We start from the raw sequence: 144,179 nt of genomic DNA on the forward strand, positions 1-144,179 counted from the left end.
AAACATGGTTCCAGTATGGCCAATTACAGGCCAGGTGGAAAATAGATCAAAAAACTGGTTTTATCCAAGGTGAGGATAATTTGTTTAAACAAATAAGAGATCAAAGCTTAATGCATATAAAGAGGATATATAATGTACTAATACAGATGGATTCGGAAACGGAATTGGTTAAAGATTGTATGATAAAGTGGGCTCAGAATATTGAAGAACCAATAACGCTGGACATGTGGGAAAGAATATGGGTAAGAAATGTGAAATTTACACAAGCACAAAACCTGAGAGAAATTTTTTATAAGATGTTTTATAGATGGCATTTAGATCCTAAAAAACTGGCTTCTATGTATCCAAATGTACAGCCTAAATGTTGGAGATGTGGTTCTCTCGATGCTACATATTTTCATATATGGTGGACTTGTCAAAAGGTTAAGGCATTTTGGATAAAAATGTGGTGGATCATGCAAAATATCTTTAAAAGAAGGATAAAATTCACTCTTCAGTTATTTTTCCTCCTCTCCTTGGTGTATTTCCGCTATATGTCAATATACATGTGGTGTCAAATTACATTGAAATCTAACACATCTCATCTAACCTGATATATTTTTATCCAAAATGCCATAACCTTTTGGCAAGTCCACCATATATGGAAATATGTAGCATCGAGAGAACCACATCGCCATACATTTGGGTTGTAAATTCGAATACATAGAAGCCAACTTTTTAGGATCTAAATGCCATCTATAGAACATCTTGTAAAAATTTTCTCTCAGGTTTTGGGCTTGTGTAAATTTCACATTTCTTACCCAGATTCTTTCCCATGTATCCAACATTATTGGTTCTTCAATATTTTGAGCCCACTTTATCATACAATCTTTAACTAATTCTGTTTCGGAATCCATCTGTACTAATACATTGTATATCCTCTTTATATGCATTAAACTTTGATCTCTTATTTGTTTAAATAGATTATGCTCAACTTGCATGAAACCAATTTTTTAATCTGTTTTCCACCTGGCCTGTAACTGCCCATACTGGAACCATGTTTGTATTACCTTTTCCTCTTTTAATACATCTAAGGGTTTTAGTTGTAATACACCACTTTCTAGGATAAGAAGCTGTCTGTAAGTAATTCTATCCTGTTTTTGTGCTATGTTCATATTTTCTATTGCGTGTCTAGGAATTGCCCACATGGGTATCTTGTCATTTAATTTGTATTGATATTTTTTCCAAACCCGCAATAAAGCATTCCTTAAAATATGACTTTTAAAATTTTTGTCCACTTTTTTGTTGTATAACAGGTAAGCATGCCAGCCATATACCAAATCATGTCCCTCGATATTAAGTATTTTATCATTAGTTAAATCAATCCAATCACTGATTACGGATAATACTACTGCATCATAATATAATTTTAGGTTGAGTAATTTCAAACCTCCCCTCTCACTCACATCTTGCATTATTTTTAACTTTACTCTCGGCTTCTTTCCTGCCCATACAAATTTATTAATACCCTTCTGCCATTATAGCAGATTTACATCTTTTTTAAGTATAGGTAACATTTGGAAAAGAATTAAAATTTGGGTAAGATATTCATTTTCACTGCTGCTATTCTTCCCAACAAAGATAACTGCAACTTGTCCCATTTTTTCATCTCTGTCTGTATACTATGCCAAATTGGTTCATAATTATACTTATATAATTTCCCATTTGAGGTTGAAATATTAACTCCCAGATATTTGACCTTTTTAACTGTTTCACATCCTATCATTCCTCCTAGTTCTTCCTTTTGTTTAGTATTCATATTTATAGCTAGTATTTTTGTTTTCCCTAAATTTATTTTAAAGCCAGACACTTTTTTTTGCACATATTTTTGCACTGTTACAGCCATAGAGTTGGACGTATATTTTCAGGATTTTATAACTCACCTATCGAACAACTGGAGTAAAATTTGATTTTAGGCATACTAATTCGGAAGAGGGTTGGGCAAGGCCCAATCTTTAAGCAAAGGGGAAGGACTGTTAGGCTTCTCACCAAGGAAACTTGGAAGTTTTTCAGATAGAGATTTAAGGACACAACTTTGTAACAAACATGTTTATTGCAAGTACTTAGGAAGCCATTAAAAAGAAATCTAGCCAGGATCATATAAAATACAAGGGCACAGTTATAATAGTAGGGTAATTTTATTTATGTGTAACATTTATATAGCTGCCCATCTTGTACTGAACTCTGAGAGGATTTGCAATCAAAAATTTCATGTGCCTTTTATTCCTGCCCATGAGGCACAAAAGGTGGCCTTATTGTCTTAACTGGAAGAAACCTTACATAAGAGGCGTCCTTATATTAACAAGTCTCCCAGGCATGCTATAATGAAAGCAACTGCCTACAAAGGAAAAAAAATAACCTACTTAAAAACTTTCCCAATTGCATCATCCTTCAAACCCAAGAGATTCTTAGTTAGCTACTTCTGCCAATTATATAAAAGGTGGTTCAAATTATCATCAGAGATATTATTTGGAAAGCTTGGACATAAAAATACGTATTGCCAGATTTGGAACTAATTTCAAGGTTATATTTAATCTTTAAATGCAACATTAGGTAAAGCAACATTCATTACATTAATTCCAGTTGGAATTAGAATTTGCAAGAACTTATTGTTTTGTTGTTATTTAGAATAAAGAGGGGTAAGGTAATCCGTTTGAAATGTTTTGACTGAAAACTTTCCATATAATAAGATTCTCCATACAATATTTTGTGTCGATGTCTAAACCAGTACAGCTCTGGCTGACCAGAAATTGAATTTAAAAAGTTACACACACATGGTTTATAACTTGTGAAAAAGACTAAAAATGAGAATTTCCTTGCTGAGAAACTATATAGAACTAATTAATATCCATACTCCCCTGTCATTCATAAATGAAACCCAACCTATTTGCATTGTCATACTTTTATATGTTTTGTCTTGTTACAACATTATTAGTGTGGGATTGCCTGAACTCAACCACAAAATTTAGTAGATGGCAACTTGTTTTTTTGATTAGTGCTTTGAGCGTTTGGAGGTATAGCTCATGAAAACATTTTGGAAAATCAATAAACACATGCTGCATTATTGCAAATGATTGTTATGAATGCTGAAATGGACTAAAGATCCATTTGGAAGTTCTTTAATAGGCAACATATTATACAAAGAGCACTGTCTTATAAGAGATATATTATATTTAATCCAACATGGCCAATATATAATGTATGACATTGAAAAATCTTGACATAAAGTGTGATAAACTATTTTCATTCTGAGATCAGTAGTAATCAGATAATATCATATGCAAGTTGCTGATGATAACTTTAAGGGGAAAATCCCTCAATAGTAAAAAGACACCCTCCCAGGACTATTTAAGAAGACTTCAGAACCAGAATCTGCAAAGAAAAGACAGCAGAAGTTGTCTTTTCTAAAAATACAGGTAAGAAATGAAAATGTCTCCTATTCAGTAACCCAAACTTCATTACACAAGACTATATATGATAAAGTAGTTGTATATGCTTTGGTTGTTCCTAAAGCAAATGTTTTATGAATGAAATAACCAGCCAGCCAGCCTAATGCTATGAATCTTCTCTTCTCTTCTCTTCTCTTCTCTTCTCTTCTCTTCTCTTCTCTTCTCTTCTCTTCTCTTCTCTTCTCTTCTCTTCTCTTCTCCTCTCCTCTCCTCTCCTCTCCCCTTCCATTCCATTCTATTCCATTCCATTCTTTATCTATGTATGTTATAGTTTCTATGTATATAAAGGCTGTATGTATGTATGTATGTATGTATGCTGCATGTATGTATGTATGTATGTATGTATGTATGTATGTATGTATGTATGTATGTAAGTATGTTCCAGCATAACTCTGGAATTCCTTGAGCAATTTCAACCAAACCTGGTACACAAATGACTTACCCTGTGGAAACAAATACTGTGGGGGCAAGAAATCCTGGGGTGTGTGTGGGTGTCTTACCCCCACAGTATTTGTGTTCCAACATAACTGTGGAACTTTGTGTCAAGGAAAATGAGTGTGGCGTCCTAGAGCGACCATTGTTTGTGATATCGTGGGAGGGAGATCCTGGGTTGTTAAGGAGAGTGAGTGTGGTGTCCTAGAGTGGCAATTGTTTGTGATGTCAGTTCCTTCGCAGCTTCTTCTGGAAAGCCAGCTGTGATATTCGCTCTTCAGTGGACCAATGGGGAAGCGCCTGATGGATTTGGGACATAGTGCCAGGATCGTAGATAGGGCGGGAAAGAGGAGCGCATGGAAGAGGCAAGGGAGAATGTAGGGATGTTAGACATGGTAGCAGGCGGAAGAAAGGCTCCTCTCAATGGCTCCCTGTCAGACAAACACTTTGATGTCTATAAATACCTGGGCAACGCCAGGTTATCAGCTAGTTTAGTAATAAAAATAAGTATTCTTGGCCTCTTAATGCCCGATCAAATGTTCTGCTTACCTAATAAAAGAAGAGATATGTACAATACATACCTGGGAAACCAAATTTACCTTTAAAATATTTGCCATGTTATCTTGACTCAGAAAGAGTAGTTGGTGAATTATTTAATAAAGAATGACTACCTCTCAGCCAACATTAAGTACAGCACAATAGTCTAATATACAGATCTTGGTTTAATTATCTCTTTTTTTAAAATAGAATTTATATTTATTTTCAAAACAAACACAACACATAAAATCTTCCTTCTTTACATGCTATAGAAAGTGTATCAGTTGGTTACATAAGGTTTTCATGCATCTCTTCCACAGTCATCAACCATAATTCATATTAACTCAAGTATTTTAACTCAAATATCTATACATGTTACCCTTATACCTCCATTTTTATTTGACTATAATTATTTAAACGTCCTTCATCATAAAATATACCAAGATTTAATACATAACCACATACTGGCATTTCATTTAATATTTCTAAAATCTTCCAATAATACTGAATCCTTATGTCCTATTCTAGCTAAACATCCATAATATTTAATAACAAACTTTTCTAATCCTCCTTTCCAAATCGCTGTTGGCAATTTTCATCTAGTTTCCTTATATTATACTCATACATATATATAGGTTGTCATCATTATCTCTCCTTTATTTGACTATAACCTGTATCATAACATTTTCCTCCTCATAATCAAAACTTAGCTGTATCTAACTTAATTCTTTTTTATTAACTTTTGAATATAATCCAAAAGGATTTCTAATATTCCTTTCAGGGTTACCATTCAATATTCATATTCAATTATTACTTATCATAACGTTACACATTGTATACATTATTATCATTGTCAATTATTTATTTAATTATAACTATTATCACTAAATTTCACTAAATTTCACTAGTTTTAAGTCATATTCTTCCATCTATCAACCTGTATCTTTCTAATAACAAAACAATCTTATATCTTGTGCCACAGTACTTTAACTCAGATATTTATACATGTTACCATTATACCTCCATTTTTATTTGACTCTAATTGTTTAAATGTCCTTCATCATAAAATATACCAAGATTTAATACATAACCACATACTGGCATTTCATTTAATATTTCTAAAATCCTCCAATAACACTGAATCCTTATGTCCTATTCTAGCCAAACATCCATAATATTTAGTAACATACTTTTCTAATCCTCCTTTCCAGATCATTGTTTGCAATTTTCATCCAGTTTCCTTATATTGTACCCGTACATATATATATATATATAGGTTGTCATCATTATCCCTCCTTTATTTGACTATATCCTGTATCATAAGATTTTTCCCCTAATAATCAAAACTTAACTGTATCTAACTTAGTTCTTTGTATATAATCCAAAAGGATTTCTAATCTTCCTTTCATGGTTACCATTCAATATTCATACCCAATTATTACTTATCATAACACTACACATTGTATACATTATGATCATTATCAATTATTTCTTTAACTATATCTATTATCACTAAATTTTATTAAGTTTAAATAGTTTTAAGTTATATTCTTCGATCTATCAACCTGTATCTTTCCATTAACAAAACAATCTCATATCTTCTGCCATTTGTGGTACCAATCCTCCAATCATCTTCTTGATCAGCTTTGTATGGACTTCTCTTAGCAACTCTTTACTTATAAGATCTCTCATATGATCTTGACGCCCTCTTTCTGTTTCCTTATTCAGTTTGTCTTTGATTGTCAGCAGTGTTATCAAAACTTTTGCTACTGGAATTTCTTTTTTTAAGTCCATAGGTTCTTTAATTTTATCTTCTTCTCTATCTTGATCTTTGAAATAGATTTCCTCTCCATTTAATTTCTCTTTCTGTATTCCATTCTTTCCATTTTCAGGTTTTGCATTTGATGAACATTTTCAAGTTTTTCATCATATTTTCTTGTTATGGGCTCAAGGTATTCCAGTTTTTTCTCTACTATATTTGATAATTTCTGTAGTTCTGAAAATACATTTTGCAAAGTCAAGACCTCTATTTTTCCTTGGGATTGTGTCATTCTGACAAACACAGCTACTCTAGCTTGAAAGATCAACAAAATTAAAGCATAGATTGACAAAGAACGCTGCTCTCACTTCTCTCTAGTCGAAAACATTCTTCAAAGGGACATCTGTGTGATCTTATCAGTCTGTAGCCAAACATTAAAGCTTTGTGGTGCCAAGTCAAAGCAATCCGTGAAAGAAAAAAACGTTCCATTTTGAATACAAAAAACTCCAATCAACAATACCTCCCAGCCTCAGGAGTGGAGACACTATTAAAGAGTTTCTTTTTGTATCTTTTTTGTATATCAAATTAGAAAAAGAGGTCTAATCTTTAAATGAATTAGAAAAATACCCACAGCAATAAAAGCAGAAAACTTTAATCTGTAAATTACAGACAATCACAAAGAGAAGGTAGAAAAAGAAAACTTAATCCATCTGTTTCAAAAGGTTTGCATAGATTCGATCCATGTAAATAACATTTAAAAAGTAAGATAATCACTGTCCAAAACAATTCCAAATTCAATTCCACTGCTTGATTCTTCTATTCTTTAATTTAAATTGGTTTTTGAGTTTTTATAGGCAGTCTCTTTTTTAAAACAATAAAAATTCCTCAACAGCTGAAAACACTTTCTCTTTCCGTATCCTTTCGTTTTGGAGCTGTCCTGACTTTGTCAGCCTTGGCTGGATTTTTTTGTCACCGGCTTGAAGAACTTCTCTTGCTTCTTTCAAGGATTTTGCAATATCCCTGAGATCAGCAAGACATATTCTTCCTGTTCACCATCTCTTCGGGACGGTTTAGGTCCATTTGGACCACCCAGTGGCAAAAGTGTTGGCTGTGGTCTCAGAGCATTGAGACCACACAAGCATCTCGTCGCGACATTGGCTCCTCCCTCCAGTTTAATTATCTATTGATAAATTTCTTAAGTTCAACTTTAATTTCCAAAGTTTTCATTTTCATATATTTTTGTTCTTTCTCCTTTTAAGAGACTACAGGACTTAAATGAAGATTGAAAATCAAACTTTGAATCCAGAATTTCATTTCCAACCATTCACAACCATCCCAGAGATGAAATGGCTGCTCTTCTGGGCTTTTCTTATTCTCTACTTGCTCAGCCTACTTGGGAATGGGTCCGTTGCTTTCATCATTTACACTGTAAGCTCTCTCCATAAACCAATGTATTTTTTCTTGGCTAACCTGGCATTTCTGGAGGTTGGCTACTCTTGTACCATTGCCCCCTTAACTTTGGCTAATCTTGCTTCAGTGAAAAAGCTCCCCATTTCTTTGAGTGGGTGTGGCACCCAGTTTTTTTTTTTTACTGTACTGGGGGGCTCAGATTGCATCCTGCTGACTATCATGGCTTATGATCGATGCATGGCAATTTGTCGCCCACTAAGCTACCCTCTCATTATGACCTGGAGAATTTGTGTGAGTCTTGTAGTTGGGGTAGTGGCTATGTGTGGGCTCTTTGCTTTACTATGGAGTTTCCTCATAATGACCCTCACTTTCTGTGGCAATGATATGCCAATCAGAATTTTTTATTGTGATTATCTTGCTCTAATGAAAGTGGCATGTAGAGACACCCATCGCCAACAACTTGGCCTTTATATTACAACTACTGTTCTCGTGACTGTCCCTGTCACACTAATCTTCCTGTCCTGTGTCTTCATCACAGTCACCATCCTATGCATCCCTTCTGCCTTGGGGCGTCAACGAGCTTTCTCTACTTGCTCCTCCCATGTAATGGTTGTCGTTATGCAGTATAGCTGTAGCAGTTTAATATTCCTATTCCCTGTTTCCTGGTTCTCAGCGGAACAAGTTCGGGTGATGTCTGTCGTCTACACTTTCGTCACACCTGTATTAAACCCCTTGATTTACAGCATTAGGAGCAAAGAGTTAAAAGAGGCAATGAATAGGTCCTTCAGAAAAATAATGCTGCCTCAGAAGAAATGAGACATCGGCCAGAAAACACCGATTGCCCAGAGAAGTACACATCAGATTCGCGAGGAAAAAAGTTAGAGATATAATTTATAAAATAACAAGAGATGAACCAATGATGTACAAAGGGAAAGAGATACAAACCCTGAAACAAATCCCACAAAGAGTGAGGGAGCAAAGGAGAGAATATTGATTCCAGGCGACACAACTGATTAAACGAGATATACTATTTAGGTGGTTGGTACTTGAAGGGATGCTGGTAACCTGGCAGGAGAAAAGAATTAAAGTTGACAATCTGGAGAAGGCACAGGATTTATATGAGCAACTAGTAGGCCTGGAAGAGGAACAGAGCAGTAAAGAGGAGATGGAATATAGAAGCCAGGAAGAACGACAACAGAGAATAACGGAAGAACAGGGAGAAAGTAGTAGGGAGGAGGAAGAACAACAGAGAGAGGAGGAAGTGAGACAAAAACAAGGAGCCAAAAAAGAAACTAGAGTTAATAAAAAAAACAAAGACAGGTAGAGAGTTAGGAGGATGGAAGAAGAAATTCAATCATTGTCAGTAAATATTAACGGTTTAAATTCGCCAACAAAAAGAAAGCGTATCTGGGCAAAATTAACAAAACAAAAGGCAGATATAATATGCTTACAGGAAACACACATTAAAAAAACAAGATATAAAATATCTGGAATGTCCTAAATTAGGAAAATTATATGCAGCATCAGCAGAAGAAAAGAGAAAAGAGATAGCGATATATGTTAAAGATGGGATAAAGACAAATTTAATTTATGCAGACCCAAAGGGAAGAATATGTATAAATCAAAAATTAATACTACTGGTAGCAATATACACCCCAAACAAAAATCAGAAGGACTTTTATAAAAAATTACATGAAAAAATTAGAGAAATTGGAGTGAGGAATATCTGCATAATAGGAGATTAAAATGCTATAGTGGACAGTAAAAAAGATTGTGTAAGTGACAAAAAAACTAAAAATAAAAAAAGTATTACCAACAACCTGTTTTGAGATGATGGAGAAACGAAACTTGATATATATTTGGAGAAAAATGGAACCAGAAAAAAATAATTTACTTTTTATTCCAACCCACACCAATCTTGGTCATGGATTGATATGACATGGATGAATGGGGAAATTGGGGCAGAAATACATATAATTAAAATATTACCAAATACTTGGGCAGATCACAACCCCATTAAAATAATCTGGAAAGGGGGGGGGGAAAACTAGGCGAAGGTGGATGTTAAATCTGCAAATATTAAAAGAAAAAGAATTTATTCAAAAATGTAGAAATGAATTGGAGTTATTCCTTAAGGAAAACACAAAAGAACAGACATCTATACAAAATTTATGGGACACCATGAAAGCTTATTCCCGTGGAATTATTATAGCGTATTCAGCAAAAAGAAACAAAGAAAAATGGGCACAACAGAAGATATTAGAGGAGGAAATTAAAAATTTAGAAATAGAATTACAAAATAAGCCACAAAGTGACAAAATTAGAAAGGATTGGATGTTAGCAAAACATAAATTAAATATATTAGACCAGGAAGAAATGGCAAAGGGCCTAAAACTAACAAAACAAAATTTCTTTGAGCAAGCAAATAAACTGGGGAGGTGGCAGTCATATAGATTGAGAAAAGAAAGAGAAAAAAGATTAATATATCAACTCCAAGAGGAAACTGGTGAACTACAACATACAATAGAAGGGAAGAAAAAGATTGCATACAAGTACTTTGAGAATCTGTAAAAAGTGGAACAAGTAGATGGAAAACAAATAAAAAAATATCTAAATGGAGAAGAAACCCCAACAATAACAGAAGATATGAAAGAAATGTTGTTAAAAAAAATAACAAAACTAGAATTGAAATAGGTGATTCAGAAACAGAAAAATAATAAAACGCCAGGCCCAGATGGATTCCCAGGAGAATGGTACAAAATAATAGATGAATTGAACGAATTGATAGAACCCTTGATGTTGGAGATATATAATGAGGAACTGATGAAAGCAAAAATACCGGACTCATGGAGGGAAGCACATATTACATTAATATTTAAAGAAGGTGCAGATAAAAAACAGATTCAAACTATAGGCCAATCTCGTTGTTAAATGCTGACTATAAAATATCCACAACAATAATAGCGGAGAGATTGAAAAAACTACTAAATGGCTATACACATCCAGACCAAAATGGATTTCTCCCAACAAGACAAATCAGGAATAACACTAGAATAATAGCAAATATTTTAGAGTACTATGAGGTGCATCCAGAAAAACAAGTGGCACTTGTCTTTCTGGATGCACAGAAGGCATTTGACAATTTAAATTGGGAATTCATGATACAACAAATTAAGGATATGAAATTAGGGGACCAATTTGAAAGATTAATAGAAGCAATATACTCCACCCAAAGGGCAAATATATTATTAAATGGGGAAAGTACAGAGACCTTTAAAATAATGAAAGGAATAAGGCAGGGTTGCCCACTATCACCTCTGTTCTTTATCCTGACGCTTGAAAGTCTTTTAATAATTAGACAAAATTTGGAGATAAGAGGAACTAAAATTAAAAAAGAGGAGTATAAAATTCAGACCTTTGCAGATGATTTGGTATTCATTATAGAAGACCCACCAGAAACAGGAAATAGCTTAATGCGAGAACTGGGAAAATATGAAGATGTAGCAGGGTTAAAGATTAATAGAGAAAAGACTAAAATGATAACTAAAAATTTGAAGGAAGAACAAAATAAAGAATTAGAAAGAATAATAGGGCTGCAAGTGACAAAGAAAGTTAAATATCTTGGAATATAACTAACTGCTGTGGGAAGTTATCATCCAGCCATCTCCCAGAAAAATGAAATATCCTAGGAAATATTGAAAAGGCAGAATATTTTTCTGGATGTGAAAAGAAAGAAACATGTTTTAAAAGACAGAATAGTTGCCTGTAGCTTCCTGCCCATCCCCACTGTTAATGGGCCATTGAGAAGGCCAGGCTAGTCCCTTTTATATAATAAAGACTTCTCCACTGCAGCCCCAGGGGGGATGGGAGTAAAGGCATGATAATATTGGCCCTTTACTCAACTGACCACATGGCATCTGAGAACTCATCCATACCTGGATTCAAAACACAGGCTAGAGAGTAGCCCCTGCATGACCCCATGGGAGTCTGACAACCAATCAGAATACATTTCTTACACAGGAACAGGAAACAGAGAGGTGGGACTGAACAGGTTATATATAGCCTAGCCTATATATAGAACTGTGTAGCCTATATGTAGAACTGTGTATAAAGGTGAGTAAATTTCATAAATAAAGGTGAGTAAATTTCATTTATAATTTATGTGTATAAAGGTGAGTAAATTTCATAAATAAATAAAAGGAATAGAATGAAAGTAGATTGAGTGCAGGAAGAGAAACAGTGGCTCCTGTATGAAATATTATTAGAATACAAATTATTTCCCCCAAAGAATCAATAGAAAACAAAAGAAAAAAGCTGCCTTTATCTTACGCCCTTAATTTCTATTGCTTATTATTTTTTACTGTTGTGCTTTACATCATATAGCTATGTATGTATGTATGTATGTATGTATGTATGTATGTATGTATGTATGTATGTATGTATGTGTGTGTGTATATTTAGATTTTACAATGGAAGTAGTGATCTTCCTCCCATATTTGGGCATACCGGGGGTTGTAAAATCTATATATATACACGGTGTGTATATATACACACATATACATACACTCACACATATATGCACATAATGTCTTACAGAGTTAGATTCTGAATATTGTGTATAGTTTTGGTTTTGTTAACTTAATGTCACTATTATTTATTCCTTGTAATTTACTGAAAATCTGACCTGCTGAATTTTCTATTTTATTTTATGCAGATTTTAAAAAGCAAGTGATGGAGTAAAATAAAAGTAACTCTATCTTACATCATTAGACAAATTTTCAACCCTCAGTTCAAATAACAACATTGACAGCGGCAATAAGCTACAATCTAACATGGTATTATTTAGTACTGTATGTGCAAAATGCATTACAGAAGAGAACAGCAGCTTCTTCCAGACATTATTTATACAGTAAAGGTTCCACCGATTTCAAAGTAACATACACTTCTAAGGGAGTCTGCATTTGAATTAAAGTGAGAAGAGAAAGGTACAGAAATAGAACAGATTTGGGAAAGGAGCAGCCTGATTACATTTAAAACACAAAACATTTCCACAAACAGAAAAAGAAAAACAAGGCAAGACAGTCAAATTAATAATGTTCAATTCTTAAATTTACAGTAGTTTGCCAAAGCTACTACCACTTTGGCTATGCCATGTAATTCATATACACATGATATTGACTTCATTTGCAAAAAAAAAGAAGTTGTGGAGGCGGGGGGATTCTGCCTTCCATTGTCAGCTAGGAGTTGATTTACCATGTTGAAAAATACAAAGAACTGCATCTTTGTGATTTATTTTCTTCATTTTTATCTTGCACCAAATCATGCTGCGCAGTGTACATGGGAAGGGAAAACGACACCAGACTGTTCTATTTCTACTTTCATCCCTTTTCAACCTTCCCCGAGGTGCATTTGTTGATTTTTGTTTTTTTCCCTAGCTTTGTTCCTGCTCAGTCTTTTGGTAAATTCTGCTGCTTTACTCAGTGTGCACAGTGTACACTCCCTCCACACTCATGTATTTTTTTTCTTGTCAAGCTTGGCCATGCTGGAAATGGTCTGTTCTTTTGCCCTTGCTCCCCTTACCCTGGCCAACCTCCTCTCTGCAAAGAAACCCTCCATCTCCTTGCCTGGGTGTGGCACCCAGATGTTTTTCTTTATCTTCTTGGGAAGCAGTGACTGTGTCTTGCCATCCATCATGGCTTATGACCGCTATGTGGCCATCTGCCACCCTCTGTGTTATTATGAGCTGGAAGGTGTGCACTGCCCTTGTAGCTGAGACCTTCACCATGTGCTGCTTGTTTGGCATGCAGATCACTATCTTGATATTACACCTCCCATTCTGTGGCAACCATGAGATCAATCACTTTTCTGTGACTTCCTGGCTGTCTTAAAACTAGCCTGTGGGGAAACTCATGCTCACCAAGCCACATTCTTCATCATCTGCACCATTGTCCTGACTATTCCATTTCTCCTAGTCTTGATCTCTTACACCTTCATTGTGATGGCCATCTTGTGAATTAGCCCACTTGCAGGTCGGCAGCAGGCTTTCTCAACTTGTTCCTCTCACTTGATGGTTGTCATTATGCAGTACAGCTGTGGTGGCTTAGTATACCTGCGGCCTGGCTCCAGTTACTCAGCAGAGGAAGGTGAGGTAGTGTCTATATTCTATACCTTTGGCACACCTGTATTAAACCCCCTGATCTATACCATGCGGAACAGGGAATTAAAAGATGCACTAACCAAAATCCTTAGAAAGAATCTTTCGTTCAAATGAAGGGTGTAGCAATCCCAACTAGCACCACCATGTGGTAGAAGCAAGATGTCGCAGAAAATAAAAATAAAACAATGTATGGGACTGAAAGATTTATTCAAGGTTTATACAGATAATATTTCCACTGATTTCTCACAAGCATTCGGACTTATTGACCAAAATGGAATTTTAGTTTCTTCAAGGAATAGCAAGAAATGTTGCATAGTGAGGCTAATGGGTCTTCTGTGGAGGTTGTTTTATATGTAGAAGTCAACATTTTATTTACAGGTGGCATTTAAGAAGCATCCCAAAATGCTATTGCTTGCAGTAGATATTAACTGTCTTTTCTCTTCTTGTTATTAAATTCTGAAGAAAATACTAAAAAGGGTAGGAGACCAAAAATATATGCTTGAAAAGCAGCTGTCTAAAAACTGAACAAATAATAGGGCCTACTGAGATTCAGTATGTAGATTTGTTAACTGTAAAAAATAAAATAAAAAGTTAAATCACTGCTAAAATTAATGTTTTTAACTGTATATATTGTTAAGTTGTTTTATATGAGGTATAGTACCAGTGTATAACTTTAAGCGCTAGATGCTTGTATTTTGGCCTTTTCCTAAAGTTAAACACTGTTTGAAAACTTTATGGGGAAAACATATTATGGGGAGATTCAGTGCTGCCAGTTGTGTGCTGGACCCATGTCCCTCTTGGTTAGTCTCGGCTTCCCGGGAGGTGACACAATGCTGGCTCCAGGCGATTACCAATGCTTCATTGAGAGAGGGGTTCTTTCCCACCAGAAAGGAGGCGGTGGTGAGGCCCCTCCTTAAGAAGCCTTCCCTGGACCCAGCTTCTTTAGCCAACTATTGTCCGGTCTCCAACCTTCGCTTTGTAGTGAAGGTTGTTGAGAATGCGGTAGCACGTCAGCTTCCCCAGTGCCTGGATGAAGCTGTCTACTTGGATCCATTTTAGTCAGGTTTCAGGCCCGGATACAGCATTGGTCGTGTTGGCCGATGATCTCTGGTGGGCCCGGGACAGGGGCTGTTCCTCTGTTCTGGTCCTATTAGACCTCTCAGTGGCTTTTGATCATGGTATCCTACTGCGACGACTCGAGGGGTTGGGAATAGGGGGCACGTTTTACGGTGGTTCTCCTCCTACCTGTCAGATCGGTCACAGTTTGTGTTGACTGGAGGGCAGGGATCGACCCCGAGGCGCATCACTTGTGGGGTGCCCCAGGGGTCGGTTCTCTCACCCCTCCTGTTCAACATATATATGAAACCACTGGGTGAGATCATCTGTGGTTTTGGGGTACGGTATCATCAATATACTGATGATACCCAACTTTTCATCTCTACCCCAAACCACCCAAACGATTCCCTCGATGTGATGTTTCAATGCCTGGAGGCTGTGCGGATCTGGATGGGGAGGAACAGGCTCAAGCTCAATCCCTCCAAGACGGAGTGGCTGTGGTTTCCGTCATCCCGATTTGTGCATCTTGTTCCATCTTTGATGATAGGGGGAGAAATTTTAGCCCCCTGAGAGAGGGCCTGCAATCTGGGCGTCCTCCTGGATACATGACTTAGTTTAGAAGAACACCTGACGGCCGTGACCAGGGGGGCCTTTTACCAAGTTCGCCTGGTATGTCAATTGCACCCTTCCTGGATCGGGATGCTCTGTGCACAGTCACTCATGCCCTCGTCCTTTCTCGCCTGGACTACTGTAATGCTCTCTACATGGGGCTGCCCTTGAAGAGCACCTGGAAGCTTCAACTGGTCCAGAATGCAGCTGCGCAGGTTGTCATGGGGGCACCCAGGTACTCCCATGTTACACCCCTTTTAAGCAGCCTGCACTGGTTGCTGGTTGTCTTTCGGGTGCAATTCAAGGTACTAATTATGACCTTTAAAGCGCTCCATGGCTTAGGCCCAGGGTACCTGTGAGACCACCTACTGCCACTGGTAGCCTCCCATCGTCCAGTACGATCCCACAGAGTTGGCCTCCTCCTGCCGTTGGCCAGACAGTGTCGGCTAGTGACCCCCAGGGGGAGAGGCTTCTCTGTGGGAGCGCCTTCCCTCTGGAATGAGCTGCCCCCAGAGCTTCGTATAATCCCCGACCTCCGGTCCTTCCAACACGCCCTAAAAAGTTGGCTTTTCCAGCAAGCCAGCCTGGCCTGAACAAAACAAAACAAATTATTGATTACTGTTAATTTTAATTTGAATTCTTTTAAAAAAAATGTCATTGTCAATTTTAATTGGGTTTGGGATATTCTTTTTTTTTTTACTTTTGTGTTATGTGTTTCTTTTAATGTTGTACACCGCCCTGAGTCCTTGCGAGAAGGGCGGCATATAAATCGAATAAACCTAAACCTATTCACCTCTGCTTTTTGCAGAATCATAAACCTTCCTGAATGGAGCTGGAGAAAATTTAAACCAGGCAGCTTTGAAAACAATCTATCAGTTGATTCACTTCAAAAATCAGTATTAAAGTTAGTGATAGTAGTTTGCCTTTTATTAGTACATTTGAAACTCAGCTTTTAATGCTTTCTCAGTTGTTTGCACTAAGTAAGCACTGTCCTTTCCCCCCCTGTTCCTAAGCAAAAATAGCATCCCTTAATCATAGCTGCTTCTAGGTCTATCAGAGACTGCTTGCTGAAGAAGCTGAACCTGACTATCAAGGTCAACAAGCTAGTTACTACCTATCCAGTGTGTCTCAATCTTGGCTACTTTAAGAGGTGGAGGCATCAACTCCCAGAATTCCCCAGCCAGCATGGGGAATCTGGGGGTTGAAATCGCCACTTTTTAGAACATAGAATCATAAAGATGGAAGGGACCTCAAGAGGTCTTCTACTCCAGGAGATCTTACACCAGCAATCTCCAGGTTTTCCAGCTTTGCGGAAAATTGAGGGGGGGTGGGAGAGGTAATGGTTACTGTGAGCAACAGGCAGATGCACACGAAGCTTCATTTGCATGAGGAGCAAGCACATGAGCAAGGCGCTCACACAAATGGAGCTTCACATGTACCCTCACTACTTGTGTAAGTGGAGCTGTGTATTGGAGACCCCTGCCTTATATCATCCCAGTCCAATGGCTGTTCAGTCTGTTTTTGAAAATGTCCAGTGATGGAGCACCAGGAGGCAGGAGACAAGCTGTTCCAATGATTGCGCTCAGTATCAAAAAAATTATCCTTAGTTCTAGGTTTAATTTAATAAGCTTCTGCCATTATTTTTTGCCCTGCCTTCTTGTGCTTTGCAGAAAAAGTCAATCCCCTCTTCTCTCTGCTAGCCCATCTAATATTGGAAGTCAGATCACGTCATTCCCCCCAATCCTTCTCTTCAATAGGCTAAATATACCTTGCTTCCTCAACCATTCATCATACAATTTAGACCTCCAGACCTTTTTATCATCTTTGTTGCTCTTCTCTGTACACATAGGTCCCAGCACCCTTTTTGTATGATAGTGATCAGAAGTGTGTGAGGTATTCCAAGTGTGGCCTCACTTATGCTGTATAAAGTGGCATTATCACTTCTCGTGATCTTGATGTTATTCCTCTGTTCATGAAGCCTGAGACTGCACTGGCCTTTTTAGCAGTGGCAACACATTGCTGGCTCAAACTTAAGTGATCATCTTAAAGTCATCTCAAAAGTCACCAAGGTTGAGAAACACTGATTTAATCTGCTGAATAATTTACACTGTTACAGCCATGCAGTTGGATGTGTATTTTCAGCATTTTCTAGCCAAGCTATCAAATAACTAGAGTACTGTTTGGGTTTAGGCATACTAATTCGGAAGAGGGTCAGGCAAGCCCAATCTTTAAGCAAAGCAGAAGGACTGGTAGGCTTCTTATCAAGGAAACTTGAAGTCTTGCAGGTAGAGATTTAAGGACATAGCTTTCTAACAAACATGTTTATTGCAAGTACTAAGGAAGCCATTAAAAAGAAATGGATCATATAATATACAAGACATAGTTATAATAGTAATTTTATTTATGTGTAACATTTATATAGCTGCCCATCTTGTATTGAACTCTCGGCATACTGCAATCAATAGATTTCATGTGACGGGAAGGTGGGACTGACGTCGCTACGACACGACATGCAATCTTGGAGCTCCAGGATTGCTGTCAATATCTCTGCTGCTGGAGAGTCCTTTTGGATCTAACCCATCCTGTAGAGACGGTGATAGAGAAGGGCATGTCCTGCTGATCTCAGGGACATTGAAAAGTCCCTGATTGATCCAGGAGAAGCTCTTTTTTCTGGCAACAATGAGAAGCAGCCATTGAAGCTGCAGAAGGTTGGGATAGCCCCTGAATGGAAGAAGAGCAGGAAAGAGTGTCGAAATGGTGAGATAAATTTTACTATTAGAGAAGAAAACACCCAAAAAGACTTAGAGTAAAATTAAAATTAAAGACAGAAGAGAGTACGCAAGCCTGTATTAAACTTAGTGTGTTATCTTTTTTTAATTTTGCTTATTTTTAATGGATGGAACTCTTACTTTTTAAATTGGACTTGTTTCTTTTTCCCCTCTTCTTCTATTTTTCCTCTTTTTCATATTTGTGGATTGATTTTCTTTCTTCTCTTTTTACAATGCTTGGCTGGATTGTTAGTTTTTAAGCACTTTTTTTCTTAAGCCCAGAATTTAAAGAGAGGGGTAGAGGCAGAGGAAAAAGAAGCAACACTGCCATCTAGAGGCTGGAGGCTTGGAAACATTTTTTTATTTCTTTTGAACATTCGACTCACATTTAATACTTCAAGGCTCCTGATAATAGGAAGAGTACGAATTGTTCATACAGGTGCTCTTCTGGAGTACTATCAATAGCTGGACTGGAGTGAAGAGAAAACCTTGACTTGAAAGATTATAGTGAACTTGTTTGAAACTTAACAAGAAAGCTTTGGATGTTTTAGTGGCAGTGTTTATAAGCTGGAAGAATGACGCAACATGAAGAAGAAAAAGAATTAACATTGCAAATGATTATGTTTGAAATTCAAAAAGTACAAATAAGAACAAAAAACATTGAAAAAAGGATGGAGAACATAGAACTAAAAACAGAAAAAATAGAGGGAAGAGTTGGGAATATTTATGAAACGATGATGAAAAAAAGAAAGAAAAATATTGACAGTAAATTGAGCGTGGTTGGAAATGACAGGAGTGGAATGTTGAAAGGAGAGATTAATGAACTGGAACCCTATCTCAAACCTCAAAACATGGAAGAAGAGAAGGGAAAAAAATTGGCATAAACAATGAGAGAAATTTTGGCAGAAGCACCGGTGGTAACTAATGGCAAGCTGATGGAAGGAATAGATGGAGGGTTTCGAGTCTTTACAAGATATGCAATGAACAACAAGATGCCAAGAAAAGTCCATACAAGACTTATTATACAAATACCACAAATGGCAGGAGATATAAGATTGCACTATTAATGGAAGGATACAGGATGAAGAAATGAAATGTTAGAATAAAAATTAAGTTAAACTTAGTTAAAATTAGAGTAGTATGTATGTATGTATGTATGTATGTATGTATATACATATATACATATACATACACACACACACACACACACACACACACACACATATATATATATGTGTGTGTGTGTGTGTGTGTGACTATATATATAGTCACAACCCCTGGTATGCCCAAATATGGGAGGAAGTTCACTGCTTCCATTCTCTGTCCATCGGCTCGTCACAAGAGACCATCCAGACAGAAACCCAATATTTTTACTGTTGCCTTTGTTACATTTGTGTTGTATTTGTGCTGATAAATAAAGGGAGACTAGTATAGATCTATTTCAAGCTATTTAGCTCTCATCAGCTAGCCATACCCTTACTGGGATTCGAACCTGGGCTGTATTACATATTAGGCAGATGTGTTAACCACTAAGCCACAGGCTCTCCTCCGTTATCAGCTGAGCCAGGGAGAAAGGTATATATTTAAAGTCACAACCCCTGGTATGCCCAAATATGGGAGGAAGTTCACTGCTTCCATTCTCTGTCCATCGGCTCGTCATAAGAGACCATCCAGACAGAAACCCAATATTTTTACTGTTGCCTTTGTTACATTTGTGTTGTACACAAAATGTATATATTTAGTGTCACAACCCCTGTATATATATACACACACAAACATACATATACACACACTAGATTGATATGAAATTTTATATAAATTCTAAGTGAGGACTATGGAGAGGATGTTTAAAAGTTCTGTTATAAAAGATAAATAATTCTATATAGAATAGAATACAAAGATTAATACTATTGGATGATTTCAGGATGATGTAAATGCCATAATATAAATTTATCTTAAATTTAGAATACTTTACATAAAATGGATGTAATAATAGCTACAGTCAAATGAATGTTTAATAACCATAACTATTGTATACATACATATTAGAATTATATAAGTTTTCATGTAAATTGCAAGTGAAGACTATTGTGAGAAAGCACAAAAGTTTTGGAATCAATCGACACACTGTAAGTAATTGGAGAGGGATTTATATTTTGTGTTTATGTTTGTATGTTTTATGTTTGTTTAAAAATAAAAAACTTTTATAAAAAAAACAAATTTCATGTGCCTTTTACTCCTGCCCATGAGGCACTACAGGTGGCCTTATCGTCTTGAATGAGAGGAACCTTATTTTTGTAATGGTCCCAGGCTGTTTGCTTTTTGCTAGAGCTGGCCCTCCCTTTGTGTGCTGAAGGACTCTTTTGAGTTCTCCTTCAGGCACTCAATGATTACCACCTCCGTGGTACCTCCCCGTGGAGATTCGCACCCTCACCACCGTCCAGACCTTCCGTACAGCCCTCAAGACCTGGCTATCCCGTCAGGCCTGGGGATAAAGATTCTAATCCGTCCCCACCCGAATGATGAATGAATGTTGTGTTCTATTTTTTACTTATGTATTGTCTCATGTCTTGTCTTGTATTCCCCTCCCCACAAATTGTAAGCCGCCCTGAGTCCCCTCAGGGAAAAGGGCAGCCTATAAATAATAAACAAACTCAAACAAACTCACCTGCCTTGAGGATAGATAGAATTTACTGCTCTGCCTTGAATCACAAAAAGTCACAACTACCCACTTAGATAGTTGCCTTAATCCTGCCTGATCTGTGAGAAGAGGAACCCAAGAAGACCTGGGCCCCAAATCCCTATACTTTCTCTATTGTTTCCATCCTTCCATCTTTCCTCTCAGGTTCTGCTTGCTAATGCAGTCAGGAAGGACACCATCTTAAAGTTTCTATCCTAGACTAAAACATTCCATTTTTGTTCCTGATTATATTTGATCATGTTAAACTTTTCTTTCTTGCTTGCTGGGGTCAGATTTTCTATTTTTTGACATTTCAATAGACAGATTTTTAAACTACTGTTGTAGCCCTGTCTTAGATCCCAAACTGAGTGTGCTTTAGATCTGGGCAGTTGCCGAGGAATGGCCTAACAGATGGAAAGTGGTACAAAACAACTGGTAGGATAAGAATACACACTTTTAGAGTTCAGGACATTTGGGGTAAGATCAGGGAGGCCCAAAGTGAAGCCCCACTTGACATAGAATTCAGTGGGTGACTTTGGCCCATTTTACCTCTGTCCAATGAGGAGAAAATAAATTATGGAGAGATTCTGCTGTATACTCTCAAGTTTCCTCAAAAAAGATAGGGCAAGATAGGTCTAGAATTACATTTTTTCTTAGCATGTTTCCTTAAAAAATCTGAGAAGCTGTGTGTCATGCAGGCATTTGGAAGGCTGAATTGCTCTTGAAAGAGTCTGTATGGTACATAAGCGGGAAGGAATATTTAACCACAAATGTACTAGACAATCATGAATAAGCCACTGTTGCTCATCTCCCAGCCCGAGGGAGACAATATGAGCCTGTCTTGTGAGGCTACTGTATGATGTACTGGAATGTTAAATCTGATCCCGCCCAAATGCTAAAAACATGTTTATGCTTAATAATCCTAAAAAAGTTAAAAGGGAAAAGCACAGCTGTACCATTTCAGAGGGCTATCGGTGTTGATTGGCAGGGAAATGGATAGGATGGCAGGCAGCTAAAATGGCTTTTCTACACCCCCCCGCCCAACTGTACAAAGTCTATTTGTCAGCTAGCAATGGAATGCTGATCTTCAGGATTCCCAGGATCACTCTTGGTAGTGCTCTCTAATACAATGGATTTTTTTCTCTATGTAGTGTTTGTGCTGGCGGGGGGGGGGGGGGCAGGAGTGAAGATTTTAAATATCCTCTAAGGCAGGGGTATTAACTCGATTTCATTGAGGGCCGCTTAGTATACTATAGCATGTCATCAAGAATTTTGTTGAATACTGTTTGATACCATGAACACTGAAGTCTGGCTTATGGGTCTCCCATAACTTTTCCACAGGTGGGAATGGATGTTGGGATCCTTGCTGCAGCTGCTAACAAAAAAAAAGAAGAAGAAAGTCATGAAGTTGGAAGCAACTTTATTTGATTGTCATTACTAAAAATTGAATAGTAAAAATGGCTTGGATCTTATTACTTTCAAATTTATTTATTTCTCAAATTTAAATGGCTACACTCACCTCATAGAATGTGACTTTGGGCAGCATACACCAATCCAATAAAAACAGTAAATAAATATGACAACCATTATTTAAAACCATTATATAATAATTATTACAAAGAATTAGAAAGTTTAAAAGCAGAGCTAAAGCAAGAGAAGAAAATAATGGAAGGATGTTAATAATAAGGGAGCCATCATATGAGTTCACCTGTCCCCTCAGATGTTGGGAGGCCAACCTTATTTTTGGGGATGGAAAATTGCATAATATGGGCACCACAGCAGAAAAGGCCCACTGCTTAGACTAAATCTCTTATAAATTATAAATAACATTGGGTTTCTTTTCATGAGGGAAAGTTATAAACCCACAGTGCTTTAAGTGGGACACAATATGCTTATGTGTTATAAATGAGACAATATCTTATGATGAAATAACTAAACAGTCAAGGGGATAAATATCACATGTATAATGCTGAAAAAGGAAGCAAAAACTATCAAGAAGCTTTATGTAATTCAAACAGTTTAACATTACTCAACTGTCACAGAGAAGAGGGGAATCGACTTATTCTCCAAAACATCAGAGGCAGAACAAGAAGTAATGGGTGAAAGTTTGTCAAGGAGAGATCCTATCTAGAAGTAAGGAAAAATTTCCTGACAGTGAGAACAATTAATCAGTGGAATAGCTTGCTTCCTGGAGTTCTGGGTGCTCCATCACTGGAGGTTTTCAGTTAAAGTGCTGGCTGTGGGTCCGTTGTTGTTTTATGTTGTAACGGCCTGGGTGGTGGGTGGGGCTCATTTGTTTACCAGGGCTGGTTTCCAGATGTCTGGTAGGTGGGAAGTTTATTCATGTTGTGGGGGTGTTTCTCTATTATGGAAGCTACTGAAATAGAGAAACACCCCCACAACATGAATAAATGTGACAAATGAGCACCACCCACCACCCAGGCTGTTACAACACAAAACAACAATGGACCCACAGCCAGCACCAATCAGCACCAATCTAATAATCATGATACAGCCACACATCCAATCAATCCACTTACTGAAACAAAGCCAGCACTCCACACACACACACACCAAGATTTATAGAAAGACGGCAGCTCCGGCCACGCTTTAAGCCAAAAATGACTCCTCTCTATTTAGCTGCAGGGTCCCCACTTCTTTAAGCAATGAGAAATTCCAGGACAGGATTCAGTTTTAGAGACCTGGAGAGGGGGGGGGAGTTAATGGGCTGGTGTCCCTTACTCCCTCTTTTTAAAAACATTTTTCATACACAATTACCCACAGTCCAATTTGATATGATGTATCTATGTATAGTTTTGGTATACAGTTCATCATACAGTTTCCCCCCCCCCCGCCTTTCTTTCCTCTCCTCTTTCCCCTCCTTTAAAAGCCAATCATACAGTTTTGCTACTCAACAGTATTTTCATGGAAAGTTTGCAAGCCGAATGATGTCAGTATGTACTTATATATAGCATTATTCACTCTTCCCTTTCTAGATGGCTGCTTCTTTGCTCTCCCATGACATTTTTCAACTGCAGAGCAGATGCACTACAGGTAGTCCTCGACTTACAACCACAACTGAGCCCCAAATTTCTGCTGCTAAGTGAGACATTTGCTAAGCGAATTTTGCCCCATTTTGACCACCTTTCTTGCCACACGTTAAGTGAATCGCTGCAGTAAAGTTAGTAACACGGTTGTTAAATGAATCTGGCTTCCCCCTCAACTTTGCTTGTCATAAGATCACAGAAGGGGATCACATGACCCAGGGACACTGCAGCCCTCATAAATATCAATCCGTGGTCCAGCATCTGAATTTTGATCATGTAACCATGGGGATGCTGCAAGAGTTGCAACTGTGAAAAAACCATCAGAAGTCACTTTTTTTTCAGTGCTGTTGTAACTTTTGAACAGTCACTAAACAAACAGTTGTAAGTCGAGGACTATCTGTATCTCCAATTCTGGCAAATTTCTTAAGAAGTTCTGCTGTTTCCTCTATTACAGAGAGGAAACATTGGCCTGGGCCAACCTCAGCGTGAAAGGCAGTTGGTGCCATGCTTCTTTCCTTGGGCTCCAGGAATTACTACATAGGTCAGGGGTGCCCAGACTTGGCAACTTTAAGACTTGGGGACTTCAACTCCCAGAATTCTCAAGCCAGCAAAGCTTGAAGTCCCCAAGTCTTAAAGTTGCCAAGTTTGGGCACCCCTGACATAGCTGGTAGTTCAAAAGCCCATGGGGAAATACTAACCCTTCCCTCTTCTCTTGACCCATTTCTGCCTTGCACCTTAAGACCTGTCCTACGACCTTTCCCATTCTCTCTTTTTTTTAAAAAGAAACTTCACAGACACTCACTTTTTTGGCTTGTTCCTGCAAGTCCCCCCCCCTTTCTTTCTTTCCTCTCCTCTTTCCCCTCCTTTAAAAGCTAACCAAGCCAAACCGTACCTGGCAGATAATCAGCCTTGTCCTCACCCGGTCACGGTGTGAGTTCAGGGACTTGCCGGTCGGCTTGTTAACTGCTACAAAACAACCCAGCCTAGAACAAGAGGAAGTCGCGGGAGTCATACAAGCGCGTCGTCAATGCCCTCCCGGGCGAAGCCACGACTCCTGGCCGACAGAGCCGCTAGGCGCGGCCGCTGTCTCTTTAAGAGAGCTTTTGCCCAGGTAAAAGGGGCGGGGCCTCCGCTCTTCCCCGCTTTCTCCCCTCCCCCTTTTCCTTCCCTCCGCGTCTGTCACCGGGGATTAGCAGCTGCAGCCAGCTCAGCGCCGGAGGATCAGGCTCGCCGGGGGAGCGAGAGCCAGATTGAGATTGCGCGGGGTGGGCTGGAGATGCCGGCATGTACGTTCGCCCTCCCGCCCTGGTGCGACTCGGACGCTCCTCCTAGAGAGTGAGCAAAGGAGGCGAAAGAGGAGGACGCTCGGCTTTTCGGACTTCGCGCTGGGATTCCACTTCCTGGAGGGGCCCTCCCCGTGCACAGGTCTCCTGGGTTCCCTGCTTGGCCGAGGGACAGGAGCCGCACCCGACCACAATGAAGGACCGGCTGGAGCAGCTGAAAGCGGTGAGTACCGACCACCCCAGTCATTAGATCTCTCACACGGAGGAGCTTCAGGGAGATCCGAGAGAAGGAAAAACCTGGCCGCTTTCAATGGAAACTCCCTCTAACTCCTTGGGCTTTTTACTTCGCAAACATACACCAGATCCGGCAGCGGGAATTCATTGACACGGGAGAGGGAGGGGGGCCCTGGGGAAAGGCGTTCGGTCCCCTCCAAATCCAGCTGGATGCGCCTATAGAGTCATTTTTGGAAGGGGGAGGGGGAGTATATAATTTAGGGACGGCACAGGTAGTCCTCGACTTACGACCCTAATAGAGCCCAACCTTTCTGTTGAGACATTTGTGAAGTGATTTTTGAGCCGTTTTACGACCTTTCTTGCCTCAGTTGTTAAGTGAATCCCTGCAGTTGATAATCAGTCAGTAACCCCGGTTATTAAGCCAGTCTGGCTTCCCCATTGACTTTGCTCATCAGAAAGCCCCAAAAGGGCCTTGGGATATAGCAAGGGTCATAAATACGAACCAGTTGCCAAGCATCTGAATTTCGATCACATGATTGTGGGGATGCTGGAAAGGTCATAACTGTGAAAAACGATCTTTTTTTCAGTGAATGGTCACTAAACAAACTTTTGTAAGTCAAGGACTATCTGTTTTGCACCATTTCTGAGGTAAAAGCAAGCTGAGAGTATATCTGTCACTTTGTTGATGTCTCCATTAAAAAATAGCAGAGGGAATGTAAGCCTGGTAAGCTTTAGACCTGCTGCAAAAGTGAAGGTAGAAGGTGTGGGAAGAGGAAACACAGTGGGGCTGAAGCTAGGCATTCTGGCCAATCCTGAACCAATGCCAACACTCCTTAGCACCCAGGGTGTGCGGCACAACCTGCAGGGCAAATCCTAGGGGGCCACTACTGTTACCAACGGCCTGCTGTGTTTCTGAGTTGATGAGAAGAGGCATCTGGTTGTAGCAGTGTAGTCCCATTAGTAACAAACTTAATTCAAGTAGTTGGAGAAGGAGTGGCAAAGTAATGCCTTGGTAGCCTTCAGAAGCTTGAGGAGAATTAATAGAGGAGCACCACCCATTTCTTTCCATGCCTGAAGAACATAAATAGAACCCGCAGCTTCCTCCTATTTGATTTCCCTCCTTGTGACACTCAGGTTTTATTCAGTAAATGTAGCCTTGTTGCTCAACTATGAGCCTGGAAACAAAGCTGTACTGAGATGCCATGATAGGGTTAGGCATATCATGAGCTTAGGTTCCTACTTTATTTTATCTCTTACAACTGACTTATTGAAGGACTGGCAGTTGCCGAAGGTCACACAATTTAGAACATCTTTTCTTTTAAAGTTCCTTTGGAGCATAAGGAACGTGGTGCAACTAACCATGTTATAGTTTCCATTCTTAAACTGTTTGAGCCATTTGTGGAAAAACAAAACGGATCTGGCTTGTAAGACAAGTTTGCTTGTGATTCTCATCCAGTGCACCCTTCTTGTGTAAGCTACCTGTTCTTAGCATGGGGTGATATTATAAGGCTGGTCGTTCAGCTCAGGTCATTGGCACAAGGACAGCTTCTCATTGGCTGCATTGCCAAAATATATTGTTAGTTCAGTATGTGTGCCAGGCTTTGCAGAGGCCCAGATGTTTTAACCTTCTGGGAAGGCCTTTTGTATTGTCCCTAGGTTGGCTGGTTGTTTTCTAAGAATAAAGTTACTGTATGGGATCTTTATACTTGCTGGGATACAGAATTAGCCATTTTTCTGGCACACCGAGTACTGCTTGTCTCATGGAATGAACCAGTTGCTTAATGCTGCAAACAGACATTGTGGCTAAGTCAGTGGAAGTAGGAAGTAAGTTAGGATAATTACAAGCATAGCTTAATTTATAGAAGAAGGGATGTCCAGGTCATTTTGTGAATTTGCAGGTTTTTTAAACACATGCAAAGCGGCAGTTTGCATAATCATGACATTAAAGAAACTACAGTTTGTTGAATTCACCCTGTATATTTAACCAGAAAGGATTGTTTACATGCCACCGTAGTTGAATTCACATGTGTTATAAAACCCAAGGAAACAAACCACATTTCAGTTTGGTATGATGTACACATTCCAATCATGCAAGAAAGAAAAGGCTGCGTCATAAGAAGGAGGGTACTGGGAAGGTTACTTGGTAGGTGTTACCAACATGCATTTCTTTTACATTTCACATGATCTGAGATTAAGTTCTGACTATGGGACTGCAGATAATCTGCAGGAGATGAAAATAGGAAGGCAAAAAAAAAAAAAAAAAAAAACCACAGTAGAAATAATGCTGTCTAACAGAAAAAGTCCCTGTGGGTTTTCTTACATTGCTGGACTGCAACTGTCATGCGGCCTGGCCAGTTATGAAGAATGCTGAAAATTTTGAAAATATCTAGAGGCCAAAGGCTTCCAAATTTAGACTTCGTATGGAGTCAACTTAGTCTTTGAGTTGAGTTGGATTGATAGCTTTCTTTGGGTGGGCTTAATGTACTACGGTAAATTAAATTTACCATAGACTTTTTCATCAGGCTTGTTTTCCAGTTCAGCTGATTAAATAAAACTGTCAAACAGCTGATGTTAGAATTCAGACTTTAGAGGAAGACATATAAAACAAGACCAGTAATAGTTACCCATCATAGAAATTAGCAATAATAAGATTTCTCCTGCTTTGATAATGCAACAACTAACACTGACAGAAGCATATAATGTGTTGTCCCAAAATAACGTTTGCATCTTTAAAATTATGGGCTCATTTTTTCAAAGCTCCTCCAAAAATTGTAACCACCTGTAATTCTTCCTGTGATAAAAGAGGAGATTATTAATTATGTTGGGAATAATCCTATTCCCATCTAAAGACTTGATTTGGTCTACTTTTGATAGTATGATCCCTAGCACAGCATTAAACAGCCCATAATAGTGCTTCTTAAAAGACTAATTACCCTTGCTATAATGAATGAGAAACCCTGGTTTAAGATTTATGAAATCAAGTTGTTAATTATTTTTAATTGGACTGTTTCAATTTGTCTTTGCCTTGAGGTTTTGTTATTCTTGCTGAATTATATTGATTTGGGGGTCAGTAATATAATAATATATAATTTAATTTCTTGGGTGAGTGATATTTGCTTGCTAGACATTAGATCTGTGCCTACTTATTGTTTAGTTTGTAATCTTGTTTCTCCTCAGAGCAACCAAAGTATTGTAAGCATTTATTCAGCTTTCAATATAGTATGCTACAAAGAATCTTCTGCTTTTACTGAAAATGTGTGAAACAAAAGTATCTGTTAGTTAAGGTCAAACAAAGTTCCTCTTCTCAAAACAAATTGTGTTTTTTTCTTATAAGATAAAGATGATTTTTATAATAAAGTGGAATAATTAGATTAATTTCTTTTACAAATTTTAAATTAAGCAACTTCAATTCTGCAGAAATTCTGCAGATTTCATTTTCAATGTGTGTAATTCATTTTTCTTGCTCAAGTCATTGAGCAATATAACGGACTGTGCTGCATATTAAAACCCTGACTATAGGAAAAGCAACTGCATTTCCTTCTGGTAAAACCTTCCATGCATTTCAATAATTTTTTTAAAGTGCAGATTTTAAAAAGTAAAATGATGAATCGTCAGCTATTTGGCCCTTGAACATAATTTTGGAACAAATACGGTTTAATCTTTTGACTTGGAGCAAGTAAATTGTCTTTCTCATTACCTTTAATCTGAAATGTTTGTGCATGAGCTGGAATACCTGGAATTTTGATTCCTTACACTTTCCATAAATTCTTCTTTCTGGATAGCTCTGAGGAGAAGCCTGGGTCTTATTAATCTTTTATTTCAGGAGTCTCCAACCCCTGGTCCGCAGATCACTACGGGCCCATGGCTGTTCCCTACACATCTGTCTTGCTTTGCCTGGCACAAAAGTTAACCCAGTGAGAGAAATCACCTGCTGAACTTCAAGGGGTGAATTCTACGGTTTCCTGTATTTGGAGGGTCCAAAGTCCATGAAACATTTTGAGGGAATGGACCATGGTTATGATGACCTTGCACAAATGAACTACTTGTTTCTCTGCCCAGCTTCAGAAAGAGCCTGGTGAAGGGAGGAAAGGAGTGACAGATTTAGTCAGGATTATAAAACCATCAATCAGGAGAAGAGAAGATAAAATGCTCGGGAGAGAGAAGGGGATTAATTTTATTTTTATTCCTCTGTGAACTTAAGTTCCAAACAGGCAGTGATTTTATGGAGGACTACAATTAGGGAGGGAGTTTCTGGGCAATAGTGTATGATATTTCCTCCCCTTCTTGATGGAAAAGGCTCCAGGTGGAAGGGGAACATTCAGGAAGACAAAGATTTCAGCATGGAGTTGTTTTTCCCCTGCTTCCTTGGCACAACTGTATATAACGTTTCTTGAGGGTTATATTCATGACAGAAGTAGAAGCCTATGTCCTGCGGTACTTTTTATTGTAGTGTCATCTGAGTGAGAACATTGACTCTAGAGAATATTCCTTCAGGTATGAGAGGAAAAAACACATTGGTGGATGCTGTTTCTGTGTTTGGGGACCTGGGTGGTTTGGATAAACATTTAGTCTCACTATATGGGCCACATAATTTTCTCTTTGTATAATTATTTGTGCACTGCCTCCACAAGCATGTAAATATTTCACTATGTCATCTGACATGTGAAATGATGTGTCCATAAACATGCTTTTACTTTTCTTGAAAGGGAAAGGGAAATTGTTTTGGAGCACATATTACCCTTCTGAATATATTACTGTACCCCCTTTCCTTCGTATTTAGTTCCTGAAGAGGCTGTATACAGCTTGAACTCTACAATTGGATGTCCGTTATAAGAGGAAAACTTAAATTTCCCAATTCCTTTACAATTTAGTAATACAACAAGGTGAGGTGTGAAAAGTCCAGTTCTTTCTTACACAAGAGTTGTAGACTTAATTGGAGGTTAATTAATTAATCTGACCCAATACCCAATTCAGAATATACAACTGAGAACTAACCTGCTAGCTTTGTTTTAATTATTTCAAGGTACTTGCTATTCTCTAAGACTGCCCTCACCCACACAGACAAGCAAGTCACCAGAATATAAACTGACAGCACTGATGATTTTACCTAGTTTGGGGTAATAAAACATCTGCAAGAAAACAAGCAAACTCAGAGAGCACCAAGGATCCCTCATGTCAACCCTGAGCTACAAATATTCTCCTTTATTTTTACCTGATATTTATCATTATCCTTTTTATTGAAGAAGTTCTAGATAGATCACAGCCCAAGGTTCATTAATCTAATAAATCACCATCAACAATAACATCTTAATATATTTACAGTATTATGGGCATTGAAGAGACACTGTTACTATGTTTTAGGTATTTTTCTCAACGTGTAGTCAGAAGCGCTATACTTCTGCTACAATTCAAAACTTCTATTTTAAGACTGAAATACTGTGCAACTATAATAATTATATTTACCACATAAAGAATGGTATGCTCCTGATATGGCTCTTAATATCAGATCTGAAACTTATGTGAATTCCTCTTTCCCTTCAGCCCCCCTCTCCCATGACCCCTCTCATCACTTAAATAGCAAATATGTAAATCCTAAAATCATGAGAATGTATGATTTTCTGTGTAAAAAAGCAAAACCCCTAAAGCTTAAAACTCAATTCCTGGGAAAAGATCATCAGACAGAATGTAATAGTTTCTTACGGGTTTTTTTTAAGAGTAATTTTTATTTTTAAAAAATGCTTTCCAACTAATAGAAGTTTGTTCTGTCAAGTGGAATTTGGTTTTACTGCTTTGGTTTGTCTGTGATACCACGTGGATTCAAAAAATTTCTATGAATCAAGCAAAAATTACAAAACTTGTTTAAAACTCTGGGCAGAGTTTTGAATAATTTGGTTGGTTACCCAAAGAAAACCCTTTGGAATAAGATTTAGAAATAAAGAGAGAAGGCATTTCTTCTGACTTCCATTCTACACCCTATGATAAATTCCACCTCGGAATCTAAATGGCAGGACCTTTATCCTTTCTGCTTCATTGGAATGTGTGTGTCTTGCAAGATTCCTACAAAATGAGCAAGTTACGTTTTTATTAGACTAAACTACAATTACTTAAAAATGGAGCTGAAGCTACAAAGGAAAGAATGAGTCAGATGGACAGGAGTGTCACTGCTCAAGACAGATTTATTTTTCAACATATTTAAAAATCTTTTGCTCCTTTCTTTAAAAAACCCCTAATTATTAAAAGCAAAATAAACAAAGCTTCTTGCTGGATCTACCTATAATTAAAAGGCAAATGTTTCAAACCTGCAATAGGAGGAAAATAATATCAGACTCATAATGTTTTAAAGAGGTCTAGATAATAAAAAAAAGATCATTAATTGTCACTGCTGGACATTTCATTTCCAAGGTCACCTTTTATTTGGCTAAAAATTAAAATGAAACAAAATCAACCGATAAGTTTTACTGTAATTGTATTGTCCTTTTCTAAACAGTTTATGCATCATTTGTGGTTATTGTCCTATTAATTTAAACCATGGGTTTAGAACAATATAGCATCTGTACTATTCACAATAGATGGAAGGGCTTAATTGACTCTAACTGACCTCAACTGGAGTTGAACCAAGTTAATATTATATTTGGATGGGAGGGTATCAGGAAATCCCAAGACTAGATTGGGAAATTAAAAAGAAACCCCAAAAGTAGCAATGGCAAGTGGCTTCCATCAACTACCAGGAAAACTGCATGAAACTCCTGGAAATGAGCTTCATTTGAGGGCATCTGTTTTTATTTTTTTCTCACCAGCTGTCAACAGCTTCTCTTCAGAGACACAGGCCACTCCAGCCAGCTGAGCTTCCAGCATATAAAGAAGCTTTCATTTTGGAAAGCAAGCCTCCTACTCATCTGTAGGGAAGAATGCTCCATACATACCAAGAAGTACTTATATTTATTTATTTATAGCCTGCCTTTATTATTCTTGTAAATAACTCAAGGCACTGAGGCGGTGAACACACCTACTACCTTCTCCTCCTATTTCCCTCACAACATCAGCCCTGTGAAGTGAGTTGGACTGACTGCCCAAAGTCACACAGCTGGCTTTCATGCTTAAGACAGAACTAGAACTCACATTGTCCTGGTTTCTACCTCTTTTCTGCCTTTACCACTACTAGACCATATTTTAAATTATTTTTGAAGGGGTAATGACAGCAAATGGTTAAAGCAGGTTTTGCAAGAGTTAGTCTTTTTATTTACTGATACCACTGCAGTTCAGTACATGTAAAGGTTCCTACATGACAAATCTAATTACAGGTTGTTGCTGGAACAGTTCTGTAGCATACAGAATCTTTGTGCTAAACTGTAGAAGTCAGCTTGCAAATAGACTAAAAGAACAGTTTGAGTATATGGTGTGGAAGCAAGGGAAACAGAGTTATAGACTTTTTTATTTGCTTGCATAGCATCCCTGTGAGATAGTGAGTTGCTTTAAAACACATGGTTTGTTCATTCAGCTAAGCAGGAACTTGATAGTTCAGCTAAGCAGGAACTATTATGAAAATTTGTCAGAATTGGTACTCCCAGTAACAGAACCAACTATTCTGGGTATGATAGACAGACAGATACAGATAAACCCCTTAGCCTTTCAGCATATTCATTTATGGAGAAAACACATGCACAATTAAATAGCACATATCTCCCTGTCAGATAACAGAATGCAGGCTGTTCATTGTGGTTTCCTGAATTAAAAACTGTAGATGTACTTCCTTAAAAAGATTTTTTTTTAAAAAAGCTGGGTTGTATGTTAGAGGGTGTATGGACAGTGATTGCTGTGTGATCTGAAAAATGTGGAAGCGGAACAGGGATAATCATCATGGTCTGGTAACGGAGGGTGCTGCTGCTTCCCATCTCCCTCTGAATGGGGAACTGGCTAGATAGCTGCTTCAGTAGGTAATGTTGTGCAGAGTGTAGTAAGAGCAAAGGACTTCTGCATGCATGTCACAGTTGAAGGTTGCAGGGAACATATGCCTAAAGTCTTTGGACCACGACTGTACGGTATACTGTTTGAAGGGTACAGGAGGTTCTATAGGATTGTAAGATTTATGATCTTACAAGAACATACGACAAATTATTTTACTTATTTAAAAATCTTAATCACTTATTAGACAAAGGTCCTTGGGCACTTTGCCATAAAAGAACACTGAACAGTACAGTTTGAATTAAAACATCTACAAAAATATCAAATAAAACAGAAAATGAAATATCATATAGATCAGACAGAAGCAAGACAGTATCATCTAAAACCAAGGGAATTAAAAACAATTAAACTACAGTTAAAGGGCAATTTAAAAGCTTGGGGAAATACCATAGGTCTTCAACTGGTACTTGTCAGCCCCATTAAATAGACCAGACAATGAAACCAATTCAACTCCCTAGGATCGTGGTGGCGAACCTATGGCATGCGTGCCACAGGTGGCATGCAGAGCCATTTCTTAGGGCACGCAAGGTATTGCCCTGTCAGCTCCAATGTGCATGCGTGCGCTGTCCAGTTGATTTCAGCCTTCATTTTCGACCATTTTTGGCCATCCTGAGGCTTCCAGAGGGTAAAAAACGACCCAGCATGTAAACCGGAAGTCAGAAAACAGGCCATTTCTGGCCTCCGGATAGTCCTGCAGTGGGGTAGGGGAGGCCATTTTCGCCCTCCCCAGGCTCCTAGAAGGCCTCTGGAGCCTGGGGAGGTGAAAAACAGGTGCACCATACCACTGCACAGCAAAAGTGCATGACCCCCCCCACTTTCCCCCCACTTTTGGCACGTGGTGGCAAAAAGGTTAGTCTTCACTGCCCTAGGATGTCTACAACTATTTTTAGAGACTGGTTAGAATAACAAATGACATACAACTCTGATTTTCCATACCTCCTCCTAGTTTAGTGAATTAGGGAGGTGTCCATCTCAGTTGTTTCTGAATGTTACGTGGATGTTCTAGATTTTAAAAATACCCTTAGCCCCTCTTAGCTTGGTCTGCTGATCTCCCAAAGATCATATTCTTTATTCTCTAGCGCAGTGTTTTTCAACCACTGTGCCGCGGCACACTAGTGTGCCGTGACATAGTGTAAGGTGTGCCGTGGGAAAAACACCCGCCTATAGTCAATATAGGCACAGTTAAATTTTTTAAACATTTTCTAATGGTGGTGTGCCTCGTGATTTTTTTCATGAAAAAAGTGTGCCTTTGCACAAAAAAGGTTGAAAAACACTGCTCTAGCGCACCAGAATGAGACCAATGTGGGCATTAGACAAAAATACTCCTGCTGTCTTATTATTGTCATGTCAGTTCAATCTTTGCTTCGTTTTGGAGCAATTTTCTTTCCTATTGATATTTTCTTTACTGAAAGTAAGTTTTCTTTGCACAGTGTAAATTTAAATGTTGCTAAAGAAAATGCTTTATGATGATTGGCATCAAATAATTATCTTACAAGTCTTTCTTTCCAGAATCGTATGGATGCTTTGTACAACTTGATACACAATAGCTAGGCTGACATATTCTGTAAGGCATGGTAAGGAATCATGATTTATTACAGTGGTGGGCAACCTGTTGCCTGCCTGGCATTGCCAGAATTTAGTGGTAAACTGATCCAATATCGCCATTGCAATATTTTATTCCTTTGTTTTAAAATTAAAGGGAGGGTTGGAAGCAGGGTGATTTGAGGGGATCAAAGTACTCCCATTTAAATAACACCCAATCCCCTGAAAAATAGCTAACATTTTAATAAAATCCATACTTAAATTTGATTTTTAGGAAACTACAGATAGTAATCTGCAACTGTCGTTCCAGGAATTCACATTAATGACATGTTCATTCCGCCCAGTGTGCTGTAGATGGCTTTGAGGGATGGCAAATGCCAAAATTAATGTTAACACTCAGGAAAGTTCATGAGTAAAAGTGTGGATTAAAACTCATTGTCCTTTTCAGGAAGTTCTTCTTTTAAACAGCTTGTTTAATTGTCCTTTTCAGGAAGTTCTTCTTTTAAACAGCTGTGGCACATGTGTCATAACACTTGAAACTGATGGGAATTACCATATAAATGTGGTTAGGACTATAACTGAAAGAATGAAGATGAATCCAGCATTAGTTTGTGCACATCAACAGCAACTTTGTGCACAAGCAAAAGAATGAAGGAACCTCTCAGTAAAGGATGCTTTTTGATCTAAAACTTTTCAGAAGCCTTCTTTGAGTAAAACTTTTGGATGGTAGTTGTCAGCTTGATGTGTAAATGTTTAGGATTGTTTTTCTTTTCTTAACTTGTATGCAGTGACTAGAAATTATAGACACTATAGAATTTTATTCTGTCAACCCAACAGAATGTTGGAAATAGATTGTGGATCCTGATTCTGCCTGCCCATCTCCTGAAAGCTTAAACAGAACAGGATCAAATGGCTGTGTGGGAAGAAGCCAGCTTTAGAAAAAAATGAGTTTGAAAATGGATCAACGCAGAGAGAAAAAAAGGTCCCAATTTTCCTCAATGCATCCTTATGGAAGAGGCAGTTAGGCAATAACTTAGCATGTTGCTGACTGTTCCAGTCTAAGACATTTCCCATCAGATGACCTAGAACTGCACATAGTCTGTGCTTCCCAGTAGACATCAATAAATGAAATCGCAACTTGTTATTTTGTTATTCAGAAGAAAATAGAAACACTACCACTGCTGGTAAAGTGATTGGAACAATTCTAGCAGTTGTACGCTACATATTTCCCCTTTATTTTTCAAATTTATTTTACAAAATAACTAAAAAATTGGGACTTGAGAAATGTGGGTTGAGATATAGGAGCAAATAATTTCACTTTTTATTTTGATCATTATATTCTGAACGTAAAGGTGTTCCCCTCCCCTCTTTAGCATGTTTAGGATGTGAGATATCTGAGGAATATGAGTGGGCAGGATTGCACTTTCACTTAACCAGCTTTTCAATATCCTAATCATGGAAAGCAGGAAGGCTAGGATTATATAGCAATAGCAATAGCAGTAGACTTATATACCGCTTCATAGGCCTTTCAGGTCTCTCTAAGCGGTTTACAGAGAGTCAGCATATTGCCCCCAACAATCTGGGTCCTCATTTTACCCACCTCGGAAGGATGGAAGGCTGAGTCAACCCTGAGCCGGTGAGATTTGAACCGCTGACCTGCTGATCTAGCAGTAGCCTGCAGTGCTGCTTTTAACCACTGCGCCACCTTGGCTCTCTGATTAGGGCTATACATGTTTTTAAATTAACTCCATTGTTCCTGTACTAAATGATTTCCCCAAGGGTAGAAACATTACTCAGCCCACAGAACTGAGTTTAAACCGAGAGCTCTACCTTTTGAATCTGTGTAACATTAGAAGTCAACTGACTAATTAGATCTTAATAACAAAGATGGAAAATATCGGATACATTAAAGGCAAAGCATCCCTTGAAGAATGTTGTTTTTAATTAGCCTATTTTTAGAAACACAAAATAACTTTAGTGCTTAGTGCAATAATGGAAATATCCAGTACTTCCAGTTCATATTTCCCATTGTCAGCGTTTCTCAACTTCAGCAATTTTAAGATGTGTGCACTTCAACTCCCAGAATTTCCCCAGCTTGCTCATGGTTGTTTCTTTGTCTGGTCATTGTCCTGTTCAACATGCTTGCTGGGAGAATTCTGGGAAATGAAGTCCTCACATCTGAAAGGTGCTGAAGTTGAGAAATACTCACATTTTCTATTCAACCTTCCATCCTGCAACCCAGCATGTTGTGCTCTTTTCTTCCAACTCTATATATCTACCCTATGTCCTAATATGTAGATTGGTTAAATATGTGTTTGGCATTGCTTGCTAACAGGGAGAAATCTGTAGTTTGTAGCAAGAAAACTCAATTTCAGAAGTTGGTATAGAACAGTGGTTCCCAAACTTGGCAACTTTAAGACTTGTGGACTTCAACTCCCAGAATTCTGGCTGGAGAATTCTGGGAGTTGAAGTCCACAAGTCTTAAAGTTGCCAAGTTTGGGAACCACTGGTATAGAAGATTTTGCTATTAACGGCAGCATATTGTTATGCTGTGGAATGTTAGACATTTTTCAGTACTTTTGACTTTCAACAAAATAGGTGTGGGAGACTAGAAAAAAAATGAAGGATGTACTAAAATGTGAACCTGTAAAGTTGAATTAAAATATTGACTGCATTGGTTTGCAGCATTCTTATTTCCAAGTTTCAAATGCATGGGTGTCTCAGTAGAACGGCTGTGTATTTGGTAGGAAAAAGTCAGTAAATATAGCCTGTAACAATCATTAGCTGAGACGTGGCTTTAAATAGTAGCTCCAAAGGAGGAACAGAAGGTATGAAGAATATTTTAAGCTAATAGATAGAAGTGTTCAAAATCTTTGTCCCTGCATTTTTTGTAGTTCTGGGAGTACATACGTTCATTTTAGCTGTTCTGCTGATTTTTCCTCATGCCAAACTATAATCCACCTTTTCTCAATAATCTTTTCTGGTATTATAAATAAACTTGGGATCAGTGCTCCATCTGGTTAAAGATACTCTCTCCGTGTTGCTTCCAAGCACTGGAAAGCACTCCCTTAAATGTTGTTCTTGGCCTCACTCCTGCTTTTTAGGAAAAGAAGTAAAGTCTTTCATTTGAAGCAGATTAGTTTGAATTAGTAGTCATTTAAAATGTTTTAATAAGATTTTAATCATATAATTTATATTTTGTTGGCTATCTTGAATACTGTCTAGGACTTAAAGTGTCCAGATTTTAAAATTGTTTAAGCGTGACACCATTGACGGGGGTGTGTGTTCTTGATTAAACATTTTGCCGCCTGGCGCTGTGGCTGAGGTGAAGCTGCCCACGCCCATGGCAGCGGTGGTGCCGCCTCCCTCCCCCTCCGCTCGAAGCACCTGAGCTGGGCACCGTGTTACCCTTGCTGCCACCGCCTCCTCCTCCACCGTGCTTTTGAGAAGCCATGGGGGCTTTTTTTTTCCTGCTCCATCCCCTCAGCCACCTTCCTACTGGCTCCCGCGGCCTCATGGCTCATGTAGTCCCCACACAAACACTTTTCTTTGCAAAAAGCACCCCCTCCCTTTGCAAAAGTGTTTGGGGGTGGGAAGGAGAGAAAGGCAAAGGCGGACCCTTTGCCTTGCTCCTTTGTGTCTAGGGCAGTGTTTTTCAACCTTGGCAACTTGAAGATGTCCGGACTTCAACTCCCAGAATTCCCCAGCCAGCGAATGCTGGCTGGGGGATTCTGGGAGTTGAAGTCCAGACATCTTCAAGTTGCCAAGGTTGAAAAACACTGGTCTAGGGCAGGGGTCCCCAAACTTGGGCACTTTAAGACTTGTGGACTTCAACTCCCAGCATTCTTCAGCCGGAGAATGCTGGGAGTTGAAGTCCACAAGTCTTAAAATGCTCAAGTTTGAAGACCTCTGCGTGTCCAGAGTGAGGGTGAGGGGCCCCTCTTCCCTGCCCCCCATTGTTCCTTTAGACCCTTCCTCACGCAGAAGACAAAGGTGTAGATGAGGAGGACGCTCTTCAGGCAGGTGATGACTGGCTTGGTCTGCAGCCTCCATGATGGGGATGCCATTGCGCCACTCATCCAGACCAAGCCAGACTTCTCCCGGCCAATTGCAAATCCGGGTGGACCTGCCGAGCCTGTCCAGGATTTGCTGAAAGATGGAAACACCCCTCCACCTCCCACTCCATAGCCGACGCCGATGCAGCACCCGATGCTAGCCGAGCGCTTTTCCAGAAGACCCGAACCCAATCGGAACCAACCCGAGCTTTTCCGAGCTATCCCAAAAGGAGGCAGGCGCTTCCTTCGGCTTTTTCTGACGTCTTGCCACGTGGGCCGCCGCGTGAAAAATTGGGACTTTTTAAAAATGTCGCGGGACGTGGGACAAATTATTAAAAATAGGGACTGTCCCGCCAAAAGCGGGACGTGTAGTCACCTTAGTCTAGGTAGAAATGTGGATATCAATTGTGAATGACAACAGCCCTAACTCTGCCATTTCTGTAAGCCTGACTGAGCACAATAAACTAAAAAAATCAACTTCTAGAGGAAAGTTAAAACTACTTTTGAGATCAGATATAATAACAGAACCTCGGATATTTGATTATGCTCTCCCTCTTCCTATTATTTATAGTTCAATGAATTAGGGAGATATCTGCCAGACCCACTTCCTAATGTTATCTGATTGTTGTGGACTTATAATATATGTTATATTTCTTGTCAACTTGGAAACAAAGCTTGCATATTTCCTTCAAGGTAACCTTTATTGGCTCTATTACAGTTATTGTTGATTTACTCAGGATAATGTATTTTATATATGTGCACTTAATCTGTCACTAACTTGCTCTTTACTAACAAAGAATTCAAGAAGAAGGATGGTGTTGAAATATATACAGGAAGTCCTCAGTTTATGGCTTGGTTGCTTAGCAAACAGAGTTATGACAGACCTCCCCAGAGTTACTTACAACTTGGCTTCAAAGTTCCAAATGGCTGCCCCTGCCCTGCCCCTCCCCCAGCAGTCATGTGATATTGTGATCATATTTTGGATGCTTGGCAGCGACCTATTTTTACAGCTGTTTGCAGCATCCCTTGTGACCATGATTTGACATGATTTTGCCTGAAATCAGGATTTACTTCTGGTTTCCAGCAAAATGCCCATTGGGTACAATGGATTCACTTATCTATGGTATTTGTTTAATGACCACCACAAAAAAGGTCATAAAATTGGGTGTGGTTGCATGGTGACCTGCTTAATGACCAACATAACTTATTACTATAATTCCAGACACAATTAATACCATAATTTAAGGACCATCTGCATGAGATTTCTGGCAATGGATTAATAACATTTTTACAGAAGGACATTCTGGTGGCCTTTCAATCCTACTGTTTAGCTCCTCAAAGAAAATAATTCAGTGGCATGTAAGAAATCAGCATCTTCCTTTGAGTTTCAGGTGCAATGGGTGGCACCCAGGTATCTGTTTTCAGTACTAGGGATGAATCACCATTGTCAACTGCAACCTCTCCACACCCCATGCCCTTAGAGCAAGGGGAAATAGCAGTTTGTGCCTCTGCCAATGTTGACATACACACCTTCTATTTTTATGACTGGAAATGCCCTTAGAAGAATATCTTTAGAAATGGAAAATCCTATGCAATCCAGTCTGGTAACTACTAGAAGACATAGAAATGTAGAATCTGAAATTAATGTGCACAAAATGATTTCCTTATTTATGTGCATGCATGTGTGCATTGTTTTAACATTTTGCATGTTTAGTATTTAATATTTACTACAAATGTGATTGCCTATATGGACCAAAATGGTTCTGTAGGCTATCTCATTTTAATAGATTCTAAAATGCCATCCCTCAAGTGTCTACATATTGCCAGAGTTGCCATCCTCCTCAACCCAACTTGGGGTCTTCTCTCTGTGTACAAACTAGTGTGCAACACACACACACACACACACACACACACACACACACACACACACAATTCATTAGCTTAAAGGCTTTCTTTGTCAAGCATGTTGGTGTAATGCAATTAAATAAGGACAGCAGCCATCTGGGCTGTTTTTTCTCAGACTGAGAAATGCAGGGTGCACATGTTCCTGCAAAGACTGATTTGGGGCATTTTCTCCTTTCCCACCCTGTTGAGAACATGGGGCACTGGTGATGCTGGGAAAGGGATGAGACTCTGTTAGCCTTTGCTTTCTGTTTTGTAAAAAAATGTATGTTAGAGGGATAAGAATGTTGAGAATCTCTGCTGTGCCACTTTGTAAAACAAATGTAGGTTAAGATGAAGGAGGAAACAGAGGAAAAGGTCTTAGCCCCACTCACATCAGCTTTGCAAGAAAAGCTTGAAGAGGGACAAATTCTGCAAAGGGAAAGGTGAGATTATATACAGGTAGTTGGTGTATTCCTAAAAGTGGCGAGAGCAAGCAAGTCTCCTCCTCTAACCGCAGTCTGCTAATGCTGCTTGTTCAGTGTGAGGCACATTCAGGACTAGATGGGAGATTAGCTGTGCTCCTTTTGAGCCAGATGACTCAGTGACTGTTCAACTAATGTAACCTCTGACCTCCATTTCGAAAACATTTCATTGCAGAAACCGGACTTCTGCTGCTCGGAGAGAAGACTTTTTATGCCTGCCTGGGTTACTGCATTTCTCTCCTCCCTTTTTTCTGTAAAAGTTGCTGGGAAAAGGGAACTATTCGGTTTGCTTGTTCTTGGATTTTTTTGGCATTGGATAGTCATTGGTGAGATGACATCTTGTCTTTCCCTTCTACTTCCTGATAAATAGCACAGAACTGCTGTGGCTTTAGTGGTGGCAAATTACAAACTCCGTGAAAAGCGTCATTGGTTAATATTTTCCCCCTCTTTACCTTACATTCCTGCTGTACTAATGTTTTCTCTCAGCAAAACTCTTCGAAATAGCACGGAATTTTGTTTCACCATGAAATGAGATTTGATGGCAAGTCCATTCACAATATTACTAAAAACCTATTTCAATAGGGGTAAAAGAGTACATGATGAATTATGTGTAATAAGAAGTTGGATGTGAAATATTTAATTTTTGATCACTGACACCAGCCTAACTGAAGTGATCCTGTGTGTAATATATTTCTTGCATTAAAAAAAAATACAGGTTGGAAATGTTTCTTCCTTGTTCCTTTCTTTGGGGCTTCAGTTTTCTGTGCACACATTGTTTTTGGCTTGTAGGCAAGAAAAATATATGTACTTCCCAAATTTATTTTGTCATACAAATGGAAGCATTTTGAAGTGGAACTATTCATCTGAAAAGAAGTTTGCCCCCTGGAGGAGGATTTGACAAACCCTCTGTTTCCATTAGTAACATAGAAACTTAGCTCAATTAGGTAGCAATATGTAACTATATTTGATTGATTTTTGGACCATCACTAGGAATTACCAGGAATATTTATGTTCCCAATGATTGAATGGTCATTGAGATGTGCCTGCTCATCACCATTGTACGGTATCTCTCACATACTCCTCAAGGCCTGCAGACACCCAAATAGGTTTTGTGTTATCATCACTTAGTGCTTTGTTAATAAATTGCTGGGCATAGAATATGCTTTAGATTCTCATTGGATATGGTGCTCATAGAGAAGGGAGAGCAAAGAATACAGAAAGGCAAAAAGGAGAAGTGTTTTTTTCCCTGTGACTTGAGAAGTAGCTGAAGTGTTATATTAGGTTGAATATTGTTCTCAATATTTTGGTTTCTATAAAAAGGACATGTAATCTCATCCTCCAGCACCTCCCTGAAATAGAAAAATTATTAATACAAGCAGAGAAAGAAAGCCCATTTATCAGACAAAGACAATTTGATAACTAGCAATATCTCTGGTGGCTTGTGCTTGGCACCCCAACTGTCAATCTTGTCATTTCTCCTTCTAGCCATTTTAGATGATGTTCTTTGCACTTAGTTCTTTTTGTTTCCCCAGCTTCTATATGCGTTTCTGTTTGGAATAAAGAATCAATATTTTTTTTCAAGTCTATAGTTCTACATTGGAAGTTGCACTTTGCCTGGCCTTTGAAAGTTCTTAGTGTTTGTGCCATTTGAATTCCCAATCAACCAACTTTGTGACTTTAAATCTTTTGACCTAAGAGCCTGGCATCCTTTTGCAACCTTTCTACCTAAGACAGGATAAATTGCTATAAAGATGGAGATTGTTTAGCTAATGTTCCTCAATGAGCAACATGAATAATGAATAACAACATGAATAACAATCACAAGATTGCATCCCAGGCACCGAAGTGGGCATATCCTTTGATATTTGAAATGTGAGAAAATCAGACAAGCCAATATTGCCATTGCCCAAAGAACAAAAGAGACTACGAAACTGGGGCAGTGATAGGGGACATTTTGAGAAAAAACTTAAAAATTTTACCTGCCACTTTTCAACCAGTAGTTTAGGATTCATATTTAGCTATCTTTTTTATTCACTTATTTCTCTCTCTATGAATAGTTAAAAATTGATGATTTTGAATGTTTGTAAATCATGTAGAGTATTCTATTGAGATGATACTATGTTAATATTGAAAATAAATAAACATGACATATATGATCTGTCTTTTCTAATTGTAACTAATGAAAAACCAGGTCTCAAAGTACTTGTAGATAAATTGTAAGGGATTGTTTTTACCTCTTGGGCTTTTCCCCGCTCTTAGAATGCAAAATGCAAAGTTGGACCACTGAAAACAAAATACGTGTGGAAACTAATTCCATAAAATGAGAAAACATGCTCAGAAAGAAATGCCCAAGTTTGTCTTTATCCCAGCTTGATACTGAACATCAAAACACGTGGATTTGGAATACTGCTCTGTGCAATTCTCCCCCACAAAAAAACTTTCCTTTAATGGCCCTTTTACAGTTGTTTAAATGAACACAGTTTCTTAATTGAGAAGATTAAGATCAAATCAACCCTCTTCCCCAATTGGTCATTCGTTTTTGAATGCATGTTTAAGGAAACGAAAGCCACAGTAAATGCCACTCCTCCATGCTTCTATATTTTAACTGTGAAAGAAGACTAGCGTATGTGAGCACAGGGCAAAAGAAGGGGTGATTATGGGTACAGATGAGTAAAAGCCAACTTCCAAGCATCTCTTCAACTTGATTGCTGTATAGTCCAGATTGGTGCAGTGCTTTTAGCTTTGTTTCTTCATATAAATAGACTTTCTCAAGTCTATAATGGACTTGGGGCACTTTATTAATCTGTAACTGTTTCTTTATCAGAGTGGAAGAACATACAAACTTGTGATGCTCAGCCTGATGTCATTCTTACGTTTTAGGCTAAAATTGCTCTGGGACTCAGTCAGCATAATTAATAGACGGACACATCTGAGAGTATCAGGATGGGATAACCTGCAGCAATAATTTAAAAGTGTATTATTTTTGAAATCATGTAGTGACATGGTTGTTTGTCTCTGATTATTTCCTTGCTAGTGATTTATAGCAATTCTAAAGCCACGTAACCATTATTGGGGTAGAATAATAATAATAATTCATATCCTTTAAATCATGGTTGCATATGCTATGAAATTATTGTGATTAATGAATGTAGAACTGAACTCTGTTTCTGTCAACTGTCTCTGGCTTGGATATGAGTGGCAAAGTAATGGCAGAACAGGCTGAATGCAAGGTCTGTGCCATTTCTCTCTAGCTTTATTGTCTTTTCATTTTTTGTTAATAATTTTATTGACACTTTTAATAAACACAGTAAAAACTAATACAAACTAAACTAGAAGAGAAAAGGAAAAGTACAAAAAGTACAGAAAAATGTAGAAAAGAAAAAGGCAACAAAGAAAATATTAAATAAGCATTTTCCAACCTTCATCACACTGAGCAGAAGCTAATATACTAATTTTTAATCCTCTTTTAAAGTAACAAAACAATATTTTCTTCCCATAGACTTTTATCTTTACACAATTTAGAATAGCAATAGCAATAGCAGTTAGACTTATATACCGCTTTATAGGGCTTTCAGCCCTCTCTAAGCAGTTTACAGAGTCAGCATGTTGCCCCCAACAATCCGGGTCCTCATTTTACCCACCTCAGAAGGATGGAAGGCTGAGTCAACCCTGAGCTGGTGAGATTTGAATAGCCGAACTGCTGAACTGCAGTCAGCTGAAGTAGCCTGCAGTGCTACATTTAACCACCATCATCTTTTTCATCCTAGTTCAGCAAAAAAAATAACCAATTAGGAATTGCCATAAACATCAAATAGTTTATCTCTGATCAAACAGTCAAACTTTATATTCTTCCTTTTTGCTCTGCACAATCTTGACTTGTAAATTATTTCTGTGACATCCAGGATTTGATATTTCATCATTCTTTAGCATTTAAAAGGAGTCTTCAAAGCTTTTATCAGCTTATTTTGTAAATCCCACAAAGAGGCTTCTTCAGAATTTTTTGTTGCAGCTGTTCTGTGTCAAGATCCTTTTCTTGATTTGGCTTTTGTGTTCCCATTTTAATAATGTCAGTTTTGTTGTCTTTCATACTTTCAAACTCTGTAATGTCTAGGTCAGGTAAAAGTTTTAAAAGGTTTTCTCACATAAGCTAAAAGTTTATCTATTGAAATCTCTATTCTTTCTGAGATGTTATTAATATTTCAGTCTTGTTTTTAAAAAAACTCTTTAAAATAACCCAAGGTTATACTATAGCCAGCTTAGTCATTTTAATTCTTTTTTTTCCTGGTTCTTTAGTTCCCTCTAGTGTCCATTTGCAATCTGCATAAAACTTCAGTTTTTAACAGGTTTAATTCCATTTCAGTCATTTCCATAAGTTTATTATTTAATTATATATTTGCTTTGCAAGTCTTATAGCAAAAATAATCAATATTTCAAATCTCTCTGGACTCCCAATCTGTTTAAAAACCCATTTTTGTCTTTGGCCAATTGCATATTATTTTAAATTCTTAAGTCTCTGTTTAAAATTTCTTAAATCTGAAGAAAGTGAAACTCCCTATGTGTCAAAGAAAGCTTGTTGTTTTGAAAGTCTCTAATATCCATAAAGCAGTTAAATTGAACATTTCTAAATGTGTTTATAAAGTCAGTTTGGCTGGGTTTATGTCCTTGTGAATGACCTCACCACTGTGGAGAAGAAAGATGCCATCTCCCCTAGCTTCTGGTGCTGAAACCTGCAGGAGACAGTTTTATGATCTCCTCTTGAGGAGTTGCCATTCAGAGCACTTTTGAGGATGTCCCAAATCTCTTTTGTTAGTCAGCTATAACTCACACTGGAAGCTGCTTCATTGTCTTTTTATTATATTATTATATTTTCACTAAGTGGCCCAACTTGCAGGTCTTTCTGTGGCTTAAAAAAATAATATACTTGATTATTGTCATTCAGTCAATGGGAATACCACCAATATAGGTTCTGCATTTTTCCTTCACCACACCAGATTTAGGAAATCAAGAACCATATGATTCTAAATGGTGTTATTTGTCTCTTTACAGAAGCAGGATGATGATGAAGCCGAAGATGAATTGGAAATTGCTATTGACAACACTGCTTTCATGGATGAATTCTTTTCAGAGGTAAACATTGCTGAGAAAAGAAAAAGCAGCTCTGAAATGAAAGCTGGGGCTTCAGAGTAATAAAATTGTGGAACATTGTGAGATTTATTTAATTGTGCTGTGAAAGCTCGTTTGTGGAGATGCAAAAGCTTCAGAGATCAAAAGAGACTACCGGTAAATGCTGGAGGAGCCATAGGATGTCACTAGCCCACTTAATCTTCCAGGGGCCATGAAAGGCCATTGGCAATGTGGCAGTGTGATCAAGAATGGTTCCCAAATTGGCATTTCTTTTTCAGCTTGGGAAGCAGTTTATGAATTTTTAGGGTGGGGATGTAAACATTTTGACTCTCAGAGGTTTCCTCCTCCCATTTCTACTGCTAATTTTGGCTAACAGCCAGTGGTGGTATTCAGCCAGTTTGGACCGGTTTGGGCAAATTAGTAATGGTGACTTGTGGCTCTGCCCTGGCTCTATGCTATCCTATTGAACCACAGTTTCTAAGCTGCGTGCATGTGTGCAAGCAAAGTGCATGTGTGGAAGGCCGCGCGCATGCACAGAAGGCACGTTAGCGAAGTGCGCATGTGCACTCGCTCACATTTTTTGGTGTGTGATGAGCTGGTGGTAAAATTATGTGAAACCAACATCTGCTAACAGCCATTTTGCCACTGAATCCTGGTGGCACAGTCTTACCAAGCAAATGATTGCTTGGTTTCAGGAATCCTGATTGAAATAGAGGTAGCTAGTTTCAGTTTCTTTAGCACATTTAGCACAAGATTTTTCCCCCTTATCCTGTTTTTTTGCAAAAAGTGTCTAGAGTGGAGTCCATACATTTAATGTAGCGAGTGTCAAAGAGAATGTAATGCCTTCTCCACAAGTTTTCAGCCCATTCCTAGCCTGGGAGAAAAACTAAAGGAAGAATTGAACTGCACTAAGAATTGAAATTCTTAAATTTCATATAATGTCCCACTGGCTATAGTTCAGGAGGAAGAGGCTTGGGAGAGCTATTTTATTTTAATCAGACTTGATAGAATACTCCTGATTCCCATCTCATTTTTTATTTTGCTAAATGGAAAGGCTTTGGTCAGTGTATTCTCAAGGGGCCTCTTATATTTCCTTGCTGTGGGCCTCTTGGAAGATCAGCAAGGGGCAGACAGACAGAGAGAAAGGTGGCAGGAAGCAATAAAGGAAGCAGTGCAACTTCCATCCCTTGCTATTTTCTTTAGCTCAAAATTTAAAAAGAAGATATTGGACAAAACAAACTACAGTCACAGCTGCTGTTACCTTCCTTATCTCCAGTGCCTATGAAATAAAAAGTAGAACCTGGAATCTTTGACAATGACTATGTCTGGTATGGCCTAAAAGAGTTTTAAGCTTGGGGTTACTTGAGGGCCCTCATGGTCCGTGAGAACCATTTCCCCCACCATATCAACTGCTAATATTAGGTCTGCCGCTATGACAAAGGAAACAACATCTTCTTGCTTTGAGTATTTGTTGAGGATGATAATAATTATAATGATAAGATGAGGCAAGCTGTTGTGATGTTATGAGCAGTGAAGAGCATAGGTCTGAATTCTGCATTAGTGTTCATGAAGCCATGAAGAGTGAATGTGAGCATAATCCTTAAAATATTCCATTTAAACATATACGTCATTTGTATATATGAGTGTGGAGTAAATGGTCAGTCCCTAGTGCAAATATATATCTAGATTGGCCATCTGGGAAACTGATTCTACTGATAGATCAAAATACCTTATAAGAGAGCACCTTTCAGTTGTATGAACCAGAAGCGAAGCTCACACATTTACTGACATTGCTGAAAATAATGGAACAGTTCAACTGAATATTGTTTTTTTTCCAGCTTTGTAGTGGGGATGGTGGGGGTAGATAGAAGATGAATTGCACTTTTGCTTGATGCAGAAGAAGGGGAAAGGTCTGCCTTGTTTTGTAAAATTCACCCTTTAAGTCACTGCCTGTAGAATGAGACAGGAACATCATACAGTTGCCTCCAGTGATAAGGAAGTCCTCTCCACTACATGGACAATGGTCATGGCTGCTGCTATTGCTGTTTCTACATGAATTCCTGTAATGAAAATGAGTTTGAGCTTTTGACTGACTTGATGGAATTTGGTCTTCCCTTCTTGGCCTGTGGCAGTGATTCCTTCTCAGCATCTCTTCATAATTTTCAGATTGAAGAGACTCGGCAGAATATCGACAAAGTTTCAAAGAATGTGGAAGAGGCAAAAAAGCTGTACAGCATTATCCTCTCTGCTCCTATCCCTGAACCAAGTGAGTAGGATGCAGTGTTCACAAACTTTTGTTTGAAAATTCTAATCCTAAACCCTTCTTTCCCCAATTTTCTTTAAACATGAACTCTGTGTCAGGTAGAAGTAGAAAGATGGTTGCAGCTTCTGGAAGAGGTTAAAATGTTTCCACTTTTATACTCGAATTGATTCCTCCAGACAGGGGGTGGGGAGGTGCTGTGTGTAGTGCAGTGGAGAAAGGATCTTTACTGCTACTCTCCTACTAGAGGAAATCTATTTGTGTTCTGTAGAGACAAAGGATGATCTGGAGCAGCTGACAGCAGAAATCAAGAAAACGGCCAATGCTGTTAGAAACAAGCTTAAAAGTAAGAGACCTCTTCCTGAAACAAGCTGGGTTTGTTTTATTTGTACAGTATTACTTAAACAATTACTACATTTTATTTGTGTTGTTTAAATCAGTGTTTCTCAACCTTGGCCACTTGAAGATGTCTGGACTTCAACTCCCAGAATTCCCCAGCCAGCGAATGCTGGCTGGGGAATTCTGGGAGTTGAAGTCCAGACATCTTCAAGTGGCCAAGGTTGAGAAACACTGGTTTAAATGTTTGCTGCTTACTTAGTTGCCTTTACATGCCAGATGCAAGTCCTGTGAGCATATTAGAAATTCTACAGACACCTTCCCCAGTCTCTCTTCCCTTTGGATGTATGGAGTTGAAAGCCAACCCCAGTGAAGGATGCCCAGCTTCAGGAAAAGTTTTGTAGCCATTACATGAAAGGAGGGTACCATTCTCTTTAAGTACCAAAACCAAATCCATGCTCAAAGCTAAGAAATCACCATTTGGTTTGTTCTTTCTACCTGAACAACCCACTGCTTCAAAAGCTAACAAGTGACTTAAGATTTACAAGAATTTAGAACTGGGTTTAATTAGAAGTCATTGTAAGCTTCTATTCTTCCCAGTTTAGATCTGCATTCCAATTCCTTTGTTTTGAAATATCACAAATTCAGTCAATCTACACTACAGTACAGTATTGTACTCGTGTCTATTCTAAAATTGGAATCTTTTCTTAAGCCTTTCTTAGCCTTTCCCTCTGCAATTATGTGTGTTGAAAAACTGAATGTTTAGTTATATGGCACAAAGAGTGATTTTTATCCATGTCTATATCCCTATCTATATATCTTTAAACTATTTTTAAAGTTCCTAATCACTTCTCATTGATAAAGCAACCCCAACCTGGGGATAAAACCATGAAAACAATTTAGATAAAACATTTTGTTATATAAATTTCTTCAAAATTCCCACATCTTAAAACCCTTAAATTAGTTTTAAATCCTGGTGAAGCAGGCCAGAACAATCAGAGTATCAACAGAGTCAATGGAAGCCCCATAAATACAATCCAAGAGAGGGATTAACTCTGCTAAATATACCCAGAATCCCTTTCAGACTGTGATACCTCTTCATTTTTCTTGGCTGCACAGGTATGGAGCAGAATATTGAGCAGGATGCGGCTCGATCGTCAGCTGACTTGCGGATACGGAAGTCCCAGGTAAGTGGAGCTCCACGGTGGTTGGATTAAAATGACTCCACCAGCGGTTAGCAAGGGGTAAGTTAATGATACAGCATGATATGGATGAGACAACCATATTTTTGAAGCAATGGTGAATTGCTAGTGCTGAAGTCCTTGTCCGCTCAAGCCCATAACCCTGATTCGAATCCCAGTTGGAATTATGAGCATGTTCAGATTCCTAGTCATATTTCATGAACTCTAGGGTTTAACTGTTCCAATGACCAAATTAAGCACTGAAACCCAGCTTTAATTAAAGGGAAAGAAAAGTGATGCTTCAAATGTAGCAGGGGAATTACTAGACACAAAATACCTTTTAATTTTGAAGGACTACAGGATTGGACCGTTTTTAATGCTTTAACAAAAATGTAGTGATTTTAAATGCCTTGAAAGTAGTTTGGGGGAAGAAACAGGTAATGATTTTTTCAAGTTTTTCAAAATAAAAGGAAAAGGAAAAAATAAGTTAGCTAGAATCTATATAGTAACTATTTTAGACACAAATTAAGGCACATTTAAATTTTCATTTATCAAAAAGCCAAAAACAAAACAGAGGCTGTCGATTTTATGAAATGGAATGAAAGCCAGGGACTCTGAAGTATGACTTATTTTTCTTATCCACCAGCATTCAGTTCTTTCTCGAAAATTTGTGGAAGTGATGACTAAATACAACGAGGCACAGGTTGATTTCCGGGAACGGAGTAAAGGGAGGATCCAACGGCAGCTTGAGATCAGTAAGGCTTTTTCTGTTTGCCTTACACATCATCTGAGTAATGTAGACTCTTGAAAGCTTGGAATATTATTATTGTGTGTTATTTCTTACAATGTGCATGAACATATTCATTCATATTATAAAAAATAATATTCTGGTTTTCTCTCTGTCTTTTCCCTGGGATACAGCTGGAAAAAATACAACAGATGAAGAACTAGAGGAAATGTTAGAGAGTGGGAATCCATCGATATTCACCTCTGGGGTGAGTGTGCATGTGAAGCAGGCTGGTGTGTGTGGGGGTTCATAAAAATAAGTTTATGATGCTAAATACTGGTGATTGCAAATATGGTTTGGAGTTTTCCCCTAATGGCATTAAGTGTTATTGATTGTAACAATAGAAGGATGAATGAGTTGGACGTGGCACGACAAAACCGCGCTCGACTAAAGCGCGCCCGATTAAACCATGTCGCTGACGTCATCAACAGGGTGACAACAGCGAGCGCGGAGAAAGAAGGGCACTTTAAATAGCGCTTTGAAAGCAAGCCGATTCAAGTTAAGGTAAGGGTTAGGTTTAGGGTTAGGTTAAGGGTTAGGGTTAGGGTTAGGGTTAGGGTTAGGGTAAGGTTAAGGGTTAGGGTTAGGATTAGGTTTAGGGTTAGGTTAAGGGTTAGGTTTAGAGGGGTTAGGTTTAGGTTTAGGGGTTAATTTTAGGTTTAGCGTTTACAGCGTGCTTCTGTCTCTGTGCTGTTGTTGCCCTGTGATGATGTCAGCTACGCGGTTTCGTCGAGCGCGCTTTAGTCGAACGCGGTTTTGTGGTGGAACCTGAGTTGGATGGGAAGTGAAAGTGAACTGTCTGTCTGTCTGTCTGTCTGTCTGTCTGTCTGTCTGTCTGTCTATCTATCTATCTATCTATCTATCTATCTATCTATCTATCTATCTATCTATCTATCTATCTATCTATCTAATTTAGCATTTGATGCTGAATTGGGGCAAAATAAACCATATGTTGAATATTGTTCAGAATTATTGCAGAAGAGGCATTTTTTCCATGCAATGGTCTCTGGATCTTCCCTAGATCATGGATTCCCAGATCTCGAAGCAAGCGCTGAGTGAGATTGAGGGACGACATAAAGATATTCTGCGGCTTGAGAATAGCATCAAGGAGCTTCATGACATGTTTGTGGATATTGCCATGCTGGTAGAAAATCAGGTAACTGACCCTTGGTGGAAGGAGGGTGGGAAAATTGTCAAGTAAATTAAAAGAATACCCGTTTCAGAAAAAAATAACATCTTGGGGGACTGAAATAACAGATCCTTGCAAGAAGCAGGAAAAGGAGAGGACAATGAGTATATTTCCTACCAATCCACCTCAAGGTCTTGTTGTATTGCCAGTGCTCCAGATTATCTGGCATTATCATTTCCAGATGAAGCAAAATACGAATTAAAAAAAGAGCAATGTATGTTCCCCAAATAAGACTAAAACTTTTTTTATAATACACTAGGAGCTTGGGAAGAAAGAGGCATTCAATGGCATTGTCAGTATAAAATAATGGAGCACTTAGGCATGGGACAGTGAAATCCAAAATAGACTGTTCAGAATATAAGGATTTAAGAAATTATGCAGTGGAGGTGATGTTGGTCTAAACCTGGGAGACCTGCTTCTGTTAGTCAGTCAGCCACAGAAACCCATTAGGTAATTTGGGGTTAGTCATTATTTCTCAGTCTAACCCAGTTTCTCAACCTTGGCAGCTTTAAGCAGGATGCTGAGTAGGGAATCCTGGGAGTTAGTCCACACATTGTAAAGTTCCCAAGGTTCAGAAACATTGGCCCAATCCATTATACATGGGGTTATGGGAATAAAATTGGAAAAGGAATTCTCTTTCTTGAAGTGTTGGAGAAAAACTGGAGCATAAATTGAGTGAAAAAAGAAATAGCTTGAAATTGAGTAAATGGATGGCAAAATAGCAAATGAGATTCAATTAAGGTAAGTTTAAGTATGTTTTTGAAATCAAATAATTCTAATTGACACTCCAAACACTGGAAGTTTTTAAAGAAGAGATTGGACAATCATTAGTCTGAAATGATATTTCCTGCCTGACCAGGGGATTGGACTAGAAGACCTCCAAGGTCCCTTCCAACTCTGTTATTCTGTTAATTATAGCTGAAAAACACAAGAGGAGGCAAATTTTAAACTTGAATAAAGACTTTCCATTTTTAATGTGATAGAACTTGAATTTATTTAAGCATGGCTTTGAATGCTGTAGCTCATACTATAAGACTTTGTAGCTTATTGATTTGCATGATGGTTTTGTTGGCTCTGCATATATAATGGGAGGCTAGAAACATAGCTGAGGTAACTTGGATATGGTATCAGAGGTAAGATTTATCTACATTTTTGCTTGCTGCATTACACTATTTTAATGTTATAGTATAATATGAATTTTTTTTCCAAAAGGCTCTTTCATACTTCACATGATGATGATGGTTAATATAATCCTTGTTAGAATCAGTTATGGGTAAGAAGCAGTCTGCTTAACAGTATTTAGGCTTCGATGCCAGTCTTTAAGGGTCTTTTTTTGTTTTTTGCTTACAATGCATTGCTGAGGAGATGGAAATCAAGTCAGGTTGTGGTGAGTATATTTTTAGACCGTAAACCTAGTTTGGGATGAGGCAGAAAATAAAAGGGAATTTATGCTTGATTATTGTGGCTGAAAGTCTGGGGATCTAAAACAAATTCTTACCCAGAGAGACAACTAGCTAAAATGAAGAATTGGCATTTGGGGAGAGGAAGCACAGCTCTGCAGAGGTGGATTGCTCCTGGTTTGGCCCAGTTTGGTGGCGGTGGCGATGGCCAGTGGCAATGGCAGGAGGCTCCACCCCCCGCCCGAACGCTTCTGTGCCGAAGCATCATGCGAGAGAGTGAGCAAACTGGTAGTAAAACTGGTACAAACCCACCACTGCAGCTCTACTAGGGAAGGATGGCTGGGTCAGAGAGAAATTCAAGTTTATTTAGACACAGGATGGTTGGGAAGCTGTGGGTAACTTTTGCAGTCCTTCTCCACAAAGCTTTCTAGCATGTTCACATTCTTTCCCTTTTTTAAACTTCACAGGGTGAAATTGTAGATAATATAGAACTCAACATGATGCACACCGTGGACCACATAGAGAAAGCACGTGAGGAAACCAAGAAGGCTTTAAAATATCAGAGTAGGGCACGCAAGGTGAGCCTCTTCTACAGACCTCCAGCTTGGCACTCTCAGCCACTTTGCCAGTTTACACTTTTTGCTTCTGCCTCTCTCTTTGGCTTCTGCCATCTTCTTCCTCTTCAAGGGAGCCATGATTGACCGCATAGAGAGCAATATGGACCAGTCAGTAGGCTTTGTGGAGAGGGCTGTTGCTGACACCAAAAAGGCTGTAAAATTTCAGAGTGAAGCACGAAGGGTGAGAAGAATTACAGGAACCCAGCCCCATTTCACCTGGTTTAGACCCTTGTCCCAGTGTTTGTTGAACTCACCTCCTGCAGACATCTCTCTGTCAGCTTTGTGTTTTAGATTCAATCCCAGTTCTTTGTTCCTGCCTTCTTTCTGTACCTCAGCCTACCCTGTAGCCAGTTCCAAACCCACCCACTTTGTCAATAAATGTTATTAGTTATTTTACTTTGTTCCATGAGTGGTCCTCTCCGGTTCCTTCCCTTCAACATGAAGAAGATCTCTTCTTTCACAGCTCCTTTTAAAATGTTTAAAATGTCTTTGAAGTATGTGAGGCTTGAACTTCTCTCAAACACTACTCTGAATGTCTTCTGCTTTAAGTTGTCTTTTCATTCTGTTATTGTGGCTTATGTGAAGGCTTATCCCTGTTAGTTTTGGTAATGGCACATGACTATCAATAAACCAACTTCTACTAAAATTCTCCCTCAACTTTAATAATTATATGATAGGCAGAGGTTCAGTCACCTAAGAGTACTTTTGGCTTAAGGAGTCGGTAAGTAGAATATATTGAAAGTTTAGCAGCTGGTAAAAGATGAGCAGTTGAAAAATGGCAAGGAGAACTAATTTACTTCTAGTTTTCTCTTCCTGCTGTAAGAAAGCCAGAAACTGAAAGTAGTTGAAATCCTTTGTTCAGTGTAGTGTCAAAGAACAGTGTGTCACTTATTTATTTCAATTTATATGGTTGCTTCTCACAAATACATGGTTCTGAAAGGCTTACAATAATTTTTAAAAATACTTTTGTGCTGAGAAAATTAGTTGGTTTGGGGGATATGGCATAAGAAAGCCTAAGAATTACAGCTTTTTTGTATACCATTCACCATGCAAAATGTGTTACATAAATGAAGATTGAAATTATGTCTTTACCAGAGTCTGCTAGCACTTTTGTCTAGAAAAAACATTAAAGCAGGTTTGTCCACATTTGTAAACCTGAACTTTGGAAAATGAGTTTGTCAAACTCTAAATAGACAATTGCAAACACTTAGTTGGCCAAGGAAAGGATCCTCTTTATAGCTTTGGTACTTGGCTGAAGAAATAATCCACATTGGGTAACAAGGCTGTGTAGAGTTCTTAGAACTTTTGAGTTCTAAGGAAAATGGGTGTTTAGGAATCCATATGAGCATGCAAGTAGCACCTATGGGTGACTCCTTACATTAAAAGATTCCAGGAAAAGACTCAACTGCTTTAAAAAACTGCTGAATGGTACACAATCATGTGCATACCACAGCATCTTTTTTTCTTTTGATTCCAAAGTCCTGGATAGCATAGAAATGTGCATTTAATTAATGCTCATTTCTGATTCAGGTGTGCAGGTTTGGACAGCAAATCCCAATTTTAAAGTACAAACCAGATAGGAATCTGTATTGTATCCATAGCTGCAGTATGTGTTTGTGTGTCTGTATGCAATATCGAAGGCAAACTTTGTATTGAAATGAGGGCCCAATATTTTACAAGTAGCTCTATCTTAACAATTATTTAAAAACAAGATAAGGAGGGCATAGAGATTAAGGTTTGTGGAATTCTTTCCCATAGTTTAATAATAGCACTGCTGTGGGCTACAGGACCAGAAGGAAGGGGAGGTTCAAAGGGGGGGGACTCAGAACGGAGCAGTCAGCAATATTCCTACACATGGCCCAACTGCTTCTCCCATAAGAGCACACTTCAGAAATTTTTCTGAAATATTTTTCCCAGCAGCTTCTAGCCAGATCCAGTCTATTTTTAAAACTTTTGTCTGATTTCTCTGACCATATCAAATTTGATCCCACAATCTCTTCAATTTTCAGAATTATCCTGCTGACAGAGTCGTGTCTCTTTACATTAATTATTCCCAAAATTCCATTATATGGGAAAAATGATCCAATTTGGAATTTTTATTCTTGCTTTACTAATATAAACAGAAGTCACCAAGTCCAAATGAAGCCTCCATCCTATTCTCTGTCATCCTGATCTTTCTGAACTCTTGCCTAATAATTTAAAATAAAATCAGTCTTGTACACCAGGGATTGTCTGTCAGGTTGGCTCTGATAATCCAATTTATTCTAAAAGCTGAATAGTTGGAGGCTTCTAAAGCCAATGTTCATTTGCATATTCATAACCATCAAGATGTAACTTAACCTTTGAACTTTTACTTACCTGATCATTTGCTTCTGTTGAATAGAACTGAGTGTGTATACATTTGGCAACATATTCATTGGTGATTAGATCATTTGTTGATTATACATATAGATTATCAATTCTACTATTCATAGAAATGCAAATATCTGCCCTGTGATGGTATGTAGAAATAAAAGGCAGCTTAGTCTGTAGAAGAAATGAGGACATGGCAAACATCTCAGAAGGGACACTTCCTAGTTTCTTGGGTTTTAAAAGCAAGAGAAGAAATGTACTTCCAGACTTGCAAGATTTTGTTAATGTAATCTACAATTAATTCATCTGGATGTGTTTCCTGTCTGATCTACTTAATAATACTACTTAGTATCAAAGTACATTACTACTTCTAATAGTACTATTGAAGTAATATTACAAAGAAAGTGCATTAACATAATCAAATGCTATCTGTCCAATCTGCTCAAACTTTACCTCCCATTTGTTGACACACTGATTAAATCTTCCTTTTTTCACTCTTCTAGAAAACAATAATTATCATTGTGATAATAGTAGTCTTGTTGGGAATTGTAGCTCTCATTATTGGACTTTCAGTCGGATTGAAATAAAAGTAACCAACTGGGTTTCTGGCACTGAACCGTAAGTAGCCTGGGAAGCGGAATTATTATTTCAGTTCTTGACTGCTTTTTCGGGATTAGTTTAATCTGTCACTGCCAGCGAAATTTTTTAATGTTTTCCTCTCAGTTTGAAGAGCATAATACTTGGATCAGGGTTGATTGTTTTGTTTAATCACAGTCCCCAAATGTATCCCTTGGTTTATAAAAAGAACTGCATATGGATCTTTCTACAATGTATGGAACAAGGGTCTGATGTCCAATTTGCACTTTTACATATGTTTCTGAATTTTGGCTTCCCAGCATTGGAAAGTGATAGAAAAGAATGACCAGCTTCATGAATCAAACTAAGCCACAGTATGATTTGTGTGGTTTCAGCTTAGTACCACATGCCCTCTCTGCCATTGTTCTTTTAACAAACAATGGCTTAAGATCATTATACCTGAACTAGGTCACCATGGCTTAGTCAACTACTCTTAAAATAAACCTTGCAAATGTTTGATAGACTGGAGAAGTTTGGGTTTTCTCACAAAGGTGATGTATGCTTTCTGAATAGGAATCTATTGTATGTTCCTTCACAGAAATAAATTGTAGTTGAGAATGGTATTAACAGTACTACTTGGTTCTCTGGTAAAAAAAAAATACAAGGCCATCTGTAGAAATTAGTTGAGTTTTATATTTGGTTGATCTGTGAAATTTTCCCATGATAATATAGGTCCCTGATAACAGTTATTTTTCCTCATATTAATCCCATCACTTCCCCTCACCATTGTTCTCTGAACACCTCACCCAGAGTGTAGCTTTTGTTATACCTCAAGGTTAATGTGTTGGTCTCCCATTGCCTTTTTGTAGACTGAAGCTTCAGGGCTAATAAGAAAGGCCATCATGGGAAAGAAAATAGAATTTTAATTTATTGAGGATACTGAAAGCCAGGTAAAGAAATGATTCCTTCCACGGTCTACCAGTCTATAGGACTTTATATTGATATATGACTAAAATAAAGTGGCCCACTCTTTCCTTTTGGAGACCTAACTTTTCCCACTTTGTTCCTTTCCATCTTCCAGACATTCCCAAGCTCCTTCTAAGTCAGTAGCAAGATTTCCCTTCCTCAACCTCCATGCCATGGTTTGTGCTTTCCTTCCCTATCCTGCTTGGATGAAGTATGAATGGTGCTCTGCAGGATGAGTGCACTTGCACCCGTGCTTCCTGTGAGAGCCAGACTGTTCCAGTTCCATAACCTGAAGACCCTAATGTACCTTCCTGCAACCAGATCATCCAGAAATCTCATGGCATTCCAGAGAGGAGTTCCTATCTGATCTACTCCTTATCCATTCCTCCTTTCCTTCCTGATTTACCTGCTGGCTTCAATTCAAGGATTTCTTCTGGAATCATCAACACCACAGTGGAAATGAACCTTAGAGGAATTTGGGGAGCCTTATTGCCTACCTCACTGCTTTGATTTCACCCTTTCAAAAACATTGTACAGATTATTGGAGATGTCAAGACAATGATATTTTCAAACAGTCCATTTAGAACTAAGACTTAAACCGCTAGGTAACTCCTAATCTTTACCCCATTTCACACTCCACAGGCTGGAGCAGGTTTTGTATTTTTTACAGAAAACATGAGATGATAGCCCAGAGGGAGTCCTTCAATCCACATCAAGTGAGGGAATGGTAGCTATGAACATGACAAATGAGTCTGCATGCAGTTAAGCTATTATTATTGGAAGACATAATGGATTTAGGCAAACTTGAGGCACTCCAGTTGGTGTTCAGTCCATGTTTTAAATCAGGCCAATATCTGTGTTTTGCATTAGAGATGGACTAATAGCACACACATACTGGAAGTTTGAGTTGCTTGTGTTTTATTAACCATTCAGCTCAAATGTTTTGGTATAGCCATGGATGTTCCATATTTTGGGAACTTAGAACAGGCCTAAGTAAGAAGGAAGACCTGTCTTCAAATACTCATTAGCAATGACACTCCTTGGGATATGTGTTGCTTCATATTGGACACTCCTTTCACTTTTGAAAAGCAATTATATTTCCTATGTGGTGTAAGCAGTGGTGTATTCAAAGTGTTTTGAGTTTGAAATAATCCAGTTTTGAGCACTTGCTCTGAGTTCACTAAAATTGTTTGGCCTTAGAACCAAAAAAATGAATATGCCACCTTGAGGTAGGACCACTTCCAGTACACTTGAAATAGTCCATTTTAACTCAACATGTTTTGTACAGTTCTATTTGCAAAGTTTAATTTCTTTCAAATCAAATACTGAAGGCACAATTGTATCTCATCTCTTTTTCTAATACATAATTGTTTTTATGGTCTATCTTTTGAGGACATGAAGATGAGGGAAATTGGGAGCTGGGAGGGTTCTTTCTGTTTTAATATTTTAAATTTTGTGCTGGTAGCTCCTAGTTGATAAAAGGTTGCGCCCATCACTGAACTTGCTGTTTGTAACCTGACCAAGGTTTGTAGGGCAGAAAAAGTGGTCTGGGGAAAAACATTGGGTTTAGTTGATGTGGCATGGCAGCTGAGACTCATTTTTTTTGAACATCTAATCTGTTTATAGAAGATATTTTATTGCTTGGTAAAATCCTTCTGTTTTGTTAAAGATGAAAGAGAAATCAGCTTTCTCATATGAATATGGTTATAGCATTAATGTTTTTCTGATAGAAATCCCAACTTTTTTAACTTTTATTTTTGTATCTAAGAACATTTTGCTGTGATTAACAACTTGTATGCCCTTTGGCCTGCTCAGCTGCACCTTTTCCATTCCTACGGTGATATAACTCATGGAAATGGAAAGATTTGTGAATTGCTTAAAAAATGTGTGATTTTTATTTTAGTTGAGGGGGGTACATTTTTTTTATTTTAGAGAAGCTAGTTGTATCATCGGAAGAGTGCCAGATTTTTCCCTGGGGGGAAAGTTAGCTCAATCATTGTTGCCTTCAAAATCAGTATATTTGCTGCATGGAAATCTACCTCAGAGACTGAATCAACCAAATTCTCTGCTTACCTGATCCTTGATGTGGGGTTGTAGACGACTCATTTTATGGCAGATTTTGGGACTCTGGCAGTAGTGTTTTGTACAGATTTAGAGATCAGCAGCATATTCAAATTCTATAGAGATAATTTACTTTCCAATTATATGAGACATGGAACCAAAGAGAAAGTGATTCCCATTTTGTCTGGGGAAGAGATGACTACCTACTAATTCTTAGCAAAATCTATCAACTTCTCCACTAGTTCCACTGTTTAGATTCTAGTTTGTCTAGCCATGGATAAACAATGAATATAACACTTTCAAGGGTACACAGACAGAGCTAAGAAAGTGTGGTGGTCTCTCTTGGCTTTGATGTCTGTCTAACTTGTAAATGGGAGTGGCAGTGAAAGAACCATTTATGAAAACTATCTGTAAAGATGAAAAACTGCACGTCAACAGAGTAAGCTGCCTATGGACAGCAGAGATTCTAGGAAATTGTTTTTGATGAAACTTTTTAAAGAAATGATTAAGCTTAAGAATAAATGAATTATTGGAACATCGGTCTGGAATTTTTGCGTCTGTCCACTGAACTCCTCAAGTAATGGGTATAACCGTACAATTAATTTTGAGGAACATGTACTTCCTTTGGCCTGTATCATGCTTGCCATCTAGTTGCAGCATCTGTAGGAAAGCGTGGTAAGAATGGTTCTATGAACATGGAAGTACTCTATGTATTTTTAAGATACCAACCTTAGCTGAATATTTTCCTCTCATTGCTAGTAATTATATGGAGATGTCCTGGTAAATGAATGCACAACTAGAAATGGACTTTTGGATAGCACCCTTTCCATCTAAAACAACTATGAATTGTACAAGTTCCCAACATGAATTGGGCCCAACAGTGTTATATAAAAAGAACTTAAGGGACAAAAACTCAAAGAGAATTTTGTAATATAATCTGGGTCTGTGAAAGAATAGTTTGTATCTTCTTCAACTCCTCTGTGTTGTGTCTCAACCTACCTATTGTATAGTCTAAAATCACAGTTATCGGTAGTTCTCTACTTACAACCATTTGTTTAGTGACCGGTCAAAGTTACAATGGCACTGAAAAAAGTGACTTGCAACCAGTCCTCGCACATACAACCATCGCAGAATTCCCACAATCACATGATCAAAACTTGGATGCTTGTCAATTGGCATGTACTTAATGAGAGTTGTGGAGTCCCAGGATCACATGAAGGCCAATTGTGACCTTCCCAGAGAGGAGCTGACCAGCGAAGCCAATGGGGAAAGCTTAAATCACTTAACGAAGAATATGATTCACTTAACAAGTACAATGATTTGCCTGACCGCCATGCGGGAAAAAAAGTTGTAAAGGTGACTCACTTAAAAACCACCTTGTTTAGCAATGGAAATTCTGGTCCCAATAGTGGTTGTAAGTTGAAGACTTACCTGTACTATGTCAACTCATGTAAAATAAGCCCTGTTCTTCCGCCAATTCTATCAACTCCATGTTTATTAATATATCTGGGTATTTTTCCTCTTGCTGAGCAGAAGAAGATAATGATTATGTTATGCTGCATCATCCTCGTCATTATCCTGGCTTCTACTCTTGGGAGCTTCTTTATGTGAATACTCATTCCTTTACTTTGCCATTTGTCTCAGGTAAGTTGTATGCAAATATAGCAGCTTAGTGGTATCACCTTAACCAGGGCAATTGGGATCCTCCAAATTGTGCTTGTGTTGGGCTGTATTTCTATTTTCCACCTAGACTAGTGCATGCATAGATGTGGTGAAAATGCTTCACCTGATACTTCTCCTTAATAACTAATTGTTTACAGAAAAATAGCCATCTACTTAAATAAGCTTATGCAATCTAGGTAAGTGAGCTTAAATATCATATTCTTAAACTTAATCAAATGAAAAAATAAAATAACTTATTCTAATTGACAGGAGGCAAACTATCTACATATTAGGGTAGTAACTTCAAGGATCTCTTTTGGTTAATGTGCTCAGACCCCACTTATGATCTCTATATCTTCTCAGTTTTCTTCTCTTTTCTTTCAGGATGGATCTGTAAGATGATTTTGGCTTTTCCACTCCTTTATCTCCTGTTCTTCCAGTTTTGGAGATGTCATAGCCAATGATTAACCTATCAAAACATCTTAGTTGATACAAAGAGGGGAAGAAGGAGCCAGAATAGAGCAATGCTTAGAAACTTCAGCTTGGAAGGGGGAAGTGGACGTTAGAACATAAGGGTCTTTTTTTATAACAACTACCAAAAGCCAACCAACCTAAATCTTGATTGGTTGGTCAACACTAATGCTTAAGTTTTTATGGGACATCATTACCAGTTATACTGGCTCCTTCTGCCCAGTGTAAACTTTTTGGCATTGAAACCCAATTCTTGGGAGACATTTTAAATGATTCTTATGGAAGACGACAAGCTACATATTCCCCTGCCTTACCTTTGCTGTCAAAATCTATATGCACCTCCTTGCTGTTAAATGTGAGGTGTTTTCCCTGGCTGTACTTTCTGCTTGTGCTATGTCAAATGTCAAAAGAAATGGCTTGTTCCAAGACTCCTTCCAAGACTCTCTTAGCTACAATGAAATGAAATTAGACATCTGGACAAAGAGCTGTCTCATATTTTCTCCCCTTTTAATAATATCCAGAACAATCTTTTTAAATCTTGTGATTCCAGTCACAGATATGTATATATTTCCAGCTCATTTAACGGTATGATGGCAAATTTTGACCCAAGCTGCAGGCATCTGTAGTGGAGGCAAGGCTTTTTAACGTTCATGAAGATTTATTTGGACATCAACTGTATCAACATATTTTTACATACTGACTTAATATATTTCTTATATACTGAGAAAAAGTTTGTCTTTTATTTAAAGAATTAAAACGTATTTATTCAAGCATGTAATATTTATTGCTTTGGATCATGGCTGTGGTTAGGATGAGTGAGCGTTATTAGCATATTATTCATTTTATCCTGTTCCAATGATACCCATTTAGTTTCCATTTGGGTAAATATCTCCTATTTTCCCCTTGGAATGAATTAATCACTAGATAGGGAAAGGGAGATATTTGTAACTATATAATGAACTAGTAATTCCAGATTTAAGTTATTCTGCTACCGTTCCAAAAGCATAGATGTTAAAAGGAATCCTCCTGAATAAAAAGTTTATTTCATCTAGAATCATGTGTGATGGACTAAGTCATAAAAGAATTGCTCAGATACAGTAGTATATGGGAAAAAAAACACAAATTTGGGTCTTAGAATCTCCTAAGATCTTCCCAGTTCAGCTCCAAATACTGGAGTAACTTCCATCTAAATTTACAGCAGGGATGGGTCTAAATGCACACTTTAAAAAAAAAAATACATACTACTAAAACCGTTGTGTTTGTTTGTAATATTCATTTGGGCAAAGTGATACATCACAGGACAACCATTTTTGAATCAACATACATGGGCTAACAGAATGTGTCCAAAACCCAGGACTCAAATGACTCCTGTGGGATTGAAATGTGGCGACTTAGTGTTGTCATAACCAGCTGCATTATTATCATTTCCAATGCTCCCTGTCAACTTCCCACAAGTCAGTGGCGAAGCCAGCTGGAAGTATAAACTCAATCTAATTGTCCATGATCCCTGCCAATTTCCCACAAACCTTGTCCTTGCTTGTAGGATGCTGGCTGAGAATATCAGGAACAGGGAAGCAGGCAGGAGAGGTCGCATATTGCTCAGGTACATTTCTCCCATCTATACAATCTCCCCATTCCTTTCTGTGCTCATGCCACACCATTCATTCACACAACCTTTCTGGCCCATGCTGCATCCTACACACACTCCCCAACTTGTGGGGGTGCCTCTGCTCATTTTTGTGCACCCTGCTCAACCTACACACTCCCCATGCCCTCCCTGATTCCTCCTCCTCTTGTGCACCCTCTCCAACCTATGCTAAATCATGGCATACCCTAAACCAATGTGGCACCTCTCATACACCCTCACACACACTTCCCAATCCATGCAGCACCCTCATGCATCCTTCCTGTCCTGTGTAACACCTCATACAGCTCTCTGCTTCCTCCTCGACACGTACTCCTGAACCTACTGAGCAATCCTTGTACATTCTGATATACTCTTACTCATCCATGCTGCACACATGTGCCCTTTTCCCAACCCATATAGTACCTATTTTTTATTAAGTCAATGGAGACCTTGGCAGAAAGGAGGAAAGAAAGAGGAGGGAGGGAGGGAAGAAGATTTCCCTTGCTTCCTGCCAATGTCCCATAAGGAAACTGGGGAAGTTGACAGGGAATTGGAAATCGCTGCTGCTCCCATTGATTTTCTTTGCTGTGGTCATTCTGTTTGTTTAGGTAATGAAATATCTCTGAAACGATGACCCAATGGTCCAGTTTTTATTAAAGGCTGCCTATACCATCTGACTAGTATTTGTTAGTCTTTTAATTATATAATTTAATTATATATTAAATATAATTATATAATTTAATTATAAAAATAGCAGCAGCAAATGACACCTTTATTTTTACTTCTACATTGATCCCAGACACATTTTTATTGTAGTAAATAATAATGGCATGAAGGATGTGGCTATGTCCTTAGGAAAGAGGAAGATTCTTGCCTCGGCTGCATGTCATTCCCACATACCATTACAAATGATAAGTAGCCATAATCACTGCTTTGTGCTTGGAAATGCACTCTCATTCAATGAAAAGGGTGTGCTGGAAGGGTAGCAAGTACTTCACTGGTTTACTGTCTGGTAAATATTGAGAAAGATTGCAACAATTTTGTGAATAGGAAATAATTCCCATAAAATGTTCTAAAATGTCCAGCATATCTATTGACACATCCAAATATTTAACTGGATTTTGAGAATTTTGTACCACCTCTTTGCAAATCAAAGATGCACAGAATTTCTCATATGAAGGTCAAAATATCAAACACTGTAACAAACTTTCATGATGAGTTTATTTATACCAAGTTCTACATCATTATCGCCCTCCATACTTATTGGGCTTCCAGATATATAGCCACTCATTTCTTCACCCACCAATCTGTGTGTTGAGAAAGGCAAAGTTTTCAAAGAATGGTTGCAGCAGATCAGGTGCCAAAAGTTTCCACTCACACCCTGTCAGGCAAGAAGAACTTTCCCCAGTAGCGACCCTTGTACTGTAAGTCTTTAGGGCTCAGATATTTCCGTATTCCCAGCATATTGGCAGTAACAATGCGCTCAAATGTCCATGGATTCTGGTTATTACGCTGCCTCTCCTCTTCTCTGTCCCGCATCTCTTGAAGGGTTTCCCTGCTGACTGCTTGGGCTTCAAAAGGCAGTTTCTTGGCTACTTGAGTGAGGAAGTGTTTCACCTCAGCAAACTCACAATGCCCACCAATTTCCACTATGAGGCGACCTGCTTTCACTGCTGACACATAGTGATCAATTGCACCTTTGCCACCACCCATACGGTGTCCGAGCCCTTTGCGAGTAATGGGTTTGTAAGGAGGAGGGACTCTCCACAGTGCAAACATAGTCTTGGAATTCATGTGCCGATTAATACTTAAACGCATAACTTCAAAGTGAATCCAGCGGAGATAGCCACCACTCATAGCCTGCAGGCCAAGGAAAGTTGACGGGGATTTTTTTTTTTAATAATTCAAGTAAGAAAGACCATCATTGTAACATTTTTGAAATTGCAAGAGGGGATCTCCTCTTTCATAGCCAATTGCCACAATCTTACACTTGTTTTATACAACTAAGAAGATTCTTACTTACCAAAATACCAAATTTTCCTTCAGTAAATTCAGTGGCTTCTGTAGATGGACCTTGGATGTCACGTAAATTCTTGGGCTGTCGCCTAACCTTAATCAAGTTTGGTGCTCTTTCAACAATTCTCAATTTGGGTTTCTCAGGAATGATAATTCCTAAAAGAATGGAATTGTAGACTCAGTTTTTTTCTCACAACTGCCTTTTTTAGCTGGAGAAGATTTAGATTTAGATTGATTTAGATTGCTTTTATTTATAGGCCGCCCTTTTCCCTGAGGGGACTCAGGGCGGCTTACAACCTATAGGGAGGGGATACACGTAATGACATATAGAGACAATACATAATTAAAAATAGAAGCAACATTCATTCATCATTCGGGTGGGGACGGATCCCAATCTTTAACCCCAGGCCTGGCGGGATAGCCAGATCTTAAGGGCTGTGCGGAAGGTCTGGAGGGTGGTGAGGGTACGAATCTCCACGGGGAGGTCGTTCCAAAGGGTCGGAGCTACTACTGAAAAGGCTCTCCTCCGCGTAGTTGCCAGTCGACACTGGCTGGCAGATGGAACTCGGAGGAGGCCTAATCTGTGTGATCTAATCGGTCGTGAGGAGGTAATTGGCAGGAGGCGGTCTCTCAAGTACCCAGATCCACTACCATGAAGGGCTTTATGGGTGGTAAGTAGCACCTTGAAGCGCACCCGGAGATCAACAGGTAGCCAGCGCAGCTCGCGGAGGATAGGTGTTATGTGGGCAAACCGAGGAGCACACCCACAATCACTCGCGCGGCCGCATTCTGGACTAGCTGAAGTCGCCGGATGCTCTTCAAGGGCAGCCCCATGTAGAGCACGTTGCAGTATTCCAGCCTAGAGGTCACAAGGGCACGAGTGACTGTTGTGAGAGCCTCCCTGTTCAGGTAGGGTCGCAACTGGCGCACCAGGCGAACCTGGGCAAATGCCCCCCTGGTCACAGCCGACAGATGGTGATCGAAGGTCAGCTGTGGGTCCAGGAGGACTCCCAAGTTGCGAACCCTGTCTGAGGGGTATAATATTTGGCCCCCCAGCCTGAGTGATGGAACACTAGCCAAATTATTGGGAGGGAAACACAATAGCCACTCGGTCTTCTCCGGGTTGAGTACAAGCTTGTTAGTCCTCATCCAGTCCCTAACGGCTTCAAGACCCCGGTTCATCACGTCCACCGCTTCATTGAGTTGGCACGGGGCGGACAAATACAACTGCGTATCGTCCGCGTATTGGTGGTATCTTATCCCATGCCTCCGAATGATCTCGCCCAGCGGTTTCATGTAGATGTTAAACAGTAGGGGGGACAGGACCGACCCCTGCGGCACCCCATATGTTAGGGGCCTAGGGGTCGATCTCTGCCCCCCAATCAACACCGACTGCGACCTGTCCGAGAGGTAGGAGGAGAACCACTGCAAAACAGTGCCTCCCACCCCCACCTCCCGCAGTCGTCGCAGAAGGATACCATGGTCGATGGTATCGAAAGCCGCCGAGAGGTCAAGGAGAACCAAGATGGAGGCATGGCCTCCATCCCTGGCTCTCCAGAGATCATCGGTCAATGCGACCAAAGCGGTTTCTGTGCTGTAACCAGGCCTGAAGCCGGACTGGAATGGGTCAAGGTAACTTGCTTCCTCCAAGGACCGCTGAAGCTGGGAGGCCACCACCTTCTCAACAACCTTCCCAACAAGGGGAGGTTGGAGACTGGATGATAATTGTTGAGAACGGCTGGATCCAAAGATGGTTTCTTCAGGAGGGGTCTCACCATCGCCACTTTAAGTGCGGAGGGGAAGAGCCCCTCCCGAAGGGAGGCGGTGACAACCGCCTGGATCCAGCCCCGTGTCACCTCTCCGCTGTTGGCAACCAGCCAGGAGGGACACGGGTCCAGTACACAGGTGGAGGCACACACAGCCCTCATGGCCTTGTCCACGTCCCCGGGGGCAACATCCTGAAACTCAACCCAGCGATGGTCTATCGAATTATCCTCTTGTGCCTCGGCTGAATCTGCAGGGGTGGAGTCCAAATCCGACCGAAACCGAGCAACTTTGTCCGCTAAGAACTGGACATAATCTTCAGCCCTACCCTGCAAGGGGTCCCCCGTATCCCTCCTATTTAGGAGGGAACGGGTTATCCTGAACAGGGCGGCTGGACGAGACTCAGCGTATGCAACCAAGGTGGCAATATACGATCTTTTTGTTGTCCTAAGAGCCCTGATGTATTCCTTGGTGCAAGTTGTTAAGAGTGCTCGGTTCGATTCGGATTTATTGGACCTCCATAGGTGCTCTAGGCGTCTCCTCCGGCGTTTCATCTCCCGGAGTTCCTCGGTAAACCAAGGAGGCCTCCGGGATCCACCACCTCGGAGCGGCCGTAGTGGCGCAATCCGGTCAAGGGACTCCAATGCTGCCGAGTGCCAGGCAGCAACCAGAGTCTCCACCGGACTGTGGGCGAGAGTATCGGGAATAACCCCAAGCTCCGTCTGGAACCTCAAGGGGTCCAAAAGTCGCCTGGGGCGGAACCACCTGGTCGGTTCCTCCTCCCTACAGTGGGGGTTTGGTCTCCGGAAGTCAAGCCTCAGTAGGCAGTGGTCTGACCACGACAGGGGTATGATCGCATTACCCCTCAGACCAAGATCACAAGTCCACTGCTCCGAGAGGAATACGAGGTCGAGCATGTGACCCGCTGAGTGGGTTGGGCCCCGAATTACCTGGGTCAAGCCCATGGCTGTCATGGAAGCCATGAACTCCTGTGCCCCATCAGAGTGTTCACCGAGCGAAGGCAAATTGAAATCCCCCAAGACCATAAGTCTGGGGAACTCAATTGCTAGCTCGGCTACCGACTCGAGGAGCGAGGGGAGGGCTGCTGCAACGCTGTTGGGAGGCAGGTAAGTTAACAGCAAACCCACTTGACCCTTGAGGTCCAACTTTACCAGCAGAGACTCATACCCGACAAGCTCCGGAGCAGGGATCCTACGAGGTGCTAAAGACTCCCGGATAACAATAGCCACACCCCCACCCCTTCCCTGGGCTCTCGGCTGATGAAGCACCTGAAATCCTTCTGGGCACATCATCTCTACGAGGGGGACTCCTCCCTCCGGGCCCAGCCAGGTTTCAGTAATACATGCCAGGTCTGCCCTCTCGTCTAAAATTAAGTCCCGGACGAGGGGAGCCTTGTGAACCACAGACCTGGCATTTAGCGACAACAGCCTGAGACCAGGGTCCCGATTACTCACGCCATCTGGCCTCGGAGTGGAACTCATAGGGCCAGAAGGAGGGATCTCTGTGACGTAGCGAACCCTCCTTCCCCGGTAATGGGGAAGTGCTCAGATTTCTGAATTTGAGCTCATGGATTATGCTTGTGCCTTCTAACTGCCTCCCTACCACAACTATATAGAAGCACCATCACTACATTTTAAAATAAAACATTATTTAGTAATTACTACATCAAGAGACCAAGGCATCTTATTTAAAAATGCTGGTTAAAAGTTCTGATAAATGTAACTGAAAGGTTGACAGAAATTCTGTCCTTTTAAGTTTTACGTAAGAACCAACTTTGAAGAAACACAGAGAAGGCAGTACATGCCAGCAACTTAATCCAAAGTGATAAATAGAACCTACGTACAGCAAGTACATGGTATTGACCAAAAGAGGGAGTACTAGAAGTGATTGCAAAAAATGTGTGCGTATTTCAGTTTTGCAACTGCAGTAGTCTAAATTGGCCTTAAGTTAGAATTAGATTTCTCCTTACATTCCAGTGACACTACTTGGAGATATTCATATGTATAAAACCTATTTTTATTCTCTTCAGTTAAATCTAAGTTGGGACCAAGGAAAGAGCCTATCGTCTTGCTAATGCTTAATTCAAAAGCAGAAGACAGGGTGGTGTGTCTACTGTCCACGCCACCATGTCTTTATTGAGATTGCATGTGCACTTTAAATTGAGCAAGCTATCTCTGAGATTTAAAAAAGGAGGCTCAAATTCACATTTGAAATAATATAAGAGGCTCTGTGGAATAAAGTTATGATCTAAGAGCAAGTTGTGATTGAGCCTTAGCTAAAGAACTGTCAGTGGGATAACTAACATAATTAGATTTCAGTTCTAATACAAAGAACTATTAACAGATGTCACGGTATTGTTTTGCTAAGTATTACAAAGCATATAGATAACCATGTACATGCATGACACCTCAAGGGCGCATACTGGAAATATTTTAGAAACATATCCCCCAATTCCATCAGAAAAAAAGAACAAAGTTAATATGTTCAAATTATGTATCTATTTATCAATCTGGAAAATTCTCCCTTTTGAAATAAATGAGGCCTTGTATTATATTTTTAGGAGCCTATTGAGCACTTATTTTTCCCTTATGCCTTTCATTCATCTGTGTGTGTGTGTGTGTGTGTGTGTGTGTGTGAGAGAGAGAGAGAGAGAGAGAGAGCTTCACTTGTATTCTTCCTTCTTTCCCTCTTTTTTCAACTACTATTTTTTTAAAAATTATTATATTTTGTATTTTAATTGACTGTACTGTTTCAAGATTTGTTCTTGAAATGAGAAATTATCTACAAACACATTAAACAAATAGCATTCATAGGGAATTATTTCATCTTTATGGTATTCAGTGATTTGCTACCAAACATCAGCAAAAAAAGTTTGGAATGTTAAAAGTAAAAAAACAGATTGGGGGGAATATGTTAGTACAAAACCAAAAGAATGGTATATTTTTCCCTTTCAGGATATTACTATACACATACATTTAAAAGCAATAAAAATAACACCATTTCAGTAACATTCTCCTCTATCCTTAGAGTACCTGTATAATCTGGAAGTGGATCATATTTCCTGTAACCAGCAGTAAGAATTTTGATTCCACCAAAACCTAAAAAAAATGCACAAAAAGTTATTGCCAAAAAGGAATTGGCCCACACTCTTATAAAGGCATCTTCCACCTAACAAACCAGTAACATATCCCGAAAACATTTCTCTCATATTAGGAGGTTGGTTATAGTTATATTTCCTCTGAAGACATCAGGTTGTGTAGTCTATCAAACACGCTGACTGGATATGATGGGAATTATAGTCCTAACACTTCTGAAAGCCACAGCAGCTTATTTGAGACTGAGAAAAATTATGCTCAACAGCACCACCTACTTATACTACTAATGGGCAAAAACCATGTTAGAATATCACATTAAAAGAAAATCATAATGAATTAAACACAAAAGGTTGGCCAATTAACAGAATAAACTGCTATAAAGTTCCCATCCATTGTTTCTTGTCCTGCCCTCTGATGCTTTGGAAAATAAATGGACACCTCCCCCGCTTCTTTGTGGCAGCCCTTCAAATACTGGAATACTGTTATCATGTCATCCCTAGTCCTTTTTTTCTCTAGACTAGCCCTATCCATTTCCTGCAGCCGTTCTTCGTAAGTTTTTGTCTCGAGAGCTTTAATCATCTTAGTTGCTCTTCTTTGCACTTTTCCCAAAGTCTAGACTTGCAGTGGGTAAGGACAATTTATAACCGTTAACGTTTGTCTCCTTTCACAACTATTATAGATACGAAGTAGCTGCCTTTGCTGTAGTTATCACGCGTAGTTAACCTGGTTAACTACGAGCCGTATGCGTGCTAGAGAGACAGGCACGGAATAGGAACTCAACAATTTCACGCCATATCCCTGAAAAGGGTGGTGGTGGTGGTGGTGTTTGGCTCTTGTTGCTGCACGGAAGATTTAAGGACTGCACTGAAAAAGGCACAAAGCGTTTCATTCTCCCTCCATGATTCTTAACGAAGACGGCTCGACCCCCTTCTGACCTGTCGGCGTCTCCGCGAGGGCGCTTAAAGGGCGCCTAGCCAGCCTCCACATTCCCTTAACCCCGAAGACGAGCCACCCTTGTAGAAACACCGGGCTGGGTGATCCCTGCTATGATCGCGCCGACAAAGCAACGGAGAAAGCTGCCTCCTCTTCTGCTGTATTGTGAACGGCACGGTTCTAACCCACCCGGGCAGCAACGCTTCCGTCGGGAAGATCTCAAGACATGTCCACGGAAACAAGCGCTGCGACATTTTGGTTCCGGGAAAGGCATGCGTGACGCCGCTGGGGTGGCGGGGAGGGGAGAGAGAGAGAGATCGTCTGTTGAGAAGGGGAATTTAGATTCATCCAGTATTTCTTGTATATTTTTGATATACCGAATTAATTTATTTTCTGTGACATTACCGCGAATAAGGGTATGTGTATGTGGTTTGACAAAATAACAATGCTGTACTGAAACAGCCTAAATTCGTGGCAGTAAATCATCCTGCATCTTTAATATCAACAGATATTAAAGGCGCAGAATATAGTTATTACAGCCTGTTGGTGTTTTATTTTAAAAAATAAAACCAGCTGGATCCTGTCTTCTGATTTCTACATAGCATTTTGATATTTTAGAATAACATTTAATAAATGTATATCAGATATGCAAAATACTTGTGATGGTATTTGTAGTTGCTTGAATGTTCAAGGGATGCCTCGAGGAGTATTACTGCTGATGTTAAAGCTATATTGACAAAACATCTGAGAATAAATTGTAATGACTTTGAAAGTGTATACTTTGGTGTATTTCTGCATTAAATGTCATCCAAATGAATTGTAAAACTGCTGTACATTAAAAGATCCATTTGGAAGTAGCAGTGTCATCTGGAGAAGAATAAAGTAGGGAAATCATGCACCCCTTCACTAAGCCTCATTTATAATTTGATTACAAGTTCAACCCATTTCTTTGAAGAAATGTAAAATTATGTTCTTCCAAAGGCAAGCTCTTCCATTGGGTGATTGTTCTCACTGTCAGGAAATTTCTCTTTACTTCTAGGTTGAATCGTTCCTTGATCGGTTTCCATCCATTATTGCTTGCCAGGTACTTTGGAAAATAGCTTGACCCCAGGGGTGGGTTCCTACTGGCGTTGGTACCGGTTCGCTTTGTGCGCGCTTCACTAGACACGCATTGCAGGTGCATGCACAGTTCACTGTAAATTGTTCTGTGCATGTGCGAAGACCATGAAAAAATAATAAAAAGCATGTCGGCAAAGACCAAGGAACCAGTTTGGGGACGTCGCCAGCATGGGTCGCAGAACCGGCGACCCAGGCAAAATTACCGCTAGTGCACCAGTGCGAACCGGTAGAAACCCACCTCTGCTTGACCCCTTCCTCTCTGTGGCAGCCCCACAAATATTGGAACACAGCTATCATGTCTCCCTTGGTCCTTCTCTTCACTAGACTAGCCATGCCCAGTTCCTGTAACCGTTCTTCATGTTTTAGTCTCCAGTCCCCTAATCACCATGGTTGCTCTTCTCTGCATTTTTTCTAGAGTCTCAACAACTTTTTTATAGTGTGGTGACCAAAACTGGATGCAATATTCTAGGTGTGGTCTTACTAAGGCTTTATAAAATGGTATTGATTTTGATTGTATCCCTCTGTTAATGCAGTTTAGGATTGCATTGGCTTTTTTGACTGCCACTGCATACTGCTTGCTCATATTTAGCTGGTTAACCTCTAAGACTCCAAGATCCCTCTCAAAGTTACTGCTGTTAAGCCTGGTTTCACCCAGTCTATATGTATAATTTTGGTTTTTCTTTTACTAAGTGATGCCATTGTAAATCACAATTCATGTGACTGCATTGCTTAGTGACAGCAATTTTGGCAGACCTGATTGTCATTGTAGCTTCAGGACTGCATGGATCATTAAACAGGAAGATCCAGGAGTCCCAGGCAAGAAATCTAGGATGGGAGGTGGGAAAGGGCCATGGGCAGTCCCTACAGACCACAAGACATAATTTATTTTTTCTATTGGTTTGTTGTTGTAGTTTTATTTTTGCTATACAGTATTAAACTATTTTTGAGTATTTTGAAATGAGGGAGCATCAAACTAGTTAATTAAAAAAAATCTCAGATGCCTGTGTCTCACTTTAGAGGGCAGCCTCTATTTCAACAACTATTATAAAAAACAATCATTTGAAGACCAGAGTCCATCAGCAGTTAATGAAACGGAACATAGTCTTCTCAATTTCAGTCAGATGTATTTATGTCCATTTCAATTGCATTATGCTTGCTAAATTTATATTCATATATGTAAATCAGCATATGCAAGTGTTTCAAGTCTGTCCATTTCTTTTGATACGTTTTAGTTTGCAGAAGTAAATCAATCTCTCTCTCTCTCTCTCTCTCTCTCTCTCTCTCTCTCTCTCTCTCTCTCTCTCTCTCTCTCTCTCTCTCCCCTCCCCCTCCCCCCTCCCCCCTCCCCCTCCCCCCTCTCTCTCTTGCATGCTCATCTTTTTCTCTCTATGCTGAATATATCCCTGGAAACATGTAATAAAATTGTCAGTCCCTTTGTCAGTATTTCAATATATAATGTCTTATAATAAAGTGCTTTTGTTGGCATTCAGTTATTAATTCATTTTGAAACATACAATACATTGAACAGATCAAATCAACATTTTTATTGTCATCTTGCCACATTTTTTTGTCTGAAAAGGAGATCCTCTGATACAAAGCAGACTTGAATGTTTCTCCTATCTTATATTATAGGTGATAATTCAATATCTACTGAACATAGCCACAATTTCTTCATTATCTTTTGGTTTGTAGCTGCCAACCCCTGCAAAGATAAAAACATGATGTTGAAAAGTAAATCATACTCTCTACATTAGATATATTATAAATCTTAATATGTGTAGAGGTTTGAAAACTAGTATTACATTAGATATATGCAGATACTAAGCTGCCTTGCATACCTGACCACAGCCAGTCTGACCACAGCCAGCCTGACCACAGCCAGTCAGTGATGAAAAATAGTATGCATGCACTAATATCACAATACAACCCCGTCCTGTCATAGTTGCTTCCTGATACTAGATACAAATGCGTAAGTTGTTGAGTCATGAAGTACATTTTTATTTGCTCCGTGTCCCCACCCGCAAGGATGCAAAAGCTGCCATATAAGCTCCAAAAGACAGTTGCTTTAAAGAATCGGAAACAAGTACTGTATTCACACTTGTTCATGGGGATTCTCAGTTATCCAGATCATGATTGTCGCAAAAGTGCTTTGTTTCAAGAGCCAACTAAAATTTCTTCTTTTTCTTTGAAGACGTTTTGCTTCTCATCCAACTTTTTCAACTGACTGGATGGTGGGGAATGGAAGAGTTTATATTCCTTGCTGACAGCTGGTCATTTGCAATATTTTAGAGAGTCATTGAGGCCACTTGGAGGTTTATAAAACACATGGCACATCATAGGAGAACAAACCCATCAGGAGAAAAGTTAGCAATCCATCTGCATTTAAAAGACAAAGGCCATTCTTTTGAAGACAGCTACATCCTCATTTTGGACAGAGAGGACCGCTGGTTTGAAAGAGGGGTCAAAGAAGCCATTTATGTCAAAATTGAATAGCCCTTTCTCAACAGAAGGAGAGGGATATGACATCATCTATCTCCAATCCACAATAGTCCTTTCAGCAGTTCCAAGAAGGCTCCCCACCCATTTGCACTACTCAGGTGACCCTGAGGGCGGATAAACCTCCAAGTGACCTCAACATCTGTCTATAAAAATTTAAATGACCAGCCATCTGCAAGGAATACAAATCCTTCCATTCCCCACCATCCAATCAGAGCTGAAGAAGCTTCTTGGATGAGAAGCAAAACATCTTCAAAGAAAAACAAGGAAGTCCAGTTGCCTCTTTGGGATATATTCACACTTCCAAGTGCACTGAAGCATTTTTTTAGAATCAAATCCAAAGCACTGCATAATCCTATCCACTACACCAGACATGTCCAACAGACTGCCCACGTGTTGCATGTGGCCTTGGACAGTTAGTAATACAAATGCACAGGATAATAAAAATTATAAAAATAAAGGAAGCTTGTTATTTATATACATTAACTATATTATATGCATTATATGTGGTTCAAGACAATTTCTCTTCATTCAATGCAGCCCAAACAAGCTAAAAGATTGGACAACTATGTTCTATACTGTAATATATTTGTGTCAGCTTTATGCATATCAATAACTGAACATCACTGGATAATGTTGGGCACCCATTCATTAGAATACCAGTTTACTCATTCTTTAAGGTTCTGTCCCTCTGTTTCCACTGAATCTTCATTTCGCTATTGTACTCCTCAACCTCTTCTTCATCTTGATCTTTTGCCCAGTCTTTTTCTGGGACTAAATTTCAGCCCTAACTTCATTTGACTGATGCCCTTGCTGATGTAACTGTCTTCCTAGCCTGTGTGTCGAACTGATTAACAATCTTGATTTTTCTTCACTTGCATATCAGTCACTTTGGTAAATAAGTAAAATCTATATATTGTATTTCCTCTTGCCCTTTGGGAATTGTGCATTTGAATAGGCTCTCAATTAATTGCAGCACTTGGCAATCTTGTCTGGGGTCAAACACTAACTAGAGTCAAAGCTAATTATTCTCTGGATAGGATATTGCTAGGTCATGCCAGCACTATAGTGTAGGGAAGTTGAAAGCTTATTTCAGGAAAAGTCAGTGACACATAATATCAGTGTTGCACTCAGAAAATTACCTAGATATATGAGTGAAATCATGAGGAGTTGAGCTCAACTTGAAGACTTTGCCATTTGAACAGAAACAAATATATTATTTTGGTGTTCTTTTTTGTTATTGCTATTATTGCTATTATTGCTATTGTTACTATTGTTGCTATTGTTGCTATTGTTGCTATTGTTGCTGCTATTTGGTTAATCTTTGGTGAGATTCACAGCCTTTGGGGCTGGTTGGTAGCTCAACAGCTCGAGTCTTAACCAAGGACCTAGGAACTGTTAAGGTAACGTTGGAGGATATAAGCTGTTCCAAGTAGGGTGGTTTTTTGTAGAGTCAGAATGTTCAAGTCAGGTAAATTTAGAATTTTCAAATAGAGAGGTAGCCCTTTAGGTATTGCTCCAAGGGCTCCAATTACAATTGGGACAACACTAGATTTCTTTTTCCACAGTCGCTCAACTTCAATTTGCAAGTCCCAGTATTTTATTATTTTTTCTTGCTGCTTATCTTCAATTTGTGCATCACCGGGTATTGCAATGTCAATGAACCATATTTTTTTCTTTTCAACTATTGTTATGTCAGGTGTGTTGTAGGCCAAGTGCCTGTCAGTCTGAATTCTGAAGTCCCACAAGATCTTGACTTTCTCATTCTCTAAAACCTTCTCAATCTGATGGTCCCAGTGGTTTTTGCTGTACTTAAATTGTTGTTGTTGTTGTTGTTGTTGTTGTTGTTACTATTCTATAGCTGCACATTCACTAATAAGTTAATCATATTTAAGATGTGTGATAAAGGCTGCAGGTATCTGGAGGAACTATGTTGTATCTTTCAGCACTTTCCTTCTTCCCAAGAATATGTACCTTGTTTAAGGGATGTTTTGCCACTGAGGAACTGCCAGTAGGTCTTTTCATTGGTGCTGCTTTGGAGGCCATTGATAGAGGTGACCATGAGGCCCCAAGAGGTCTCCTTTGTTTCGAAGCTGCAAGGTGCCAAATTCATTAAAAATGTAGCAGGAAGGGAGGATGAATAAGAAAATGGTGAATTATATCACAGTAATTTAAGGAGTATTTTATATATGGACAAGAAAAAAATGAAAGAACCAGAAAAGATCAAGAATGTTATAGGGGAAAATAGTTCATAGAAATCAAATATTGAAATGCATCCAGCCTCCAACCCAAAAACAGTTTAAAATACTGATGAATGTTTAAGGTTTCTTGAAGTGAAAATAAGAAACACTTCACATCCTGGGCTGAATGCCCTCCCCCCCTTTAAAAGTTCAGAGACAGAATTCATAATGAATCTACCAGGAGTCTATTTACCTGAATTCATTCGCATTAAGTTGTTGAGCGGCTTTCAAGACAGCGAGCAGCACAGAACCCTTTGGTACTTTCACAGTTGTGGAATACTCGAAGTAAGGTCCTATTAGCTTATTGATTACTTTATAATGCACTGTTATTACAAATGAAAGAGAAGAGAAGGCAGCTGAAATAACTTATTAATATCCTATAGATTTTCGCAGCTGAGATTTAGAAGAGTCAGGGATATGAGCTAGACTTGGTAAGAAATTTAAATTTAAATTTTAAAGATTGCTCTTTCTTGGTGCAGTGAAAGTAGATCCATAGACAGAATTAAAATATGGTTGTTATACCAGAGCTCTATATCTACATTACCCATTTTTCCCTTGCATCTGGTATAACAGCAATGGTGTACAGCTCTCCCATTGTACAACTTTCCAGAATCACTGTACAATAACTCCAGAACCAATCCTGGCCAGTATGACAAGAGTGATGCTAAAGACACCACTGTTTTCATCATTATGGATGAGCTATTGCAGGGGTGTCAAGCCTGATTTCATTGAGGGCCGCAACAGGGTTGTGTTTGACCTCAGGATGGGTGGGGGTGGGGTGTGTGACCAGGGGGGCATGGCCAGCTCGATGCCACTCATGTTGGGGGGAGCCTGTGGTGGCCTGAGTGCTCTGCAAGCAACAACTCTGGCTCCTGAGCCTCCTGCAACCCTCTCCTGCAACTCTCTGCCAGGAAAATCAGAGCTCACGAGGGTCGCATGGGGCCCTCCTGAACTCCATTTTTGCTGGCAGAGGTACCACGGGCTAGTCCTTCACTGTTTCCAGGTGGCCCCGAGTGCCAGAGCTAAGCACCCTGTGGGCTGGATCTAGGCCCCAGGCCTTGAGTTTGACATCCCTGAGCTATTGAGTAGGAGCTGCAGATCAACAACACTGAATAAATTGGATTGTTACAGGCTGGGCAATCCATTGCACACCTACCTCATCACCTTTGTTTTGTGGATCCAAAAAGCATTCAAATTAGATGAAAAATCTGTTTGGCTTTGGTGGCATAATTTAGTGGAGGGTTCTGTAATTCTTTCTAAATATGGACACAAGCCACTAATTAGTGATTTAAGCCTGTGATAGCATAACATTTATTTTGAATAAAAATAGATTTGAATTAAAAATGCTGAAAATTGTGCCCCATACCTTTCCAATGGCTTTAGAGTGTTCCCATCGTGCCTCTTTCAATCTTTGGACACGTCAAATAAATACATTTTGAAAGTATGGCTAAAAAGTGCTTGTCCTTATTTACCTTGTCTGATTCTGGCACCCTTCAGGGAAATATCCAAAATGCACCCAGATGAAATAAATATTACCTGGAAATGGCACTGTTTCCTCCATTTCTCTATTTTTTTCTCCTTCAGAAAACAAGGGAGGTGTCAGAGGAGTTTCTTTTTGCTAAGAAGCTGCCTTACCAGTTTCGGAGCTGCAAGTGAGACCCCTCACATCCAAATACGTTTTGCCCACCAGGGAAGGCAGGATCTGAGAAGCAGCAGCTGGAATGCTGAAGGCTCCCTGGGTGATCTTACTTAGCACTTCTTTCAAGGTCTTTGGGCAGTTCCATGCATTAGCAGAGTAGAACTCAGAAGTAACACTGAGAGCCTGGAAATTAGCAAGAGGAGAGAGAGAGAAGAAAGAGAGATGATTAGTAAGATTCAAAGGAATAAAGACCAGATTGCTAGATTTTAAAGGTAAAGGTTCCCCTCGCACATATGTGTTAGTCGTTGCCAATTCTAGTGGGTGGTGCTCATCTCGGTAGCAAAGCCGAAGAGCCAGCACTGTCCAAAGACGTCTCCGTGGTCATGTGGCTGGTATGGCTAAACACCGAAGGTGCACGGAATGCTGTTACCTTCCCACCAAAGGTGGTTCCTATTTTTCTACTTGCATTTTTATATGCTTTCAAACTACTAGGTTGGCAGAAGCTGGGACAAGTAATGGGAGCTCACTCTGTTAGGCGGCACTAGGGATTCAAACTACCGAACTGCTGACCTTTCTGATCAACAAGCTCAGCATCTTAGCCACTGAGACACCACATCCCCCTGGATTTTCATCCCTCCCAAATAAAAGATCAGATGTACCTGCATTGCAAGGCCAGTGCTATAGATATTTCCAAGGAGGCCATTAGCCTGCTGTTCATTAAGGATATTCTTTGTGGCCAGGGCCAAGGCTTCTTGTATAGCTCCTACAAGTTTGCTTTGCTGAGACGAGATCCTTCCTTCATAGAAACAGAACAGTGCCAGACTTGCTACAGCACCAGTATCTGTGAATTACATCAAACAAGGGATTGAGCAGTGAAAAGAAAGTGAGGAGTATTTGCCAATCTAGGAAGAGTCAGGGATCTCTTTGATTTAAATACTGGACAATAGCAGATATTGAAAGAAGCAGGCCAAATTGAAAAAGGCTGCTTATTACAAATTGTCATCATGGATGATGCAATGGATGGTGGATTGCAAGTTTATCAATCACTTGTTCATCATGAAGATCCCTGGGGTCCCACTCGTCATCTCTCAGTGAAGCCTATTTCCCAGGATCATTAAAGGGTATTATTAAGAGGTCTATCTTGAAGCCTTTTGAAGCTCAGAATAAAAAGGTAATTTAAAATCATATTCAAAATCATATATGTGTTGGTGTCTCTGGGAAGCAATATCTTACCTACAGAATAATGACCATTGAATTGGAAACGATTAGCCAAGACTGCCTTGGCCAGGGTGGTGGCAGCCCTTTCAAGTTCTGGACTTTTTTCTACACACAGAGCCAAAGTATCTAGAGCAAATTGGTAGTAGGTTGTCTTGGGAGTCCCAGTGGTACCTGAAAAGTAAGCATGTTTAGCAATCACTTCTTGTGTCGTCACAGAAGACATCTACCTTCAGCCTGTTACTATTTGGAGCTTGAGTTCAAAATGAGACAGAAATGGAAAACTAATTTTAAACAGTAGTTATTGGAGGAGGAGAGATCTGAAATCACAAACTAGCTATAATTCAGTGGGATCCCCATGGAATTGATAACCATAATGGTGCAGGATTCTAAATCACGAAAAATAACCTTTTATCAACTAGCATTTTCCAGATCTGTAGAAATCAATTGCAGAATTCCCCAGCTGGCATCAAAACTGAAGTCTACTCACCTGGAAGATGTCCAGGTGCTTGTGTATGGGGAAAGATTGGGTTTGTAGCTGCAGATTTTCCCCTCTAAGTTGGAAGGCAAGTTAGGTTTAAATACTGGGGAAATGATGAGAATGGGCAGAAAATGAAGTTCCATTCCCCTTCTGCAAGAGAGTTTATAATCTCTCCCAATAGGGATAGGGAGAATATCTCAAAAGGGCTATAAACCTCTCCTAGGCATAATTTATAATACCCACAATACTGACTTTGTCAAAAGTGGCTGTGAGATATATTGTTGGAAACTCAGGATACAAAGATACAGATATCAAATTGCTAAACAACATTTTATACATTATGAATTCTACTCTTTCTAGCACAGAGCATGTTATATGAACTAAGACAAATCTTCCCCACAAGTACATTAGTGCAACATCACCTTTCAGAGAACTTGCAAAGATTTTCCTGTTTTCAGTAGGTTTTATGTACAATGTTGATTGGCATATATGATGTGCTGCATGAGAAAGTTTAGCTGTGGTTCTGGTTCTTTTGGTTTTAATGTTTTGATTGTATTGATGCTGTTTTATTTTTGAATGGTGCCCAGAATTTGGTACATGCTAAGTGGCTAGAGAAATGCTATGAATGAATGAATGAAGGAAGGAAGGAAGGAAGGAAGGAAGGAAGGAAGTATACATATTACAAAGCCATGATCTATGATCATCAGAATTGTAGATCAATTTTGCAGCTGTTATAAAAGTACATTTTAATTAGAAAATTTAGTTCTGAAGAATAAATGTGCATGGATATCAGAATAAATAGAAATTGTGAGATATTGTATGTGGAAACTGGATGAAAATGTGCCCTAACTAAGGATTTAAGAATGTTTGTAAGCAATTAAGCTTGCATTAGTCTTTCAAATGCAGAATAGAATATGTTGCTCATAATTGGGACAAAGAACAGGTAGCGTAATTCCCAGACTGACTAAGAGAATAATTATAAAATTGATTGAGTATTTGTATCCAGGGATAGACAGTTGAGTGCTAACTTGGTGTTGATCCTGGAACTGCTTGGAGCATTCTGAATTGCATAGATAAGATTCCTAAAATAGAGGGACATTTCAATTCAACCAGGTACCATCCTTGAAAGCCAGTGGTGGGGAATGAACACAGACAGTTGGATCCATGCATTAATCATCCCTTTTGTTACCAGAGTGAAAGGAAGGAATCTAATGCCCATTTGTCTCCTTACGTATATGCTTAATCTCTTCCTTTGTTTTCTCTTCAAGGACTTGGACCAGGTTGACATGTTTTTCTGGCGTGCTGACATCAGCAGGATTCTGGCAGGAGGACCGAAGAGCTAGGACATAAAGAGCCACTTTGCCAGAGGTCATCTCTGCAAGAAGGGATAAGAGAGGACAAAGACTGAGTAATCAATGCTTCAAAAGCAATTAAGAACCCTTTCCCATCCTGGCTGGAAGTCTAGACTGCAGCCCAAAACATCTGGGAGAACTGCTTTAAAATTGGAATCATATAACTGGAACACCCCCCCCCCCTTCTCTTTTTTCCTTGCATACATTGCAGAAGCATGTGGTTGATATTTTAAAGACAAACCAATGATAATGTAAGGTTTCACGGACTGGAGTTGCTGGTGTCAGATGCACCATACTGCAATCTGTAGAAGTCTAGACACAGACATGGCTGAATTAGTACAGACTCACAGTGGTTAATATAATTTCAGCTCCAGGAAAAAATGCTTCTAAGCCTTTTAATCAAAATTGTTTTGTTTTTGTGATGAGATTCGTAATTTCTTTTTTAGCATAATTGGATCCTACTGTTTTGGTCTGTGGAGGGGATTTTTAGCTGCAATTTAATACCACTTACAGGACAGCAGGTTTCTTTAGACTTAATGAAACTTCTGAGAGGACTATAAATAAATCAGTTGTACTTATGCCACCCAGGACACTGTGTGTTGTCTGGAAATTTATTTTAAATATGAGAGAAAGAAATTCTGAGGATAGTATTCAGTTAACATTGATCCACAAATGTATTCCACATGAGTGGGGAATGATGATCCAGAATAGGTTTAGGGTACAAAAGGTAAAGGTTCCCATCACACATATGTGCTACTTGTTCCCGACTCTAGGGGGCGGTGCTCATCTCCTTTTCAGGAGAACCAGCGCTGTCCGAAGACATCTCCATGGTCATGTGGCCGGCATGACTAAACCTGAAGGCGCACAAAATGCTGTTACCTTCCTGCCAAAGGTGGTTCCTATTTTTCTACTTGCATTTTTACATGCTTTCAAACTGCTGGGTTGGCAGAATGTGGGACAAGTAATGGGAGCTCACTCCATAATGCGGCACTAGGGATTCAAACCGCTGAACTGCTGACCTTCTGATTGACAAGCTCAGTGTCTTAGCCACTGAGCCACATCATACATACATATATACACACATACATATATACATACATACATGCTTCCTATTATATCCTATATTTAAATAGCTACTTTGATAGTTATGTGACTATGGAGGAATAACCAGCTAAAAGAGAAGTGAGAGTAAAAAGGGGCACCGGCCTGGAGTAACACCCCAGGAGGAAACATCATAAATCAGCCTCCTGAAGCCTTACCTACTGGTTCCCAAAGGAATGCAGTCTGGCAAGATTTTTTTAATACAGGTGATCAACAATAAAAACAAAGTTGCTTTGGCCTGTTCCCAAAATTGCTCTGATTCCTTGTGACAAATGGTAACAGGGAAATATTTAGCAGATGAACTTTTGCCAGCGTGTACATATGATCACAATGAAAACTTTGCCATTTAGTGGTCATTTGCTATCAAGAAAAAGCTTACAGGCAATTATTAGAATAGGACATTTCATTTTATTTAATTTGGGGAGATATATTGCGGTTAAAACTAGGACATACTAGTAAAAACAAAATCACAAACCTTCATGGTATTTTTCGTGATCAGATTAGCTTTTAATAAGTTAGCCGGTTATTAAAAGTGGCCACTGAAAAACTATTTCTATGTTTCCCTCTTTACAAAATGGAACAAATTAAAGAACTGAACTGGTTCAGAAGAAGTGGCTTATGTAAACGTTTCTCATTTCAAGTATCCTACCTGTTCCAGCTGTTTCTTTGATCTGCTGCACCAAATGCATTATCACACTCAGGTTGGGGTCCTCAGCCAAGTTCAAAGCAATCAGGATACTTGGATCAGGTTTGCCCTGCATACCACCCCACTTTTCCAGTTGAGTCTGGATGCCTCTAACCAGCCCTTGCTGATCATTCGGGACAGCTAGAATCAAGACAGCCAGAGGTTTATCAAGAACAGCATTTGATCCTAGACAACTCTCATGTAGCTTGTCCACAGAATTACAATTCAGCCTCAGAAATTGTATCTACAAGTAGTCCTTGACTTATGACTACAATTGGGCCCAAAATCTCTGTTGCTAAGCAAAACATTTCTTAAGTAAATATTGTTCCAGTTTACAGCTTTTCTGGCTCCAGTTGTTAAGTGAATCACTGCAGTTGTTAAGTGCCGAGGTGGCACAGGGGTTAGAGTGCTGTACTGCAGGCTACTTCAGCTGACTGCCAGCTGCAGTTCAGCAGTTCAGATCTCACCAGCTCAAGGTTGACTCAGCCTTCCATCCTTCCCAAGTGGGTAAAATGAGGAACCAGATTGTTGAGAGGCAATTATGCTGACTCTGTAAACTGCTTAGAGAGGGCTGTAAAAACACTGTAAAGCGGTATATGAGTCTAAGTACTATTGCTATTGCTGGTAACATGGTTGTTAAGTGATTCTGGCTTTCTCTTGACTTTGCTTGTCAGAAGGTCACAAAAGGTGATCACATGACCCCCGCGACACTGCAATCGTCATAAGGATGAGTCAATTGCCAAGCACCTTAATTTTGAACACATGACCATGGGGATGTTGCAAACAGTCATAAGTGTGAAAAATGGTCATACGTCACTTTTTCCACTGCCATTGTAACTTCAGACAGTCACTAACTGCACTGTTGTAATTCAAGGACTCCCTGTATTACATTTTTTCCCCTGCATTGGGTTGTGGATGGGGCTCTTTCTCCTTTTTTGCTCACCAAAAAGTTTTTGCCCACTAGGGAGTTCTGTTATTACAACAAGGATAACTTCAAATGGAATATACAGTATCGCTGTGTTTATCACTACTTTTCTTACTTTTATACGTTTCTATTATTCAGATTGAGACTATCCAGAATTACCTGAGCTTCACCCTCAGCTATGAATTTGCATAAGCTCCAACCAAGGCATTGAATCCAGGCTAAAATTGCCATCCTATGTACAGTATCCTCATGTAGGGCTTAGGCCCAGTTAACTCAATGGAATGTACTCTCTTGTTCTGAAATCTCACTGAAGTCAATGCAGGAAAATGCGCACAAGTTTAAGGCCCATTATTTTCATAGAAACTAAGATCAGTGTTTCTCAACCTTGGCCACTTGAAGATGTCTGGACTTCAACTCCCAGAATTCCCCAGCCAGCGAATGCAGACATCTTCAAGTGGCCAAGGTTGAGAAACACTGAACTAAGATCAACTAAGATCAACTAGAGAGTAGAAATAATGACAGATTGGGCTTTATGCAATATTATATTTTAATTACCTTTTTCTTCAGAACTATTTCCATGAAGTAAAGTTAGTCTGACATAAATGCTTTATGCATAAATAATCCACACAGTACACAAATATTATGCTTCTAGGGCTGTTAAAGAGGTGCTTTGCATAGTACAATATTGCAAATGAAGCACTTATTTTCAAAATAACAGAATAACAGAGTTGGGAGGGACCTTGGAGGTCTTCTAGTCCAACCCCCTGCTCAAACAGGAAATCCTGTACCATTTCAGACAAATAGTTGTCCAATTTCTTCAGAGAACCTACAAGTTCTGGAGGCAAGTCATTCCACTGATTAATTGTTCTAATTGTCAGGAAATTTCTTCTTAGCTCTAGATTGGTTCTCTCCTTGATTAACTTCCATCCATTGCTTCTTGTCCTGCCCTCAGGTGCTTTGGAGAATAGGTTAGCCCTTTCTTGTTTGTGGCAGCCCCTTAGATATCGAAAGACTGCTATAATATCACCCATAGTTCTTCTTTTCATTGAACTAGATATACCCAATTCCTGTATCAAAGTCCTTTGCAAGGAAGGAAGGCTGATCGAAGAGGAAGAGCGATTTGAAAAACTTACAGCATGTTCCTGAAGAAATGGAAGCCACATTGGTGCAGAACACATACAGGATAATAGTGAAGAGGAACATTTTGGGCTAGGAATCTGTGTTTGTCCTTTCTTTTACGCCAGGCCCTCCTTGATGTGGCACAATATTGGAAGCCAACAGTGAAAGCATTCTTCCCCCCCTTTATATAGACTGTTGGTACAACCTTTACATAGACTCCCTGCCAACCTTTTATCTTCCTTTCTAGCACTCTTGGCTTTCCTTTTATTTGCTTATCTCGGTTTCCTCAACATTGCGTGGGAACTGATTTGAGTAGAAGATGCCAAAGAACAAATCTTTTCAGAGAAACTGGTAGGGCAGGTGTACATATTAGCAGAAGGAAGATGGCTTATATAACTTGGCAATATGTTGACAATCATCTGTGAGAGAACAGCCACTTGCTAAGAAATCACTTGCTCAGCCATGCTGAGTTAATGGCTAGGAAGGGATAAATTTCATGGAAGAGAAGTTGGGTTGAGAAAAGAGGAAATAAAACTGAACTGGACCTGTCCCTCCAAGCTATCTTGCCTACAAAAAATAGCACTGTATCAGCACCAGGGTCCTGACTCCAAACTTTTAGTTTGGGTATTTGTAGAACTGTAGAAATGCTATCGATGAGGTATGTTCAGAGGCGGGCTCCTACCGGTTTGGCCAAACCAGTAGTGGTCTGCCAGCCTGGGTTGTCAGAACCGGCAGTGACCCAGGCCTGCCACACCTGCAAACTGATTCCACAGTTGGCGCAGCATGTTTTTTTCCATTTTTAAATGTTCTGCTCATGCGCAGACCTATTTATGGGCAACTGCATGGACCACCGAAATTGCGCAAACACCGAACCAGCATTAATGCCAGCAGCAACCCACCCCTAGGTATGTTATATGACTTAACCAAAAAAGCAGCCTGTGTTTTATCTGAGAAGGGAATGTGAACCCAGCCTGAGTATGCAGTATATCACCTCAATTGTCTCAAGGGTTGAGGAAATGGCTTCTTCATTTAGGTAAGGAAATAGATTATATAGTTTCATTGGAAGAAGCCAAAGCACCTGAGTATTGCATGAGATATAAATAAAGCCAATGAGAGGCCCCAGGACTTGGTTCCCCAAATGGTGGGATTCAATTTTTTTTACTACCAGTTCTGTGGGTGTGGCTTGGTGGGCATGGCAGGGGAAGGGTACTGTAAAATCTCCATTCCAAATCAGCTGGGACTTGGGAGGCAGAGAATAGATGGGGGCCGGGCCAGTTAGAAGTAGTATTTACCGCTTCTCCGAACTACTCAAAATTTCTACTATCGGTTCTCCAGAACTGATCAGAACCTGCTGAATACCACCTCCGTTCCCACCTGAAAGAATTCCTGAGTAGTTGCTGTAAACTATGGAGAATCATCTAAGAATATGAGCTTTGTTGCTTTTAATCACTGAGTTTTACTCAGAACTCCTCAGGTAAATGCAGAGAAGCAATACAACTTGGAGATATGGAAAGAAACTGCTTTGGTTGGTTGCTTTTGGTGTGCGCTATACTAGTACTATGCCCTCAGAGGAACAGACTTAAATGTTCTCTTATTACACAATGTTTCCCATGAGTAAAGATCTACCAAGATACAAATCTAATGAAAACTATTTTTTTAATGAGAATTATTGTAATGAAATATTTTTTTAGGAAACTATATCAGTATTGGTGTGCATTATGATGTAACAGAAGAATTAGCTTTCATCCTTTAATGTGCTGAAAATAGAAAACACCCAGCTCACCAGACTAGTGAACCATTGCCGGGTTAGGGGAGAAAGTATATTTATTAGGACATCTCTCCAAGTTGTAAAAAGGGGAAACATTGGGGAATCTGGCTCAGAATTAAAAAGAAGACTTAATGGTTTTTAAGTTCTGGACATTTTTACTAGATTTGCTGTTGTTTCAGATCACTAGGCAAGTCTTGTTTGGAAGCCCCTTAATTAGCTTAGCTTGTGCAAAATAGATTTTCAGTTGCATGAAGGTTTGCTGAGTTAGAAGAAAGTGGTTGTTTCTTTTTGTTTTTAAATCAGCTGATACAATCCATAGATTCTGTGAGATAGAAGTAAAAAAACATGTTAATTCTTCCATTTATTTAGTAGAACTTTTTAAATGGAAGTTCGACTGGAATAATACCCAGTATTGGGGATATGTAGGTTCTAAAAATATATATTATCTGCAGCTAGCAAATTGCAGTCCACCAGGTTTTGGGTCCAACTTTGTTTGATTAAATCTTTTCCGCCCAAACCAGGATTAAAAGCCAATGAAAGATGTTAAAAATGAAATCCACTCAAATGTCAAAGCACTGGGGCAGCTTTTGAATTCTCAATAATTCTTTTGTCTAGGCCAAGGGTGTCAAACTGGGGGGCCAGGAGCTGGATGTATCACGTGCAGGCCACACTCACCCCACTCTGCAAATGGGAAAAACATTGTGAAACATCATGTGACAGCAACGTGACACCTGTGGTCTAGAGCATGGTTCTCCAACCAGCTTTAAGACATGAGGACTTCAACTTCCAGAATTCCCCAGCCAACAAGTTGAAATCCACAATTCTGCTCCAGGGAGCAGACTTTGGATTGTTTACAATATGGCTGACCCAGGGTATCATGTCTCATTTCTTGAAAGGCAGTTGGACGAGACTGAGAAAAGGAATAGCTTCATTTTCGTTGGCAACCATGGAGTTTAAAACCTCACCCTACCTTTCTGTATCCCTCAATACTCTGATACCTATTTCTCCAAAGATCAGTTGATAAAGTCAGCAATAAATAACTTGGCCAAGAAAGTGACAGTACAAATAATGTTTTTTCACAGAACACTCTTTTAATGCTAAAGGCCCCCTCCCCAATCTCTAATAAAGACAGAAAGAGGCAGAGCAGAAAGAGAACAAAATGGATTCTTTGTCCTTGGGTGTTTTCTGTCACTGTTAGCTCACCTCTACCCACACCATCAGAGCCAGATGTACAACAGGCTGTCTTATTTATAAAATGCCTTGTGGACTGTGATGGCCAAGCAACATGGGCTTTATTGTTTTTTACTTTTTACATTTGATCATAACCTTATAATGTAGAATGGAATGCAAATGTTTTGTGCCTTAGCAACTAAATGATTGTAACTTTCTAACTGCAAGATAAGAACTTTCTCAGGCTGAAATAAGAAAGGATAATACAGCTTTGTGTACTAACTGTTTCAAAGGCAACTGTATCTTTTTACAAGCGTAGAATTCTTAGTGTCGTAGAATTCCCAGTAGAATTCTTAATGTCTTTGGAGAAATGCATGCAAGGTAAATTTACAAACTCCTGGGACCGCAAATTACTAATTGCCCTTTAGATTTACATTTTGTAATTAGTTCAGGGTTGACAGTTGGGTGTAACTGAATAAGTCGTAATTTAGTTAAGCATGGGAAAACAGGTGACATGTGAACAGGGACACAAAATGGCTTGATAGGACTGTCAAATTCTCTAAAGTTGAAGTCGCGCCAACAGAGGAGGCATGCTACGGGTCCCATCAGCCCGTTATTCCCATTGGCGGGGCCCAGGAGGTGAGCCTTCTCTGCTGTTGCTCCTGTCCTCTGGAACATCTTGCCCCCCAATGCGAGGATGGCCCCAACCCTTCTATCTTTTTGTAAGAGCCTAAAGATGTGGCTTTGCCAGTTGGTTTGGAGCCCCAGTTGGAGAACAGTGCAATGGAAACGGTTGATTGAGTAATAACAGATCCTGCTTTCCCCTCTATAAATAAATACTGGGGTAATGCCAGGTTATCAGCTAATATTACATAAAACATTTCAAACTATCTCTTATTGATGTGTTAACAGGGAACTTTTTTATTGCTATAGTAAAAATTTGGCTGTTGCTGTTATAATTTTAAGATTTTTATTTGTGAGTAAAACTTTAACACATCCAGAAATGTCTCTACTTGTCTTGATGTTAAAGTAGGTTTGATAACATCCTGCTGAAAATTCACAATGCAATAAAATGCAATCCACCTTGTAACAACTCTTAGCAGCCACATAAACAGATTGTCTCTATGACAGCAGCTCTCAACCTTTTGGGCACCGGTGATTGGTTCAGTGGAGAGAGGTTTTTCCACGGACCAGAGTGGGCGTGGCTTTACATGCTGCCAGGATCCTGCAGATGGGGCTTCACAGACAAGTTGCTGGCATGCTACATACCAGTGCCGGTCCATGGACCAGTAGTTGAGGACCCGTGCTCTTTGATGATCCATCCCTGGTTTTTCAGGTTTCCCAAGGCAAACCTATCATAACTCTAACTGAGTCCGCCCATCTTGCTACTGGTTGTTTTCTTCTCTTTCCTTCCACTTTTCTCAGCATTAAAGCCTCCTCCAGAGAGTTAGGATGTTGCATAATGTGTTCAGAGTAAGATAATTTGAGCCTGATCATTTGTGTCTCCAGGGAGAAATCTGTGCTAATTTGTTCAGTGTTCAGTATGCTTGTTTTCTTGGCTGTCGGTGGTTTTCTCAGGAGTCCAACACAAAAGTTTAAAAAAAACCTACAGTTATGGAAAGGAAATCGCACTTTCCCTAACATTCAATCTTCCCTTGTTCCTCGATCCCAACCTCACAGCCATGTCCAGGGCAAAAAGCTGAGAAATTACGCTAAAACAAAAAATAACGAACTTGACAAAGAAGTTGAAATTGGCCAAAGGGGCAACCCATTCAGGTAAACATTTCTTTGGTGAGGACAATGAGATGTCCTAGGATTCCCATTTTTCTTAGAACATTTCACAGCTTTATGTGATTGACATAAACAAAGACTTGTCTATAATCAATAAAACACATAATGACTTTTTCATGTTCTTTGGCTTTCTTAATTATCCAGGGTGCATCAGAAATAAAGTCTCGTGTTCCTCAGCTTTTGTTAAAGCCAACTTGAAAAAACATACCCGCTCTCACACTTTCCAAGTACAAACTCTGAGGAACTTTTGAAATCTACCATCCAGCATACTTGATAGCGGCACATTTAATCTGGCTCTTGAAAAGGCTGTTCTGTATCTAATTAATTAAATATAAACATGGAGCTGAAAAGTATATTTGCAATTCCTTTGAAAAGTCATAGGTAAACTTAGAAGTTTAGCCTTTGCCATTCTGTACTGAATTATCCCTCAATCTTTTTAAAATACAATAAAATGCTGATGTCATAACCTTAAAAACAAATAATAAGGGTCAATGCCAATCTGATTAGTCATTTGGGCCACCTATTTACGTCATGTATCTGTAGCTATATCTATTTCACATAGCAATCCTTCCTTGTTCTCAAAGATCTATATTTGTGACCAAAACTTAACAATACTTAGCAAAATGTTTATTCAAAGCACATTGTTTAGTTTCCAGGGAAAAGAGTTTGGAACAATACTCCGAACTTTAAAGGAAATATTAAAACTTCTTCTACAATTGGGCTATGTTATTCTTGACAACTGTGATTCAGATTGGAGCTCCATATAAAATTTGAGGTTCAATCTTTACATTAAAAACCTCTATTGCTGCAGGGACAAATTTCCCTCTTTTGGATAAAAATATTGAAGCAAAGCCCCGCCATGGTAGTTTTTAATATTTATAATAAACAGGAAAAACAAAATGATCTGGATGGTGGAAGTGGCAGTGTCTGTAGATTAGACGAGAATGAACTGGAGAAAATCACAAAATACAAAGACTTGCAAATAGAAATGGAATGACTCTGGTAAAAGAAAGCAAAGCTAGTACCAATAGTAATAGGCAATTGGATGCAATCCCAAAACAACTGAAGCACCACTTGAACACCATCAGCACTGATAAAATCACCACCAGTCAGTTCCAAACAACAGTTTTCCTTGGAACAGTTTACATCCTACAACATCATCAAACAACACCTACCTTTCCCAGGTCCTTGGGAAAAACTCAATAGGGTGATAAAAATGCCAAATGCCAAAGAGTAAGTTAACCAGAGGGAGGAAAACTTTCCCTTTTTGATAACAGCTATTCATTTATGTATTATGAATCTATGTATTTATTCAGTAAGGTGTATTTGTATTTCAATTACCAATATATTCATATTGTTTAAATTTATAATCATATATGTAAGTCAGCCTTTGCAAGTATTACTTAAGTGCCTTTTTATTTCAATTGTTTCAACTAGCCTTTAGATTCTATTTGTTTAACTGCATTTTGAATCCCTATCTTTTCTTTCCCTATGCTGAATATACATAGCAACAAATAGCAACATTTGAGTAAAAATTGGCAGGGCTTTTTTTTTCCAAAATAGAAGTTTTTATTAGTATCATGTTGACTTGTAATCTACTTTTGCCTAGCAAAATGGATTTACTTTGTGAACGTGAAAGAAATCAGTACTTTACTATTGTTGGCATTTAGTTATTAAACAATTTAAAACCTACAGAACATTGCACACATCAAATCACTATTTCATTATTATTCATTGCCAGAACTGTAACATATCAAAGTCCACGAGGAAGGCTTGGCTCTAAGTTGCCATAACTTTTTGACTCGAAGAAGATCATCTGATAAATACAAATTTAAACCTCAGTTCTTTATTATAGATAATAGTTCAGTATGTACTGAAGATGGCCACAATTAGCTCATTATCTCTCGGTTTGTAGCTGCCAACACCTGCCAACATAAAAAAGATACCTTAAAGAGTAGAAAACAAATACTATATTCATATTTCCAAGTACACTGAAGCATTTTTTTAGAATCAAATCCAAAGTACTGCATACCCCTATCCACTATTCCAGGCATGTCCAAGCCACAGCCCATGAGTTGCATGTGGCCTTGGACAGTTAGTAATACAACACCACAGGATAATAAAAAAACACATAAAGGATGCTTGTTATTTAGATTAACCACATTATTAGCATTATGTGTGGTTCAAGACAATTCCTCTTCATTCAATGTGGCCCAGGCAAGACAAAGGATTGGACAACTATGTTCTATGCTATTATATACTTATGTCAGCTTTATGCACATCTGTAACTGAACATCACTAATGTTAGGCAATCATTCATTAGTTTAGAAGACCAGTTAGTCTTCTCAACCTTCTGTCCCTCTGTTTCCACTGAATCTTCACTTTGCTATTGTACTCCTCAACCTCTTCAACTTGATCCTTTGCTCAGTCTTTTTCCAGGACAACATTTCAGCCCTAACTTCATTTGATTGATGCCCTTGGTTGATGCCCTTGGTTGATGCCCTTGGTTGATGCCCTTGGTTGATGCCCTTGGTTATTGTCTTCTTAGACTGTGCACTGAACTGATTAACAACCTTGATTTTTCTTGAGTTGCATATCAGTCACTTCAGTAAATAGGCAAAATAGGTAAACAAATAGGTAAAATCTGTATATTGTGTTTCTTCTGTATACCTTGCCCTTTGGGAATTGGGCATTTGAATAGGCTCTCAATTAATTGCAGCATTTTGGAAAACTTGTCTGGGATCAAAAGCTAAACAGGGTCAACGCTGATTAGTCTGAATAGGCTATTTCTAGGACATCACACATAATTTCAGTGTTGCACTGAGAAAACTACCTAGATAAATGAGTGAAATCATGAGGAGTTGAGCTCGAGTTGAAGACTTTAGCATTTGAACAAGAATTATTATTTAGTCTAGTTGATGATGATGATGATGATTATCCTATAGCTGCACATTCACTAACAAATTAATCATAATTAAGATGTGTGATAAAGGCTGCAGGTATCTGGAGGAACTATGTTGTATCTTTCAGCACTTTCCTTCTTCCCAAGAAAATGTACCTTGTTCAAGGGGTGTTTTGTCACTGAGGAACTGCCAGTAGGTCTTTTCATCAGTGCTGCCTCGGAGGCCATTGATAGAGGTGACCATGGGGCCCCAAGAGGTCTCCTCTGTTTCGAAGCTGCAAGGTGCCAAATTCATTAAAAATGTAGCAAGAAGGAAGGATGAATAAGAAAATGGTGAATTATATCTCAGTAATTTAAGGAGTATTTAATATACACACAAGAAAAAATGAAAGAACCAGAAAAGACCAAGAATGCTATAGGGGAAAATAGTTCATAGAAATCAAATATTCAAATGTATCCAGCTTCCAACCCAAAGACAGTTTAAAATACATTGGTGAATGTTTAAGGTTTCTTGAACTGAAAATAAGAAACACTTCACATCCTGGGCTGAATGCCGCCCCCCGCCCCCGCTTAAAAGTTCAGAGACAGAATTCATAATGAATCTACCAGGAGTCTATTTACCTGAATTCACTTGCATTAAGTTGTTGAGCGGCTTTCAAGACAGCGAGCAGCACAGAACCCTTTGGCACTTTCACAATTATGGAATTATTGAAGTAAGATCCTATTAGTTTATTGATTACTGTATATTGCACTGTTACTGCAAAGAAAGAGAAGAGAAGGGAGATGAGAAAGAACTCATTACACCCTTAGCATCTAATGCCAATCCTAGGCTTGAGCAGTTGAGATGAGGGGTAGGCATGAGCTGAGACTGGGAAGCACAAATTGGGATCCATTTGAAGATGCTTAAAATGTTACTATGGTTAGCAGCGGCGGTTGAGTTTCATCATTATGGATGATCCATTCAGTAGAAGTGTCAGATCCATAACAGTGAGTTAAATGAATCATTCCAAAATAGGCAATCCTCAGCCCCACAACACCTTTCCTTTTTTTAAAAAAAATCCAGAATTAAGTGAAAGTTAGAATCAAGCTATGTGATAGTTGGGTAACTTTGGGAGCATAACTTTGTGGAGCATTATCTGATTGTTCCCAATGTCATTAGATACTAAATGGCATGACTGTGTTCCCTTGTTTTCATTTCCAACATTCATCAGTTCCTTTCTTCCAGAATAATTCCAGTGTCTCGAAGGTAATCAATAATAGCAAAACTTTACCTGTTCCTGGGATAGAAAGGTAGTGATGGGGAATGCGGACCTATAATGCAGAACTCATGACTCAATCTCATTCTAGACGAATCTGCTGTTTTTTCTTCTTCAGACAACAAGGGAGGTGCCAGAGGAGTTTCTTTCTACTAAAAGAGGTTGCCTTACCAGTTTCGGAGTTGCAAATGGGACTTCTCACATCCAAATACGTTTTGCCCACCAGGGAAGGCAGGATCTGAGAAGTAGCAGCTGGAGTGCTAAAGGCTCCTTCGATGATCTTCTGCAACACTTCATTCAAGGTCTTTGAGCAATTCCATGCATTAGCAGATTGGAACTCAGAAGTAACACTGAGAGCCTGGGGGGAGAGGGGAACAAAGAGAGAGAGGGGGAACGAGAGAGGGAGAGAGAAGGATGTGGGGGAGAGAGACATGCTCAGTAAGATTCAAAGGGATAAAAGACCAGGTTGCTGGATTTTCATCCCTCCCAAATAAAAGGTCAGATGTACCTGCATTGCAAGGCCAGTGCTATAGATATTTCCGAGGAGGCCATTAGCTTGCTGTTTATTAAGGATTTGCTCTATGGTGTGCTTTAAGGCTTCTGTAATTTGGCTCTGAGATGAGCTCCTTCCTTCATACACACAGAACAGTGCCAGACTTGCTACGGCACCAGTATCTGTGAATTATATCAAAAAATTGAGTGCACAGTGAGGAGAAAATCAGGAGTATTTGCCAATCTAGGAAGAATCATGGATCTCTTTGGTATAGGACCCGGACAATAGCAGATATCTGAGAGAAGCAGGCCAAATTGGAAACGGCTGCTTATTACAAGTTGTCATTGTGGATAGTGTAATGCAGTGGCCCCCAAAGTTTTTGGCACCAGGGACTGATTTCGTGGAAGACAATGTTTCCACAGATGGGGCGCAGGAGGGTGGAGAAGAGGAAGAAGGTTTTGGTTTTGTTCACTCACAACTGGTACCAGTCCATGGCCTGTGAGTTGGGGACCTTTGGTTTAATGGTTAATGGATTCCCAGCTTATCAATCATTTGTTCACCATGAAGTTCCCCAGGGTCTCACTCACCATATCTTAGTCCAGCCTATTTCCCAGGATCATTAGAGGGTATTATTAAGAGGTCTATCTTGAAGTCCTTCAAAGCTTAGAATAAAAAGGTAATTTAAAATCATATTCAAAATCATATATGTGCTTGTGTCTCTGTGAAGCATTATCTTACCTACAGAATAATGACCATCGAATTGGAAATGATTATCCTGGGCTGCCTTGGCCAGGGTGGTGGCAGCAATTTCTAATTCTGGACTTTTTTCTACACAGAGAGCCAAAGTATCTAGCGCCAATTGGTAGTAGGTTGTCTTGGGAGTTCCAGTGGTATCTGAAAAGTAAGCATGTTTAGCAGTTACTTCCTGCTATCTTCAGCCTGTTACAATTTGAAGGTTGAGTTCAAAATGAGACAGAAATGGAAAACTAATTCTAAACAGTTGTTATTGGAGGAGGAGAGATCTGAAATCACAAACTAGCTATACTTCAGTGGGATCCCCATGGAATTAATAACCATAATGGTGCAGGATTCACGAAAAATAACCTTTTATCAACTAGCATTTTCCAGATCTGTAGAAATCAATTGCAGAATTCCCCAGCTGGCATCAAAACTGAAGTCTACTCACCTGGAAGATGTCCAGGTGCTTGTGTATGGGGAATGATTGGGTTTGTAACTGCAGATTTTCCCCTCTAAGTTGAAAGGCAAGTTAGGTTTAAATACTGGGGAAATGATGAGAATGGGCAGAAAATGAAGTTCCATTCTCCTGCTGCATGAGAGTTTATAATGCTATAGGGTGAATTTCCCCAAAAGACTATAAACCTCTCCTAGGCAGAATTTATAATACTACTACCAGTGGTGGGTTTCAAATTTTTTAGAACCTTTTCTATAGGTGTCGCCTGCTTTGTGGGAGTGGCTTGCCGGCCATATGACCAGGTGGGAGAGGTTTGCCAGCCATGTGACTGAGTCATAGTGGCTTGGCATTCATGTGACTGGGTGGGCGTGGCCAACTTGCAAAATGTGGTGAAACTCACTTAACAACGCTCTTGCTTAGCAACCAAAATGTTGGCTCAGAAACTCTGGCATTTGAAGCACGCAAGTCTTAAAGCTGTCAAGTTACAAAACTCTTGCACCCCTAACCCTTTAGAAAAAAAACCCCAGGGGTGTTCAAACTTGACAGCTTTAAGACTTGTGGACTTCAAATCCCAGAATTCCTCCTCTCGCTCTTCATCTTGATGATGTGTGGACGGGCGAGGGGAGAAAGCTGGAACCAGTTCTAAACGGCACTGTAGATTTGTGGCACCTCTTCTATAGAAGAGGTTAGAACTGCCAGGAACCCACCCCTGCTACTTACCCCATAATATGGACAGTCGTTAACTTAAAATCATTTGATTTGCAACTGTTCAAAGTTATGAGGCTGTCATAGTGTCTTCGTAGTCACGTGATCAAAATTCAGGACCTTGGCCACCAGTATGTACCGTATTTACAACAGTGGCTGTGTCCTGTGGTCAAGTGATTGCTATTTGCAACCTTCCCAGCCAGCTTTTTTTTTTTTTAACATTCCGATATGTTTTAATTCACAAAAACAAAAACAAAAAAAAGCAATTTTCCTGAATGGACAGGGAATTTCATGAAGCAAAATCAATAGGGGGAATCAGATCTGAATAATGTCTACATGATTCACTTAACAACTGCAGTGGTTTACTTAACAGCCATGACAAAAAAAGGTTATGAAATCAGGCATGACTCACTTAGCAACCATCCTGCTTAACAATGGAAATTCAGGTTCCAATTATAGTCATATTTCAAAGACTACTTGTTCTGACTGTTAGAAATTCAGGATAGATGAGATTAATTGCTAGATTGCTAAACTGGATTTTGTACTTTATGAATTCTACTCTGTCTAGCACAGAATTGCCTGAACTAAGACAAACCTTCCCCACAATTTCATCAGTACAACATCATCTTTCAGAGATCTTGCAAAGATTTTTCTATTTTCATTGGTTTTTATGTAAAATGTTGATTGGCAGAAAATGTGGTATGCTGCATGGGAAAGTTTAGCTATAGTATCTGGTCTTTTATTGTTAATATTTTTATTGTACCTAGATAAAGATTTATTTTTGTGGACAACTGCCAAGAATTTGGTTTATGATGGGTAGCTATATAAAAGTTTTGAATAAATAAATGCATATTACAAATCCATCCTCAATTATCATTACCAGTCTGGATCAATTTTGCAGCTGTTATAATAGTTCATTTTCTTCCTTATAGGAAAATATTGCAAAATGCAAAATGTGGGGTCAGAATTCACAGCAGGATCTGTATTCCAACAGCAGATTGATTTGGCTGTCATCTGCATTGTGAAATAGGGAGAAAGGGGATTTGAGTTATCTGGGGGAAAGTTGTACAGATATTTTAAGTTGTACCAGTCTTTCAAATGTAAAAAAGAAAACGTTACTTGCAACTGAGACAAAGAACAGACATTGCCAACATGGCTAAGAGAGCAATTATAATACACTACCAACTGGGCATTTCAGTTCAATTGAATACCATCCTTGGATGCAATGTTGGGGGAAGAGCACAGAGAGTCAAGAAGCCATGCATTAACCATCCTTTTGTATCTTTTTATTTGAGTGAAAGCTAGGAATCTAATTCCCATTTGTCTCCTTACCAATATGCTTAATCTCTTCCTTTGTTTTCTCTTCAAGAATTTGGACCAGGTTGACATGTTTTTCTGGCGTACTGACATTAGCAGGATTCTGGCAGGAGGAGCGAAGAGCTAGGACATAAAGGGCCACTTTTCCAGAGGTCATCTCTGCAAGAAGGGATAAGAGAGGACAAAGACTGAGTAAGCAATGCTTCAAAAGCAATTAAGAACCCTTTCCTATCCTGGCTGGAAGTCTAGACTGCAGCCCAAAACATCTCAGAGAGCTGCTTTAAAAATGGAGATATACAGTAACTGGAATCAGACTTGTGGAGGTTTATCTACTGGTTCTCAAGGGAACTGCCAGTTGAATGAGATTCTTGTAATATAGATGATCAACAATTAAAAAAACGTTTTGGCCTATTCATGAAATTGTTCTGGTTCCCTGTGCCAAACAGTAACAGGGAAACATTTAGCCAAGTTTATCAAGTATAGATATATGATCATAATGAAAATTTTGCATTGTACAGGTAATCCTCAAGTTACGAATGTAATAGAGTCTGCCAATTCGCAATCTGAGGATTATATGAATGTGATCCCTCCCTGCTTTCTTCAATGCATTAGTTAATAAAATGCACAGATTGTTAAGTGCGCATGAGGTATTTTGGGGGGGGGGAACCATGGAGGCCCTGCTTCCAACCACCCAACACCTTCTCCCACCCACTGAGATATCTCATGTTCCCCTTACAATCTCCTGGGGTCCCCCTAGTTCCGTGATGGCGAACCTGTGGCACACGGAGCCATTTGTCAGGGCACGCGAGGTGTTGGCCAGCTGACTTCAGCCTTCTTTTGAGGCCATTTTTCACCCTCCGGAGGTTTCCTTGGAGCTTCCAGAGCACGAAAAACCAGCCCTATAGGCAAACCGGAAATTTGGGAATGTACTTCTGGTTTTCTCATAAGGCCGGTTTTAGCCCTCCGGAGCCTTCATGAGGCTTCCCTGAAGACTCTGGAGGGCGAAAAACGACCGTACAATCATACCGGAAGTCACTTTCAGAACTTCCGGTTTGTCCGTAGGGCCGGTTTGGTCAGCGCTGTTCCCTCCCCCCCATGCTCCTATAAAGTGTCTGGAGCCTGGGGAAGGTGAAAAAAGCATGCCAAAAATGGGGGGGGGGAACACTGGTTGTGCATACATGCGTGCTGGGGTCATGCACATAGCATTATGGGTGTGGCACACCCGCACACGACCCCCTCTGCACTCCCCCTGCTTTTGGCCGGTTTGCCCGAACTGGTATAAAAAAAGCTTAACAAAGTAAAAAAAAGTTCCGACTATCAGCAGTTCTGCACAATGGTAGGAACTGCTCAGATTCACTTTTGGGGCATTGGGCAGCCTTGGTGAGTCTAAAGGAGTGCGATCTCATGCTCCTTCAGGCTTCTGTCCTCTGAACCAAAAGCTTTTGCAAAAGGGACGGACACCTGAAGGAGTGCAAGATTGCTCCACTGAAGGCTTCCATCCCCTTTGCAAAAACTTTCGTGTGGAGAACAGAAGCTCCTCTGCAGACTTCCATTCCCCATGCCAAAAGTCTTTTGCAAAGGAGACAGAAGGATGTGTAAGAACACAGGATCTAATGAAAACATCTTCACCATCGTCTGAGAAGGCGACCACTTTTCTGCCACACGGCCCTGGCTCTGCAGATGTTCGAAAGGTAAATGAGTGATTGGTGACAAGATGGGGAGGAGCCAGGGGGCTAGCACAGCAGATCCAATGCCTGTTATGTCCCTGTGGGTGGGTGGGGGAATAGGCAGGAGGAATGTTGTAGTGTCTCTGTGGTTGGTTGTAAGGGTGAACGCAACATGTGCTGCAACATTCATAACTCCGGGACTGTATCATGAGTACTTTGGGAGATGGTGTCATAACATTGAACCATCGCTAAGTGACCTATCATAACTTGAGGACTACCTGTAGTGTTCTGCCCATTATATTACCAAGAAAAAGTGGCAATTCTAGAAATAGAATTGACTTACTAAGTTTTAATTAAGTTTGGGAGGTACATAGTAGTCAAAACTAGGATATATTAGTAAAAACAAAATAAAGCATAAACCTTCATGGTATTTTTCATTATCTCTTCAGCTTAGCGAGTTCCCTACAGTTTTCAAAAGTGACACATGGAAAACTATTTCCACATTTCCCTCTTTCCAAAATGGAACAAACTAAAGATATGAACTGGTTCAAAGTGGTTATAGAAATCAATAAACCCATTTATGTAAAAACTTCTCATTTCAACATCATACCTGTTCCAGCTGTTTCTTTTATCTGCCTCACCAACTGTGTTATCACACTAAGATTGTGGTCTTCAGCCAGGTTCAAAGCAATCAGGACACTGGGATCAGGTTTAATCTGTAGGCTGGCCCAATTTTCCAGTTGAGTTTGGAGGCCTCTAACCAACCATTGCTGATCACTCGGGACATCTAGAACAAAGACACCAGAGGTTTACCAAGAACAGCACCTGTTCCTAGAGAACTCTGATGAAGCTTGTCAACAGAAGTACACTTCAGCCTCAGAAATTGTCTCTATTATTTTTTTCCTTCTGCATTGGTAGCGTTTGGGGCTCTTGCTCTTTTTTTGCACACCAAAATTTTTGTTCACTAGTGAGTTCTGTAATTATAATACGGATAACTTCAAATTCTTTGTATATGTCATGCACGATCCATACAACTGAATTGTTAATATTCATGTTGCAGACTTGTTATTCATAAAGGTATCAAGATCTCTGTGAATTTATCTGCTTTTGGGCAAAAACATTGCACATAAACTTTATCACTGACTGTGAGCCAAAAAAACAACAACACTATTTAGTTATCGGTATACATTTAATTTTTTCCCCACTTTTGTTTCTCACTGTACTTCTTTTTTTTTCTATTGAGGCTATATACAATTGTCTGAGCCTCACCTTCAGCTATGAATGTGCATATTTTGCTAAACTACAACTAAGGGATTGGATCCTAGCCAAAATTGCCATCCCACATACCCTTGTGCAAGGTTTTGTCACAGTTAATGCAATCAAACTTACCGCTCTCTTGCTCTATTTAAGCTGAACTGACTTATGGAAATCAATTGCAGAAGATACAATACATACAAGTTTAAGTGCCATTATTTTCAGTAGGAATACAGATCAAGTAAGTGAAGTAAATTAATCCAGTTCAATACACGTGAAGCATTTTTGCTCAATGAGGCACTAAGCATTTGACTTTTTGTATATCATCTTCTGAGGGGCTACTTTCCTATTCTCTGCGTCTTCTACTGACTCACTGTGATCAATGAAGCAAATGAAGTTATAGTAATGGATCAGCCGGTGATGGTGGTGGGACTTAATAGGTTGCTGGTCATTATCTCTAAACAGCTGCTTCCCCAACTTCCTTCTGTCACTTCATATATTCTTTTGATAATATTGTTGAAAATTATCCCATCGACACTCATTGGTGTGCATATTATAGCAACACAGGCATTTGGAAGGCTATAAGGTTAGGAAAGGTTGCACTATGATTTTATTGCATTCCAGATCATATCAACAGCACAAAAGGAGATAAACCAGTTTCTGCATCGTACTACTTAATTTTTCTACATACAGAAAGTGATTATTTAGCTCTATAAATCTGTATTGAAACTATTTGTGTGTTCAGAAAGCTAATGTGCATGCTGACTTGGAATGTTAGCTCTGCAGTTCAATTAGGTGGGAATCATATGAGAGAAACCATCCTCACCATGTCTTGTTTTTATTAAGAAGATTGAGAAGATTTGGGTAGGGCACAGTTTTTCGGTTTCATCATTAATGAGGAATGGAGAACAGAAACTGGCAGTCATGATGGCTCAAGTTCACAGTTCAGTTACAAAACTATTTCATGAAGGAAACTTGATCCAGCCTAAGCACCCTCTACGCATCAATATTTTATTCAGTGCACAAACATTTGAAATGTTTATCTAGGGTTGGGCAAAGAGACATTTTGCACAGTATATTAGTGCAAATGCAGCACTTCCTTTTGAATCGTTAAAACAACTGGGTCCTTGGCGAAGCGCAGGGGGCTGCTGCAAAAGTTCGTTCTAGCTGTCTTATGTGCACTGCAGACATTTTTGGTGAGGCTATCAGTGAAATAATGTGACTGCATGTGCATATGGAGACTCTCAGTGATAGCCTTTGAAACATTTACCTGAGCCTTGGAAAGGACAGCTGCAAAGATGGGCTTTCAACTGTGTAAGAGACCTACTGCCACTTAAATATAAGCAAACCCTGCCCCTACTTGATCACCGTGACCAACCCATTTGGAGATCTCCAAATGTGTTGGACTATAACTCCTTCAGTCAAGTTATAGACTGACTCTCATATCATCCTTCAGTCAAGTTATTAGGTTAAGGGACAAGCATCAGGTTAAGAATGGCTAATGCAAGAGGAAAATTAACTTGAAATACTTACAGCAAGTTCCTGAAGAACTGGAAGCAGCATTAGTGACTGTGTAGAACACACACATGACAATAGTGAAGAGGAACATTTTGGGCTCAGATGTGGGTATATCCTTTCTTAGATCAAACCTTCCTTGATGTGGCAGAATATTGGAAGTCAGGGGTGAAAACTTGCTTGTCTTCCTTTATATAAACTGCCAGGACAGCTCTGGATCCTCCCTACCAACCTTTCACCTTCGAAGAGTCCCTTCAATTTCTAGCACTGTTGACTTTCCTTTGCTTATCTCAGTTTCCTCAACACTGGGACTGACAAGGTGATGCCAAAGAATAAAAGGCTTTTATTTTAAAAGGAAAATTGGTGGGTTGCTTATTAGCGTAACTTGGCAAGATTTTGCATTCCATCTCTGAAAGAATAGCCACCTGCTAAGCAAGCATTTGTTGAGTCACGTAGGTTAACGCCTAGGATGGGATAAATTTCACAGAAGAGAAGTTGTGTTGAGGAAGTTGTGACCTTCCGACCTTTCTTGCCCAGGAAAAATAGTACTGTATCTTCCTCCAGGGTTTCATGCTTAAAAACGCTAAAGAAAGGGCATTGTTAGGCTACTCTAGAGAAATAGAAGATGGCAACAGATCTTCTCCTAGGCCTTTTTGCTACCATCCACATGTCACCGTGTATGCCAAAACTGTGTCTCTTAAAAACACACTATTGCTCTAAATGATCCTACATTCAGAACAGTGGTGGTTTCCGGATTCCGTTCCAACCGGTACGGAATGGTTGGAATGGCTGCGGCGTCACCCACATGGATGCATGCAGTGCACACGCACATGTGCAAGGCACACGCATGCATCATACTTGCCTGCGATGCTACCACAAGCTTCTGTGATGTTCCAGCTGCTCGGCAGAGCATCACGCAGGCGCCGTACATGACATGTGCATGTGCAGAAGGGCCAAAAGCTTAAAGCACATGTAATTAGCAAAGGTGGGCAGGTGGGCCCTCCGGAGCACTGTACTGGAATGGTATCTGGTGCTCCTGGCAGGCTCCAGTGTGCCCATACCCAGACGTACTGCCTGCAACCCACCACTGATTCAGAAATAAGTTTGTTCAGGTTTTTTTAAATGCAAGTGTAGAACCATGTGGAAAAACACAATGGTACAATAATTATTATAGCAATGTCATGCAGATACTAGAAGCTCTTCAGAAATGAGTGTTGAATTAACAGAATTAGATCAGATATTAACATGAAAAATTAATAAAAAATATATAGCTATTTGTTAAGTATTAAGAAGGAAGAGGAGCAAGTAAAAGAGACAATGATAGTATGGTCTAAAAATTTTAGCTATTCGATTGAGTTAGATAATGGTACAATAATTATTATAGCAATGTCAAGCAGATACTATAAGCTCTTCAGAAATGAGTGTTGAATTAACAGAATTAGATCATATATTAACAGATGAAAAATTAATAAAGAAATATATAGCTATTTGTTAAGTATTAAGAAGGAAGAGGAACAAGTAAAAGAAACAATGATAGTATGGTCTAAAAATTTTAGCTATTCGATTGAGTTAGATAATGGTCCAATAATTATTATAGCAATGTCAAGCAGATACTATAAGCTCTTCAGAAACGAGTGTTGAATTAACAGAATTAGATCAGATATTAACATGAAAAATTAATAAAAAATATATAGCTATTTGTTAAGTATTAAGAAGGAAGAGGAGCAAGTAAAAGAGACAATGATAGTATGGTCTAAAAATTTTAGCTATTCGATTGAGTTAGATAATGGTACAATAATTATTATAGCAATGTCAAGCAGATACTATAAGCTCTTCAGAAATGAGTGTTGAATTAACAGAATTAGATCATATATTAACAGATGAAAAATTAATAAAGAAATATATAGCTATTTGTTAAGTATTAAGAAGGAAGAGGAACAAGTAAAAGAAACAATGATAGTATGGTCTAAAAATTTTAGCTATTCAATTGAGTTAGATAAATGGCAGAAATTATGGGATAGAAATTATAAATTAACAATGTCTACTGCAAACAAAGAAAATCTTTATAAAATGTTTTATAGATGGCATTTTCACCCTCAAGGTTAGCAAAGATGTTTAAAGATAAATCTGCAAAATGTTGGAAATGTCACGAGATACCTGGTTCATACTATCATATGTGGTGGACATGTCAAACAGCGAAAAAATGTTGGACAAAAATACATACATGGCTGGAAAAAATGATAAAAGCAGCATATAGATTTGAAACCAGAGACATTCTTGTTGGCCATTTTACCAGAAAAGTATAACAAAGGGAATGTATATCTGATTTTAAATGTATTGACTGCAACAAGAATAGTATTTGCACAACAATGGAAAAGTGAAGAGATCCCAACAGATGAATATGTGATTAGAAAAATATTAGAAAGTATGTATTAGATACTATGTAGATATTAGAATGTAGGTATTAGAATGATAGATAAATTGACTAGAATATGATGGTCAGAAATTACTGTACACTAGCACTGTTTAAAATAGCATATATGTTATTTTGTTTTTACCTTTGTTTTATGGCAAGTGGAATGCCAGGACAATTACATTGTATTCAATATATTTATATGTCAACAATAAAAATATATTTTAAAAAGAAAAATATTATAATGTGCAGAAATGGATAAGCCGATATTACAATTAAGGAAAAGAAAGAAACTGTTTTTTTACTTGGGACTTATTTTATGAATGGTTAGCTGACAAAAACAGGAGCTAGAGACAGGGAAATATATGGAAGGATCAGTGATATAAGGAAAATATGTTAATTTGGTTAAACAAATAGTATGATGATTATTGTTATTAATATAATTGATATTAATGCAATGAATATTGTTGTAAATACTTTGATTATTATTTCCTAAAATAATTTGTACCCAGACAACACACTGTTCAATTGAAATTGGAATTTTTGTATGCTATAAAATAAAATAAAAACTTTTTACAAAGAAAGAAAGAAATAGAAAGGAAGGAAGGAAGGAAGGAAGAAAGAAAGAAAGAAAGAAAGAAAGAAAGAAAGAAAGAAAGAAAGAAAGAAAGAAAGAAAGAAGTGATCAAGGCCAGCCCAAATTGCAGAAATGCATCCTACTCTTCTTGAGCTTACCTCTCTGGAGGATCAAAGGCTTTTCCTTAAGTGTCAAAGCTTAAATGGAGCTTTTGGGGCAATTCCTCTGATTACTAAATGAGAGATGGGCATTATGCATATATTCAGTTAGTGTAATTCTGCTGATATTGCTGGAATTCTGAGTATGTTTTACTTTATTTTTCAAATCTCACACCTTAACCATGAAAGCCAGCTGGGTGACTTTAGGCTAGTCACTCTCTCTTAGCCCAAACCAGCTCACAGGGTTTTTGTTGTGGGGAAAATAGGAGGAGGAAGTTATGTTCACTGCCTTGAGTCACTTGTAAAAATAATAAATAGTAAAAAGCAATACCACTTAGACTTATAATCCACCCCATAGTGCTTTAGAGACCTCTCTAAGTGGTTTACAGAGTCAGCATATTGCCCCTGACCATCTGGGTCCTCATTTTGCCGACCTCAGAAGGATGGGAGGCTTGCCTGACCTTCAACTAGATGTACTCTAGCCAAAAAGAGGGTAGGATTTGATGTCAAGAAGATGAAAAGGAGGGTGAATATGGAGATGGAGACAACTGAGCTGACAAAATTGATATGAGAAAAATCTAATTCAGTCACCTAATCCAATTGCGGTATTAAAAATTCAACTTAATCGCCCAATTTGTAGGAAATTGTTGAAGTTTTTCAGGGTATGAAGATAAGCTTTCGTCTCTGTGGATTGCTGCAGAGTCTCAGCAAAAGTTCAAGGAAATGATGTTGCATAAGGCAGAACTGTGTGAATGACCAGGTGAGCAATGAGTTTTGGAGGACAGATTAATCTGAATTCTTTTTGAGGATTAATTTCCAAAACATTTCCCTGAATGAAGAAATTAGTATGATTACCGCTGAGGCAATCTGTCTTAAGACACAACAAAGGAACAATTCAGAACCACTGTAGTTTTTTCAATGTCTCATAAATCAAGTTATTGCCGGAAAACTATAATAATACATTGGAAATGGAACTTAGACAATGGTAGTGGTGATAATTCATTTTTCTTATCCAGCTAAGAATCTGGTGGTATAGATAGTAATACATAGACTACTGTGCCAAATTGGGAACAGATAATAAAAGACATGGTAAGATATGTTATGCCAATAAGAATTCCCTAATAATAGGGAATTGATATAAAACAAAGATCAGTTATAGTAAATCTGTTATTCTTAAATTCTGTGTACCTGCATAGTTGTATTAATTAATTATTTTATCATGGAAGGAGATTACGTTCTTCCTTCCAAGGAAATTGATGCTGAGCATCCATTAATATTCCCCAAATCACCCTTTAAAAGTGGAACACGGGCAGCTAACAGTAGGAAAGCAAAAACTTTGAAGATGATTACATCCATAAAAAAGCTAGTGAAGCATAAGTTATCACAGCCGATTGTTGGTACTGAGGAAAATGTATTGTGTTTTCTAAGAGCACCCCTTGAAATAAAGGAAATAAGGACTTAAGGAATCCAAACGGCCACATCCAGTTTTTTCTACTTACCACAGCTAAAGCACTGCTGCCCTGGGCTGAGAAGCAGGAGCAGGAATCCCACTAGGGCTCTCATTATCAAGCAGGTCTATCATGCAATGTGAGGAGCACAGGGAAGTATTTATGCTGTGATTGAAAAGTAGAGGCAGCAGGCTCCTCCCTTGTCCTGTTATTTTCCCATAACAAAGCAAGAGGTGTTGAGTAATGCCTCCTAATGTGGACATGTCCTTCAAGACATGAAGGCTGACACAACTGTGATTGTAAGGTGGGTGATGAGTACTACTGAAATATTATTCCCAGAGAGTCCTGTTTAATAATAAAACAAGGTTCAACTAAAACCATTGGATGAGCCAAATGTTTATCTTGCCCAGTTTTCAGTTTTGTAGTCAAAGATCAGAGAAGAAAGAAGAGATTAGATGAGTTTCGCCCCATTTTATGACTTTTCTTGCCACATTTGTTAAGTGAATCACTGTAGTTGTTAATAACACAAGGTGTTAAATAAATCTGTTTTTTCCATTGACTTTGCTTGTCAGGAGGTTACAAAAGATGATCACATGACTCTGGGACACTGCAACTGTCATAAATATGAGTCAGTTGCCAAGCATCTGAATTTTGATCATGTGACCATAGGGATGCTGCAACCGTCATAAATAGTTAGGCTTATATACCGCTTCATAGGGCTTTCAGCCCTCTCTAAGCGGTTTACAGAGTCAGCATATTGCCCCCAACAACAATCTGGGTCCTCATTTTACCCACCTCGGAAGGATGGAAGGCTGAGTCAACCCTGAGCCTGGTGGGATTTGAACAGCCAAACTGCTGAACTGCAGTGCTGCATTTAACCACTGCGCCACCTCGGCTCTGTAAATGTGAAAACAAGTATCAAAACCTGGTTTGCTAGTTGCCGTGGGCCCCAAGGGGAGGGGTTATTGGTGGAGGTAATTGATAAGGTAAAATCCTTGCTGTCTGTCCCTTTGGTTCTATTTTTACATATAGTCTTTAAAACTTGTTTTTAGGAGGCAAAACCTACTTAACCACTGCCTCACTTAGCAACAGAAACCTTGGGTTTCAATTATGGTCATAAGTCGAGCTACTTGTACTCAGGTAGGGTAATGAATTAGAGGCTAAGATCTGTGCCTTCTCACTGGCAAATTTCAAAGATCTACAGAGTAAGAGGACGAGGTTAAAACTAGAACCCAATGTCCTTTTAAATAAGTTACCCGGGAAAAGGGTTGTTTCAATTAATACCTCTGCACATATTACATACTAATATGTAATTACATAGTGTAGGAAGTTAGCACCCAGCCCCCTCCCAGAAAAATGAAATATCCTAGGAAATATTGAAAAGGCAGAATATTATATTTCTCCAGATGTGAAAAGAGAGAAACATGTCATAAAGACAAAATAGCTCCCTGCAGCTTCCTGTCCATCCCCCTTTGTCAATGGGCTCCCTTTGTTAAGATGTCCAAGCCAGTCTATTCTACATAATAAAGAATTCTCCCCTTCAGCTCTCGGGTGATGGGATTAAGGCATGATAGTATTAACCCAACTCACCACATGGCATCTGAGAATTCAATCAAACTTGGGACTCAAAACACAGCCTAGAGAGTTTCCCCTACATGGCCCTATGGGAGTCTGACAACCAATCAGAATACATTTCTTACACAGGAACAGGAGAGGTGGGGCCGAACAGGTTATAAAAAGCCCAGCAAGCACCTTCTATCCTCTGCTCTCTTCTTTTCCACCCAGCATTGAAGCATGTGATCACCTTTTCTGTTCAGGACTCAAGCCATGTGGTCCTGTCTACCATTAAACCATCTTTCCAAGCAGCCTCCATGTCTCCAGTGTCTTTTTCCTCACTTGGAGCCGAACCCAGAAGGACATTTCTTCCAACAATAGGAATTGAGCTCAGGTGATCTCTCATGGGTGAGATCATAGTGTTTATGGGCTGTTTTAGACAGATATGGATGTGTCCCCCCTCCTCTCCGGTCCCTTTTTCTCTAGTCTATTTGCTCCTATCTTCCTATAAAGTTGGATAGAGAAGTGTCACGTTGGTGGTCTACATGACCATCATTAACACTAACATTAACATTAAGACTGCCATTGATACTAGATTATTTTGGCAGTATTCTAAAGAAATGAATTCTTATTTGATGGCCCAGTATTTAATGCCACACAACATTCTTGAAAGACGAACACATTGAAAATCCATGGACAAGTGTTTGAAAATAAATTATATTGAATGTGCGTTATAAATTGTCCCATTTGTAGCTCTTTTATTCCTTGTAACAATGCTTGATACAGCAAGAGCGATAGCACTTAGACTTATATACCACTTCACAGTGCTTTCCAGCCCTCTCTAAGTGGTTTACAGAGTCAGCATAATGCCCCCAATAATCTAGGCTCTCATTTTACCCACCTCGGAAGACTTGAGTCAGCCTTGAGCCGGTGAGCCCCGAACTGCCAAACTGATGGCAGCGGGTGATCAGCAGAAGTAGCCTGCAGTATACTGCATTCTAACCACTGCACCACCATGGCTTGTTTTAGCTATGGTCTGCTAAACAAGCAAACTGCTGGGTTTAAATATCATACTATCCAAAGCCAAAGCAAATATTAGTTCTGTCTATGAGTTTGCTTAGAATATATTGTAAAAACTTTCTGTATACTTCAATCTATTGAACATACTAGAATGCTGAATTCCGAGTAGCTGCCATTTTGGATTAATAGAAACTAGAACGTGTAACAACCTTCAATAAACCTTGCTTACAAAGTCTATTCCTGGTTCCAAAATGTCTTAGTATTTGAACTACATGGTGGAATTGCTATTGACAAAAGTATATTACATGAATTATGCAAAAAGCAGCCTGTCTTTTAGCCCAGAAAAGAGTGTGAACTTAGCCTGAATACTGTATTCAGGCTAAGTTCACACTCTTTTCATACCACTTCTAAATTCTCTCAGAGTAGAGGAAATGGCTTCAACATTTAGGTAAGGAAATGGCTTCTAGAGTTTCATTGGAAGAAGACACAGCACCTGAGTATTGCATGAGCTATAAATGAAGCCAATGAGAGGCCCCGGGACTTGGTTCCCACCTGAGAGAATTCCTGAGTAGATGTTGAGAAGGATGGAGAATCATCTAAGAATATGGGTGTTGTTGCTTTTAATCACTGGTGTTTCTACTCAGAACTCCTCAGGTAAATGCAGAGAGGGAATACAACTTGGAGAAATGAAAAGAAAAGGAAGAAAGATTAATTTATTGCTCCTTAACTAGCTATTATAATTTGTTTTTGGTTTGTACTCAATCCAGAGAGAACCAGCCTTAAATGTTTTTGATCATAGATTGTGAACCTAGGCTAGTGAACCAGTGCTGGGAATGGGGAGAAAGTATATTTATTAGAACATCTTATCAAATTGTAAAATGGGGAAAAAGTGGGGAATTTTGGTTCAGAATTAGAAAGAAAACTCATTGGTTTTTGAGTTCTGAGCATTTTGCTAGATTTAGTATGCTTTCAGATCAATGGACAAGCCTTATTGGAGAACACTTAATTAGATTAATTTGTGCAAAATCTTTTTAGTTGCAGGAAAGTTTGCTGGTACAGAGCTAAGAAAAGCATTTTTAAAAAAACAAATGAGCAGATAATGCATAGAATCTGTGAGTTACATGTAAAGAAATATGTTCAATTTATCTTCTGGAACTTTTAAAATGGAAGCTCAACTGTAATAGTAACCAGTTTCTAAAAATATAAATCTACTGCAGATAGCAAATGACAGCCCACCAATGTTGGTTTCATCTTTGCATAGTTTCCAAACTGGGCCAACCAGGGAAAACCCCAAAGAGAATTTTTTTTAAAAAATAGACCCAGAGTAAGGTGTGTCTCAAGCTGTTTTATTTATAAAATGCCTGTAGGGTCTTAGAGAATTTAAAGACGTGTCAATTAGGTCATCTCTAGATACAGTAAAGGGAATGTTAAATAAGTTCATGACTGTTAAGGGGGAACCTAATGGTCAACATTAAAAAATGTTACTAATGGACACAGCCTGACTTTACTATAGATTCATGCATAGGCAGTTTATATGTGCACATTCTTTAGCATAAGGGTTAGGTTACATTTTCCTAGGAGTCCTTAACTTGGCCTGTTTGCTGGTCAAAAGTTTGTTTCTTAATTATTAAGTAAAATACTGGAAGTTTTCCTACCATTGTCTGATTAATTGGGATAGCTGCTGGGCCACAATATTTGGAAACAGCCCATAAGGCAAATGTGTGTGTATTGTGTGCATACACACACACATAAATTGAAAAAATAAAAAGCTAAAAATGGAACAAAAAAATAGAAAAAAAAGTAGTTTCTGATTTCTTTGCAGAAATTGTAAGTACAGTTATAAGTAATATCAATATATTCTGTGCATCGGAAAACAGGGTAAACCATATTAAAAGAATTGTGTAAACTCAGCCAATGTATCATTAAGGGGAGCTTAATGAGAAATGCATGCAAGGTAAATTTACAGAACTCCCAGGACAGCAAACTACTAATTACCTTTTAGATTTACATATTGTAATTAGTTCAGGGTTGACAAATGGGTCAATTGAATAAGTTGTAATTTAGTTAAGCATGAGAAAACAGCAGGACATGTAAACAAAGCCACAAAATGGCTTGATAGGACTGTCAAGTGCCCCAAAGAGCTTAATGACTTAGATATAACAAAGAGTTTGATCCTAATTTTCTACCTGAGTAGTTACTTCATCTAAAGTGGCTGCTTCTGTGCGCCTAAAATATACAACAAGCTTTGAATATTTGATTCAATTACTCGTTGGTTTTATTACAAAAGAATGAGGTTGTTTGAAAAGCTTTCTAGACCCTCTGACTTTTAAGCAGAGGCTTATGGTTACAAAGGTTTGATGGTGTTAGAACAGCACACTTCTGATGGCAGTAGACTTGACATAAGGACTTCAGACCAGCCAAGGTCCTCTCTTCCTCTTGTGGCTTTCCTCACTCTCCCCATTATCTACCCTCTGAGCTGGCTAGTTGCTTTGCCAGCAGTTCTGAAGCTAATTGGTGGGACCAACAACAAATGAGGCCCTTATGTCTTGGTCCTGACCTCTTGGAGGCATCTCATGCAATGGTTATAATGATAATCTCAATTGATTGGAGCTCTGATTTGATTCTCTAGATCCTCCATCTTTTCAGGAGCATAATGGTACCATTTATGAAATCCCCTGCATGTTTCTGCTTGTGGAAAAATATGTTGCTACAGGTTGCTCTCGCCTGACCCCTTCTTATATCTTCTGCAGTTTCAGTGTCATGTGGAAGCTCGCATCTAGTGATCATCGTTCCTGTGAATCTCTTTGGGACTGGTGTGATGGTTAATGCCAATGAACTCATTCTGGGATCTGGCTGTACAGTGACAGCTGTACGTCCAAATGTTCTCCTGCTTGAATATCCTCTCTTTGCTTGTGGAGCCACCAGACAAGTAAGATAGCTCTCTGTTTGGAATTTTATGAATAGTTTTAATTATAGAGGTCTCTGCAATAACACTACTCGGGAAGGCAAGTACCCTTCTGGATAATAGCAGTAGAGTGACAGAACCGCTAGATCTCTGGAGGTCTAACCTGAACCTCCTTCCTTGTTATTTTAACCCTTTGGATATGATTCTGCCATAAATGCACTGCTGCTTCTATGCAACAATCTTCATGCTATCATTTCTCCCCTCAGTAATTTCCTTTATATATAGGACATACCCAGATACTTTAATCACAGTTTGATTTCTATACCATCCATCTTGGTTGCACTTTTGTGAAATTGTTTCAAGATGTCATTGTCATTTTTGAGCTGTATTGCCCAAACACAATATTCTAACTATGTCCTGATTTGCGCATAATGGAATGAAATGGTTGCTTTCCCATGATTTGAATTTATGGCAAATTGTGTCTTGAAAATTATTTAGCAACAGTTGTTGGATATTTGCTACAAGTGCAGATATTAGTACTGGGATGTTATCAGTAATAAATAGTATTTACAAGCATAGTGTAATATATACATTTCTCCAAAGTTTTCATTTAGTCTTATTTCTAGCCAAAAAAAAACCAAATAACAAACTACCAATAAAATCTAAAATTTGGCATTAGATAAAGCAATTTATACCTACTTTATAGTTCTTTATAACATTTCTTCTTTTTCTTTGTGTTCTTATTTATTTAAACTTTTGAGATAATTGGTGTCATTTGTTTTCATTTGTAATTTCTTGTCTGGAAAGCAATGATCTGCTTATAACCTTTGGGCATTTTGAAAGTTATTTCTCTTCCCAGATTCTTCTGCTATATCATATATCTCCATTTTCACCATTTGCTGAATCAGTTTGGTGAGGGTAAAAATTGTCCTTATACTCTGTTACAAAGTTTTTGATTAAGATAAATGTGCACCCATTTTCTTACTTAATTTATTAATAGATGACTGAAGTTGCTCCAAAATATCTAACACCAAGTAGGAGGTTTTCTGTTGCAAAGTAATAAATCTAGCAGACGAGGTTGCTTTGTCAAAAGATAAGCTGGTTTTATTTGTTCTCATGTCATCCTCTACCCAACTATAGATGCCATTTTTTGGGATGAAGCTATAGCCTTGGTCTTGATTATTGGCAAGAGTGAGCTGCTTAACAAGAATCACATTAATTTCATTGATTCCCCCCCCAAAAAAAAATCAGAAAGAAGGGTCTGTTAATACAACCTTATTAGCCTTGGGGAAAAATTGATTATTTGCAATCTGTTGGGATTTCTTTTCATTCTTCCCAATTCAACAGGATGGTGGAACAAAATTATGCAATATCCAAATAATACTATAATGTTCACCCATGAGCAGAACAGAGGTATTAAACAGGATAAGGATCAGCGGGGAGGGGGGGGGGTTTATATCCTCTTGAATTCATGTTTGTTTATTCAAGGATGGGTGAATGGCACTTTAATTCAGAAGTGGGGAAAGGTCCTTAGTTTTCTTAGAATATAACCTTAAAATGAGCTTTTTTTATTTGACCTCATAGCTCCTTCCAGGAAGCATCCATTATAAGAACATTCTCCACTATATGCCTTCAGCTCCAGATGGGGTGATCAGAGCCAATCCATTCTCCCATGCTATAAACTGTTTCTATCCTAGGTAAGTCACAGAATACTGGTGAAAGAAGTGAGATAGTCTCAGTTGTAATTACTCTGTGAATTTATAGACTAAGTCTTAAACATTGAAATGTGTGAATCCAACTTTCATCATTTGTTATCTATTTAAAGCAGACCAAGAAGCTACGTGTATAGAAAGTCTCTTATATGATCAGAATTGGCATTCCTGCTACCAGCATCCTGAGCTCTGAGAATTAATTTGAATTGGATTTGCACTTAGCTGCCTCTTTCCTTCTAGGAAATTAGACAATGTCCTTTATTTCTTACATTAAACTTATCTACTGCCCCTCTCACCTATAAGATGACTTTGGGCAGCTTACAGAGAGTAAAATGATAAATGTAAAAACAATGAAAGAGCTTTGGAAATGCAAAGAGGATGTGAGTAGGTAAACATGGTGTCTAAATTTAGGTCCTGGAATGTGTCTTCGCTTGGACTCCGTCCTACCTGGGTCCCTTTCACTTCTACAGTGATGGAGCATCAGAGCCTGGTGTTTGCCCTGGAAGTCTATGACAGTGAGTGTGCTAATCAAGATGAATACAGTTTCCCTTGACTTATAGAAAGTTGTGGTACAGGTAGTCCACGATTTACAACCACAATTGAATCCAATTTTTTTATTGCTAAGTTTAAGTGAATTTTGCCTCATTTTATGACATTTCTTGCTATAGTTGTTAAGTGAATCGCTGCAGTTGTTAAATTAGTAACATGATTGTTAAATGGATCTGGCTTTCCCATTGGCTCTGCTTGTCAGAAGCTTGCAAAAAGGAATCGTGTCCCTAAGACACTGCATTAACACTCATTAATGTGAGTCAGTCGCCAAGCATCCAAATTTTGATCATGTGATCATGGGAATGCTGCAATGGTCATAGGTGTGAATAATGGTCATAAATCACTTTTTTTCAGTATCGTAACTTCAAATAGTCACTACATGTACTGTTGTAAGTTGAGGACTACCTGTAACAAGTAAATCTAATAGATAGCCATTTTTAAATCCCTAATGAGCATCTTAAAGAGTATTTAAAGCAGAAGAACACTGATACTGACATTCCTTAAAGTCCACTGAAGATGTTACCTCGCCTGGTAGCGAAGTGTTCAAAAACCAACCTGCAAGCTGGGAGAACAAACCTTTACCCTCAGTAATTAAAGCATTAAATCGATACCATTGAAACCTGCATTGGGAAAGAAAGAGCTGAAGAAATTATTAAGAAAAAAAAAAGATTTTTGGGCTGCTGGCAGGCTATCAGCTGCTTTTCTGTGATATTGATGATGCTCTATTAATATGTTGTTTTTCAGGTAGCTGGTCACAACTGATGCCTAACCCTACTTACTATCTCGGGGACTTCATCAACATCCAGGCATCAGTAAGAAAGGATAACCATGTTCCATTGAGAATCTATGTGGATGAATGTGTCGCCCGGCCAAGTGCAGAATCCTCTGTGAAATATGAAGTCATCACAAATCATGGGTAAGTCTCTGGGAGTTTGGGCCCAGCAGAATGAGAGGTGGTAGTCATTATCTGTACAGGTAAGCCTCATGTTTTCTAGTAGAAGTAAGCATTTATAAATGAGTTCCTGTGTTTGTGAAAATAAGCTCTACTCATTGGACTTTGAGGGTAAATGGTGTTCAGTTATTTCCTTGGAATTGAGTGGCAACCACACCACTTGGAAGCTAAATTAGGCAAGAAACCAGAATGTTTGGTAAAGTCAATGGTTGAGAATTTGACAGCTTATAATCTTTTACCACTGGAAGGCCCCATAACATTTTAGCACACTTGTACTATGTATAAAAAGCATGTAGGTGCCCCAAAATGACTGCTGGAGAAAAGATCTACTCTGAGTTGAATTGTGTCCAAAGACACATTTTTTCTTGTTTTTCTTTCTGTCTGTTCTCAGACTAAACCTGAGAAAAAAGAAGTGAAGGGGGAACAGCCATTTGGAGGTGTATGGAGACCTGTAGAAAACATGATTATTGTTTATTGGTCCTAAAATGAATCTCCGCAACCAACCTTCCTTTGACCCACTGAAGTGTCTAAGGCTAAGCCATAGAATGAGGTTGTAGTTTAGCATGATGAAAGAAGCTGGCCATTATTTCATCATTATGTCAACTTGAACTTAGATTTGGAGGAAATTATTTTTGTTTCCAAAATGTGTAGAAATGGCAATGATTTCCTGTTTCTCAAAATAAAGTGTCTTTCTAAAGTAAGGGGTTTATCTGGAAATCTACCACTTCTACTGCTACTAGCTTACATGCAGAGCTCAAAATGGTGATTTATTTTGTGATCCCACTTTATTTTGTACAATTTATTGTGTGGTACATAATGTTCCCGCCTCCTGTGTCCCAATAGACAGTAAAGAACATGACCTTGATGGAGATATGCACAATGCTAAGCAAAGGAGCCTAAACATATTTAAACTCAGCAATGTCTACATAACATTGAGAAGTGATTCAGGCACCTCCCATAATTCACTGAACTATAGAAAGGAGGAGGGGTGCCGCACAATCAGATTTGCAAGTTTATGCTGTAACCAATCTCAGTAAGAGTACTTTTACCCATCCCCATGGAGTTTATCATGGTCTGTTCCACCTAATAGTCATTTTCGCACAACAAGAATCCTGTGATGTGGGCTGGACCTAAGAGAGGGCTTCTAGCTCAAAATCACCATTGTGTTCATCATTGCAATAATGTTGATAAACACAAAGCCATAATTAAAAGTATTGATAACCTGGGGAAGGACAATGAGCCCATTCATGTTGTCTCTGTCTATTCTGCAGATGCTTTGTAGATGGGCTCCAAAGTGGCTCCCATTTTCTTGCCACGCGAGAAGACTGGTTTCTCCGTTTCCAGCTGGATACATTTACCTTCATTGGAGCCTCCAACGATCAGGTTAAGATAGAAGATGGGAAGAAATGGAAGTTGAATTTCTAAATGTAGAGCTAGTATATTTGATTAATGTGTGGGTATGAGTTGGAGTGGAAAATCTAAGCATATATTTATATATAGATATGATATCTTCAAAAGGTGAAGAATAAAGCCATCCTCCTAATTTAGTTCTGGAGCTGACTGTATTGAGGGGAGGTAGTGAAATGGAGCAAGTCCTCCTTATGCATCACTACAGATGTCAATTATTATTATTAATAGTAATTATGCCAATAATAGCAGATATTTTGGTGTAAGGGATTATTATGGATTCTTCAGTACCTTGTCTTCCCTTTCCCAAATACAGGACAGTTACAGTTACTAGCTAATACCTATTCTGATTCTTTTAGATCTACCTCATCTGCCACTTGAAGGCAGTACCTGTGGGCTCAGCAAACCATCTCAATAAGGCATGTTCCTATGATCAGACGACTGCAACTTGGAACTCTAACGAAGGGGTTGACTGCTCCTGTTGTGCAGAATCTCATACTGGCTGTGGCAGCAAAAGAAGAAAAAGGAGACAGCAGCAGAGGAGAGGTAGTGTGATCTCCCCTATTAGAATGTTCCATCTCAGGCATCTGGTGGACTTGGTCCAGTGAGCCCACTTTGGCCTCTGGTACCAGGAGGACAGTTGGGCCCTTGACAAGATTGTGTCTTGGTTGGTCAGTACAAGCAAGTCCTCTCGTTTTCTGCTTTGTTCTGAGAAATGAAGTGCTAGAATCAATACCTGGACAAAAGGGTGAGGGGAGAGGTAGAGAGCTCCTGAAATTGCTGGTTTTAATTTATAAACTCTTATACCTTGGTGGCCAGATATCTCCTCTTCAGCCAGAATCAACCCATCCAATGTAGTTGTCCTGGGAGAAAAGGCTTTTGGTGCCACCCTTTCATGAGGCGAGAGGTTGAAGCTACAAGATATTATTTCTGGATAATGATACCCATATTTGGAAATAGCATCCTGGAAGCAAGAGTAGGTCCCTCTGTGGTAGCTTTCCAGAGGCTGGTGAAAACAGAGCTCAGGACATTTTTCAGAAGATATTTGGGGATGAATGAAGATATTGCCATCTGGATTTATTGGTTACTGTTTTTTTTTTCCTTTGTAATTTTGGGTCAGGTTTTTTTAAAAATTATTACTGTAGACCCCAAGATCTCCAAGAGTCCAGTATATAAATTGAATAAATAATATCCGCTTTGCAGGGGAGAATCCTTGAGCTTAATGTTTATTTAAAAGTTCAGGAAAACCATGCTTTATTTACTGATCCTGTTTGGCACCTGCTCAAATAGAAGCATCCGGTTTGTTCCCCTACATTCAGGCTAATTTGGGAATTTTAAAGTCCATAAAATTTATTCCCTTATCTAATTTCTACACCAATCTTGCATGTATCCCAAGTAGAATTAAAAGAACAGCATGGAGAAATTGAATCTCATTGCATAAGAGACATTATGGTAATAATGTATGGAACTGGAGGGCTGAATTCTAAGCTGTTGTTTTGCTCTTTCCAGGAACATTTGGAGAAGGAGAGCTCAAACTTGGTCCCATTGAACTGAAAGGGGAGCAGACCCACACCTCTTTGCAGACCCACTCCAGAAGGAGCTTGGAGCTGGTGTCCATTGTGACCAACTCTGCCCCTACTGTATCCAACACATCTCCTGCTGCTGGGCCATCGCTGAACCAGATGGTGAATATTATCGTAAGGAAAGAAGGAATGAAAGAAGATGTCTCCAGTGAGAATACCACATTTTTCCATTTTTTGATGGGTTGAGATTTGGGGCAGGGGTGGGACAGAACTGAGACCATGGATATGACGATGTGTTTTATAGAGCAATTGGTAAGATGGCAAATCGCACATTTATTCTTTCATGCTGCAGTGGCCAATGAATCTGGTCACAAAGCATCTGCAAATGTCTGTCAGAAACAGTTATAAACATAATTGTCAGGGAGAGTAAGCCTTTAATTATAAGCTAGCTTGTTTTGGAAAGCTGCCGATAAATACTGAATTCCGCTTGTGGTTCTTGAGAATCCAGTAGCTGTTATCAGGATGGTTTTTCCTTCTGATCTATTGGCAATAAGGCAAAGTAAACATTTCCTTTTTCCAGAGAAGTAAACTTTTTATAGTGAAGAACAACATGGTCTTGTGAAATCTTTTAATTTTTAACTAATTTATTATGGTATAAGGTTTCATAGCTAGATTAGGCTTAATTGGGTACATGAGATATTGTCATTAGCCTAAATATTTGAATCAGGGCTTTGCTACGGAATCTTATAATTGGCAAATGGCTCGGCTATGAAAAACTGTTGATCAGTTTTTCATAGCCGAGCCATTTGCCAATTGTTGATCAAAATACAAATTCTGGTTCTTTCTGTAGTAATAATGTATTTCTGATGCATGAAGGAGCAAGTCCTTTATATAGTTTCAACTTGGTGTTCTCCAAAGGAGGTACATGTCAGATCCCAGGGCTTTTCCTTTTTGCCAAATTAAAGTTTTCAGCAGAAAACTTTAACTCGAGTGAAATTTGCTGTCCCCATTGTGGAGCCTTTTCCTGCCTCTATTTTGTCTGTTCTCAGTCAGTGTCCATCACCTGATTTTCCTTTTAAGGGGTCCTTTCACTTGAAAGCTGTCTTTGGACTGCATCGAAATAAGGAAGTATTATTTTAATACTGATACAACTAAGGGCCACTTCAGCCTGTCTTGCTAATAAATGAAGGCAAAATCATGGGCACACAACCAAAAAGATCTATTGCCATGGGATGTTTGTTCTCCGGTTGGGGAAAGCACCCAATGCCGGGGCAGAAAAGGCTGCCCCAATAGAGTATTTTTTTCCCAATGGTCTTTAAAATCTAGAGAGATATTCAAAGAGAAAGCCACAGCTGTGTCCATACTGCACAGTTAACAGTTGCCTTGTGAGATTTGCATTAGACCAGATATTATCTACACAGCAAATATTCTGGGTAAAAACACCAAGACTTTCTTTGAAGCCTTGGTTTAATCAGAAAACCTGTGTTTGAACTCAAAGATTAGTGCATGAAAAAAGTGTGCACTGGCATTTCTGCAGTATATATTTGGAACCATGTAGCAAGAAGAGGCCCTACAATTTGGAATGGAATTGAAGAAAATTCTTTGGATCTGATATGATTTTCTAAAAAGGTTGAGAGAACGAATAGGTCTAGGAAGCATTTGGTTTTCTAGTTGATATACTGGTAATGATTCAGTTTGTCATCTTCTCGGTGAATTGGCATTCTGACTTTCCATTCTCTCTTTGCCTCCTTTATTCTTCTTACAGGATTTCATTTCCCCTTTTCCACTGCCACCATGGTCATATCAGTTGCCTGCTCCTTCATTGTCTTGGTGTCCATCCTGGCCTGTTTCTACTCCAACAAACAGGCACGCAGAATATACCAAATGGGGATGATCCAGCCAGTTCTGGAAGAAACTAGTGCTGTGGCCATGGCGCCTGCATCAGCTGGAACATCTGGTGCTGGAGCCTCTGGGCAGTCCAGCATTGCTTCTAAGAAACCCGATGACCTAGTAGCTGTATTTTAGAAGGGCAAACCACCTCCTTTCTGGATAGCAAATATTTAAGAAAATAAAGATGCCAGTGCAAAACAGAAAGTGTTATTATGCAATGTGTAACAAATCAATTTTTTGTTATAATCGTAGACCAAGGTAGTATGCACACTCAACCCAATTCTAATCCACAAAATGTTTCAGAGGTCCCAGTATGTGAATTTGTAATAACAATCCACAAAACATTTCTAAGGAAACCCAGGGTAAGCTCCAAAACCAGAACTAGCTTGCTGGTTTTGCACTCTGCAAATATATATTTCATCTGCTATCACTGCAAATATATTTCTTATCACAAAAACATCACTTGGCTATTAATTGCTTTGTTGATCAGCTGAAACACAACTGCAGATATCATCTGACTCCTTGTCACACTTTAAGCGGCTTACCTTCAGCCATCCACATGGAGAGCTATATTTAGAAATCTTTAATGCTCAAGAATTAGAGAGTACAGGACTAAATGTCCTTCTCGGTTCATGTGGACCCTTCCTCCAAAGCTCATTATAATACATCTCACACACATAATCTTCAAAAGGCAGGGGTGGGAGACTAATGTAGAATTAGGAGGTTGCTCAAGATATTCCTAACATGGCTTACATGTATAGTATGGGCATAACTGAAGATCTACAGCAACAAGACTTCAATAACTTACTTTGTTCTTAAATTCAGGTTTGGGATGGCAGTGGGGAAACAGTAGCACCCAGATTTTTATTGGTGGAGAACTCAGCTACCTGTTTCTCTTTTAGTCTCATCCCCAAAATGTCAGGCTTGTGTGTTTACCCCAAACCAGGTTTACTTCTTTCCTTTCTCTGGAGTTGTGTGATAGGAGAAAGAAGAAAGAAAAAGAAAGAAAGAAAAGAAAAGAAAGAAAGAATGAATGAATGAAAGAAAAGGATGAGCCCTTTTTCATTTGCATCCAAATGCAGCACAGTCCTGCCCCTAAACTTCAGCTGCCTTCATTTGATTCCCCAAGTCATACCTGAGGCAGTATAAAATTGTTCTTAGCTATAGCAGGGTTAAATTTGTATTTTCTCTCTTATCCAAACACAGATGTTGCCATGTTGCACTACGCTGCATTTCATCCAGTGACTACTACTCTATTGGTGACAAAGTCAAGTGACTATAGAGGTCAGGCTTCCTCCCCTCAGATCAGGGTCCTTCCAGGGCTATGCTGCTTGAATAGCAAGAGAGTCTTTTCTTTCAAAATAAGGTCCTCCCCTGTGTCTGCCAGATCTCTGAGCAAATCTCCAAACCTTGATCATCCTGAACAGTGTCTAATAACTGGAGGTAACCAGGAAGTAGAGGCTGCATGGAAACAATGAGCCAAGCCAACTATGTTTCTGATGACTCCCTTAACCTGTCAGTTGCTATCCCCCCCCCCACTGCTGGTTAATGCTCTTCTAGAATTGTTCAGTTCTGTGTCCAAAAGGGATCCAACTATAGTTGTTTGATTGTCAGGCTTCCTTTGGAGAAGGAAAGAAACATTTGCATAAAACCACAGTGGGTTTTGACAGGTGGTTAAACCCATGTTTTTGTACTGGCTGATGACTTTTGCCAGACATGGCTGGGAAACAAAACTGGGGTAATTCACCAGTCTCCCAATCCTTGTCTTAACATGCCCTTTACACTGTAAAAAAAGAAAACACTGTTTGCCAAATGTGCACTATGCACATTTAGGTTCCACCAATGACAGCATATATTTGGTAGGCATAATATCTACCAGCTCAAGGTTTGGTGGGTAGCCCTAACTCTTTTGTGGAGAGGGTCCTCTCCATGTTTCTCATTCAGATGGGCTCTCATCAATTATTTGCCAGATAGATAATAAGAATAGTTATTTTCATCATCACCTTAAAAACACCCTGGCAAGAGCGCATATAGAACAAAATCCATGTGTACTTTTAAAAGTGCAGATATGAAACAAGTACTGTATAGCAGATTTCCCTTTTATGCCCTTAAAAGTAGAGCTATGAAAAATTTGAGAAGACTATTTTTTCCTTTAAAGCATTTTAGTAGAATATTACAACATACAACGCCACTACAAATACAGTATTGCAGTGTTGAAATGTAACTTTAAAAGGCATGGAGGGGAAATTGCTTAAAAATATATACAGCTGAATCACCACCCTATCTTTCGCCATTCCTGCCTTTGTCAATACAGACATCTGATTAGTATTGCTCCATTTTGACTTGCTTTTTCTTCCAGCCTGATCTTGCAAAGGAGAGTTTTGCTTTCCATCTGGAAATCCACTGTTTTCTGATCTAACCAGTACCATTTGCTTCTGCAGCAACTCTCAAATTTAACAGACTTTAATTTTGTTTTTTTTAATTCATTCTCTATTAGCAATAGCAATAGCATTTAGATTTATATACCACTTCATAGTGCTTACATTTTAAGTGGTTTACAGAGTCAGCCTATTGCCCACAACAATCTGGGTCCTCATTTTACTCACTCCAGAAAGAGTCTGGAGGGATTTGAACTGCCAAATTGCAGGCATATTGTAGGCATCTGGCAGGCAGCAGAAGTAGCCTGCAATACTGTACTCTAACCACTGCACCACTGTGGCTATTGCTGTTTCTTTAATACAAATGTAAAATATAAGAAAGTCATTCAATGCTTGGGAGCCATTGACTCGATGGTTGCAATTAAGCCTGTTTCAACTTGTTGTGCTTTGCTAAGATAAGAAAATCAAAATTTTCTGTTTGGTATTGCCAAAAAAGGATTGTGTTGAAAGCTGTGCACTACAGAAAGAGTGGTCGTCTGTGGGAGAGACTGGGACACTTCCTTCTCTGTAACAGTGCTCCTGTCCAAACAGAAACATCTCTCTATCCTCAATGGGGAGAGAATAGTTGATGAGAAACTGGGGGGGGGGGTGTGGATTTAAGTTCTATGCTACAGGAGTGCCATAGGTGAGTGATAGACTAACTGGGGCAGGGATTGGTAGTCCAAAGATATCCAGCTCAATAGGAGCAATTTCCTCTTAATATGGATAGCCCTCCTGGTCTTTCATTTGAGTTTGAAGCACCAACTTCAGTGCATAATTATTTTAGTTTCATTCCATTAAAAACCAGGATTGTGGATTGTGGAGCTAGCCTTGACAAAGGCATACAGGAGCTGCTGGAAGGGGGTAAATGTAAATGAAAGCAAGGGGTGGGTTCTAGCAGGCATTACTGCCAGTTTGATCATGTGCACTCTGCTTGTGTGTGCACACTTGATGCGTGCCGTGCACAGTGCAATATAAATTATTCCGTGCATGTGCAGAAGTGAAAAACAAGATGGCGGCACCTATGGCGCCGCCCAGAGAACCGGTTTGGGGGCGTGGCAGGCCTCAGTCACTGCCGGTTCCAGCAACCCAGGCCGCTAAACCACTACTGGTTTGGCCGAACCAGTCTGAACTGGTAGGAACCCACCACTGATGACAGCTCAATCCTGGAAGCAGGGAGAGCAGGAGACAAAGAATCAAAATAAGCCCACTTTGATTCTGGTTGGTAAAAGAGGAGATAGACAGAAAGACTGCTAGAAGCCTTTTAAGATCTTGTGAATATATCCTACAACATAGAAATTGAATCTATTGAAATTCACTAATTTTAATTGTTTTCTATTATTTTTTAATGTTTTATTACATTGTAGGCTGCCCAGATTCTCATTGAGATGGGTGGCATAGAAATTAAACTAACAAACATTTTTTGTAGCCCTAATGATATCTGGGTCTTGAGCAGGCCTACCTCAAAGTGCTGATATTAATCTTAATTTGAAGATTCTTAATTCAAAGTCTTGAATTGATGTATATCCTTATACAGAGCATAGTCTCTGCAGACTAATGTGAATGGGTGGAACCTTGTTTTTGAAATGGATAGAACAGGTTTTAATGGAAGGATGGAAACTACAAAGACATTTCTTGCAACTTGCTTTTTGAGACTCTTAGGAATGATGGTAAGGTTGGAGTTCCATCTAACTCAACAGCTGCAAACTTACAAATGATGTGACATAACTAAGATGGACCTTTGTTTTCCTAACTCTATAGTTACTTATACTTACTCTATAACACTCATAGGTGCTAGGCTACAGAAGCTATAACCAGTAGTGGAAAACATGCTGGAGACAGCACCCTTGTTATAGAAATTTCTTGGGATTCAGCTAAGAACATTTGGGGTGAGTGACAATGTATCTTCTGTCGCTCTCTTTTAGGACAAGATCAGAAAGAATTGTGAGACCAACTCAATTTGGAAGTCCACATGTACTACCTTGGGGTGTTTTCAGGTGCAGAAAAGCAGCACTACCATTCTAAAGGTGTGGTGCAATGTTCCCCCCTTGTTTCTCCTTCATGGATTTTCTGTGGTCAGAAAAAAGTTGGAAAGTGGTGGTGGGAGACTTGAGTGGGCTCTGGTGTGTGCAAACTGCCTATGGATGAGGCAGGATAGATGCATGACAACATTCTGCTCTGGAAGTAGCTGACACAGTTCTGCTACTAACCTCAAGGCTGGGGTATTGAAAGGTGGAGGAAAACAGGTTGCATAGCCTTAGAATTTCTCTATCATTTTCTAATTTGGCTTTAAGTCTAGACTTTCAGGCTGATCCTCTTCTCATATTAAGAACAGAGTTTTAGGTGCTTTAATAGGAATTCCTGCTTCATAAGGCCACACTCTATGTCCAATGATCAACAATAAAAATAAAATGATAAAAACCTTAGCATTTTGTCTGTCCTTGAGGCCATGGTCCATGTTGTTTGCCTTAGTCATCTTCCCCTATATTGCCCCTAACAAAGAAAATGTTACAGTCCGCTGCTTTCCCTATTTTTCTCTTTCTGTTTTAATTTTTAATTTTAACTTTTTATTTTTGAAATTTAATAAATATTTTAAAATAATATTTCTGTGATTTCACTTATCCTTAAAGTTTTGAAAGTGGAAACTGAAAGTAAAACTAAGCAATAGCCGTATCCTCATTATAAAATGACTTTTAGAATTCCTGCTTTCCCCAAATATAAAATCCATAGGCTTACAAAATGATTCCTTCTGACCAATATAAGTCTCTCCTCCTCTCACCCCAAATTCTGAATCCCTGAGGACCATGTACTTGTTTTAAAGGAAATGAAGATGAGTATCTAGTTCAACTCATGCTCTAAGTCCCAGGTATTGTATTTGAATTCTGTACATATAACTCCATGGACTCTCTTTTTCAGGCTGTGATGGTAATACTTGGCCTGCAACAGGTGACTTTTGGTGTCCTCTTTCTAACTGTCCGCTGTTCTTATACAGATGACCTTGGCATTCACTTCTTTTCAGTTCCCTGAGAAGTGAATTAATGTGGATAATCAGAAATTCAGAAACAGAAGAAAACATTGATTCCACGCTCTTTGTAAGATTGTACAAAAGAGAAAATCAGTGGGAGAAATGGCAAGCTATAGCTGCTGAAATTATGTTTTTCTCTCTTTGATTAAAGCTACAAATACCTTATCTTCTTTTTCTTACTGTTTTAAGAGGCTCACTTTCACATGAGTGTCTGCTAAATGCTTCATCTTCACAATTCTTTACAAAGTTTTAAATAAAACTTTCTAACTCAAATATACACTATATTGCCAAAAGTATTTGCTCACCTGCCTTTACTCGCGTATGAACTTACTGTAAGTGACATCCCATTCCTAATCCATTGGGTTCAATATGACGTCGTTCCACCCTTTGCAGCTATAACAGCTTCAACTCTTCTGGGAAGGCTGTCCACAAGGTTTAGGAGTGTGTTTATGGGAATTTTTGACCATTCTTCCAGAAGCGCATTTGTGAGGTCACACACTGATGTTGGACGAGTTTAAGTGGCCTACCACATCGTGCCTGAGTTGCTGTTGTTCCCAAACACTTCCACGTTCTTATAATATAGCTGACAGTTGACTATGGAATATTAGGAGTGAGGAAATTTCACGACTGGATTTGTTGCACTGGTGGCATCCTATCACAGTTCCACGCTGGAATTCACTGAGTTCCTGAGAGCGACCCATTCTTTCACAAATATTTGTAAAAACAGTCTGCATGCCTAGGTACTTGATTTTATACACCTGTGGCCATGGAAGTGATTGGAACACCTGATTCTGATTATTTGGATGGGTGAGTGAATACATTTGGCAATATAGTGTATATCGACAAATAAGTAAGCTTCAATGATTATGCCCTGCTAATAATTAGTGGGATTTATTTTTAAGTAGTTATATGTTGACCTGAATTACATAAAGTCCTTTTCTTTGTCAGGATTTTCTTGGACAGGATTTCCATCATCCACCGTTAGCTATGCTAGGCATGATGGTTGGAAGTTGGAACTGAACTGCACTGCCCAATATTGTTGTGTCCTCAATGCTATGAAATTCCATAGCCATAGCCAAGAACAATAACATTTGTTTTGAGGTTTTAAGCTGTTTCTTGCTTCTTATTATTATCGTGTATTTATACATTTATTTAATGAATGTACAATATCTGCTGCCCATTCCCAAAGTTTTGGGTGTCTTACAAATCTGCAATGATAGTCCCCTAATTAAAATCATGAACTCTCTAAATTAGTGCTCATTATTCCTTCTTTTTCCTTTTGGTAGTTATTTCTGGCTGGTGTTATTTCGGTTATAGCTAATCCATTTCCCTCTATATTGGTTTGGTGAGTCCTGCCTTTCTTTTCTCTTTGGATATCTCATCTATTTATAAGCCTAATTTAGCCTGGGATTCTGTAAGAGTGAATTAAATGTCCCTCTCTTCTAGATAAAAAGCCTGTTTGATCTTCTGCATTATATCAAGCTACTACTGCAGATGCAATCAACTTTCTGTATCTCAGAGATATACTTTATTTTCTTCCTTCCTCTTGTCCCTTTACTGACAAGTTCCAACATGGTTGCAGAGTGAGTGCTCAGTTGATAGTAAGACATTTGTGAATTCAGCTCTCTCTCAACCAATCAAGTCCTCATGTTCTACCTGGCTATACTTCTGTAGAGTCTTAGATCATTCTGAACAGAGTAACTAAGGTTACGTCCACACCACCAGTACTTCCATCATTTTCCACTCCCGTTACAACAGGGGTAGGCGACTATGGCACCTTTACAACCTGTCAACTCCTAATTCATGAGCCAGCATGACAGTTCTGGGCTTGAGTTGAAATACACAGGTTTTAAAGTTGCCACAGCGGTCCACCGCTGCTTTACAACAATGGTTAAGCTGTCCTGCAATCTTCTTTATTTCCTCTTGACCTTGAAAGGTGAACAGGAGAGAAAAGAGCAAGGAGACAGGGTGACTTAAATTGCCACCAGGAGGGGAATGGACTATTTCAACGTTCTTTATAGTTAAAGAGGTTTCGGGGAGTGGGGGGGGGGGGGTGGCTCACTGTGGTTTTGTATGTCCAGCAGCAAAATCAGCAAATCAGTCTCTACAACAGTCAACATTGCACTGATTTTGCACTACTGTTGTTGGCCTGCTTTAAAAGAGAGCTTATTTTCTTCCCTTTGGAGGAGCGTGCTTATGCCTTGGACCTGCCTTGTGCAGATGCTCTGTTCCATCAGTGGTAAGATAGTTAACAGTAGACTGTACTATCCCAGGAACGGGGGGGGGGGGGGGGAGATATTTATATCACCAGACATCTTAATTGGAAATAGGCATCATGCTTGTTTTTTCTTAAAAGGAGTATACAAATAATAATAATAATAATAATAATAATAATAATAATAATAATAATAAAATGAATAGCTGTATTTATTTAGGCAGCTACATTTTTTTACTATAAATCTTTTGAAACAGAAAAGCAACCCTCAACAAGCTATATTGGGATGGGCTGCCTCTTGTCAAAATCAGCCCAGATATTCAGACTGGGTTTCTGTTTAATCATCTACAGTGGTGTTTTTTGAACTTGACAACATTACAGTGTGTGGATATCAACTCCCAGAATTCCTCAGCTAGCAGCCTTTGGCAATTGGCATCCCCCCCAATTTTTTTAGGCTGCCCCTAGAGCCAACATCTAGCCATGATCATTGTAATCCCTAAAATAGTCTTAATTGAGCTCTAAAAGCAAGAAAGGGCCTCCCAAAAGCCAGAAAACACACACAAATCAAAACCTCTGCCACTTGCATCACCACCACACCTGCCACTGCTCACACATATCAAACGTCACTACCAAAACCTCACCACCTCCCTAATCTGCACAGTAACTTTGGAAGAACTTCACTGCAAGGCCAAGATATGATTATGGAAAGAGTTGCACTGAGATTATGGAAAGTGAAATTGTCATTTCATTTCTCCTTCTCCACCACCAAGTAAACAGGAGGAAATGTGGAGACAGCAGGTAGAATAAATGTTCCCACAAATGTTGTTGCCATCTGCAAGATGCAACATTATGGGCTTTCAGGCTGTTCGGTCATCCACAATTTAAAAAAAAACTCTCAAGGGCTGTCTCTTCATCTTTACTTCTCTGGCTTCCTCTCTAGTTTCATTGTACTGGGCTGCATGGACTGGCATTCACAGCTAGCACCATAGGCATCTGCCTAACCATCGTTTTGGCAGGTTTTAGCTGTAAAACTGCCTGCTACAACACTGCAGTCATTCCATGAGAATTCCATACAGGAAACAATAAAGAGTGTGATTCTGTTCCTTAAAAGAATAAATATAATTCTTGACATCTCATAAATTTTAATAGTGAAGCTAAGGAATAGATCAAGTTACCCCTACGCAAGTAATGCTACAGCCTGCTTTCTCAGGGACATTTTCCTTTATTGGTACAGCAGCCTTTTGATGCTGCTTGTAAAAATGTATGAATGAAGATAGATCAATCAAAAGTCAGTCTGGAAGCATCCAGCTGAGTGTAATTAGCTTATCTAAAAAAATGTATGTGTGTGGGGATCCCAACTTGTCTACTGCTTTGTGTTGGCATACTGACATCTTGTGGCTAAGTAAAGAGCTGCTAATAAATGCTTATATTGAAACTAAAAATATACCAAGAACCCTTCCCTCCCCCCCCCCCAATTCATGAGATAAGTAACTGGAAAAACATATTCCCACAGCAGCCAAGATGGGTCAGTGAGAAATCTGAAAGCAAGAAGTTGAGGACTTGCAGTAGTGCCCTGCTGTTTCTGATCTTAGATACACAATGTGATAGTAGAGCCAGTTTCATTTGGTGGTTAAGGCATCAGGCTAGAAACCTGGAGTCTATGAGTTCTAGTCCTACCTTAGCAGGGGTGGGTTCCTGCCAGTTCTAACCTCTTCTATAGAAGAGGTTCCACAAATCTACAGTGCCGTTTAGAACCGGTTCCAGCTCCCTCCTCCCGCCTATCCGCACATCATCAAGATGAAGAGCGAGAGGAGGAATTCTGGGAGTTGAAGTCCACAAGTCTTAAAGCTGTCAAGTTTGAACACCTCTGGGGTTTTTTTTCTAAAGGGTTAGGAGTGCAAGGGTCTTGTAACTTGACAGCTTTAAGACTTGCATGCTTCAAATGCCAGAGTTTCTGAGCCAACATTTTGATTGCTAAGCAAGAGCGTTGTTAAGTGAGTTTCACCACATTTTACAAATTCGCCACGCCCACCCAGTCACATGGATGGCAAGCCACTCCCACAAAGCAGGCCACATCTACAGAAGAGGTTCTAAAAAAATTTGAAACCCACCACTGTACCTTAGGCACAAAGCCTGCTGGGAGGCCTTGGCCAGTCACTCTTCTTCAGCCCTAAGAAGCATAGAATGACGTACCACTTCCAAAAAATGTTGTCAAGAAAACTGCAGGGATGTGTCCAGGTGCTTGTTGCCAGGAGTTAAAAACTAACTTCAGAAGATACATGGAGAATAACTGAGAAATTTGCACCCAGCAATGCCCTAGCAATCCTTATTTTGCTCTAGCTCCCAAGATGAAGATTTTGTCTTGTCATGATTTAAGTATGAATTAACTGAATGTCTACGGAGTTTCTAAGTCATCCAGGTCATGGTTGTCCCAATGGTGCTTTTCAAGCACAGCTTGAAACTTCTCAAAGAAAAACCCAAAAAGTTCAGTTGCTTCTTGAAAAAGCACCTTTGGAACATGATTTAACTCTTTGACACACAATAGAATACTCAATTCTCCCTGCTTAAAGCTCCAGAGCCCCACTTGAGCCCTGTTGTCCTTCTTTTTGAAGTAAAACTCAGGCCAGTCTTGAGTTTTACTGGTGAATTCTCTTGCTCAGGTGATATCAACATAAAGGAGGCATCTCTGTCTTAGGAAACCTGGTGGAAAGTGCTAAGCCCTCAACTTGCGACCGATCCTAAAGTCCTCAACTTGCGACCGATCCTAAAGTCCTCAACTTACAACTGGCAGCCGGAAACAGCCTATCCATGCTTGATTGGCTAAGACGTGGCTGGCTGAGCACGGGCTGCCAGAAGCACTCCCATTGGCCGCCCTGCTTGACAGCTCCTGTACAAATAGCTGTCAAGCAGTGCGAGGTGCTGAATCCTATCTGTACACAGTTATCTGTTGGAGTTTGTAATAAATAGCTGTTCAACTCACCTCAGCTGCCTCACATCTCATTTATCCTTCAAACTTCTACAGAAAATACATGTAGATTTCACTGGCTATTCAGCACCCTCATAATATATACCTAACCAATCAGTCAATTTTGTCCCAAATATCTAGAGTAGTGGCCACCCCAACCTTTTGGGCACCAGGGTCTGTCTCCATGACAAGAAGTTTTTCCATGGACTAGAGAGGGCTTTCACATGCTGCCTGCATCTCGCAGCTGGGGCTTTGCTTGTTTGTGCGACCCAGTTTCTGGCATGCTGGTGCCCAGTGCCCATCTATAGACCAGGGGCTGGGGAGCCCTGACCTAGAGCCACAAAAAAATTAGACCAGTATTTCTTCTGCAGATCATTAGATAGCCAAAGCAAGCCGGGAATTCCATGAAGGCTAGCTAGAAAGGAAAATCTTCCTGTTGCCAAAATTGTGCAGAGAGCTGGCCACATCTGAATATTTTAAGTCAGAGTGCATTTGGGGTTCTACCATGTCTACATTTTACATTAACATCTAGCTTCTGTGTTACATCTTCTGAAGCATCCTTTTCTGTGGCAGGATTGATACAATGAATTTTTTTTAATTTATTACATTTTTATCCTGCCCTTATTATCTTATAAGACACCCAAGACAGAGAACATACCTAATATTCCTTGTTCCTCCTACTTTTCCCACAACAGCAATTCTGTGAGACATGGTAGGTTAGGCTGAGAAAGAATAACTGGCCCTTAGTCTCCCAGCTATTTCACGCCTAAGGTTGGACTAGAACTCACAATCTACTGGTTCCTAGGTCAACACCTTAACCACTGCACCAAATTTGTCATTGGAATTTAGAAAATTGCTGCATGTTGCAGTTGGGCTGTCTTTTCTGTTTTGTTTTGTTTGTAATATTTTAATTGTTATATTTAGCTTTAAATTGAAACTTTAGATGAAGCCATTTAGCGTTATAGTTAAAATCATGGAATACAGAGTAGAGTTACATGTATGGATGAAAGGGTACCTTAATGTTTGATTTAGGGATGTGTGGAATTAAAGCAACCTTATAAAGAAAAATACAATCAGGGAAATAGTGTCATGTTTGCTTGTTTGTTTATTTATATCCCATCCATCTCCCCCACAAGGTGATTCTGGTTACATGTTGACTTGGGGAAGCTCATGAAAATAAGAGGTTAGTCATGAGATTCATGACTAATATATGCCCCATTGGTTTTCTGGGCTCTGTTTTTACCTTAATGAACCTCCCCTCCCAAAAAATAAAATGTTTTTCACAAAACTAAAATTATAACCAAATAGAGAAGCAAGGGATAATACATCAATAATGACTGCATCAAATATGTCATTAGATTCCATGAACTTATTCCATACACTTTTCCATTCTGTTCCCCCACCCCCAAGTAGCCTGTCATTGCTTTTCAATCTCGAGATGGCAAAAGAAATCCAGAGTAAAAACTGCCTGAAGGAGAGACACTAAAGAAGTTTGCTTCTTCATCCTGTGTTTGCTAATTTTTTTGTCATTTCATTCCTTTATTCCTATCTACATTAAAATAAATAAAGCCTGCTTAGACATGTGAAGCTGCCATGTCAGAAGCTGGAGCTTTTCTGCAGAGATTCCTCCAGGGATATCCCACATTATTTGGGGTAAGCACTAGGCATGAGACTTTTAGAGGTTCAAGGACACACAAGTTCTTCCTCATACAACTTATCAGTATTGTATGTCCTTGTCCAAATTTCCTGGGTGCAGCTAATACAAAAGTGTTCTTTGTGAATGACCTTGTTCAGTGAGCATCCCATTCCCTACCCACCTTCTGGTATAAGTTGTTATTCTTCTCCATGTTTTCTCTATACATGGAAAATTAAAAAACCCCACTATGTTTATCTTTTGCTTTGCAGGCTCCTCCAATCAGCTTTTGGAACCATCTTATTCCTGTCCCCTTGTGCTTATAGGGATGAGCTGGGCACGCATTTCAATTCAGCTGCAGTGGTGAGTCACCAGCCTCTGCTTCTCCTGCTCTTTGCAGTCTCTGAATCAGCAACAATGCTGTACGTTTTCCATGACCTTACTTCAACAACTTTATCTTTCAAACCCCACAAAGCTGGCCAAACAGCCAGCATGGTATAATAGCTAAGACTCTAAGGCTAAAACCCAAGAGGTTGAGAGTTCACAAAATCAGCTGAGTGGCCTTGGGCCAGTTGATCTCTCCCTCCCTCCCCCTCTCTGCCCAAGGAAGCAGGCATTTCTGAAAAATTTTGCCAGGAAAACTGCAGTGACCTGTTCAAGCAGTCACCAGGAGTCAAATACTGATTCAAAAGTGCATGCACATGCATTCACATACACACACGCACATACGAACACACATAAGGTAGCAAGACCAAGAAAGCAACAATGACACAGATTTCGGTGAAGAATCTTTAATGCAACAACCTCGAAAACTATATGAGGAGTTTCTCAACCTTAGTTATCAGGAATTAAAATATAGTAGCATCTTTTTCTAAGGCTTTCCTTACCTTTCCCAGCAGCAGCTAGACTGAAGTGTTGTTTCTAAGCTAAAACTTTGACAGCCTCCCATTTGGCTTTTCTACAATTTTTTATCTATGCATCATGTAAAACAGGGGTCCCCAACACCCCCCTCCCTGGGCCTGGGAACAATGCATGAAACTTCATTTGCCCATGCATGGGATTTACGTTGCACTCAAAACCATTCCCACCTCAACCACCAAAACCACTGAAGCTGCCACCGCAACCACCGGTCCACAGTACCAAAAAGGTTGGGGGCCCCTGATGTAAAACACATGCAACCATATTTCAATTTATGAGAGTAGAGACAGACAGCTGGGGTCTTGCAGTCCAACCAGGATGGTCCTCAATTCATTCTCCTCTCCCATAACATTTGCAAGCCAAAGGCCCCATTTTCAATCCTGCTGCCCCCAGGAAACAGTTCAGGTAGCATATGATGAGAAAGACTCCTGAGACTTTGGCCAGCAAGCGGAGGGGATAGTATCGAATTAGCCGGACAATTGTTTTACAACTAAGATGCAGTAACTTCTCTTGTTTCTACTCTTCCAAGGGGAGGGAATAATTCACAGGACTGCATTGGGACATGATAAATAAATACATAAGTATGCTTGTGACATTAATATCCACAATAACAAGCATTTCCCAACCTTGGCAATATTAAGACTACTGTACTTTAACTCCCATGGCTGGCTAGGGAATTCTGGGAGTTGAAGTCCACCCATCTTAAAGTTTCCAAGGTTGGGAAATTCTGTCTTAAGGTATCTAAATAACAGAATTATAAGAATCCTTATAATATTACATAAATGTAGATCATATTTATTATTGTCAGGTGCAAGAAGTCATGGACCAAGATAAGAGTTCAAAAGTACTACACGTTTATTTCATGCTATTTATACACAAGATTCTGATCTACTCATGGTCAAGGGGAATTGGAGGCAGATAAGGTTCAGTGGACTTCAAGGTGGGGGACTGAACTTAGGTCTCTTATGGATTCCAAACTGATGATGCATTTGACCTTGGGCTCAGCCTGATTGTCTCCTAAAATTATTTTATATATGTAATACAGAGTATGTATACATTATAAATATAATCATTATGCTAAAATAATATATTGAATTAAAACTGAGAAAAGGGATAGCGTAATAGATCATCTAAATGACTAGATCTAATAATATGTTAAAGGCTGAACTAGCTGGGTATCAATGCTCTATAGGTGTATCTTTTATTTCTTCAAATCTCTCTCATTTAATTACTATTTTGCACGTTATTTTTTATTACATTAGCAACATTATATTTTGGGGTGTGTTTCACTTTATCTTATAATTGTTATACTTAACCAATAAAATATGTACATGTAAACCACAACTACGATTTATTATGTTACCTACCACTCTTCCTCCTCAACGAGTGTGCAAATAAATGCAATATAAATAAGTAGCTAATCATAACAGTGAAATGCCAAGCTGTTCAGGAATGAAGAACAGCTGTCTGGTTTTATGTGCTCACCCGCTGAACTGCTTGAAGCCTTTCAACTTCCTATCTCCGTAATGGGAGGGGACTCTAACTCCGAGGCTGCTGTTTTTATTTCCTAAGTTTTTGGATTTACTTTCCAAATAGTGTGTCACTGTTCTTCCTGAACAGGAACCTGAACATTCTGAGATCATGACAAGAACCAGGCCAGCTCAGCCTTCCTTCCAGGGTGACAACTGCAAAAATTTGCTTCCATGCTCCGGTGTTCTGGTCAAAAAAAATGGCAACTTGGCAGGTCTTTGATTCTACTGTGGTAACCACCATCTTGATTTTTTGGGATCAGAATTTGCAGATATCATGATACATCAGTTCTCTGCTCAGACCCCGTCTGTACTTAAGGTTTCATGTACTTCTTCAAGGATTTTTTTTTTAAAAAAACGGGCATCCCCAGGAATTGGGAGGAGTGATAAGAAGAGAATTCTTAACCATGTGTCCTGCCTTCTCCCCAAACTCCAATATTCCACCCCATCTGAATTTTTTTTTTATTTTCTTCTTTTAAAGTGTTAGAAATTGTTGGGAAGTTGTCACCAGGATTGTCCAGCCATATAAATATATGGTAAGAAGATTTTTTTTAAAAAAATTCTATTTAATCATGTCTGATTCTCAAAGACCATCTAGACAGGCTCCCCCAGTTTTCTTGGTGAATGTTTTTTCAGACATTGTTGGCCATTCCCTCCTTCCTAGAGCTGAGAATGAATGACTGGTCTTCGTACCCTAGGTGGGACTAGAACTCACAATCTCCCAGTTTCTAGCCTGATGCCTTAACTATTATACCAAACTGGCTGTTCTAATAAGAAGATAGATGTTCTCATTTAGGTCTTTGAAGTGAGGTAGCAACTTGTCAGCTATTCTGAAGTTAGTGTTCAATTTTGCATAGGGGTCTTGAATTAATCACATTCTTATTCTTTGTCTCCAGCTGATTCTGGCAGGTATCCTCACCCTTGCTGCAGACAAAGCCAAAAGCGTGAACTTGGTAAGTAAGTGAGGAGTAAGTATGTGAGAAGGCAAGGGAGGCCAATACCAATCATGTTGATCAAAACCTATTGGCCTTGTTCATTGAAGGTTACAGGGTAATCAGCCATTGTTTTCCAGTAGTCCTTCAAGATATTTCATGTTATCTTCTCTCTGTTCTTACTATGTCTCAGTAACTTCATTAAAGAAGAGAAGAACAGTACAATGTCTTTTGACTGGACATTATCCAATCACCTATAAGTCCCCTTTGCTCCTCCTTAGAGAGTGGGGATTTTCAGATACATTGATAGTTCTCATGATACTGAAATGGTTCCACCTCCTATGTGATTCATATTTCCCCCTCCTGTCACATTATCAATTTCTTTGGAGGGAGATATTGCTGGCTGCTGTTCAGAAGCTCCCATGGTAGTTCTGCAGCCTGTCTACAGATCTATTTTCACTTTTTATCTCAATTCCCTTTCTAATCTTGGTAAGAGCCAAGGTGGCGCAGTGGTTAAAAAGCAGCACTGCAGGCTACTGCTAGATCAGCAGGTCAGCGGTTCAAATCTCACCGGCTCAGGGTTGACTCAGCCTTCCATCCTTCCGAGGTGGGTGAAATGAGGACCCAGATTGTTGGGGGCAATATGCTGACTCTCTGTAAACCGCTTAGAGAGGCCTGAAAGGCCTATGAAGCGGTATATAAGTCTACTGCTATTGCTATTGCTATTGCTATAATCTCAGTCAGCCAAATAGCATAACGTTTCTTCCTTGGCCTTGCAATACAAATTTAGTCAATGTGTATTCCTCCAATCCTTGAGTCAGCCAACAAGTATGCCAGCATAATTTATGCTGCTCTGACAGCAAAGCTCTATTTTGCTTCAATTACAGGACAGCCAGAGGAATTCTCCGCAGAAATCTAATATGAGACATTTTAAGGAAAATGATGGGTGGATTACTCTCTTTAAGGTGTGCTGGCAGAGGTGGGAACATTCAGGCAAAGAAAGTTGTCCAGATGAATTTATGCCTGGCACAGAGAGTTTGCCAGGACTGTCTCAGGAAAAGGCTGCTGGAAAAGGGTACAGGGTGAAGTGAGGGAGGGATCTCCACTGCATTCTCCAGAGGCCACTAGTTGTTTTCCTAAACATTGTTTTAAAAAAGAAGTCTAGCAAAACTATTTCTGTATATGTAAGAAAGCTATGTTTAGCACTTGGCAAAGGATAGTAAAATCTTACTCAAGCAGAAGCCTCTGTTGCATCTAGGAATCTGGTCTCCCCTGCTGTCAGAGCCGAAATAACCACTGCAGGGCGGTGTCCCCAGAGTTAGGAAGGGGCTTGCATGCAACAGCATCCAGAGTTGAACTGTTCTCAGCTGCCGGATGCCCCATCACCAACTGGTCCGTGTGTTAGTCATAAAATGAGACTTGTATCAAGAGAAGATGGAAATCATTGCTTTAAAAGGGCAACAGTTAGTATGAACTTGGGCTGAGCCCAGAGTTCGGGCTAGGATGAGGGAAAGGTGACATAACGAGGATGTGAGCTTAATATAAAAGTTAGAGAAGCATGTGGTACTGAACCAGAGTAGGGTGAATACTGGTAATCCTCAACCTACAACCACAATTGAGCCCCAAACTTTTGTTGGTAAGTGAGACTGCTGGTAAGTGAATTTTGCCACATTGTTTGACCTTTCCTGCCACAGTTGATAAGCGAATCACTGCAGTTATTCAGTTAGTAACACAGTTAATTGAATCTGTCTCCCCCATCGACTTCTCTTGTCAAAACTTCGCCAAAGGGGACCATGTGACCCCAATTGTCATAAATATGAGTGAATTGCCAAGCATCTGAATTTTGATGACATGCTCATTGTGATGCCGCAGTATGAAAAACAGTCATAAGTCACTTTTTTCAGTGCTGTTGTAACCTTGAAAGATCATTAAACATGATCGTGTTGTAAGTCGAGGAGTGCCTGGAGGAGCATTAGCATTTAATATTTTTTTCTAAAGAGCTCCCTGTGCTATTTCACTTCACTTTTCCCCTAAAGGTGTCAGCATGAATTCTTTTCTTTCAGATGAAAGCATGCCTTGTCATCTACATTATCTGCATTGTGGTAGTAGCTATGGTCAACATTTTCTATTTGATTGATTTGTTGTACAACTCCCATTTCCAATACACTCAATGCAATACTAGTGATGATTTTTGTCAACTGCTACAGCAGATTGTGGTGAGTTCTCCTTGGGGCCAAGTTTCTGTTTTCTTTGTGAAGAATATCTGAATATCCAGGGCTAATACAACTGGCAGAAATTGGATTGGGGTGATTTGTTTTCACTGGTAGAATATTGAATGTCCTCATGGAGGATATTAATATTGAATTTATACATGGCACACACACACCAATTCTACAAGAAGAAAATCCATCTTCTATGGAAAGAACATACTATGGATTTTGTTTGTTTATTTTTTGGTGGAGCATTTCTAATTAGAACCAGCCCAAGCTTAATAGACTCTGGCTACTGTGAAATCACTCTTCACATTTTCTGTGGTATCCATTTTATGACTTTGTCACTAAGTACAACTTTATTCACATCACAGATCGTGTTCCCCAAAGCAGTTAAAGCCTGAACTAAAACAAAATGTGATTGAATTAAAGATAATAGGATAGTTAATAGGATTACTGCTTGTGTATCGTGGAGGGGGGGGGAGTCTGAGAGGTAGGGCCCTAGAAGTTGCATGCATAATTGCAACACTCTCTGTCCACTCCAGCCCTAAGTAGTCTTGAGATTTCCGGCAGAGATTGTTAACCCCGCTCAATAGACTTATATTTCTCAATCTTGTGAGAAGTTCTGTTTTGTGGAAAGATGGAATAAATGCTGAACTGCTTAATCATAATGTCAAGTGCCAGGGAAATCAAGAGATCCAGGCAGTTCAAATGGGTATAAACAGAGGTGTGCTGCTGCCATTTCAGATCAGTTCGCCAGAACCAGTGATTCTGATTCTGCGCTGTTCAGAGAACCAACAAATCAGACCACCGGCTGGCCCCGCCCCGCCTGTTTTTCAGGGTGTTTTCGATCATTTGTCGGGTAAAAAATGGCCTGAAAATGCCCCAAAAGCAGGCTGTTTTTTGGGTTGTTCTCAGGCTGTTCTTCAGGCCATTTTCTGACCAAAATCTCCACCACTTATATTTATTTACCTCTCCTCCTGATTCTTTCTGTTTCAAATTCTGCAAGGGGAAAGCTTCCTCGATAGCCTCGAATCTCCTAGTTCAGACAAAATGAATGGGCATGAAATTAAGAAATAGCTTGTCAATTTCTTCTCCAACAATGGACAAGAGGAAAATAGTAGGCTAGCAATGTGAGGGCTCTTTTTGGGGGGAACAGATTTCTATTGCTGCAGGAACGTTTGGCAAGCAGTAATCCTCACTCCTTGTTTTCAGCATTTCATGACCCAGAAGTGAAGAAAACCACAGAACACCTGCACTATATTTTTGAAGCTTTCCCAGAATCTTCTTTTATCTCTCACTTGGTTCCCTCTCCAACATCTCAAAGTTAACTTGAAAATGATCTGTGATCATTTTTCAAACCTACTTGCTTTACAGTGGTGAGAATTGAGAGTTAAAGTGTAACCCTCTCCAATCTTCCCTAACATCCCACGATGGAAACATGTCTAATTACTTTTCCTCTTCTTACAACAATCTTCACTCGGGTTCTGTAGAACTACAGTATTAGAAACCACACACACAAATCATTCTAATCTAGGGCACTCCCACATGCACTTTGCAATTTATATCAGGATCATCTCTGAATATCTTTAATCCCATGACAGCTTCTCTGCTTAGTAGTTGAGCCTATTGATGCCTGGCTTTATAAATCTAAATTTACTTCCCTTGAACATATTGTTGCTTCAGGACTTAGGGCAGCTGGAACAGGAAAGCAATTTTCATTCCTTGTTCTCAGAATATCTGTTTCAGCATCTATCAAGCCAATGGCAGGTCATCTAGCAATAGGGAAGGAAAAGCCAAAGTTGTGGTTCCTGGAAAAGGAAAGAGCTTTTGACTTAGCAAAAACCACTTTATTTCAGCACTAATTAAACTCTGCTGTCAGTAAGGGGGCCTTCCTAAAATTTGTATTGCTTGTGACAGGGAAGGTTGAACTACGATTAAAGGAAGAAAATATCTGCTTTGGGGATCAAACATTTCACTTAAGCAGATAAAAAGGGTTGAATTTGTAGTTAAATAGAAGGTAGAAAAATGGAAAGAAAAGTGTTGGGCAGGTTGAACCTAGAATAGAAAAAGGAAAGAGATGATTACTGATTGCCAGAATGCCTCCAGTTTGTTGAGAAATGCATACACATTAAGATTGGGAATCTTGGAAATATTTAAACCTTTGCTTTATTTCAAATGTACTGCAGCTGAGTTGGAAATAATAAAACTGAGTTCTCCTGAGCCAGTTTGATAGGATCTGCTTTTCAACTGCGGCAGAGTCCTCATGAGAAAGTGGCCAGAAGGTCATTTTTTCATATCCTGCCTTTGGGGATAGTAGCAATAGCAATAGCAGTAGACTTATATACCGCTTCATAGGCCTTTCAGGCCTCTCTAAGCGGTTTACAGAGAGTCAGCATATTGCCCCCAACAATCTGGGTCCTCATTTTACCCACCTCGGAAGGATGGAAGGCTGAGTCAACCCTGAGCCGGTGAGATTTGAACCGCTGACCTGCTGATCTAGCAGTAGCCTGCAGTGCTGCATTTAACCACTGCGCCACCTTGGCTCTTGGTAAGGAACTTAGTAAAGAACAAGTCACATCCTTCTTCTATATATCCTCCACCCTCCTTCTTGGAACTAAAAAAGCATTGATAACTCCTCCAAATTCAGATTATTTTTTTCTCTTTGGCGCAACAACCAGTTTTTCAATCTTTCTTTGGAAGACTTTGTTTTCAACCCCTTGTGAAACTTCCTCTGAACCTTCCATATGTGTTTGAGTCCTTCTTAGGCCTAAAACCACATGTTAAATCTGCACTCCGGCCCTTCATCTAAGTGGTAATTTATAATCAAAACAGGACTGGTAAGATCAGTTTTTTGGATTGGGTGTTTCCAGGTTTCACGTTAAAATGCTGCCCTCAGTCTCTACACCTTACAAGAAAAAGAGAGAATTTCCTTCTCACTGCTATTCCCTTTCATCTTGTTTGCTGGAGAGGCAACAGAAGACCACTCACAATGGGGCTAAAAAGAGAAAGCAGCAACAGCATTGTCTGCAAGCTCCAAAACTGATTTTTGGAAATGTTTAGGCCTTATGCAAATGCATAACCTTTGCAATTTATTAAAGTAGTTTGATTTTTTCCCAGGCTCTCACATAAACCTAGAAAATAAAGTGCTTCTGCTTTAAGAATTAAATTAACTTTAAAAAGCAGATTCTCTGAATAAGATTTCAACAACCCCAGGGAGATTTATGGCATCTTAAATGTAAACAACTTTATTGCCACAAAGACCTTGCTCATGTCATCATGCCTCTGGCCACCTGGGGTTTCCAGGAAGCCGTTGGAAACAAAATCAAGCTGTTGCCTGATTTTGTGCCATTTCTTGTTTGAGGAAAGCACAACAGCACACAATACATAGCAAAAGAAATTTATCAGCTTACTGTTTTGAACCATGTTCTTAAATCATGCCATTACAGCTTGAAAGAAAGGAAAGAAAAGAATATATATATACTGAAGCTCAACTCTTCATGTATTTCTTTTCAGGGTAGCAACTTTTTGTCTAGGTGGTCACCCCCTTTTCTTGGGGGTTTGTTTCAAACATGAGATGATTGAGTAATAAATTAATTCATGATTTACAGAACAAATACAGCTGCCTGGGCTGGCACTGCAGCATCTTAAATCATCAGGTAACTGCACTGAGCCATAAACTAACCCAACTACAGTATATTTAGTGTAGTGTTTATAGAAACCACCCACATAATAAGCAAGGATGAGGTCACTAGCACTTTCAAACCAGTTGTTATATTTTAGCCTGATCTATCTTACAGGTTTGCTGTGAGAATAAAATGGGCAAAGCAGCAAACTGGATCTATTGAATCAGATGAAGGACAAAATAGTAGAATGACACAAAGTATATTACCCAATCAGTCTCCACAGTGTAGGAAACCAGCAGGTTTAGACTGTAGTCTTAAGTCTACAGAAATAAACCCTATCAAACTAGAACTTAATTTAAAAACAAATATACCGGGAGTCTGGCACTATTACACAGATCTCTCCACTGCCCCAGCTTTTTTTCAATCCTGTGCAACACTGCGAATATACTACCTGCCTACATTATCAACCAATGTCACATTTGTGTTTTATATATGTAGTCTTTATATATCAGCAGATTCATCCAACTATCATCTCATATGAGCAGATTTAGTCAAGTTTCTGAATGGTTGCATTACCCCAAGCGATAGGCAAACAACATAATGTATACACAGTTGGCTAGGACCTCAGCCACTTCAGCATTTTTAGCAAGGTGTTTTCAGCACTCACAGAATAATTGGAGTAGCAGAGATGTAGCTTAAATGGAAAGTACTGAAGGAGTTATTTAGAATGCATTAGACCTACAGGAATGTGTGATTCCAACAGGGTGATGAAGGCGTAACTGACTTTCCCAGACTAGGAAAGTCTGCAACTTGAGCACTAACTAAAACTGGGCAGTTTATTTGCCTTGGCTTCAGTCTCTATCTCCTTGAGCAGGAACAGAGTCTAAGAGAATTGTAACACCATTGCAAATCAACCTCAGAAATGGAACTGGGTCAGAGTGATCCTTTACAAAATGTAATTTTGTACCAGGATTTAATTTAAACACAAACTGTTTGACACATACTGTCCTTGAATGGATAGAGTAGCAAGAATGGGAGAGGAAATGCTGCAAGGGACAAATTGCAATGCATTTCAGGCAATCATTCGGTTGATCTTTATTGGAAAACCCTGCTGGAATATGTGGAGCCTAATTCTAAATAGACATTGGGTTCACTTACCACCGCTACCCTTAATTAGGAGACTAGTCTGCTCCAAAAATCTACAGCATTCAATAGTCCGAGAAAAGGGTTTTCTAGTTACTCAAACATTAGTACTCTAAGGATGGGGAAGAAGAGTGATAAAAGAAGGGAACTCTAATAAAGGTTTAAATATTTCCAAGATTCCCAATCTTAATGTGTATGCATTTCTCAACAAACTGGAGGCATTCTGGCAATCA

The 144,179-nt window shown here is 39.3% G+C and overlaps 6 protein-coding genes and 1 pseudogene across 10 annotated transcripts; 4 read left to right on the plus strand and 3 right to left on the minus strand.

Annotated features, from left to right (window-relative positions):
• The first annotated feature begins 7,491 nt into the window (after positions 1-7,491).
• Positions 7,492-8,442, plus strand: LOC106540069 (olfactory receptor 10V1-like). The gene has a single exon (XM_014055062.2). The coding sequence runs from the start codon at positions 7,492-7,494 to the stop codon at positions 8,440-8,442; it is 951 nt and encodes a 316-aa protein (XP_013910537.2).
• A 4,521-nt stretch (positions 8,443-12,963) lies between these two features.
• LOC148049488 (olfactory receptor 10V1-like) lies at positions 12,964-13,897 on the plus strand (annotated as a pseudogene).
• An 11,213-nt stretch (positions 13,898-25,110) lies between these two features.
• Positions 25,111-63,137, plus strand: STX3 (syntaxin 3). 4 transcript variants are annotated; one of them, XM_087714508.1, is made up of 11 exons: positions 25,111-25,449; positions 46,432-46,512; positions 48,676-48,775; positions 49,041-49,115; positions 50,225-50,292; positions 50,933-51,041; positions 51,208-51,281; positions 52,095-52,229; positions 54,350-54,460; positions 61,768-61,878; positions 62,281-63,137. In XM_087714508.1, exons 1-10 carry the CDS (start codon positions 25,420-25,422, stop codon positions 61,843-61,845), a joined length of 861 nt encoding a protein of 286 aa, XP_087570634.1. In that variant the 5' UTR covers positions 25,111-25,419; the 3' UTR covers positions 61,846-61,878; positions 62,281-63,137. The 4 variants fall into 4 exon arrangements, with proteins under 4 accessions (XP_087570634.1, XP_013914829.1, XP_087570633.1 ...); XM_014059354.2 differs by lacking the exons at positions 54,350-54,460; positions 61,768-61,878; positions 62,281-63,137 and adding exons at positions 54,130-54,240; positions 57,135-57,249; positions 58,289-60,379; XM_087714507.1 differs by having other exon boundaries at positions 61,768-63,137.
• Positions 63,138-65,197: 2,060 nt separating this feature from the next.
• MRPL16 (mitochondrial ribosomal protein L16) lies at positions 65,198-72,146 on the minus strand. The gene is made up of 4 exons (XM_014059355.2): positions 71,826-72,146; positions 70,828-70,893; positions 66,018-66,166; positions 65,198-65,854 (listed from the first exon to the last, which is right to left on the minus strand). The coding sequence occupies exons 1-4, from the start codon at positions 71,875-71,877 to the stop codon at positions 65,369-65,371; spliced, it is 753 nt and encodes a 250-aa protein (XP_013914830.2). The 5' UTR covers positions 71,878-72,146; the 3' UTR covers positions 65,198-65,368.
• Positions 72,147-74,462: 2,316 nt separating this feature from the next.
• Positions 74,463-86,382, minus strand: LOC148049489 (cobalamin binding intrinsic factor-like). The gene is made up of 9 exons (XM_087714519.1): positions 86,210-86,382; positions 84,116-84,292; positions 82,245-82,388; positions 80,551-80,706; positions 79,977-80,158; positions 79,314-79,500; positions 77,872-78,001; positions 77,413-77,531; positions 74,463-74,644 (listed from the first exon to the last, which is right to left on the minus strand). Exons 1-9 carry the CDS (start codon positions 86,277-86,279, stop codon positions 74,583-74,585), a joined length of 1,227 nt encoding a protein of 408 aa, XP_087570645.1. The 5' UTR covers positions 86,280-86,382; the 3' UTR covers positions 74,463-74,582.
• Positions 86,383-91,776: 5,394 nt separating this feature from the next.
• Positions 91,777-107,980, minus strand: CBLIF (cobalamin binding intrinsic factor). Of its 2 annotated transcripts, none has more exons than XM_087714525.1 (9): positions 107,873-107,980; positions 101,067-101,243; positions 98,805-98,948; positions 96,314-96,469; positions 95,591-95,757; positions 95,254-95,440; positions 94,448-94,583; positions 93,983-94,101; positions 91,777-92,849 (listed from the first exon to the last, which is right to left on the minus strand). In XM_087714525.1, exons 1-9 carry the CDS (start codon positions 107,934-107,936, stop codon positions 92,788-92,790), a joined length of 1,212 nt encoding a protein of 403 aa, XP_087570651.1. In that variant the 5' UTR covers positions 107,937-107,980; the 3' UTR covers positions 91,777-92,787. The 2 variants fall into 2 exon arrangements, with proteins under 2 accessions (XP_087570651.1, XP_087570650.1); XM_087714524.1 differs by lacking the exon at positions 107,873-107,980 and adding an exon at positions 103,244-103,490.
• Positions 107,981-110,979: 2,999 nt separating this feature from the next.
• OOSP3 (oocyte secreted protein family member 3) lies at positions 110,980-121,476 on the plus strand. Its single transcript, XM_087717287.1, has 9 exons — positions 110,980-111,049; positions 113,146-113,324; positions 114,885-114,997; positions 115,424-115,527; positions 116,306-116,477; positions 117,785-117,896; positions 118,280-118,466; positions 119,430-119,651; positions 121,209-121,476. Exons 1-9 carry the CDS (start codon positions 110,980-110,982, stop codon positions 121,466-121,468), a joined length of 1,419 nt encoding a protein of 472 aa, XP_087573413.1. The 3' UTR covers positions 121,469-121,476.
• The last annotated feature ends 22,703 nt before the right edge of the window (positions 121,477-144,179 follow it).

This window comes from Thamnophis sirtalis, unplaced genomic scaffold (assembly GCF_051295495.1).
Source record: "Thamnophis sirtalis isolate CommonGarterSnake01/CBP01778 unplaced genomic scaffold, rThaSir2_p1.2 scaffold_1, whole genome shotgun sequence".
NCBI lineage: Eukaryota > Metazoa > Chordata > Lepidosauria > Squamata > Natricidae > Thamnophis > Thamnophis sirtalis.

What these genes read in the sequence shown, in the direction of transcription:
- LOC106540069 (XM_014055062.2), top strand. Translation starts at nt 7,492, where the DNA reads ATGAAGATTGAAAATCAAACTTTGAATCCAGAATTTCATTTCCAACCA.
- STX3 (XM_087714501.1), top strand. Translation starts at nt 25,420, where the DNA reads ATGAAGGACCGGCTGGAGCAGCTGAAAGCG. An exon ending in TGTTAGAAACAAGCTTAAAA is followed by an intron (nt 49,116 to 50,224) that starts GTAAGAGACCTC and finishes TTGGCTGCACAG; the next exon opens with GTATGGAGCAGAATATTGAG. An exon ending in TGCGGATACGGAAGTCCCAG is followed by an intron (nt 50,293 to 50,932) that starts GTAAGTGGAGCT and finishes CTTATCCACCAG; the next exon opens with CATTCAGTTCTTTCTCGAAA.
- MRPL16 (XM_014059355.2), bottom strand. Translation starts at nt 71,877, where the DNA reads ATGTGGAGGCTGGCTAGGCGCCCTTTAAGCGCCCTCGCGGAGACGCCG. An exon ending in TCCACTTCCAGATTATACAG is followed by an intron (nt 66,167 to 70,827) that starts GTACTCTAAGGA and finishes CCATTCTTTTAG; the next exon opens with GAATTATCATTCCTGAGAAA. An exon ending in AAGGAAAATTTGGTATTTTG is followed by an intron (nt 65,855 to 66,017) that starts GTAAGTAAGAAT and finishes CTTGGCCTGCAG; the next exon opens with GCTATGAGTGGTGGCTATCT.
- LOC148049489 (XM_087714519.1), bottom strand. Translation starts at nt 86,279, where the DNA reads ATGTTCCTCTTCACTATTATCCTGTATGTGTTCTGCACCAATGTGGCT. An exon ending in CATTTCTTCAGGAACATGCT is followed by an intron (nt 84,293 to 86,209) that starts GTAAGTTTTTCA and finishes TCTTGATTCTAG; the next exon opens with CTGTCCCGAATGATCAGCAA. An exon ending in GCACTGGCCTTGCAATGCAG is followed by an intron (nt 79,501 to 79,976) that starts GTACATCTGATC and finishes GCTAATTTCCAG; the next exon opens with GCTCTCAGTGTTACTTCTGA.
- CBLIF (XM_087714524.1), bottom strand. Translation starts at nt 103,319, where the DNA reads ATGTTCCTCTTCACTATTGTCATGTGTGTGTTCTACACAGTCACTAAT. An exon ending in CAGTTCTTCAGGAACTTGCT is followed by an intron (nt 101,244 to 103,243) that starts GTAAGTATTTCA and finishes TCTTTGTTCTAG; the next exon opens with ATGTCCCGAGTGATCAGCAA. An exon ending in CGATGGTCATTATTCTGTAG is followed by an intron (nt 95,758 to 96,313) that starts GTAAGATAATGC and finishes TATAATTCACAG; the next exon opens with ATACTGGTGCCGTAGCAAGT.
- OOSP3 (XM_087717287.1), top strand. Translation starts at nt 110,980, where the DNA reads ATGGAGAATCATCTAAGAATATGGGTGTTGTTGCTTTTAATCACTGGT. An exon ending in ATAAACTGTTTCTATCCTAG is followed by an intron (nt 114,998 to 115,423) that starts GTAAGTCACAGA and finishes GTCTAAATTTAG; the next exon opens with GTCCTGGAATGTGTCTTCGC. An exon ending in TGCCCTGGAAGTCTATGACA is followed by an intron (nt 115,528 to 116,305) that starts GTGAGTGTGCTA and finishes GTTGTTTTTCAG; the next exon opens with GTAGCTGGTCACAACTGATG.